The sequence below is a fragment of the Nyctereutes procyonoides genome, unplaced genomic scaffold (assembly GCF_905146905.1).
Source record: "Nyctereutes procyonoides isolate TBG_1078 unplaced genomic scaffold, NYPRO_anot_genome, whole genome shotgun sequence".
Classification (NCBI taxonomy): domain Eukaryota; kingdom Metazoa; phylum Chordata; class Mammalia; order Carnivora; family Canidae; genus Nyctereutes; species Nyctereutes procyonoides.
In genome coordinates, this window is record NW_026575047.1 from 31706713 (window position 1) to 31847263 (window position 140551).

General features: G+C 53.6%; 3 protein-coding genes and 2 pseudogenes across 10 annotated transcripts; 2 read left to right on the top strand and 3 right to left on the bottom strand.

Moving 5' to 3' along the window:
- Positions 1-32304: 32304 nt before the first annotated feature.
- Positions 32305-56494, bottom strand: TRMT44 (tRNA methyltransferase 44 homolog). 3 transcript variants are annotated; one of them, XM_055326626.1, is made up of 11 exons: positions 55918-56494; positions 54176-54290; positions 51418-51637; positions 49660-49728; positions 48807-48914; positions 47468-47539; positions 44690-44796; positions 43638-43821; positions 41097-41508; positions 38738-38854; positions 32305-33274 (listed from the first exon to the last, which is right to left on the bottom strand). In XM_055326626.1, exons 1-11 carry the CDS (start codon positions 56471-56473, stop codon positions 33042-33044), a joined length of 2193 nt encoding a protein of 730 aa, XP_055182601.1. In that variant the 5' UTR covers positions 56474-56494; the 3' UTR covers positions 32305-33041. The 3 variants fall into 3 exon arrangements, 1 of the variants encoding a protein (XP_055182601.1); XR_008664605.1 differs by having other exon boundaries at positions 33243-33274; positions 38738-40616; XR_008664606.1 differs by lacking the exon at positions 32305-33274 and adding an exon at positions 40405-40616 and having other exon boundaries at positions 38784-38854.
- Positions 56495-62485: 5991 nt separating this feature from the next.
- Positions 62486-117697, top strand: ACOX3 (acyl-CoA oxidase 3, pristanoyl). 6 transcript variants are annotated; one of them, XM_055325998.1, is made up of 20 exons: positions 62486-62662; positions 63600-63709; positions 63820-63985; positions 77246-77403; positions 77716-77949; positions 78831-78905; positions 79264-79353; positions 82203-82346; positions 86128-86216; positions 89686-89782; positions 91503-91685; positions 93414-93536; positions 95080-95200; positions 97483-97605; positions 97763-97876; positions 103360-103475; positions 107714-107888; positions 109557-109624; positions 111817-111903; positions 114679-117697. In XM_055325998.1, the coding sequence occupies exons 4-20, from the start codon at positions 77260-77262 to the stop codon at positions 114796-114798; spliced, it is 2103 nt and encodes a 700-aa protein (XP_055181973.1). In that variant the 5' UTR covers positions 62486-62662; positions 63600-63709; positions 63820-63985; positions 77246-77259; the 3' UTR covers positions 114799-117697. The 6 variants fall into 6 exon arrangements, with proteins under 6 accessions (XP_055181973.1, XP_055181977.1, XP_055181975.1 ...); XM_055326002.1 differs by having other exon boundaries at positions 63820-63945; XM_055326000.1 differs by lacking the exons at positions 63600-63709; positions 63820-63985 and having other exon boundaries at positions 62487-62662.
- LOC129510191 (basic proline-rich protein-like) lies at positions 64004-66527 on the bottom strand. Its single transcript, XM_055326173.1, has 2 exons — positions 66279-66527; positions 64004-66085 (listed from the first exon to the last, which is right to left on the bottom strand). Exons 1-2 carry the CDS (start codon positions 66525-66527, stop codon positions 64004-64006), a joined length of 2331 nt encoding a protein of 776 aa, XP_055182148.1.
- On the bottom strand, positions 72465-75968 carry LOC129510120 (probable ATP-dependent RNA helicase DDX6; annotated as a pseudogene).
- Positions 117698-135543: 17846 nt separating the features above from the next.
- Positions 135544-135668, top strand: LOC129510665 (U4 spliceosomal RNA; annotated as a pseudogene).
- Positions 135669-140551: the final 4883 nt, after the last annotated feature.

The following is a 140551-nucleotide window of genomic DNA, read 5'->3' on the forward strand; positions in this document are numbered from 1 at the left end:
ATGTGCCACCCTTCAGAAATCATTGGAAGGAAGACGGTGCTCCCTGGCCCTCAGCATTTCCCCTTGTCCTGTACAGCCAACTGTGCCTCACACAGCTGATCCCAGTCTGAGCAAGTGTGGGAAGACAGTGAATTGTCAATGTTCTGGATGCTCCATCTTGCCTCTCAGGGTGGGGAAGAGTGGAGGCAGATACACCTGCAAACCAGGGCTCCAGGCCCACACCCATGTCCCACTGGCCCATCAGACTTCCCTCCAAGGCACAGATTCAAAGGTAATGTTGCTAATAATTTCAGGACCCCAACTGCGGAGCATTAAACCCCAAGAGTGGCGGCCTTCTAAGCACCACGTCATGTCCTGCTGTGGTGGTCCCCACCCTCCTCTCTGCTCAAGGCCAGGAGCTGGCTGAGGACATAACCCTGTGCTGTGGGTTTCCCAACCAGCTGTGAGGACAGAGCAAGCTTCTGCTGCCAGCTTCTGCTTCCCCGGACCCTGTACCACCCGCCTCTGTGGAGGGGTCTCCACTTGGTGCTGGTGCCTACAGTCTCACTCTGCTTGGCCACCAAACTCCCTGCTTCTCTTCTGTGTCTGTATTTTCTATAACTAGATCTTTTCACTAAACTCTTCAGCAAATATAGAGTTTTGGGGGCCGGCTGGGTGCTTGTCCTTTCTCCTTCAGGCCCACGACCATGCTGTCCACATGGAACTCACTGTGGATTTTCACACTTGCTGTGTTCTTGCTCTTGCTCTTTTTACCTTCTTACAACCTACCAGTTTTACCACTTATCCAATTTCTTCTCAAACTCATGTTGTCACATTGCAGTAGTTTAATGACTGCACAGAGAATCTTTCATCCTGGTACACTGGTGTCAGTCCATTGTTGAGAAATTCCTTGAGAGGTTAACTAAGGCTTATTTTACCTTTCTTCCCTTCTTTCCTTTTCACAATTTATTTTTTCTTTAGAAAATGCTTTTACAGTGCTTGACCTCTGGAAGGCCAATGACTTGGCCTATGACTGGAAGTGCCCTCCAGTGACTTTCTAAGAGTAGCATTAACAATCAAACCCCTGAACTTTGTCTCATCAGAGCACACATTGGGTCTCACTTTCCTGGGAACCTGGCTGAGGGACTGGGCAGGGGGAGGGGTCTGCCCTACACAGTCACTTGGGGCCCTGGGCTTGGGAACATGCCTGTCAACATCCAGCTGGAGGAGGGGAGAGGGAGGGATAAAGCACACCTCTTCTCGCTGCCCAAGCTCTCTGGTACAAAGAGCAAGGAAGGCAAAGTCTGGCGAGTGTGGCTTGTAGATCCAGCTCTGCCATTGTGAATCACTCCCTTAGCTCCTCTGAGCCTTGGGTCTCTGAGTGTTCTTCAGTGAAGACTGCAGACCGTAAGGAGTGATGGGTGCAGAGTGTGAGGTGTAGTTAGATGTGGGCAAGGAGGGAGGAAGGAGGTAGGAGAAGTGGAGAGGAGAGGCTGGAGGGGAGGAGGGGAAGGAGGAGTCTTGAAGGGTGGGGACAGCAGGGACTTTCTATCTCCCTCTGGAAACAGCCAGAAGCTCAGCCTGTCTCAGAAGCCACCGCAGGCTGTCTGGGGAAGGAGAGGGAGCTGACAGGCAGGGAGTTTTCAGTAAGGAAGCAACTCCTGGGGTTGGGTGGTGAAGAGAGAAGGGGCGCTGCACAGGGATGAGCGCTGAGCCTCCATCTGTGCTGGCAGGGTGGACTGTTTCCCTCTGTCTCCCAGGTGTCAGCAGCTACAGCACTAACAGCTGGGCAGCGAGAGCCCACAGGTGCCCAAATCTCCCTCCCCAGTGAAGAAGCCTAAGTCCCCCAGAGCAAGGGACAAAGCCAATTGCTTTGTGTCCTATCCTCCCACAACCTGGCCTTGGACTCAGCATAGCACCAGGAGATGTGCAGCAAGTCAGGCTAACCAAGACTGAAGAAGGGACCACTGAGAACCAGAAAGCCCCCAGAGATGTCCTAATGAGGAAGCAGCTTGGAATCTGACACCAGCCTGACATCATAAGCTGTTCCTGAACCCCCAGGCTCACTCCCGAGCTGCACACGCATGGATCTGATGTAAATAGCGCGCTAGGACTGATAATTCAGCTATGTAGAGACCACCTCTCCAGACCCAGACTGGCCACTGGGTGGTGCACACAGGACAAATCACCACCAAGACTGGAAATGGGGCCGATGTTAAACTTCAACCCAAGGAGGCTGGCAGAAACTGTGGGCTGGACCCAGCTGGATCCAACCCGTGTTACCACAAAAATATGGACATTCTCCATGGTATTTAAACAAGACCCAGAGCCGTATAACATAATATTCTAAATGTCCAGGATACAATCCAGAAGTACTTGGCATACAAAGAACCAGGAAAACTTCAACTTGCGTGGGAAAAGACCACCAACAGAGAGGAATGCCAAGATGATTCAGACATCAGACCTGTCTGATGAAGACCTGAAAGCAAGGATCATAAAAGTAACCCAGCAAGAAAGTGTGCAGACTACTGAAATTAAAGAAAATATTTTTTTAAAAAAAACCTCTCAACAAAGAAACACAAGATGTAAAGAAGAACCAAATGAAAAACATAAGGCTGAAAAAACACAGGAATCAAAATTTAAAACTCATTGTAGGGGCTCCTTGGCCAGATAGACACGACAGAAGAAGAGGCCAATGAATTTGAAGATAGAGCAACAGAAACTATCTAGCATGAACAAAAGAGAACAAATGAGGTTAGAACATGATCACAAACTCCAACACCCAACCAACTGGGAACAGGAGGGAAATTCTTCCACCCGATAAAGGATATGCACAGAACACCTATGGCTTCCAACATGCTCAATGGTAGGAGGCTGGGTGCTTCCCCGAAGATCAGGAGCAAGGCCACTTCTGTTCAACGTTGTACAGGGGCTCTAGCCAGAGCAGTCAGGAGAGGAAAGGAAATTACAGGCTCCAGATTGCAAAGGAAGAAATAAAAGTCTCACTTTACATATGACATGAATTTATATAGAGAAAACCCCAAGAAATAAATTAAAGCAGAGCTAAACAAATGGGAAGACATTGTGTGTGCATGGGCTGGAAAGCTTACTATTTTGTTGGGATGGCAATACTTCCCAGACAGAGCTACAGCTTCTGTGCAATTCCTATCAAAATTCCAATGGCCTGTCTTGCAGAAATGGATACTCTGGTTCTAAAATTCATCTGGAATTTAAAGGGAGCCCAGATAGCCAAACAAAACCTTGGGAAAAAGAGAACAAAGCTGGAGGATGCACACCCCTGATTTCAAAACCTACTACGGAGCTGGGGTCCTCAGGACAGTGTAGTGCTGGCATTAGGATAAACACAGATGTGGCCCTGGAATTGAGAGTCTGGAAATATGCCCATACAGCTATGGCTGATTGATCTTCTACAGGGCTGGCGAGACCACTCAATGGGGAGAGAACAATCTTTTTAATAAATGGTGGCAGTACAATTGGATATCTACATGAAAAAAATCACAACCTTGGACCCCTACCTCACTCCATATATAAAAACTAACTCTTGGACCCCTACCTCACTCCATATATAAAAACTAACTCAAAATTAATTCAAAGACTGTAATGTAAAAGCTAAAACCATAAAACCCTTGGGAGGAAACACAGGTGTAAGAGCTTGTGACCTCAGATTTGACAAGTTTTTTAGATATGGAACTAAAAGCACAAGCAATAAAAGAAAGAATAGATCAATTGGGCTTCATCAAAATTAAAGACTTCTGCTGCCAAAGGACATTCCCAAGAAAGTGGAAAAAAACACACAGAATGGGACAAACTATTTGCAAATCATATATCCAGTAAGAGTTCTGGTGCCTAGATTATAACAATAAAAAGGCCAATAATCCAATTTTAACACAAGCAAAGGATCTGAATGGATGCTTCTCCAAAGAAGACATACGATGGCCAGTAGGCACATGAGAGGGTGTCCCACACCCCTTGTCACTGGGGACATGTGGATCCAAACCACAGTGACCCACCACCTGACAACCACCAGCACGGTTCCCACTGGAAGCAGAAAGCAGCAACTGCTGGTGAGGACATGAGGAAATTGGAAGCCCCGTCTGTGCAGGTGGGCATGTAAAATGGTGCAACTGCTGCAGGAAACAGTTTGCCGTCCCTCAAAAAGTCACAAATAGAGTTCCCAGGTGACCAACAAATGACACCGCTACATATATGATTTAGTTCAAACAGACTTGAAAACACGGATTCGCACAGACATTTGCACACAGATGCTTATCACAGCATCGGTCACAGTAGTCGGGCAGGGGAAGCAGCATGAGTGTTCACCAACCCACAAACGGAGTTTTGAAGAATGATGAGTCTGTATGATGGAATGCTCCTCAGCCACTGGGAGGACACAGACCACAGCCTTGAGGACGTGGTGCTCCTCAGAAGAAGCCAGCCACTATAGGCCACATGTCCCCGGTTTTGTCCATATGCTATGTCCACACCAGGTGGGTCTGCAGAGACAGAAGGCAGACAAGGGGGCTAGAGGTGACGGCTCACGGGTATGGGGTGGTAGGAATGTTCTGGAAGCAGACTGGTGATGGCTGCCCAACATTGGGAATATACCAAAAACCATTACACAGCACAGTTTAAAATGGTTTAAATGGTAACTTACGTTATAAATTAAAAGTACACTTAAAAAAAGAAAGAAGCAGGGGCGCCTGGGTAGCTCAGTGGATTAAGCATCTGACTCTTGATTTTGGCTCAGGTCATGATCTCAGAGTCGTGAGATCAAGCTCCACACCTAGCTCCACACTAGGTGGAGAATCTGCTTAAGATTCTCTCTCTCCCTTTTCACCCTCCCCTCTCTCACTCGCCTGTGCTTGCACTCTCTCTTTCTCTCTAAAATAAATAAACGAAACTTTAAGAAGATAGACAAAGAAAGAAGTGAACAAAGCTTTGGAGACCTGAGGAGTAGCAGGAGGTCTAAGGTTTGTGTCACCAGTGTCCTGGGAGAGGGGATGGCGGCTGTGTGGAGGAACAGTGGCTTGGCAAAGGACGCCCACGTGAAACAATGCACGTGTCCATCACTGGGTGAACGGCAAACAAACCAGGCCACGTCCCACGACCACACCACCCAGTGATGAATGGGAACAGTTCCCAAGGCCTCAAGCTGCAGAAGGAAGCCACCCTCTTTCTTCTTGGGCGACCTTTACTCAAGCTGCTCTGAAGGCTTTGTCACATCTTATTGTGCTCAAGGGGTGCCCTGGAGAGGACAGAACCATGGTCCAGGAGAGCACCCCCGGTGGCAGGCATTAGGGCCCGGGACAGGGGCCCTGTGTGGCCCGAGGGGTTCCTGGGGGGCTGGCTGGCGCGCTCATACAGATCCGCACACGTGTTAAAACCCACAACACCATACGCTCCAAAAGGCAAGTGGCCTGTGTGAGAATTTAAAAAATAAAATGTATGAACTTAAAAACAAAACTTTTGTAACAACCTGAACTCAGAGGAAAGGTTTTCTGGGGACCCTGGATCAAGAAAAGGTAGAAGATCATCCCTGTTAATATGTTGTTCTAGTTAAAATCACTTACACATGCACAGGACTGCACGGATCAGTAAGCCCGGCCTCTGCACCCCCTGGGTCCGGTGGGTGCACATCGGCTCCCAGAGCTCGGAGTCCCTGACCCGTGACCACACACGCACACACTCACACGTAGCCATGACCGCAGGCCTGGTTTCCTGCCTTCCAAGCTCACGTTTGCCTGCGCGGTCTCATTTACAGGGACGAGTGGTACTTTGGTTGCTGAGGGCTTTGCCCGGGCACAGGGGGCGAAGGGGTGCTGCACAGGAGCAATCAGGCCCCCTATCCCAAGAGAGTGAGGGAACTGGCATCCGGTCCCTCTTGTGTGAAGCCAGCCCTGACCCCCATGGCCACAGGCTCCCCAGGTGCCCATTTCCTCAGCTCCCAAACTGGGAACAGAAAGAGGAGGTGTCCAGACTGCAGCACCCAGAGGATGAGCACCAGGCCTGTGCCTGTGCCCCCCCAGCCCACCCCATCATGCTCCCAGAGGCAGCTGGACACGCTTGCACCAGAGCCGGGTCACTGCCCCTTAGCGTGCGTGTCTGCAGAAAGCTGTGCTTCTGGCGGACGTGAGAGCTGCATCTGGTCCCCCCACAGTGGATTCTCTCCTAGCAGTGAGCACATGAGGAAGCATCTTGCAGAAGACAGTGGCCAAGAGTCAGTGGGCTGTGGGGCCTCCTGGATGCCTCCTACTATGCCCCCTGGGGGTCCCCGAGAAATGAAGTCACTCCTTAGGGCAGCAATGCAGGCAGAGCAGGAGCAGGGGTGAGTGGCAGGCAGACGGAGGCCGCCCTGAACGTTTTCCACACGTGGTGCAGCCCTGGCCCCCCGTGTGCACTCCCCCCAGCATGCCTTCCCCAGCACTGACGCAGCCCCTCCCCGGAGCCCTTGGCTTCACCCGGGAAAGGAGAGCTAAGACAGGCAGCCATCCCGGGAACACAAACCTTCCTTCCTCTTCAACTTGGAATATTTGAGATTCCACAAGACGCCCCATTGAACTTTTCCAGAAATATTTCCTGAACAGCAAATTCTTGACCCTCTTTTGAAATGCATCTTCCTTCTGCCCTGCTTTTCTGCTGCCCTTTGCCAATTCCATGGCCCAGAAACCTCTCTGGTTCACAGGGAGGCCTGTGTGCTTTGAAGCTGGGTTCCCTGGAGGGCCTTCGATGAAAGGCTGTGAGTTTTCAACCTCTGTCTGTCCCAAGGCCTCTATGGAGATGGATTCTGAAGGTGTCACTCAAGGAAACACCTCCCCCCAGAAGCCCTCATGACTACCACCCAACCACCCAAACCTGGGGCAGGGATCTGGCTAGAGACCTGAATTGCCCTCTCTCACCTCCTCCTCTTGGCCAACTCCTATTCATCCCTCAATACCCAGCTGTGTTCTCACTGCTCCCAGGCTGACTTCTCTGCTGCCAGGCCTGTCTTTGGTGTCTGCTCTGGCCTCCCACAGCCCCTCTGCTCCCCTCTGTCGCAGCAGAAAACACATGGAAACACGATCCAACAAACTGCAGTCAACACTGTTCAAGACCCAGCGCTCCGGGGGGCAGGAACCAAGTCTGATCTCGGGGGGTGGGAGCTGCATTTGCTGAACAGACTGCAGCCCCGCAGCCCCGGGAAGCTGGATGCTGGGACACAGCTTCGGCCTCAGGACGGGGAGGATCACTGGAAGGAAGAGAAGCCTGGGCTTGGCTGGGAAACGGGGCTCCAGTCCACGTGGCCACTCTATTCCTTCTAGAGCATTTCTTTTCACAGTGGAAAATCAGCTTTGGCAACCTCCCACTGCCGCAGGCAGAGGCAGAAATACTGGCGGGCTCTGGAGAGGACTCCTCCAGATGGCCCGGGAGCATCTCAGCTGCGTTCCAGCCGGTGTGCTCTGCAGCCTGCTGTGGCCACCCTGACCCCTGGCCCCCGAGGGTGAGACTGCTCATCAGGGACACAGCAGTGCAGGCTCCAGGTAGGGACCCAGGCTGTACACTTTCTCTCCTGAAAGTCAAAACGAGAAGGTTGAAATGTTGAAAACTCACCAATTGTTTTAACAAGACTTCCTGGGCCCTCTGTGTATCCGGCCCTCGATAAGAGGGGAGGTAGGAGAGGCCGGAGAGGCTGTCGACCTGGCTCCTGCCCTCCAGCTGGGACACCACCCATGTCTTGCCTGCCATCCCATCGCTAAGAGAGGGGCTGATGGATGCTGGGGACTGTGTCCAGCCAGTCACAGTGACGGAGGCACAGGACGGCCCTGAGAGGGTCCTTCCTCCTCAGGCCACATGCCAGGGGCTGGCCCACCCACCTCCTGCTGCCAACCTGGCCCTCATGTCAAGGGCTGGGTAGTCCGTGGCAAGGAGCCCACATCTTGGCAGCACATCGTCCTTCTGTCCACTCATCTCTCTGGGCCTCAATTTCCTCATCTGTGAAATGAGGACAGTAACAGTCCCCACCTGGCAGGGATGGGATGTGGATTATCTCTGGGAGCGAAGAAGTCTTAATCACACGCTTTTGCCCTGTCTGAGATTTGTTGGAGCCAACTGGGAAATAGGATGCAGAGGATGCAGAAGCTGTGCGTGGATGCCTGGCGTGCTGCAGCAGGAAGGATGCTCCTCCAGCAAGGGGCCAAGCGAGGCTGGAGACCAGAGCCCAGGAGGGTTCCGGTAAAGTCCCTTCTTAGGACACTAGGTGTGGGAAGGTGCGTTCTACTATCCCTGTCCCATCCAAACGGGGTTGATACATGTATTCATACACACATGCAGTGTGTAGACAGAGCCGGGCATGGATCGAGTGCTCAGGGACTATGGCTACCACCACTCTCACCACTGGTAACTTCTCAAGCCTGGTGCACGCACGACATGCCAGGCGTGGTGCTGGGAGCTGAAGACGCCGTGGTCCGCGGAGTGGGCACTGTCCTGCATCTGGGCCTCTGGGCCCGGGCTCCCAGTATCGGGTGAGCCAGCAGCTTCCTATACCCCAGGTTCCCCATGGGGTCGGTGAAAGGATGCCAGGAGATAATGTGCGCCGTGCTGCCTCCCTACGTCAGGCGGTGCGCTAATACCGCAGCTTTGTTCTATTTCCCATACCTCATCCATCCCTGCTCCCGGGACACACAGTCTGCTCGCCACGTAGGACACAAATGCTGGGTGTCTGCAGGTGTCTTCGATCCTGAGGAAGTTCCCTTCCACTCCTAGTCTGCTGAGAGTTTTTACCAAAAATAGGTGTTGGATTTTGTAAAAAGGCTTTTTAGCTTCTATTGAGATGATTCTGTGATTTTTTTTCACGTTTTGCTTGTTGATGGGGTAAATTACTCTGTTGCTCTTTAAATGTTGAGCCAACCTTGCATTCCTGGCACACATCTGCCTCAGCTGTGATATATTATCCTGTTTACATATTATTGGATTCACAGAATTTTTGTTTAAAAACTTTACACTTACGTTCGTAACAGAGATTAGCTTATAGCCATTTTTTCTAATGACAGATTTGGTCTGGGTGTCAGGGTGATGCTGGCCCCTTGGAAGGAGTTGAAAATTCGACTTCCTCTTCTAGTCTCCAGGAGAATTTGGGTGGAATTTAGGTTATTTCTCCCTTATATTTTTGGTAGAATTTTCCAGTGAAACCACTGGGGCTGAGCTTTCTTTTCGGGGGGAAGATTTTAACTACTAATTCAATTTTTCTTATGGAGATGTGGGGCTATTCATGTTACCTTTTTCTTCTTGAACAAGCTTTGGCATTTTGTGTCTTTCAAGGAACTTGCCTGCAGCTACCTCGTTGAGTTTATTGGTGTGAAGTTGTTCATTCTGTTCTGTATCTCCCATCCCCGATATTGGCAGCGTTGCCAGGCTTTGCCCAGATGGGATCCCCTACAGTGTAGTCACAAGCTCTCACCCAGTCACGCTGACTCGGCTCTTCCAGTAGCTACTTCACACTCTTCCTGGCATCTCCTGACATTTCCCACCTCCTTCCCCGCCCCAGCAGCATCAGGCCTGCTGCTAGTCAGGTGCTTGGGATGGCAGAGCAAGGTGAGGTCAGGCGTGACTGCATACGACAGGAAACAGAATAAAGGGGTTTACGAAGATCGGCCGTTTACTCTGTCAGGTGAAAAATGTCAGGAGGTGGGCAGCCAGGAAGTGTGAGGTTGGCAGAGACCCCAGATCCTCCTGTTTCTACTTCAACAGACTCCATGTGTGGTGTCTTCAGAGTCACAATGTGGCTGCTGCAGCTCCAACTAGCAGATCTGTATTCCAGCCAGAGGAAGGGAAGAGTGAGAGTTAAAAGAGGTGAGCAACTCCTGTCTGTCCCCCCTTTAAGGGACATTCCTGGAGAACCACTCGGCCATTTCCCCTCACCCCTCACTGGCCTGTGCCTACTCTGCCCTTCAGCCTGCACCTGCTCTGCCCTTCAGCCTGACTGCCAGGGTCTCACGAAGACCACCCCTTCCCCAGCTCAGCTCCATACTTGACCTCTGCACCCTTGGCTCTTTCCCTAACTGGGGCTCATTCCCCATCCCTCTACAGATGGGGACACCAAGGCCCACAAAGACCGGGGCCCAGCCAGGGGCACTCACAAAGTCAGTAGACCAGCAGGGCGACCAGGCGGGCCAGAGCCCTTCCTTGCAGGCACACTCTGTCTGGCTCTCTGAAGATGACAGTGGAGGGGATGATGGATGGATCCAGGGCCACCCAGTGAGCTGCCTCACGGCCGGTGTGCCAGGCGCCCCGAGCCCTCCGGAAATGTGGCTGGTGTCCTACTTATTGCGAACACTCTCTCATTCCCTCCCCACTCATTCCTCTGCCCCGACACAGACCAGATGTGGTGCTGAGCTGGGGCTTCAGGGAAGGTTCCTTTTGTCTTCCTGAAAAGCACTGCCCGCCCCCCCCCATCTCCCAGGGAGAGGGCACTGCTGGGCCCTGGGAGGGCAGCTGGGCCACCCATCTCCTCCTCAGCTGGGAGACACCAGGACAGAAAACGGGGCCTCAGGGCAAATGACACAAGCACATGGGCAGGACCCAACCATGCCCCTTGTCAGGGTTGCAAAGAACTGAAGAAAGTCTTCGATGAATCTAGAGCTGCCCTGTCTCCTGCACCTCCTGCCCATCTGACAGGTGGGCGGCCTGGGGTTCCCAGCACTGCCTCGTCCAGGCTGTCATGGCCACAGGGGTCAGGGCCTGGTTATGATGCCGGCTGTGAGCAGAGCAACCCTGCCCTGCGAGGGCCCTTTCCTGGGCCTGGCTGTGCGCCCTGGGGCCCCCGCTCCCCGTCCTTGTTTCCCCTTCTGGGTCAGTCCTCCCCGCCCTACAGGCCCCCTGGACCCTGCTGCCCTTACGGACAACTGAAGCTTTTTGCAAGCGCCAGCCGGCACAGAGAAAGGGTCCTTTCAAGGCATTCAAGGTTTCTGAATGAGACTCAGTTCTTGGAAGTCACTTTTTCCTTCTCTGTCTGAGGAGAGGAAAGCAGCTCCCCGGGCACCTGGCCTCCCCCGCATCCTGCCAGAAGCCTGTGCCTCGTGGAAACCCAGAGAACACGGGCTGCGTCCCAGGCCAGGCCTGCTGCTGACGTGGCCTTGAGCCTGGGCCACCACGGGGAACGTGGTGTTCTTCCGAGGAGCCCAGCCCTTCCCAGCCTCCAAAGGGCTTCCTGGGCTCTCTCTCTCTTATTGGGCCTTCAGCCCTCAGACTCCGCAGGGTCTCCACCCCAGGGGTCCCCAACAGCACTGCCACCCCCTCCTTCCTTCCCTGCAAAGCCCGGAGGTGTTGCCTCGGGCACCCGCCTTATGCAGGTCAGGGTGGAAGAGTCTGACCCGGTTACCCAGGAGCACATGGCTCACCCCACAGCCTGTGCTCCCATGAGGGCCGCTCCCTCCTGGTCATGGCCTCCTGCAGCTGAAGACAGGTTCAGCCAAGGGGCACGGCCACAGCAGACCGTCCGTTTCGGGGCCTCAGGGCACCTGAGCCAGAAGGACCTGAGAGCCACCCAGCCCATGCACCGCTCTCAGAGGAGGAAGACTCGGAGACCCAAGCTCTGCACAGCAGGTGGGTAACAAGGCTGGCACATGCCTCCCACTGCCTCCTAAACCCAGGAGACCTTGCACTTCCTTTCCACATGGGCTGGTGCTGGAGGAGGGAGAGAGCCTCACCAGGGTTTGGTTCCAACACTTAATGATCACCACCGGATAGAAATGAGTTTTGAAAGAAATTTCTGGATGAATCACTGCACCAGGAAACCTCTGAAACTGCCTGTGTCTGCTGGAAGCTTCTGTCCTGTCTCACCTGTCAGAGGGCTTCCTGCTATCTCCATCCTGAAAGCTTGTAAATAACTCAGTGGCTGAAGATTTGGCACCAAGGCTGTGCCTGCTGTGACAGTGGCCCCCAGGCCCCTTGGCACCCCACTGAAGGCTGCCTGGCAGTCATGACCCATGGCCGAGGATGTGGCACTTTGTGCAGTTGCTTCTCCTTTCAACTTTGTTCTCTTCCCAGACAGTGGTGACGTGGAGGTAGCACCACCATCACGAAGGGGCTCCATCGCACACCAACCCCGGCTCCGTGTTTAAAACCAGCCAGGGGAGAAGTAGACGTTTCAAGAAATGGTGCTGGTGGTGCAGGCTACATTGTTACAAGGTCACATCCTGGCAGGCGTCCATCGGGACTCCCAGGCAGGATCACATGGTACCTGGTACCTCGCACAGGGGACGTCCATGGTTCAACAAACCTCTTGTAGGAAGAAAGGATGGATAGATGGGTGGGTGGAGGGATGGGTAGTTGGATGGAAGGAGGGAGAAATGAGGAAAGAAGGAAGGATGAGTGAGTTGATGATGGATGGGTGGATGGGATCTTTCCAGAGCTCACAGCCTGGGGCTGGGAGGGAAACCAAGCCCAGGCTCCACTGCATGGCAGGAATGCAGAAGGCACTTGGCCCACTTGCATGAGCCGGTGCAATCCAACCCTGCTGAACATGTGAGCATCTGCACCATGGACTCCATTGTGATAAAAGCAGGTGGTACATTAGAGGGAACCTGTGCTCTGGAGTCTGAGGGACCAGGTTCAAGTAATGTTTTGTGATCACGTGCTGTGTAACTGGCAGGTCAGCTGCCTCTCGTGGTCTCAGTATCTTCATTTGTCCAATGGAAAGAATTGTCCTGTTTGCAGGGCTATCCTGAGCGTTGAGTGAGAGAATGAGTGGGAGCGGCTATGAATATGCCTCAGGTGTCAGCTTTATTCTCCCTCTTGAGTATTTTGAAGACGGAGGAAGTTTGCATTGGCTCTGTCCTCCCCTTGAACCTCTGCTCTCCTCTGGAGACTTCTTTCTCCCGGCCCCCCACGCCCCTGTGCATCTCTCCAGGCAACCCATAGACATTCCATTCCAGGCACCCCCAGTGGCCACCCAACCCCCCTCTCCTCCTGCTGGTGGTGCCAGGCTGTCCTGGGCCTGCAAAGAGGCAAGGAGCAAACCCCACTCCCCTTCCTCTCCACCTCCATTTCTCTCTCTGACCCTCTTACCAAAGTAGAAAGAATCATAAAAGCTCCCCTGGAAGGTTAAGAAACAAAAGACGCTACAGTGTAAATAGGAAGGAATTTAAAACTGTGGGTCTGATTTTCCCCACGGGCCTTCTTAACTCAGGGTCCCTTAACTCAGAAACCACCCCCCAACTCCCACCACATTCCTTGTCTTCAGACGCAGCATGTCCACTTGCAAGCGTCTGCCCATGACCCCCATCATCTCTCAGGGGGCACACTGGCGTCCCTGATGACCACCCAGCACGCACCATCTGAGTGGCAGGAGCTGGACCCTTGGTCCCCGGGGCCTGAGGCTCTCTGAGCTCCAGGAAATCACCTTCCTCAGCCAAGGACAAACCACCTTCCTGAGGCTGACCCCACCAGGCCAGCGTGACCCCAAGGGTGCCATGACCCAGAGCCATTTGCAAACCATTGTTACTGGTCAAGGAAAAACAGATGCAGAGCACACAGAAACCTGTAGGGCATTTTGATGAAGTGATTTTATGTCTGTTGCTAAACCTGATGACAATAATAATTTTTAAGTGGGCCTTGTCTTTTGAATGCTTACCCTTTTATTTGGTTTTCTAGCAGCTTATTTTTATCATATTTCACAAAAGCATGGGCCTGAGGCAGAGTGGAACCTCTAAAAGAGTCCTTCCCCCTGGATCGTTGGAGCCGGGCTGCTCTGGATGAAGAGGGAAGAGGACCCTTAGTCCTGAGGGTCTCATTATCACAGGTCTCCCCCACATGGGGGCTCGGGGTCTCTCATTCTCAAACAGAACAGGGTTCTTTTCACTCAGCCCTCCCCTCCTTTCCCCTCCCCTCCCCTTGCAGCTCAGGGACCTACTGGGAAGAAAACCAAGCTCATTCAAGAGTCCCTCTTAGCACTGCTCCCCCAGCCTGGGCCCCCCCAGCAAACCTCCCTGCAGGCAACCCCCCCCACCCCCCACCCCCCCCCACCCCCACCCCCCCCCACCCCCGCCCCAGTCAGGGCAGAGGCCAGGAGGAGGGGTCTGTCGGTCCACAGGGAGCAGAGTGCACTGAGCACCACCAAGAAACTTTCTCTCTGGTCTCCTGCCAGCAGAGGAAGAGCAGACTGTTTACAGATAGGAGACAGTGTTGGTACAGCTGGTGGCCTCCTGTGGAGCAAGGGGCGGGTTCCTGGTCACACCCGGGTCACACGCCTTGCATAACCCCACGCCCTTTACTGCACCTCCTGAGCACCTCTTCCATGCCGCTTTCTGATTACAGCAGGGCTATCTCCCCTGATACGTGAGGGGGGCTGGGGATCCGAGACAGACGTGTTGTGAGCAAGGTCACAGGGTGTCTGTGCCGAGACGGGGACCGAGGAAGGCCAGGCTAAATCTCGGGTGAGTGTAGCTGAAAAGCTGATCTCTCGTGGTGTGGGGGTCCCGGGCGCCGTGCCAGCCAACTGCTCGAAGGTCTCAGGACAACTATTTTTTGAGCTGCCAGGGTGAACCAGGCTCTGGGCTGGACTCCAGGGCTCCTGTCAGACAGAACACAAGCCTCTGCTCCCAGAAGCAATAGTGAGCACGGCCCACGTCATCCCACACTGGGAAGAGGTATTTGAGGCTGAGGGAGCAGGGAGCATGATTTGGGGAAATAATATCGCAGGAAGAGTGATACCCTGCTCCCCGAGCTGCGGGCCTCCTACCTGGCCTTCAGGCTCTTCCCAAAGGCCACCTCCCAAAGGCCACCACCTCCCTGATTCACTACTCTCTGGGGCTGAGTCTGGCACTCCCCTGGGGCTCCCATACCCCGGCTCTGTGACCCCAGCAGTCCAGGCTGTGTCTGCAGCACCCCCACCCGGAGCAGGCACCGGAAATGCTGTGTGTGCCCATCACACCCACCATTTTAGAGGCCTGAGGCCAAGTGAGAAGCCAGGACGTGAGTTACCGGCCACCCTTCATGGGTGGCGAGCTCCCAGCACCCACTTGGCTCCACGTGCATTGTTCCCCATCACACCCTCCGGGCCAAGGGCAGGACCTGCCCACACGAGGTGTTCTGTGAGTACCTGTGACACGAAGGAGCTGAGAGTCACCAGTGCCCGTGGACGGGGCATCACGCTGGGTTTCTATCTCATCTCACACCCCCGTCCCCACAAACCTGCCCCCTGGGGCTGCTTCGTCTTCTTTGTTTCCTTACTGTGCAGGCCCGAGAGTGGGGACATTTTCTGGGACATCTGTTCAGTATAACATACAGAGGGAAAGCACCAAACCCGAACAGCTGGATTTTCATGATTTTCATGAAGTGGACAGGTCCATGCGGCCCCCACCTACGCCTTGCCCTCCTGAAAGTTCAAGCCTTTATCCTTTGACCCCATGGATGATCTTGCCTGCTCAGAGCTCTACGTAAAAGGGGCACGCAGGACCGAGATGCTGGCCTCTCCTGCCCTGTCCACGCCCACAACATCCACGCAACCCCTGTGCAGTGCAGGTCACCCACGCCATCACAGGATTCTCCCGCATGTCCCTGACCACACGGTGTCCATCCACTCACTGCTGATGGGTTCCCCCCGGGGCTGGTTCTGTACTTGGGCGCACACCCAGGAGGGTGTCCCTGGTAGGTGCCCCATGGGGACAGAACTACTGAGTCACAGGGGAGCACAGGCTGCCCGACCCCATGCTTCCCACCAGCACCGCCCTCTGGGGGTCTGGGGGCCATAGGCACTCTGGCCCGGGGCAGTGAGGTCACCTGCAGGTGAATCCTGCATCCTGGGGTGTGTGTGGGGAGAAGCTCTTACCCACCCACCCCGGCCCCCCATGGAGCTCTGCTGTTTCAAGATGCTCTACTTTCTGTGTTGCATTTCCACCTGCGTCAGAGACCAGACTGCCAGTTTTCCCCAAGAAAGAACCACGGGGTGGGGGAGGGGGTGGGGGTCCCCAGTAGCCGTCTTCCCTTTTCTCCTGGTCTCCGTCGCACCTGTCACTTGGGGACGCTGCCTTCACCTGCCTTCACGGGGTCACCTGCAGGTTGTGCTGCTCAGACGCCGTGGAGCCAACTCACACCCAGCAGCAAGGTGGGGGGCTCCCATGTGCAAGCTCTTGCTTCCCCGCCAGGCTGACCCCCACCCCCCAGGGGAGAGCTCAAGGCCTGGGCATCACCCCCAGGTGCACAGACGGCCAGCACCTCCCCTGTAGGGAAGCCAGGCTGCATGACAGCAGGTCACACCCTTAACCCAGCACCACTGCGCATGGCTGACCCCAGTAACCTCTCCCTGTAGAAACAGACACGTAGGTACATGTGTGTGACAATGTAGATAATCCTGCACTCAAGTGTGTGTGTGTGTGTGTGTGTGTGTGTACATACGTTCATCTATAAAGGAATGTAGAAATATATACATATTTGCGATACTAGACATAAGCCTGTGTATAAATGTATAAACGTATATATGTGTATACATATATTTATGTAAATGTATTAATTTAATAAAATTATCTTTAATTTTATAATAATATAAATTGTACTTAAAATATAAATATATTCATTACTGTGTATAAAGGAATATAACACAAGCTTTTATATGAATCTATAAATTTACAGATGGACATATATGTATGTCTATACACACACGCAGGAGATGCAGCAATCCTGCCTCTGATTGAACCCTGACAATGGGCCACTGTATCAAGAAGTGTTTTTCAATTTTTTATCTATAAAGTAAAAAAATGAAAGTCAATGGACTCCAGAGCCCCCTAGAATTCCAACGATGCATAACACAAAATGGAGTTAAAAATGGCTTCATTCATCTCATTGTTTCCAATAAGACATAAGTTTATGTGTAATAATTGTCATCAGAATTAATTTTCCATGTACTTCCATTATTTTGATCAATTGTGTTTTATTTTTTTTCAATAGTGTTTTAATAACGAATGTAGGAATAACTAAACCTAGAAGAAAACCTTAAGTCTTGGAATATAAATGAGGATCACACAAATTTTCTTTTTTAATCTGTTTCAATTTAAATAATCGTGTTCGTGACAGAGTGGCTTTGAAGACTGAGGCGGTACAGGGTCGGACACCACAGGATCCCGTGCAAACCATCCTAGGATGCAGAGGCTCCTGCTTTTGTTTAAGTGCCAACATTACAAAATAAACCTATATTATCATTCGTCACCGTTTAACCTTGGGGTAGCATTTAGGGGCACAGTTGTTCAACACTCCCTTGGGGGACAGGCAAGAGGAAATGGGGGAGCCTTGCCCCGGCTGCCCCTGCAGGGGCTCCCACCTCGCTGTGGGGGTCCAGTGCAGGGCGGCCTTATTCAGGGAGGGTTTGTGGAGCTGGAAAGGGGAGTCAGGCCCCATCTGGTCTGGGGGGACCCACCCTCCACCCTAGGGGACATGCAGACACCTACCTGCTCGCTCCAGGCATATGAGGAGCCATTCTGCACTCCGAGGATTTAGGGCATCTCAAGCTCTAAGGCTCTACTTTCGGAGTTGAAAGAGCACAGATCCCCATCTACTTTCGCCTCTGCCTGGAGATGACCTTCTCTCGGAGTGTTGGGAGGTCCCCGGCCACAAGACACACAGGGGTCAGTTAACCGTGGGCTCTTGGGTGGCCCACCCACATGCCAGCAAGCCCCCAGCCTGAGGCACAGTCACTGTTAACTACTCTCCTCACCACCCTGAGCCCCAGGCTGTTTTCCTGGAGCTTCTGTCCCACTAAGAGGGTCCCTTCTTCTGTCCAATCATTGATGGTTTGGTCTTCTCCCTTACAGGGGCCACCCCAGGCCTGCAAGAGTAGAGGCAGGTACCCGTACATGTGTTTGCACATGTGCTCATGTGTGCGTGTACCTACCTACCTGGGCCCAGCTCCAAGCATTCCAGGCATTCTGAGAGGGGCCTCAGCTTCAGAGCCTCCTGACGGGCCTGTGAGGCAGTCACTCATCCCCAGATGCAAAAATGCTTCTTTCTAGGGACAGTTTCCTCCGTGTTCGCCGATGTTGACTCCTGACCACAAAGTATTCAGTCCACTCAAGTTAATTGTGATCCCTTCAGAGGCAGACAGACAGTCTGCTGAGCAGACTCCTCCGGGTACCAAGGCTGCACCTGCACCCATCCCCACCCTAAGGAGACAGCCTGAGACTGGCCGCCCACCTGGATGCACACTCACTGGCCCATGCTTTCCGTAAGCACACATCCCAGGAAGGACTCACACCCGCGCACGCGCACGCGCACACGCACATGCACACGCATGCAGCAGAGGCAGCAGGGCGGGGTCCATTCCTACTGCCCTGGCCTCCTTACTCTTGTCCAAGACTAGATCTCCATGCCATGAGCCTAAGCTGTGGCCCCCAGTGCCTTTGTATAGTCAACTGCTAGTTGCTCTTCTACATGATGGTCAACCCTGACCTGCCCAGGCCTCTTCAAAAGGAAGCGTTGCTCCCTGTCCCCTGCCCACCTCAGGAATACCTTGGCATTCCACTAATGCATCTTTCCGACAGAGTTAGCCACATCCATGGAAAATGTCGGATGGACTTAGCAGGTGCCAGGTACATCACCTCAACAAACATGAATTCCATCATTGTTATTGGTCCCTCCCACCTCGAACATGTGAGATTCTTAAGAACAAAGAACCATATTTTGCCATATTCCTTTGTATTTCTTCTTCATCCGATATGACATGAGGGTCAGAGTGGATGTTCAGCAAATGCTGGGCGGATGGATAAATGGAGGGACGGATGAATACATGGATGGGTGAGTGGGCAGATGTAGGGTACATGGGTAGATGGGTGGGTGGGTGGATGCAGGGAACATGGGTAGATGGGTGGGTGGGTGGATGCAGGGAACATGGGTAGATGGGTGGGTGGGTGGATGCAGGGTACATGGCTAGATGGGTGGGTGGGTGGATGCAGGGTACATGGGTAGATGGGTGGGTGGGTAGATGCAGGGTACATGGGTAGATGCGTGGGTGGGTGGATGCAGGGTACATGGGTAGATGCGTGGGTGGGTGGATGCAGGGAACATGGGTAGATGGGTGGGTGGGTGGATGCAGGGAACATGGGTAGATGGGTGGGTGGGTGGATGCAGGGAACATGGGTAGATGGGTGGGTGCAGGAATGGAGGGAAGAATGGATGGAGGATTGGACAGGTAGCAGCTGAACCAGCCAGCTGTAGGGTTGAGCGCACTGTGGGTAAGATAAAGGAGAAGCAACAGCAGAAGGATGAATGCAGGAGTGCACGCATCCTCTTCACAAGAAATAAATCAATTTCATTTACTAATTGATGGGAAATAACAGTAGGTTTAGTGTGGACTCCTTGGGTGCAGCCCACCAGACAGAAAAAGTCCCTGGGGGGCGTGTGTCTGGTGTGGGCCCCTCCAGACCCCAGGATCTGCAGGGGCCTGAATGTGGGTCATTATGGAGACCGCGGGAGTCCACGCAGCATCATATACCATGGCCATTGGTCCTAGGGGATCGGGTTCTGCGCTCCCCCACTCCAAGGGGATACCCTCCATCCTTCCATGTCCAGCCTGTCCTGCTCCCCTATTCTGATTGCCATCCACGAGGGTCTTTGAACACCCCACGTGATGCTCTCTGAAGCTCTCACCTGCATGGCCGGTGAGGGCCCCCCCGCGTCCCGCCTTGACCCAGCCATGGGGAGTCTCCATTCCCTCCCAGGCTTCCCCGGGTCTCTGTGAGGCCCCAGATGGAAAACTTGCAGGGGCCTGGGAGTCTCCCCGTCCACCACGACCACCGCAGACCCGGCACAGGACCACGGACATCCCTGGAGGTCTGGGTGGCTGTACCGCTGAGCTCCTGTGCTCCGCGTGGGGCTCTGTCCCTTCTGCAGGATGGGGGTGTCGGTGCTACGTCAGGGGTCGCTGTGGCAGCCAGATGTGGTGGCACATCAGGGCTTCCACAAAGGCAGGACAAAGGAGGAGTGCTGACCAGAGCCACAGCAATCCTTCTAGAAGATCAGAGTCCATCCCAGCATGTGTGCCTCCCTCCCCCAGGGGCCTGACTTCCAGAACAGGCCTGCCCCAGTCCCCTGTTCTGTCCGGCTACCAGGGCAGCCCTTCCCGAGGCCTCAAGGCCTTACTTGCCAAGACCCACCCAGTGCCCGGAGCTGCGGCTGACCCATCTGAGAGAGGCAGGGGTAGAGCCAGTGCCCTCGAGGGGGGCTCAGCCCGTCCCCAGCCCGTGGAGGGACTCGGTGCCCCTCCCCGACAGCCCATGTCAGCTGATACCGAGACCGCGTTATCTGGGTTATCTGGGTCCGGGGACTGACTTCCAGCGGCATCTCAGGGTAACTGGGGCCAACTGCGGCTGTTCTTCCAATTCGAGCAACTCCCTGAATTAAAGTCAGGTTAAAGCCTTCGTGAGTCCAGATCATGTGGAGGGAGGGCTGTCGCGTCCCGGCCTCCCCATGGAGCGTGTTGCCTCCCCGTCGGGAGCTCTGGTGTTGTGCCATCGCACACCCCAAATGCACCCAGAATGCCCACATTTAGCAAGCAGGCACTGGGATCCCACCCTCCTCCCATCTAGTCTTCTGAAATCCCATGGGGGACAGGCCAGGGCCATTCTGCAGGTGCAGAACCTCTCCTCAGGCCCTCGAGCATGCCATGCAAACTCACGCTCAGCCAGTGGCCAGGCTGAGATCCCAGGGGACCCCGCAGTGAGTCCCCCACGCCCCACCCAGGTCCCACAGCGGTCTTCCAGGCAGTCGGAGCCAAGGGGCAGTGCAGACACCCAGGCCCAGCTGGAGACTCTGAGCCTCCTTGGCCTAGCCTGTTGTGGGAGGAACCTGACAGCACCCCCGGAGGGTCTGTCCCTGGGAAGGCACCCCACACAGGCAGCCCCACATCCCAACTCGGGGATGGTGGAGCCCTCAAGGCCCGGATGGAGGCTCCGCGTGAGGCAGGAGCAGCAGGTGGGGGTGTGCACAGAGCCTCAGTGGTCCTTCCTGTCGGGAAAGGCCTAGGGCAGGGGCCATCTCATGCGCAGTGGGGAAAACCCAGCTCCAGTGGCGACAGCGGGACTCATGATCCCACTGTGATTACTCGAGAGTGGCGATTACAAAATCTCAGATTTATCTGCATTGTTTTCCAATTTCCATGGAAACGCTCAGGGTCTCTGTCATCAGCTCTGGGGAGGAGCAGCTGGCTGGGTGTCCCCAGGCCCCACCCCTGCCAGCCCTGAAGGCACATGCACCAGGGACAGGCTGGCCAGGGCAAGGGGCCCAGAGCAGAGGTCAGCGTAAGGACACAGAAGTCACTCAGAGGGGCTCCCCTCGTTTTACAGGTGAACACACTGAGGCTTGGGGAAGGGGAGTGGAGACTTGCTCCCGAGCCCACCAGACAGGTATCAGGACCCTGTGGGCATGTCAGCCACTGTCTATGTCGCTGCAATCACGTGGCCAGTCAGGGCAGGCTGGGCCCTCATGCCCGTGGGCGCTTAAGGGACAGGCTTCCACTCCATCCACTTGCACCAGGGCTCCCAGAGCGGCGGCCCCCACATTGGTCAGAGGCCTCCCCTCCGGCTGGGGAGTTGGGTAGGAGGCGTCCAGGGGCTCCTGTCCATTCCCTGACCCCAACAAGGACCTACAGCCACGGGCAGGGCCAGCGGCCCCCAGCCAGCTAGCAACGGCATAGCTGTTGGGACTGTCCCCTTCCTGCCTCTCACAGCCCCAGAAACTGGCTCCTCGCAGACAGAGCAGGTGCCCCCACTTCCAAGAGCCCTGGAGCCAGGCATTTCCAGGGCCGGGGCTTCGCCTCCTGCTAGATCTCTAACTGGGGGACAGCGGTGCAGGGTGGAGGGGCCATGTAAACTGTGGACACTTGAGCTTGTTCTCAGGCCCTCAGAGCCTGGATGCTTCTGTGCACTGAGAGACAGCCCTGCTCCAGGCCCCCAGGTCTCCAGGCCGTGGGCACCTTGCACACCCCAAGTGAACTCTTCCTGGATGCAAGTAACAGAAACCAACTATACCTTTTGCCAAAAAATAGAAGAGGAGGAGGGAGGGAGAAGGTGTCCTAGAACTCACAACCACGGATGGCTTGGGAGCTCAGGAACTTTCCAGAACCAGGCACTCTAGGAGGCTATGGGACTCTGTTTATCACTTATGTTCCTCTCAGGGTTTAGCCTGGTTCTTTCTAGAGAGAATCTCAGGGCAGAATAAATTGCTGCCACATGACCCCGGGTTTCTGACTGGCCAGTCTGCCCTCAGCAGGAATGCACATGGCCTGATTGGGGCTCATAGTGCATAAAGATGGTCACTCTCCTGTGGACATGTGGGCGAGGCATGGGGTGCAGAGAGCAGGTGGGGGGGGGGGGTTCCCAAGCACAGCTCTGTGGGAGGGGGGAGATCAGTGTTGTGGGAGGCCCCACCTGCAGGCCCAGGCCAGGCTGGGGGAGCTGGGGAGGGCACAGGTGCCAGTTGCCAGGTGGGTTCTGGTGGTGAAGCTCCCTTGGCCAGTCCCATGGGAAGGCCAGCCACGCTGTCTTGGGGGGCTCCATGGATGATGGCCCCCGGCCATCGGTGAGCCTAGATGGAAGGCAGGCTGCCTGGCTGACCAAGCAGCATTCTTCATCTGGAGCAAGAGGGAGTTTGAGTTGTGGTTTTTATTCCTGCCAGGAAATGGCTCCCAGCCCTCCACGCTGGGCCTCTGCTGAGCCTCTGTGGGGCGGGCGCCAAGGAGGCGAGAATCCACAGAGGAAGTGCACACACAGCACTTGGCTGGAACCCGAGCAGAATCCTGGCTTCCCAGCCCACGGGGACCCCCAGGCCCAGGGAGGGACCCGCTGGCTCATGCAGGGACCCCGGTACGGAGTGGAGCCAGATCCCAAGATTAAATCGGGTGAGTCGGCGTGGAGTATGGAGCCGTGCCCTGGCCCAGGCCCGGCTGGCTGCGAAGAACCTTCCTCACTCCCCTCCAGCCTGGGCAGCGGGGCTGCAGGCTCTGCCGCGAGCGTCAAGGTCTGGTGATTAAACAGGCTGTTGAAGGAGTGAGGCACTCCAGGCAGCGTTCTCTGGGCCCCTGAGGGTTTGGAAGTTCCTTTCTCTTCACTCTTCTGTCGGAAGTACCTCTTCACTCTGAGCTCTCGTGGCTGGATCCACCACCAGGGGCGGCCCATCTGGAGCTGAGGGGCTCCGGGTCTCGGGGCAGCCTTAGGACATCACTGGGGCTCCATCTCTTTGACCAGGACCCACAAGAGCCGCGGGAGCCCTGTCTCCTTCCTTGTCCCGTGTGCGCTTGAGCCAGGCAGCCTGGGTTCCAGCTCTGGTGCTGCCATCCACTGTGTGGCCTTGGGCAAGCATCTCAACCTGTGTCTAATTCCTTATCAGTATAAAGAGTGCCAATGAGGACAATGAGGACCTTCCTCTGGGGGTTAAGGATAAAAGGCAACACAGATAGAGCAAGGAGAGGGGAGGAGTTCCCTGCATCTCTGACCCTGTGACCTCAGTCCACCTCCCTCTGTCCTGCCCTCCACTCCCTCCCCCGGGCCACAAAGAAAACCTTGGCGGGGGGGGGGTCTCCATCCACCCCTAGTTTTAGAGATGAGAAAGCTGAGGCTGCAGAAGCACCACGCAATCCTCCACCCGGGAGACCAGCCCACGATCTACAGGGCAGACAACTGCAGGCAGCAGAGGTCACTTCCGGGCTACAGTCTCTGCTCCTTGCCGGTGGCCCTGCACGTCCCTTCTGCTCAGGGACATCCACCTGACCACAAACTCTGCACCTCTTGGCTCAGATCCCCACCTGAGTGAGTCTGGTGCTTTGGGCTGGCTCCCGGGTCAGATCCTCAGGCCTGGTCCCATCTGCCGTGGTCAGGGCAGGAGGGCCATCTGTCCAGAGTCTGTGGGCAGGCAGGTCTGATACTGTGACTTATAATATGAAATATAATTTGGTCTTCGTCCATCCTGGCACAGAGCTCCCAAAACTCCTGGGATTTCTTAAGTGATGACAGTGACAAAAGTGTCTTGTGTGAATGACGTGACCTTTGGAAAGCCCCCATGGCTGGGGGCTGGTTGCCAGGGGAATCAACCATGTGATTGGAGGGGGTGTCCAACGTTCAGCCCCACCTCGGCCTCTGAGGGACCAGCGGCTGGAGACTCAGACCTCTGAGCAATGCCAGCCATCCGATTGGTCCGGCCAGTATAGTGAAGCCTCCAGAAAACTCCAAGAGGGGGCATCAGAGAGCTTCCAGGTCAGTGACCCTAGGCAGAGGTGCAGATGGGATGCGGGAAGGTGACAGGCCAGAGAGCCTCTCCCCCATCTGGCTGTTCCGAGTGACATCCTTTGATTCAGTGCACAGCATGTTTGCCCAGGCTCCATGAGTCGCTCTAGCAAACGGTCAAACCCGAGGTGGGCTGTGGGACCCTTGGATCCAAGGACCTGCGGCCAGAAGCACAGGGGACTGTGGAGTCTGGGTGGAGGGGCAGCCTTGTGGGACTGAGCCCTTCCCTGAGGGGTCTGATGCCATCTCCAGGAGGAGAGTGTGAGGGCTGAGTTAGATTTGGGGGACACTCAGCCCAGGGTCCATGGAGAATTGAATTAATTGGTTAGTAGTGTGGGAAACAAAACCTCCATTGGTCACCCTGGGAGGTGGGTAGAGTGAATGCTCATGCCAACTTACCAAAGGGGTCTGTGGGGGAACAGCCTGCAGACTGGGGCAGGGAGATACAACTGTAGCATCCCAGGTCAAGCTCCACTGCTGCGGATGGATGATGGTTGAGGAAGCAGAGACCCAGCAGGGGGTGGCCTGCCAAGGGTCACAGTTAAAGCAAAGCCAGCGCTCCTGGCCCTCATATGCAGGAGGTGAAGGGCATCAGGGCCACTCTGCCTCATCCTGACCAATAGAGGCTTGGGTGCGTGCATCAGCCAGGATGAGCACAAGACAGCTTGGGCCAGTCCAGACAGGGGTGCACAGACCAGAGGCCCCAAGGCCCACATCCTTCCCTGAGCGTGGGCAGGACCTGCTCCTGACTTCTCTCCAGCAGGACCCAGCAGGGGCGATGGACTGCTGCTTCCATGGTAACACGGCATGGGATCGTGCACGGTCAAGCTGGCTCTCCCCCGGCTGGCTCTCAAGAAGCAAGTGGCCCTATCTGGAACTGGCCTGGGCAGGGGCCACAGGGCAGCAAGCCAAGGGCAGCCTCCAGCCGAGAGCCAGTGAGGAACTGGATGTTGTCAACAGCCTCATGCTCAGACCAGTAGGCTCTTCCCCAGCTGAGCCTGAGCGGAGACCCCAGCCCCGACCAACTCCTCGCTGCAGCCTGTTGTGGCCCCTTGTGGAGGACTCTGCCCTGCTGCTGACCCGGGGCTACCAGGAGGTGACAGGGAAGTGCTCTAGGCCATCTGGTTCATCACTAGGTGTGACGCAACCACTGATAACAGATCCACCAAGGGTCCCTCATCACGCCTTCTCCGCTCCGTGGGAAACATGCAGGTGTGGTCAACCAGCACCACACAGAGAAGTCGGACGGTGTCCCTATGTCAGGGCCTGTCCATCACGAGGCCTGCTCCATGCACACGCTCAGGACTCATGGACTGTTCTAAAAACACGCCCATTAGCCTTCCTTGCCAGCGAACCATTTGGAGAACGTCACATCAAGACTCATCAGAGCAAAGTGATCCTCTCTCTGAAGAAAATGTCAATAGCCCTTCTGTTGGCACATTCAGCTGCCGTGCAAAGACCCAGGGGTGTTTCCCTCCAGGAAGAGGGAGCTGCCTTGCCCAGGATGCTGGATGGAAGAGGCAGGACTCCTGGCCATCCAGCGTGGGGGCTGTCCCACTTGGCGCCCAGCACCAGTGCCTGCAGGAGCCACCCGTGAGGCCTTCTGGAGCCCAAGACGGGTGAGGGGTCCGCCTGAGATCACACAGCACATTGGCAGTATGACAGAGAGGAGATTCCGGGTCTCCACAGCCAGGCTCCACAAGGCCTGTGGTTCCAAGACACTTCCATTCCCAGACAGACTACCTGAAGTAGGAGGCACCCTGGAAACGATGGGAGTTCATGCCCCCAAAACGTATCAGCAAGGAAAACCACCATCCAGCATCCCTGCCAGATAACCCTGCAGCTTCCACTTACACACCCCTGGTGATGGGGTGCTCACTACTGAAAGGTGGCATGTTCTAAGTCTTGTCAGCTGTGCTGGCCTGAAGGTGTTTTGTGAACTGAGCAGAAATCTGCCCCTAGTCTGTTTCCTGCATTTCCTTTCATCTCACCATGGAGGATGGCACAGAACCAGCTGTTTTGTCCTCCACCTGAAGCCTCTAGGACTGCCTCTTCTCCCCTAGTGGAGCTCCTCCACTCAGCCCCAGCCACCCCTCCCAGCAAGGCTGTCTCCCCAGCCCCTCCCCAGCCCTCAGAGGGCCTCCCAGAGCTACCATGAAATGTCAGCAAGGGAGCCCCAGGGGAGGAGCTTCCCAGAGGGCTGGCTTCATCTGAGATTTGAAGAGCAGAGAAGAGGGAGGAGCTTTTCCAGGCAGAAGGAACAAACGCATGTGAAAAGGCACAGAAGTGCAGCGTTTCCCTCACACTTACCATCCAGAGAACAAGTAAAGCGCAGCCATTCAGCTTGCTGGCTACGCCGCAGGGATCCTGTTGGCAGGTCTGCAGCAGCCCCATTATTCGGCATTTCCAAGAAACTCCCAGGCCAGGCCCATCCTGTGTGTCAGATCACATCTGGAGCAGCGAAGACAGGTCTGTGCTCTCTGTCCAGTGTATTAGCCACTACTCACATGCAGCTATTTACATTTGAATCACAATTGCATAAAGCTAGGAGTTCTGTTCCTCAGTCCTAATGGCCACATTTCAAGTAGCCAGTGACCAGCAGCCAGCACCCTGGACAGTACAGATTGGGGGTATCCCTGCTACTGCAGAAGGTCCCGCTGGGCAGCACAGTCCAGAGAGCTCCAGGGAGAGTAAGGAGTGGTCTTGGCTGGAGTCCTGGGGGGTGAGACCTAGTAGGGAGGAGGTGAGCTTGAGAGTTGGCCTGGTGTGGAGGGCACTCCACAGGCCAGACAGAGGAAGGAGCATGGACTTCATTCGTGGGCCCACGGATGACTTTTAGGTTTCCACCTGTGGAAGCTGGCCATCAGGTTGGGAGGACAGATGTGCACAGGGTTCTGATCTCCACTGACCGTGCAGTAGTCACGCAGGGCCAGCTCTTTTGTTAACAACTACGAACCCAGATGCAAACAAGTATCTGAAGGCACTGGAAAATGATCAGAATCAGGTGTAATCTGGGGGAAGGGTCTATCCCTAGTAGAAGGGGTCCACACGGCATGATGTACATCAAGGGCACTGCCTGGACTACACAATGCATGGGGGCAGAGGTCAGACAGAAAGCTGTGGTCTCACCACCCCAAGGAGTCCATGCATGGGGTTTAAGGCTGATAAAACAACTAGAAATTGAAGGGCAATCTTGGAGAGGAGGGACCACAGAGGAAGGCACCCCACTGTATATGAGCTCTCCCAAAACCCTGGCCACCTCCTAAATTGCACAGAAGCAGGCTGAGAGGCCAAATGGTCTGGACAGGAGCTGGAAGTGCAGCTGAGCAGGGCACGTGGCCACTGCATGCCAGAGGAGAGACTGTGTGGGATTCAAGTCCTTCCAGTTCTACCATGAAACCCCAGAAAGGCCCATCTTAGCAGTAAGACCCATCCCAGGATTGCAGGAACATGGAAGACTGGCAAACCAGAAATAAACCTGCCTTAACCTGATGCCAAGCCTCCACTGAGTCAAAGTGGTTCACTGATAAACAGGTGCTAAAACAAAACTCTGTACTCTTCATAGGAAGACAACAGGATTTAGAATCTCTGCAACATATCATCCACAGTATCCATTATACAACAACAGTAAAAAAAATCTAGTCACAGGAAAATGTGACTCATGGTCAAGAGAAAAAAGTCAATAAAAACAGACCCACAGATGGCCCAAATGTTGGGACTGGCAAAAAAGGACTTTAAACCTGACAGATAAAGGCTGAAGACATGGGAAATTTCACAAGTTACTTGTAACAACAGCAACAACAACAAAAAAACAACTACAATATCTGAAATTTTGAAAAAAATATCTATCCTTGAATGGGATTAACAGTATATTGGATGCAACAGAAGAAAGGACCAATGACTTAGAGACTAGTTAAGAGAGAAATCACCCAAACTAAGGCACATGTTAGAAAAAGGTTAAAAAATAAACAGACTCCGTGATGGGGAGGAGAGGTCAAGTGACTAAAAATACACACACACACACTGGAGATCTAGTATGAGACAGAGAGAGGAGCAGGAAAAATTGAATGGAATATTGGCTGATTATCTCCCCAAATTTGATAAAAAAACAGCAATCCAGGGATTTACAAAGTTTAGCAAACCCTAGCAAAATAAATAAAAGAAAATTACACCTTATGTAAGGTGCATCTTATGCACATTATACTGAACTGTTAAAAACCACAGATGGAAAAAAACTTTTAAAATCAGCCACAGATACAGCACCTATGGCATAGAGGGTACAAGAATGAAAACCATGGTTAACCTCTTATCAGGAACACAGGCCAGAAAAAAATGGAATGACATATTTAAAGAGCTAAAAGAAAAGTACTGTCAAGCTAGAATGTTATGTATAACTAAAATATCTTTGAAAAAACAAGGACAAAATAAACACATTTTCAGCAAACAAAAGATGATCAGATCACCCACAGACTTGTACTGCAAGAAATGCTGAAGGAGGATCTTCAGGCTGCAATGAAGTGATACCAGACTGAAATTCATACGGACAAGAAGGAATGGAAGGTACAGGGAACAAAAGTATGCAGGTAATGATTTTTTTTTCTTTTAACGTTTAAAAAATGGACCATTCCAGGCAACAGCGACACTGTGTGCTCTTGGGTTCACACCATTAGAAATATACCGCATGACAACCAACGGGAGGTGTGTCAACGGAATGACATCACTGTGAGGCTCCGGCCTTCTCTAGAAGTGGTTTTAGTATGGACCTAAGGTAGATACTGACATATGAAGGACATATACTGTGACTCCTGAGCAAGCACTAGAAAAGCAATACGAGGAAGAACAGTACAGAGCATGCCATTCTTCCCTTCCTCCCCACAGCCCAGCCACCCAGGAATCCAGCCAGCACCACCAGGATGTGGGGTCCCACTCCAGCACTACTGCACCCCTGCATCCACATTGCCAGTGCTAGTCCACTAGAGGTGCTTTGTAAGCATTTGCTGAATGCATGGACCAGGCCATGTTCTCAGCTCCAGGCAGGGGTGCAGTTCTGTTCCCCCACCAGCAGTCAGCCCCAGCCCCACTCCCCGCTATCCTGGCCTGCAAACCTCTCATTCCCTGCACTGTACAGATGGCTTAGGGGTCAGATGGCAGAAAAGTGCAAGTGGGCAAATGCTTCACCGCCCCTCACCTGGATAAATCATCAGACACAACGGAGCTGGAGCCCAGCCATAAAGGCCGCTGCGGCCTCTTTGGATTAAAAGTCCCTAGACTGCTAATTACCCAAGAAGCCCTGGAGGCCACAGCCCCTGGGAGCAACAAAGGCCAGATAGATTACTGTGCGGTTTCAACTAACCTCCCAGCTCTGTGGTCCTGAGTGATTCACCTCCGCTCCTCATTAGAGGAGCCGCCAGGATGAACTGCCCCTAGGTCTGGGGTTTGAGGCTCTGCCATGATTGACACCATGGGAGCTGCACAGCCAAGCTCCTGCCCAGGGCCCAGCTGGCTGGGCCCTGAACACCTGCTCCTGTTTCTTCTGCTGCATCCTTGAGGTCTTGCAGACAAGGATGCCGAGACAACCACCGCCATGGCTCAGGGCAGGATGAGAACAAGGAGGTCAGTGTTTTCTGTGTGCAAAACAGTGATGCTGCCTGGCTACAATTCTGGAGAGTTACCGGGCAGAGATCTCCTAACTGGGACCACTCAAGGATCACCTCTGTGCCACTGGCCCCATCCAGGCACCAAACCACCGCCTACTTAATATTCTGTATTACACTGACTTGCTCTTGACAGAAATGGATTTTGAAAGGATGCTTCAGCACCGACAAGGAGAGTCTGGTACCATGTGCCCTAATTGGCAGGTGGGAAGCCAATGCCTGGCCAGTTAGGCCCCAGGTGTCCCCTCCAGTCAAGGACCTTGCCAGGGAAAAGCCTCCTGGAAGAGGCAGAGCCAGGTTTGAACCCCAACTCTGGCAGCTGCAAACTGTGACTTTGGGCAAGTCACCAGCTGTCTGAGGGAGAGCTTGCTCCCTGTGGCACCAGTCACTGACTCGCCACAGGGTGGTGGGGCTTCAGTACAACGGATATGCCCTGTCGTCAAGCACAAGGACTTGAGAGACCAAGGGGGCAGCCTCTGTGGCCAGCCCAGCCTCTCCCGACCTGTGCCTTGCCAAAGTTGTCTCCCCCACTGGACCCAGGGCTGCGGGAAGGGTGCATCATGTCTTCCAAAGTGCCATGGAAACTGCTTCTTGAGTTAGAGCCCTGCCGACAAGAAGTCAGCCAGGAGCTGGGTCAGCCCACCATTCACCCGATTCTAATGTGCTTCCCTATGAGCTGCCTCTTCCTGACAACAGCACCTACTGGAAATTCTCCCCAGGGAGGTGCCGGCCAGACCTGAGCTGGAGGCAAGACACACTCTCAGCCTCCCCATGCTGGGCTGGCCCCCCAGCATAGGGTTCTCCCTGGGTTTGCTGTGGCAGCTGTGCCCCTGTGAGGCGACTCTCAGTGGGCAGTCACCCAGGAGCAGAGCTGAGAGGGAAGGGACAGGAGTATCACCTTCTAATCCCCTCGGGGGGGGGGGGGGTGACAGCTCTTTATGGGGAGAAGTGGATGGGGGGTCACCTCAGAGGTAGGAGTGAACCCCTGCTGTACAGGGACACAGAGCAGGTGGAGGAAGAGAGGCTGGAGGGCTTGTGGAAGATGTGCCACCTGAGTGGCCACTCCCCTGCCCACCCTCCAAGCCCCCTCCTCTGGGAGTCTTACCCCCCCAGCCCCACATACTCTGGCCTCAGCCAGGCCGCCATGGTTAGCAGTCCTCTGGCCACACCCTCCCGTGGACACATGCACACTGTGATGCCGCAGCAAGGGTAAGGCTGCACGTGACCATGGACTCTAGGCAGGGGCGCAGTGGTACTGGTGGCCGTTAAGAAGTACCTGGAAGCAAGAGGTTGGATCCGGGTGACATGGCCCACTCAGGCCATTTCTGCTATCCTGAGTGGTGTGTGGGGAGTCAACAGTGTGTCAAGTCTCCTCTCAGTATAGTGCCCTGCCTGGTAGGACCCACAGTCACTCACCTGAGGAAAGGTGGCACCAAGGCACCCGAGGAGAGCTGATGTCACCTGACACCCCTCCTGACCCCAAACAAGACCTGTGACTGAGGATGGGTCCTTGGGGCTTTTCAGGGCAAACCGTCCATCTCAAGACTTAGCAGCACAGCTCATTTCCCTGAGGGCCAGTCCACCAGAGCCCAGGACAGGGTCCAGGTGCACAGACAGCAGATCCAGGCTGCCACGGCTGCCACAGTCTCTCTCTCTCTCTCTCTCTCTCTTTTGAAAGCTAAAGCAGATGCTAGGCTGGCCACCTGGAGCTGCGTGCCCTGGAAGGGCAGTCCCAGGGCTCACACTTCACCCCTTAGGAGGAACTTCTCCTTCAAGACAAGGGGAAGGGAGTCTGATCCCAAGGCAGAGAGGCCAGGGGGCTTGTCTTGATGGGTATCATCCCAGCCACACCATGGAAACCTCAGCTCACTGGTGTCGTACTGATGAAGACACCTGATCTCTGTAGCTGAGGTCAGAGGCGAGGAGACTACAGGCCCAGCACGGGCTAACCCAGCTCAGGGCCACCACGGACCCAGGCCTTTCTCTTTCTGCTCGGCCAGCCACAGATTCCTACACCAGGCATCCCCCGCAAAAGTGGCAGCAGGGGCTCCGCAGCAGGCCCCTCACACCTTGCTGGCCAGAGCTACTCCACCTGCACAGGCCAATCGTGGCCCAAGTGGCACACTGCAGCCACTTGCCCCAGCTGGGACTTCGTCCCCAGAGCCTCCTGTGAGGGAGAGGTTCGGGGGTGGGAAAAACCATGTCCAGCACATGGGGCTAGGCAGGCAGGCACACTCCCCAGACCCCACTTCACCAGCTCAGCCGGCCCTGGAGGATGGCAGAAACCAGGTGCTATGCCAAGCTGCAATGCCTCTCAGGGAAAGGAATGAGTTCATTCTTGGTGCCCCAAGAGAAGACTGCACCACAGAAAGGTCACCGGGGTATGCGGCAAATGAAGGGCATGACAATGTACATTGACGGGACCTTTTAGTAAAACTGTAAAAATAATTTTAAACAGAAGCACATAGGATATTTTTTCCAGAATCAAAAGAACTGCTAACAGTACTTCTGGGGAGATGATCTAGTAGGGAGGGGCAGGAGGCGGGGAGTGCTTTCTGTATCATTTAGATTTTCTGGCTTTGTTGTGTATCACTTAGGATTCTTTTCCACGTCACCTAAAGTGACCTAGGTAAAGAGATTATGGGTGTTTTGTTCTCTGAACTAAAAATAACCTGCACACATAAGTGTGACAGCTTTTACAAAATACCAGTCTAGTGATTAGCACCCAGAGCAGGTGGGTTTCCAGTACAGCCAGGATTTGGCGGCACCAGCTGCGCTCCTGCAGGCAGGGTAAGTCAGCTATCACACACTGAGGCAAGCAGGAAGAGGCAGGCCCCCTACAGGGGCCAGGTGGTCCAGGCACTTTTGCCACCTTCATCACAATGAGATGCTACCAAGAACTCCTGTGCTCTTTCTGGAATAAAGATCCCGAACGCAAGTGTGACCTCATTTACAACACAGACCCTACACTCTGACGGGGCTGGCGGCGGGAGGAATTTCAGCTTCTGTCCTGTCTGGTGTTCATATAATGAATGAGTCACGTCATGGGGGCAATCTGGAGGAAGTTACCCCAACCAGCGGAGTCTGCACTTGTCAGAGGAGCTGAGCGCTGGGCCCCCACACCAGGCTCTGCTTACAGGGTGGGAGCAGCTCACAGAATCTGCTTCTTCTTCTTGGGGTTCCGGGGCAGCCGAAGCTCCGCAGGCCCATGGGCAAACGGGCAGCTGTCTGAAGGCAGAACACAACCATCAGGGTGGTGACTGAAAAACCAGCAGATACGGGTTTTGAAAGCTTCTGAGAACAGTCTCCGCTTTGCTTCCGGGTGCTGCTGCCTCTGTAGTTGCTCTTCTCTCCAGTCACGAATGTGAACTCGCCCATTCAGAACTGTGGTTCGGAACAAAGAGAAGACATGGCTCAGGCGTTATTCTCCAAGTCCACCCACTCATAGAGCTGGGGAAGCCCCGACTCTGGGGCAGCAGCACCCAGCAGGATGGAGACAAGGGCAGAGACCTCAGTCACGGCTGCACTGCCCTGACAACCCCTGACACCTCAGTCCCTTCATGCCAGAAGGGTGGGCTCTGGGGGAGGCAGAGTCAGAGCCTCAGCCTGGTGGGAGGGAGGCCGGCGGGGCAGGCAGGGGCAGGGTGGAGGTGTGCCAGGGCCAGGAGCCCTGAAGGGCCAGCATTAGGGGCCGTAAGGAGGCACACGTTGGACCCCAGGACGGAGGTGAAGAACCAAAGGTCTTGCTGACAAGACCGTGGACAAGTGGCTGCAGCCGCACCATGACGGGCCTGTGGGAAACAACGCTGAGAGCCTGGGAGACCCCGGCATAAGACCTGCATGGACTTGGGTACAGCTGTAGAAGCTGCAGTGGCGCCTGTCCTGGGGAACCTCACCTTTGCATCGAAGAGAAACAAGCACAGGTCCTTTCTGGGCAGGCCAAGAGGAGGGTTTACTGTCCCTCGACCCCCAGCCAGAGCCCCCAAACACAAGTAGTGGGCAGGGAGTACAGCAGCCCCGTCAGCCCTGGGGATGCTGCAGGACATGGGGACTAGGGAGTAGGGCCCCAGCAGCAGACTGGGCCCTCCACCAAGCTGCCTCCTGAGATGGTAGCCCCCACTGGGGCTGAGACGCCCCCCAGGCTTTCACCTGGCCATTTGATCCCCAGAAGCCAGCAACTCCTCGGATATGTGGCCTGCTTTGGCCAAATCCATCCTGGTTTTCCCTGGAAGCTGTAAAACCACCCGGAGACAGACCGGCTCGGGGAGAAATAAAGGAAGCTTATTGAAGAAATCTGGCTCTCTAACTTCTGACGAGAACTTGAAAGCAATGAATTAAAGCTTGGATTTGCTTTCAAATGGCCTCGTGTCATGGCAATAACGAGATTGTTTGTCTCTGGAGACTGCCGCCTAGTAAACATTTCCCTTTTAATCAGAGGAGCTGCAGAGAGGCGCCTGATGCACGGAGGGCCACAATGGAAGGATTCATCATCACGGGAGGTCAGGAGGCACCTACTAACGGCCTGGCACAACTGTCACCCTCCTTGGAGCCGGCCTCCTGCACTGCTCCCCACAAGGCTGACGCCAAGCTTCCTCAGTCTGATAGCTCAGGTCAGGGAAATGTCACTGGGCTCCACTGGACGTTCCTGCGGCAGGATGACACGGCCTTGAAGTGTGTCTCGGAAGAGTCCCGAGGAGAGACACCCACCAGGTGACCAGGGTGTGCTCTTCAAAAAGGCAGGGAACCCTTGCCCCGCCCAAAGGCCTGGACATGTTCAAGAGAAACCCAGGGGAGAGGGAGCCTCCCACAAAAGCCTCCAAGGAGGGCCCCTCCTGGAGGACAGGCTGGCTGGCAGCAGGTCCTCCACAGTGGTCTCGAGTTAAGAGGGCACCTCACCACATGTCTGAAGCGGTAACTACAGGGTCAGGGGAAAGGGGGCCTGGGCACCAATGACACAGGATTGGCCGTGGCAGGGGGCGGTGACATGCTCCCACACACCTCCAGGTTCCAGGGCAGCTCCCATCCTGGGTAGGCCCGTGCTGGGACCTGAGGGCACAATACTCCAGCTCTACACACTCCAGCCCACTCATGGGTCAGGCCACCCAGTGGACTCTCCCCAGTGGGAATATGCTCCTGATTCTAAAATGGGATTACAGGAACCAAATATATTCTATCAAAGTTCACTTATCTGGTATTTCTGCTTCCTCCCAAAGTATGCACTCCTGCAGACTTGCTCAACATAGCACACAAAACCTGCTGGTCCGTTCCCCTCCCAATTCTGACAGCATATGAAACCTTGACCAAAGCACTCTGAGGAACAGCCTGTAAACTGTTCCAGGAAATCATGAGGGATAATTCACCAGAACAGTGCCCCGTGCTCAGGTTCTGGTCAGATGTGACCTGGGCTGCCAGTCCAGCCTCTCCATCTAGAGACTCTGGGCAAGTCCCCATCCCTCAGCTGTGGCCACATGTTCCCCATGGCTGGCATAGGCAATGAAGGCACTGTGGGTACAGACCCTGGGCCAGGCACCCCCACCGGAACCTCCCAGCCCCTGACCACAGCTTGCACAGGACCTTGCACTGGCCCGGGGAAGGGACTCAGTGCTGGCGGAACTGAGGGTATCCAAAATCGATTTTCCCTCCTCCGCCCTATAAACATGAGCAGAGACTAGCTGCTCTAGTGTAAAACACACTCAGAGGTAGGAGCAGCCTCAGAGCATAGTTTTTGCATGACTACAGCAGAATGTTTACTCAGAGCTCAGGCCCCCAGCCGCCTACTCAGAAGTTTCCAAAAATAAATGTGCCCCCCCCCTTGTGAACTGCACAGAAAAGCAATCACATACATGCATATTTATAATGGAAAAAAAAAAAGATACAATTTTGTGAAGTCAACCAAAAAAACATGCTGGGGAAAAAAGAGCAGCCCTTCTGGACTGCAATGAGTATATGAACTGACCGAGGCCTTGTGAACCGGAGAGCAGATCCCAGGCAGCCGTGCGGGAGCTCAACAGGAGTAGGAACTGCCAATTCAGGAAGGCTGCCCACCTCCCAGCTTCTCCACACCCCAGTGGAGGGCCTGCCTGCCTAGGCCCCGGCTCCTGCAACGGCCCCAAACCTGGAGATGCCAGTTCTGCTCACAGGGCTCAGGGCCATTCCAGGCACTTACCCAGCAAAACCGGGTTTAAATGAAAACAAAGTCTAACTCCACAAGGGCCACTGGGCCGCCCAAAGGCACTGCCAGTGTGCATATTCAAGCTCTCCCATGCACATGCAGGGCTGTGCACACCCAAGCTCTCCTGTCTCACATGCACACAGGGTCAGGGAAGAAGTGAGAGCACCCAACTCTCTTTGCTTTATAGGCTGGGAGTGGACAGATACACTTCTAGCCACTGTGGCCACCTGCCCTGAGGCACTGTCCAACCACTCTCCTCAGGAGCTGCACAACGGTAGGGGTGGGGGGACGGGCCCAAGTCCTGGGGCTCAGATAACTGCCAGCATCCCTAGACAAGGCCTGTGGGCTCCCTGTCCTCCTGTGTTGGGTTTTGCTCACAGGTGGCATCTCAGGGGTTGGGGACTCTGGGATGCAATGGTCTCCCTGTGAGGAGGGGTCTGGGAAGTGCGCCCTCCTCACTGGGCTGCTCCTCTGTCTTATCCTGTGACACAGGCTAAGCGACAAAGCAGTGGGCTCTGGGCTGCCAAGCAAGGCCTGGCCCCACCCGCAGGGAGCTCAGGGTCTCGTGGAGGCAGCGATGTGACCAAATGCAGGCGGCCGAGAGACAGCAGCACATGCAGATCCTGCGGACCCAGAGAGGCAGATGAAATGCTGTTTATGAAAGGTGTGCAGGCTGTGGTCTAGCACTATGGCTACACTACCAGCAGGGCTGCGGCACTGGGATGGGGGCAGGAGCCAGCAGGTAGTCTTACAGGACAGGAAAGAGCATCAGGAGTGGAACATAAGCCAAAGGGCCATGTGGGGAAGCTGGGGGGTTGGGGGGGGTACAAGGCAGACAGACAGCAGGCAATGGGCTCCAAGTGTGGCTCCTGAGGCAAGCCAGCGAGCAGCACGACCTCACAGGAGCCCGACTCAGCAGGTGAAGGGTGGGTCCAGGGGCAGGTCCGCAGCCCCTGCCAGCCTGGTCTCCTCTAGACCCCACGTTCTTAGCACATCTTTACGCACCACCAGCCAGAACCACCATGTGCACACTGAAATACCATCTGCACCCTTACACTCACCCTGCCCCTGCCTCCCAGAAAGAAGAGGTGCTCGGCACCGGTCCACAGCTGGCCTTCATCGGACACCTCCCAGTGGAAACAGAATAAAATGTGTTCCCACATATTACGTCCTAAGGAGTCAGATGCTGTGCTGTAGGGGGATTTGACAGGGCCCTGCACTTGACCCTGGAGGCCCCCGACACAGCAGAGAACAGGCATACAGTGACCCCGCAGCTGGACTGGAAGTCAGTCACATGGGTGCCACCACTCCCCTGCCATCACACAGACCCAAACCTCCTCACAGCCATGGGGAGACTGCAGGCCAGCCGCCTGCCTCCCCCTCCCCTCACTCCTCATGCCCCAATCCCACTCCTCCCCAACTCAGACCCATCACGAATGCTGTTCCTCTTCCTCTTTACCAAGTCCCAGCCCAGATGTCATTTCCCAAGTCTGGCCGTCCCAACCCCTTCCTGGGATGAGGGCAGATCTCCCTGCACATCATGACTTGGGTGGGAACATGCCTATGGCACTATGGTGATGCCAGAGGCCACCATCTTTAAAGCCATTTGCTGAAGTCTTAGGGGTGAAAAAGCTGGTGCGCTGGGATGTGCTCTAAAACACTTCCACAAAGAAAAGGAGGAAAAAGCTTCATCTTGAAGCAATATGACAAATTACCAACCATCTGGACGACAGGTGTCTGCTTAAAAACTCAAATAAAGGAACTTCTTTTAACCCCAGGTACCCCTGTAAACACTGGTTCTGTGTCTCCCTCCCCATAAGCCCCAGGAGGGCAGGGACGGACGAAGGGAATGAGCACAGGTTCCTGGGCCGCTCTACCTCCTGGCAGTCCTGGAAGCCCGAGCGTCAGTGCGGGAAGGGCATGAGAGCTGCGCTCCCAAGGGCCCAGTGCACGTATGCAGGGGAGGGGAGTGGACAGGCATTGGGGCTCCCTCCTCTAACTGCCCAGGGCCCAGATGTGAGCTCACGATGCTTCAGTCTGCAGACAGCCAAGAGCCCAAGCAAATAACAAACCCCCACCGAGAAAGTCCTCCAGCAACACCCAGCCAGACTTGCTCTTCCTTCCACCTGAGGCATAAGCATGTCCAGGACAGGGGTAAGGCCAGGCCCAGGGGTACCAGGCCTGATGGGGCTAGAAAGGACCAGAGAAAAGGTGTGGGCAATGTTCCCTCCTGGTAGAAGATGCTCACAAGGCAGAAGCGGGATAGGGGGCACTCTATCCTCTCCCCCCCACTTTTTTAAAAGTGTAAATCTCCTTGAAAGCAAACTTCACTTAGGGACACCTGGGTGGTCAGTTGGTTAAGTGACTTGTGGTTTCAGCTCAGGTTAGGATCTCAGGATCCTGGGATCGAGCCCAGAGTCAGGCTCTGTGCTCGGCAGGAAGCCTGCTGGAGAGTCTCCTCTCCCTCTGCCCTCACCCCTGCTCTCTTGCTCATGTTCTCGCTCTAAAATAAATAATTTTTTAAAAAAAATTAAAAATAAAGCAAACTTCACTTGACAGAAAAAGCAGGGAGCAGTGATTCCAGAATCTGTGGGGAAGAACATTCTGACATGGGAAGGTGGAACGTGTCACCCAGCTCTGAAAGAGGAGCACATTTCAAGGCCCGATCCCCTTACCTTCAAACACCTGATGGTTGTTTCTGAGCAGTGTCTGTAGGCCTCCACACTCCCGCTTCAACCTCTGCAGTGTCTCTGGGTCCAGCTCATTGGCCACTTCTGTCAAGGAGAGGCTTCCTGAAACCCGGGTTTCCCCAACAATAACAATGTAAAGGCCGTTAAGAGACTGTCCAACAAGCCCGCCCACTGCTTGGCCCAGGGACCAGTTCTCGTCCAGCCAACCCCAGTCTCTCACGCACGTCAGCAGGGCAGGCCGTGAGATTTACCTGCACTCTGAGCGAGCCCATACCACATAGCACCTAGCTGGAACTGCAGGGGCCAAGCCAGCACCATCTGGGATGCCAGGGACTTTGCATCTGCCAGGCCCCATGCCTGGGGGCTCACCTATGCCCACCCAGAGACTCTGTAAGCCAGCTGAGACACCCCTGCCTCCCAGACACAGACTCTAGAGGCCCAGCCCCAGACCCCCAGGGAGCAGCCACCCTGTGGCTGGGATTCCATCTACCAAGCCTAGCTGACCTTCAGGATGCACCTCTCAGCTGCCTCCACCACGTTCCAAGAGCAAGCAGCACATCTAAGGAAAAGGCTAAAACCGGCCCAGACAGCCGTCCTTGCCCCTCCTGGTCTGGCCCCACACAAGTCCCTGGACGCTGGTGCTCACACACACAGCTCTGCACTGCGACCTCCCAGGTGCTCATCCTCTGTCGTGTGTGTGTTGACTCAGTTGTGAGGGCAGGGACCACCTCCTCCTGCCCTGTGCTCCCTCACCCATGCCTTGCAGAGGGAAGACCCCTGGACTGAGATCACTGAGGTCCTGGGGACAGACCCACCCATACATTATATAAGGGCAGGTTTCAGACGGGTCACTAAATTCCAGCAACCAAAAGGTGGGAAGACCACCTGAGGGCAGGAGCCTGTGGGCACATGTCCACCGCACGAGAGCACCTCCGGCCAGCTCCGGGGCAACAAGACCCATGTGGGGAGGATGGCACCCCCCGCTCTGGGATGTTTCTCATGGGTGAGCAGGCCTGACACCTGAGACCTAATGATCAGAGCCACTCACATCTACGTCTGAGCCTAGAAGACCTGGTCTACCCTAGTGCAAGAAAGTTCTGTCCCAGGCACAGGCAAGCCCCTCCTGAGCTCAATCATTCCTGTGGTCTGAAGGTCAAACTCCACATTCTCAGACGCCCTCAAACGACTCTGAGGCGCCTGCTCACCTGCTGCGGGCTCCTTGGCACTCGAGGCCCCATTGGAAATCCCCCTCAGCTTGCCTTCCTCTCCACTTGGGCCCCACCTCAGCAGGAAGTGGGGTGCCAACCCACAGGGCAGCCCATGGTGCCTCAGGGTTGGTGCCCAGTTACACGTATGGTCAGGCCCCTGGAGTTGGGGGCTCTGGCCAGGGTTGCCCCTACATCCCTGGAGAGCCCCCACCTCCATCAGACACCACCAGCATCGGGTAATTCGCAGAGAAGGGGAGATGCTCCACAGCACTCCCGCGTGGCAAGTGCACGAGGGCTATGGAGGCTCAGGGCAGGACAGAATCATGGGTGGGGGAGGACAGGCTTGCCGCCTCCTCCTTGGCCCCCCACTCACAGGGCCAGCCAGGCAGCAGCCTTTGACAGGCTGAGAGAGGGCTCCCCTAGACCCCCCAATGACCCCAAAACCTCAGGCAAATCTCTGGCACTGCCCAGCACAGCCAGCTCCACAGCGCCCTCTGGTGTCGCCAGTCAACATCTCAGCCGTGAGCGGAGGCAGGGAAGAAACCAGCTGGGGCCCAGCAAGCCGCCTGAGACTGGACACTTTACAGAAGCAGGAACAGTCCACACTTTGGCCCCCATCTCTCTTGAACACCACTGATTTCAGCACATTACTCATCCTATGAGAACAATCAGATATAATGTTCTTCTGTTTATCATGGCTGAGTTTTGTGCTTTGGCGATTCCACAGGATCAGACCACATCTCCGTGTTGCCTTACATTCAAGGGGACAGAGCACCTTTCTGACTTTCAGGACCCTGTTTCCAGTTTGAATGATTCAATCCTACTATGAATTGAAAACAAGTGTCTCCACACCCTGAAGCCTGAACATTTCTGTAAAGGCTAATTAAATGTGTGAACACTACCCCTCTGCCCTCAGTGCCTTCCTCTAACAGAAATGGAGTCCTGCATACTAATGGGAACCACAAGGAAAATTTTAAACAATTAGCATATAAGTGGCCTATTCATCACTGACGTCGCTTTAAAATATACATAATTAGAACCACCACACAATTTTAAGTCAGTCCTAAGGGAGCACCGAGTCACTGCCTGAAAGCCAGCAGGCATGCAGGAGGCCGCAGCTGGGGTCGGGGGCCTACCTCCTCGGTTCCAGGCCTTCGAGCTGCCGCTGGAAGCATCTCCTATGCTTATCTGCTCCTCTCTGTCCAACAGCAAATGTGCCACTTGCAAGACCACTTGGTCAATAAAATCTCGAGGGAGGGTGGCACAGTTCCTCAGGCGCTCAACTTTTTCTCTAGGTTGAAATCCAGACAGCCAGAGTTCATCAGCCGGGGCCTCTGCTCCTCCCTCGGCAGCCCCAACGTCCAGGGCCCGGTGCCCGTTGGGGTGACCCTCATGTCCCACAGCAGCCCGGGGTGGAAGAGAGGCAGGCGTCTCGCCGGATGGGCTGGCAAGGTGGCCCCGCCTGCTGTTAATATACTGGGTTCTCTGCTTATCCATGGAAACTTCTCTAGCAGGTGAGTATGTTCTGGATTTCCCAATGAGACAAACCTGCTTGTGAAAAAAAAGCAGAGTATTTTACCAGGTTCCTATAGCATTTCAATGTTTGTCATTTAATTCTCTTCTTCTGCAGCACACATTAAAGTTTTAGGCATTTATGGGACGCCTGGGTGGCTCAGTGGTTGTGCATCTGCCTCCGGCCCAGGGTGTGATCCTAGAGACCCGGGATCGAGTCCCGCTGGGCTCCCTGCATGGAGCCTGCTTCTCCCTCTGCCTGTGTCTCTGCCTCTGCCTCTCTCTCTCTCTCTCTCTCATGAATAAATAAAATCTTTTAAAATAAATAAATAAATAAATAAAATTTTAGGCATTTATCACAAAAGAAAAGCTTATTTTAAAAACCAATAAAAACATCCAAAATAAACCAAGAGCAAAAGCCCACAAAGAAACTCCTGGCTCAGACTTTCAGAGCCCTAACACACATGTACAAATCACAAGTCCATAGTTACTGAGCTTATGGCCATGCCTATTCTGAACGTTCTACATGTGAGAGCCTCCATTTGACCCTCACGTGCAGACAGTAACACTGAGCTCTCAAAATGAGATGTCCTCCTATCAACCTTGCCAGAGCGAGGCAGGAGTACCTAGCAAAGCACTCAGTACAGCATGGATGCTCATTCCATGCTCTTTTATTCTTTGTACATCCAGCTCAAGGCTGCCGCACAGGAGTCCCCAAGGCAAGTGAGGCCAGTCCAGCGACACTGCCACAGGCACAGCATCTCTGGACTTCCTACAAGAGGAGGAGCTACAAAGCCAGGTTAGAGACAACAAAAGAAAGCAACTCTAATTATATCAGAGCCACTCTTACTAGTCTCCAGCCCTGCCACCTGATGCATGCATGATCCTGGGCAGGTAACTCAACCTCTCTGTGTGAGAACAAGCATGCCAGGTGTCATCAGCCCTCACTGGGTAGCTGCTATGTGTGCACATCTGCTCTTACATTTGTACTCCAAACCACCGAGTTACAAGAAAGCTGAGGCTCAGAGTGATTAAGGACTGGTACATGCTCTCTAACAAGACAACAGAAAGACAAGTGCAAAAAACCCAAACTGCGAGATCCTTGAACCTACTCACATGACCCAAAGCCTAGCAGTTCCCAGACTCAATTCCAACTTTAGTAGAGTGACTTGCCAACGTGAGCGCACATAGGAGAATGAATCCTATGTCATTCATCATGGCTCTGAAGCAGAGTCCTAAAGGAAGCTTTCAAAGTTACTTGAGCAGTGACCACACGGGCAGCAATGACATACTGGAGGCCACGTGGGCCCCACTCACCACCACTAAGCACCTACAATGAAGGTGCCATTTTTTATCTTTTCCTCGCTGGACAGACAAGGACACAGGTGTGGCTCACAATGTGCCCAAGAATTCACTGCCGGCAGGTGGCAGAGCCGAGAGTTCACCTCACACCTTAGACCCTTTTTGCCATGTCAAGCAATGAAGTTAATAATTTGGATACGATGGGTTTTTTTTGTTTTGCTGTTCAAAGCAGTGGCTCACTGACAGCACTGAGTCTGAAGTCTGAGAAGAGGAAGCTATCAGAAACTATCATAAATCGATGGCAGTACTTCTCATGGCTCAGAGGGTGAGTGGGAATGCCACCGAGCCTGCCCTGACCACCTGGCAGGGTCACACAGGGTACTCATGCTGTTTTCAGACTGTGTAAGGGCCAAGATCTGCCTGGGCCAGGTACATTTTAGGTCAATCTGAATTAATGAAGCATGTGATGAGAAAACAGGAATCATTCTGAACCAAACTTCAATTTCAGCCAATCATTGAGGAACCCAAGTAGTCAGAACCAAGGGCAGGCAGAGCCACAGACAACCCTCAGGCCACCGCTACACAAGTTAGGCTGACACCTGCTTTGGGCAGGTCCTTGAGGGCCATGTGCACTTTCTGGGAAGGAAATGAAGACTCCCTGAGGGTCCTGCAAAGCTGCTATGGGTGTGGAGAAGGCAGTGCCAGGGGCTGTGGAGGCTGAACGAGCCTTCTGCACCCCACCAGGGGTCAGGATGCCGAGATCCACACAGGCTCCTTCTGGATCCCACACACTTTCCAACAGCACAGCATCACCTGTGGTTCTGAGACACTGGCCCTGAGCCAGCAACTCACTGAGGACGCACCCTTTTGGTGGAGGGAATGCGAAGGCAGTCCTCCTCAACGTGAAACCCGCAGGCCAGCCCCACTTCTGTGATGAAATCAAGGTACTCCCGGTACTGAGTCTTCCTGCTCTGCCTCCGGGAGTATTTTCCAATGAAGTCAAAGAAGCAGCAGGGGAGGACAAAGAAGCGGCAGCCGTAGGAAGACCTTCAAAAGCAATCCACAAAAAACAAAAGGAAATTTAGCAGAAAGCTGTATGGCTAACATGTATCTGGGTAAAATACATGTGTGTTGCTGGCTGACAATGTCTTCTAGGTGACAAAATAGAGCTCTCCCTAACTCAATTTCTAGAAACAGTGCAGCATGGCATACCTTCCCCATGAAATACGAAGTGAATTACTTCTATAAAACACTTGCTCCACTGCAGTTGCTCTTGTCAACTGAAACCCACTTCTTGAAATGCCTGAGATTTCAGCTGTGAGTGAGGCACCTGGGAGGCGGGCCCAGCCAGGACGAACACCTGCTCCCTGACCCACATCATTCTCCAAGAGCTAAGACAGCTCAAAGACCATGGATGAAGAGCCATAGCCACGAAATATTTGGGGCAGCAACGTAACCTGCATCTCTGTGACATCTCCTCCTGACCTAGAAGCGCTGCCACATGTCTAGCCCCTGGGCTGAAAAATAAATACTGCTGCAAGTATCTCTATGTTGAGAGATTTTTCCTTTCCTTTTCCAACCAACACTCCTGTTGCCAGAAAAAAGCTTTCAAAATATGACAGGTCTCTCAATACTGGATATAAATATATTGCAGAAGTGATCAGTTTTCATCAGCACATTCAATAGAAGAATAATGTGAATCACATTTGTGATCTTTTCAGCCACGTTTTATATAAAACAGGCAGAATTTAACCCTGACCCGATATATTCTGCAGATTATCATTTCAGCAATCTGAACTAGCTATGTCTCCAGTGTTCAACAGCCACAGCGGCTAGTTTTGGACAGTGAGATTTAGGCACCAAAACATTCTGCTCCCCCCTACCAGCTGCCCTGCAGGCTGGGCTATCTGCTCACCTGGCTGCAATGACAGGTATCCATGGTGTCAATTCATCAGAATGGTTACCAATTAACCAATCAACGTCAGGGAACAAGGTCTTATCATTTGGTGTGATTGCATCTTCCTAAAAGAAAGGCACGCAACGAGACCACATGTTGGTTCAGTAAAGCAGAACACAGCTATGAGGCTAGGCCCTACAGAATCCTGGCTTGCTGGGGTGGTCGTCTCAGCCCCTCAGGTGGTCGTGGGTTCTGGGAAGGCCCCTGAATGTATGGTCTGCATCTGCCCCAGAGGGTGTGAAATACAGCAGCTTTTAGTGTCGTCACTAAAGACACTAACAATGCTCTGAGTGCTAATCTCTTGTTGATCCTTACAAATGTGCTTCTCTACACAAACACACAAAGAAGCTACAGGAGAAGGACAGAGCAAGAGTTTCCACCCTGGCAGGACATCGGAGCCAGACAGGGCCTCAGGAGCAAGTGAGTGGAACACAAGTGGGTCTGAGGTTAAGTGTGTCACGTAATGCATCACATAACCTCACATCTGTCAACCTATGTGATGAAGCACACCTGTGAAGGGACGAGGTAGGCTGAGGCAGGAGTTTACATATAAAAGGAGAAATCTTTGATATTGCGCAATCTTTTGTAAACAGACACCAAGTAAAAACCCACTCCACAGGCAGGTTAGCCATTCTGATAATTTCTGTAATTAAGCCGCAGATAGCTGGATTTTATGATTTAGAACTTTACATTGACCCTACTCCTACATGACACCCTACTCTTCCTGCTAAGCAGCAGGCCATCACACATGATTGCAGTCGGACCCCAACACTGTCAGTGAGAACTGGGAAGACAGAGAAAAGATACTACACAGCCGCTCAAGACCCTCCAAACTTTAAAGCTGAAGAGCCAACACCCAAGGGAAGCGAGCACAGCTGCTTTCCTAGCTCAAAACACACCAGGAAGACAGTCTGACAACACTCACTTTCAAGGCCCTTCCTTAGAACAACAAAACTATGAGTCTTTCAAGACATGATATATACAAAGTGGAATTTGAACTCTACCATCTTTCCGTTTTTTTTTTTTTGTTGTTTTTTTTTTTTTTAATCTTTCCGGTTCTTAAATAAGCATCTGGGCTTCTACTTACGCACATTAAAACAGTGAAAACAGTACTGCTCAACTGGTATGGATAGAATTTAACAGCAGGAAAAAACAGACCTTATTATTCTCTATCTCCACCCAGTCTAGCTTTAAAGTTGCCTATTTCCCTTTACATGGCCCGCATGAATAGAAATGTAATTTACGGCTGCTGTGATTTAGCAGTTTTATAATCAAATGACGATTTTGAAAGAAGCTGTAAACTTGTCCTCGGCTTTTGACCGTGTGGATAAAGAAAACGAGCCCATAGAGTTTGCCACTCCCTTCCACTAATCTTTTTTATTTTTACAATGTCATTCTCTACCTTCAAAAAAAATGAGGCAGAAAATATGCAAATGGTCTCAAAGTTCTATTTAAAGATGAAATGGCACAGCTGAGCATTATTTCACAGGAGCGGCAGGCCAAGCTCAGGGCAAAAGAGCAAGTGTGGACAGCTGCGAGCTTCTGGGCACATCACGCTCTTCTGATTTCTGTGCACCCTCCACAGTGACGAGTGAATGCGTGAGAAGTCTCATCAGCTCTCTGGCCACTGGGGATGAGAATCTGTGTCCCAGTCACATCCTGCATTTAACTCCAGGACCAAGGTCTTGAGGTAACCAGGGGTGGAGCACAGCTGGGCAGTGGGAGGGACCTAGTGTGGAGACCCTCCTATGGAGCCCTCTGCTGGCCAGCTCAGAGGCCTCGACCAGACACCGACACAGCAACACTGGACACCAGACCTGATGGGGAATGCTGCTCAGGTGGCCGGTCACCTTCTCCCTTAGGGAGACACTCCTCTCTGACTGGGACCAGGACAAGTGAGCTCCTTCTGAGCAAGACTGTAGGGACCTGGGTTCACTGTGGCTCCACAGTCATAGGCTCCAGAGACAAATGTACAGTCTAGCTCCACAGGGCATCGGCACACCTGAGACCCAGCCCCAGCCCAGGTGCATTTTACCTTCCTTCCCTAGACTCTTCAGCACCTGCCTTCTTGCTAGGAGGCCCTCCTGGCTACTCTACATAAATAGCAAGACCTGGTGCCCCAGTGGCCCCCTCACCCTCCCCTGCCCTGCTCAGGTGTTCATCCCTCTCAGCAAGTACCACACCTGACACCCCACACCCACTCTTTCTGGGGGTGTCCCCCACCCCCATGAAGGCAGGAGCCTTTCATTACTGTTGAACTGCCAGCACCTGAAAACACCTGACAAGTTGAAGGCACTCAAAAATTTGGTAAATATGTAAATCTCTACTTTTTCTCCTGTATTTTGGATGCATCTCTTAAAGCATTCAAAACTCTTCCTGAAAGTGTATTTGAAATAAAACCTTTCTGAAAACCATTATGACAATATCATCAAAAACTTCTAAAGTTTGGCCTATAATAGATTTTTTTTAAGTGGACTAAGACTGACACACAAAGATTTATGTAATGAACTTGTCATCTGAACACAGTCAAGAACATGAGGTGAGCCAAGAGGATAACCTCACTGTCATCGTGTGCTGTATGTGTGTGCCCTGCCCTCTTAGGGGCCATGGGCGTGACAGGATACCAACCTGGCACTGTGTCAGGACCAGTGAATACATGAGGCACCTGGCACACTCATTGGAACTGCCACTACGAGACAACCATGTGAGATCAAACAAAAAAAAAAAGGCCAGTACCTCTAAGCAAGTCTGTGGTCCATACATGTCCCAGATTTTTCTTCTTCGTACATCAATCCCTCTGCCTGGATGCTAAAATAATTTCAGAAACCAAAGGTTAACGCTGGTACAGTATAATAAATTAGCAAGAACAAATTAAACTCTGCAGAGATTGCCACCAGTGTGAAGTGCAAGAGACCTTTTACACTCACGGATGGCACTCATGGTATCTCAGCGCTGGAAACAGACATTCATGCCCCTGCAAGGCATGGGTAAGAACCTGCAGTCCGCAAAGGTCACCCACCAGGAGCCTTCACAATGGGAAAATGGAGTCAAGGTATGAGAACGTGTCCGAGGACAGTGGCCCAGGAGACGCACATGGAAACAGAGCCTGTCTCATGGCCCGGAGTCCAGTCCAGACCCCAGCACATCTGCCCCTCCAACTTGAAACAGACAAGGCCCATCCGCTGTGGCTGCGTCTCAGCCAGTACGCTGTGCCTGTATCCGCGGGCTCTCACAGGGCAGCCAGGCTCATTTCCAAGTTGGGAGGAGGAGGGGTGGACAAGGTACCCGGTCCTCCTTACCTACCAGCCTACACGCCACCACCTGATGTGCTGATGCCCCAGAGACAACTTGTTTACAGGTATTACTGTCATAAACTCATTTTTTAATAAAGCAATTAAAAAGTACATTCTGATGATCTCATTTCAAGTTCCTTAGCTGTGGACGGGACATCTCTCCCACAGGGCAGAATGCTACAGGAAGAAATCAGCTGGGGTCACCATGATGGAGCACGAAGCTACTAAGCTCCAGCTAGCTCAGCCAGGTGACAATGACGGCATCCTCCGCGGGAAGGCTGGACACTGGCCCAAAGCATCGGCCCAGGGAGCTCAGAGCTCATGCTTACACTAAACTGCCCTGAGCAGCAGTGGCTACTCTCAGCACATCCTGTCTTGACTTCACGGATCTGAAAATGGTGCACAAACCAGTGTCATAAGCTTATATCATAGTGTAAGTATCCTCTAAGCTGGGCGTCCAGCTTCTGGAGGGCAGACCTACTGCCTCGTATTCCCCTTCCAGTACCCTGACATGCCACATTCCCCAGAGAAGCACCTGACAGCAACCACGGCTGTACTGGGTAAAGTCTGTCATCCACAGGCGCAGCCCCTGCAAGCCCAAGAGCCCTGTTCTATCTCCTCTCTCCCAGCCACATGGGCTGCCTGTGCTCCTTGGTCACCAGTCCAACACCCAGGCAGACTCTGGATCCAGCTCATATCAGAAAACCACCTCAAGGGCCCTTGTGCTGGACTGGAAGACACTCTGGAAAAGGAATTAGAAATGGCCACAGATGTACATTTACCCCCTCAGTGCTCAGGATGTGGACCAGGAGACCGTTACCACATCCTAAGTCAACAAAGGACTGCTTGGCTGTCAAGCCCTGCTCCTCTCGCTCCTCTTCCCACAAAACCTAGGTAAAAAAAAAAAAAAAATCAGTCCTGATTCACTTCTTCCAAGAATAATTCAGATACAAATTCTACACGGGTTACAAATAACATTTCCAGAAAAGGTAGGACAGGCTTCATCTGTGGCCCTGGGTCTGCAGAGCCGACCTACAGGTGAGCAGAGGGAGCTGCCCTTGCCTGCTGCTGCAGGGGCATTGAAGCTTCCTCCTCCCATTGACAGTCTACATGAAAGTGATCCCCTCTGGGCAAGAGCTCTACAGATGACTGCTGGTTTCCTCATGGCTTCTCTCTGTTCTTCAAGGACATATACTTTAATAATCAAAGCAAAGTATGCTATTTCTAAAAAGGCTATGAGAATCACAGATGAAAAGAAATTAGAAATTATCTGGTCTAAACATTTTTTTAGATAAGAAAGTCAAGACTATTAAGTCAAGGCACACCCAAATTTCGAGGCTGGAAAACTAGCTAAGGAAGGACCCAGGATGGAGGGGTCCCGTCAGCAGCGTGGGCCACCCAGCGCCTCCATGGTTACAATGAGGCAGGGAAGCCCCAGCTAAGCTGGAGCTTCATGACACAGGTTTATTCCTCACTCACACCAAGCCCAACTACTATACGTGTTACCAAACTAGCAACAGAACCAGAAACACGCTAAGTGACGGATTTGATAAATGTTGTTCCCCACTGGTAGCAGCTGAGGGTAGCAACCTTCCCCCACTGCAGAGGAGCTTAGATGACCGGACATACTCTTACCAGCAGGTAGGCAGCAAGAGCCACATCTTCGTACACAAACTTTTCCGGATCAGTTACTTCAGGCCATTCCTAGAAAGTGTTCCAGAGTGCATGTGATTATAACTCCATCATTTTGCCTAATGTCACTACATTTAGAGTATCCCCAGTAGCCATACAGCACATGAGACTTCTCAGGCGGGAAAATTTTAAAAACAAGCTCATTCCAAAGGCAGACATTTATGATCACTTTCATACAATAGACAAGTGGCATAAAGACACACAAAACTTTTACCATCTATGCCTATAGATGGCATAGGACACATCAAAAAACAATGCTGTCCAAAGCAAGATTTTGCAACAAAAATGACATGTAAGATATTTAGATGAAACAACTGTACCATCATAGGAAAATGCTCAGCTCTCCTGTCCCCATCACTTATCCAGATGAGGGAAATGAACAAGAAAACCTGGATGAGGAGAGCAAAAGGGTCACAAGGCCAGTGCACCAGCCCTCTGGTCTGCTGGTGCCTGGCTGTCACCTGTCAGGAGCAGCACTCAGCAGGTGGTCCCCATCTCCCTATGTGTAAAGGGAGAAAGCCTTAGCTGCCACACAGGACAACAGCAGGTACCCTGAAAGCTGCACAACATGGGCTGCCAAGTGTGACAGCTCACTATCTACATCACTGACATGCACGACAGAATCTGGCAAAGAGGACAAACCCATGACAAGGTGACACGTTCAGATTTCCATTTCTAGTCACAAGGGATTAGACAGGTCAGATGGTCTCACTAGGCCAATTTCAAAGGCTGAAATAATAGATGAAGTCCCTTCCTGAAGGAACTGAATAGTTAATAAGATAATGAAGGCCTCTCAGGCCAGGAGCTGGAAGGGAAGGGGTCCCCAGCTTAGGTCAGCCAGGCCTAGGAGCCACATACTTCAGCAAGAGTGAAAGGTCACTGTCTCCAGCCTATGAACTTTGAGGTGCTCTGTTACATAATGATAGGTAAGTGATTTAAAAAACAAACAAAAAAAAACACATATGGGTACCTTGGGATCTCAGTCAATTGAGCGTCTGACTCTTGATTTTGGCTCAGGTCATGATCTCAGGATCCTAGGATCAAGCCCTGCATTGGGCTCCATGCGGAGCACAGAGCCTGCTTAAGATTCTCTCCCTCCCTCCAAAAACAAACACACACACACACACACACACACACACACACACGAAGAAATGACAAATCATGGTTCCCTCCAGAAAGAGGGCTATACACTTGGAAGAGTACAAAAGAAGTTCAGTCACATTAGGAAAGCTTTATTTCTTACTCTGGTTGTGAGCATAGAGGTTTGCTGTTACTGTCTCTACATCCTAAACATAGTTAAGGACATATGAAATTTATCTTCTTTCTGGAAGTACATGCTTTTGTATTTAATTTTTATATATTTTAAGCGTCCTTAAGTTTATATAAGGAAATGTGACAATTTTGTAACTAATATCCAACTACTTTCAATTAAATATTTCCCTTTATTTGCTTGGAAAAAAATTAGCAATGTGCAAAAAAAAAAAATCCTTTTCTGTAACACATCTGTTGACATTTTTGCTGTCTGTATCCCTATGTTGAAATACAACCTACAACACAGGCCCTCAGTAGCTATACATTAACTTGGTGTCCGCATCTGCAGAAACCAGGATGTTTACTGGAAAAATGATTTCACCTGGCATACTTTGGCCAATGTCACCTCATCTAAATGAGGGGAATTACAAATGTCTTCCCCAGGGTTACCTTGACCATGTCTTTATACTTCTCCTTGAGCATCTGGTAAGTCTTGCTGTATTTGATGATGGAAATGAGGGACAGGGTGCTTTTAAATCCGCTCTTCTTGCTGTCCACAGACCACCTGGCCAGCCTGGGCAGCAGCTCTTCTCCCAGCCAACTGGGTCTGGGATAAATAATGCCATCTGAATGCCATCTTTCTGGACAGAAAATTAAAATAGATATAAACCTTTAAAAATAAGAGAAATATGAATAAGCAGAGCTAGTTTCAATTCTTATTTTAACATTTACCAAGAGAAGAGACAGCTATAATTACAAAATATTTGACCTGAAGCCCAACAACTAGCTGTAGAACTTTCATCAAATAGAGAAAAACACATTTTTTAAAAGCAGAAAGAATCCTCTTACAAACACTGTTAAAAACACACTTACCCATCCTATGAAGCCCATTAGGAAGATGGACAAATAACAAAGCTCCTCTTACTGTCTGCTTCACGCACTGACTAGCCAGCTTCTGAACATCTAAGGATTTCTCTAAATTCTGTTTTCATATATTTTCACACATGCAACTCAAATGTGACTATACCGGCTCACCAAATACTCCCCAGGCAGAAAGTGGAGCACTTGGCCTCAAAGCTAAGAACACGCAAAATCCCTGTGCAGCTCACAGGTTCAGTTCTGTGTCTATCTCCTGCCCCCACAGCTCCTGTCCGCTGTCACCTGCTCAGCACCAGATGCACAGCAGGCCCTCACAGTCTGTGTGATGAACACGCAAATAAAAACTCACCCCACAGGCCCAGATCACAATACACTATCTGAGGACACAATTCAGGTGGCACAATAAGCGGAGAGGATCCAGACTGTCAGGTGGAGAAAAGAGGCTACAAAAAAGGTGGCATTCATCATCGGTCCTAAGAGCAAGTGGAAGCACAGCAGTTGGGTGAGGGGGCAGGGTAAGTGGTCACGCACTCTGGCAAGAGCTAGGACAGTCAGGCTTTTTGTCGCCATGTACATCAGAGGCACATAGCTCCCCCTGAGTAACAGGCACTGACTCTCCACTGAGAGGTGCACCCACGCGGGTCATGATGTGGGAAGAGTCCAGGAATGACTCAGACTGCTCCCCTTCCCAGTCCCTTCACCTGGGAAGCTCTCCAGCCAGGGCTGGCACCCCTGTCAGGCCCTTCCTGTGCTCTCCCCGGGCCTTGTGCCCTTCTCCCAGGTGTTCCCAGAGTCCCCACAGCCTCCTTCCTCATCCACTCTGGGCTCATCCAGGATGCCCCCTCCTCAGAGGCATTTCCCAGTCACTCTGCATGTACCTGACACAACACTGCCTTAGCTAACAAGGAGATGTGGGAACAGAGACACGTCTTACCTGTTGTACTTTGTACCACCTGGTGGTAGAGTGTATACTTATGTATCATGCCACTCTGCCCAGTGCCAAGAACATGGTAGGGTGGGTGCACACCACCACTGCCACGGACGACAGGAGCCGACCAGGAGCACTATGCGCTACAGCAGTGGCCTGGCCAACCCCATTAAACTTGTGCTTAGCATCTGGCCCGAGTGCCCAAAGGGACAGCTGCCTGGTAGGCAAAGACAGGAAACACCAACCTGGAAAGATGGGGAGCAGGCACCTGAGTTCAAGCCCTCAGGAAATCAGCAAAGAATGTGACCACCACACGTGGAATGTACTGCACACTGCTACGGCCGTGCCACACTGGGAGCTCTCACAGCAGACCCAACAGATGCCTTCAGTGCCCACTTACCAGCTCTATGATCAGCACCCCCAGGTGACCACCACAGGAGACACACTTTCCCCAAGGTGCCTGCTCCCAGTCCCCAGTTTCCAACAACACACCAAGGAAAGAGCCTGGGGCCGGATCTCTTGGGCAGTCTCTTGACAATTCTAAGAGGATTCACCCAGGCCCTAAGTATTCCCATCAAGCTTCTATGCCTGCAACAGGTCCCTACAAAGCCTAGGCTCCTCCTCTGAGGTTCAAGAATTATTAAACCCATCACAGGGATGGGGAGACTGAGGGTCACAAAGATGACATACCCAAGGTCACAGTGTTAGTGGGCAAATCAGGCTCTTTCCACTGTACTCCTCTGCTTTATACAAACCCATGTGCCAACAAGCCCAGCCTGCTTACACAGACACAATCCCCAAGCCTGTTCTGGAAAGTACAGACCAGATATGGCTCTCAGAAAAACATCAGCAGCAAAGTGATAAGTGATTTTACCCTTCCTCTGACTTTTCCATTTAAAAAATACCAAATGGAAGTAAACCAAATTTCACACTTGCTGTACAGGCCCAAAAGCCACATGAACTAAGGGGCCTACTGATCTGCCACTTTCATGATAAGCACCACTGAATACCCACAATATCCGAAACCACATGAGCCTCAACAGGAAATAAAAAAGGAAGCTATTCCTGCTCCCCATTCCCAAGCTGTAAGAAAGAATTTAATAAAAAGATTTGCAATTGCTTAAATTCAGCTACACCTAGGTGCTATTCATCATCCCAGCTGCGTGGAATGTAAAGAATACAGACTCCGGCCAGGCTGGGATCACCCACACACAGGCCGGGTGCCCACAGGAACAAAGACACGTCATGGAGACATCAACTAGAAACAGGAAACACATTCTCACACACCTCAGCTGCCGAAGGGTGCCTTTGGTTCTTCAACGACCCTGATTCTTGCAGCTACCTAGGTGAGCGACTGATACCACACGGCACTGGAGGAGGAGTCCAGTCTTTAGCTCTTACCATTCTTCTCTGCTCTGACTGAGCCGGATTTGATACGCGTTGCTTGTCTCAACCTTTAAATTCCCTCTGTCGTCTTCTTCCAAAGGTAAAAATGTTACTGTTCCATTGAGGACATCTGGGGAACAAAGACAGGGATAATCAATGAAAACTGCTTACTTAGTTCAGCATTTTATCAGACCCAATGTTAAAGATAGTAAAGACTCAGCCTGACTTTGCTCTCCCAAGGCTTTCCCCGTTCTCTTTACCACGGCATCCAGGAAGATAGATATGCTTTTTTTACATCCTATCCACTGCTGCGAACCGAGCTCACAGGGTGCCAGGCACGCGGCAGACACGTTCAGCAGGAGCCAGCAGGAGCCGAGGGGAGAAAGCAGTCCTAAAACCAGCACACCTTATAGAGGGAGGAGCACTGTCTCTCCTCGCCAGAGAAGCCAATCTGGGAATGCAGATGTCTGCATCTGAAGGCCTCGGGGAACCTGACTCACCAACTTCTGTCTGGCAGAGGGGAGATGTGAAAGGTGACCAAACCCAGACAAAAGCTGGAGGAGCTCCTAAAGTAGTCTGGACGACGACAGGATCAGGGAGGGCCTCCCGGCAGAGGGGACACCTGGGAAGAATCTTGCAGGGGACACAGAGGCAGACAGTACTGGGAAGTGGGGGTGGGAGGGAACACACCTACCAGTGACTTGACATTGCAGCATGTGCTGCAGCAACCTCCCCAAGGTGTTCATGCCCTAATACCCACAACCCAAGAGTATGCTGTGTGACGAGGCAAAAATGGACTTTGCAGATGTGAGGGGGCCACAGGCCTCAGGAAAGAGAGTGCTCTGGATTAGGCAGGTGGGCTCAGGCCAGTCACAAGGGCCCTGAACAGCTGACATCTTGCTCCAGCTGGAGGCAGCAGAGGAAGCTGCAAGTGTGAGAAGGACTGGACATCACAGCTGGCTCTGGGACTCAAGAGCCCGAGGGAGCCTTCCACCAGGTCCTCCAGGAGCGGGCCTTCCACTAGTCTCTTCGCCTGCTAAACTCTTATCCATCATTCGACATCTGGTGCTCCTTCACCTCCTCCCTCAGGCATTCCAGACACTCCCCCCCAACGATGACCCCATTCTCTGTACTAGAAATGCACATTTCTACATGTCCCCTCAAAAACCAACAAAAAAAAAACAACTAAACCTCCCTAGGACTTTACAAAGGTACTGACATAGTGAGTATGGTTTTTCACTGCCCTGAGGTTCAAAGGACAGTCTTTAATCAAACTGCATCTTGTGCAGAAGATTCTCTCCCTAACCAAACTCCGGCCAGGCTCTCTGGGCCCTGTCTCAACCCGGCTTCAACTTGGCTGGTGTTTGGGTAAAGACTCAAACACTGACATTCTCTAAGAGCTCAGGCTGCATCCCTAGAATGACCGGGCCCGTCAGGCTGCGGGGACAGTCCCAGCCCTGCCCTAACCCTAGGGTGGGCCCCTGTGGGGCGGGCGGGCGGGGCAGCCCGACTTCCAGGAGCGCGAGCAGGAAGCCGCAAGGGGTCACCAGGGCCGCACACCCCGTTTGGCTGATTCTGGCCTCCCCCACTGTACCGAGCCCGCCCCACTTCTCTCCCCCTCCCTCCGCCTCTCGGCCGCCCCGTCTCCTCTGCACAAATCCAAGCGGAGACTCTCCTCCCCATCGCAACAACGTATTTGTACTTAAAACTGTCCTCGCGGCTGTCCCCGACGCCCGTGACCGTCAGATCGCTCCTACCTCGCACGACCATTTCCCTCCTGGGAACGGCAAGCGGGCAGTGCGGGCCTGTTTTCGGGATGACGGTTCTGAGAACGAGGTCCAGCTCGCGGGGCGCCCCTGGCTGCGACCCCACCGGGGACCCGGCGAGGAAGGCCAGCACCTCCGGGCCGCCGCCGGCGAGGCTTCGAGAGCAAGCGTCCCAGGCGGACTCCAGATCCGAGGCCGGGAAATCGGCGTCCCCGACCCCCGGCTCGCGGGGCTGCCCGGGGCCCCCCGCGAGCCGAGGCGCGCCCAGGTCGGGGCCCGAGCTCGGCCCGGGACCCAGGCCCCCATCCGGGGGGCGCAGACCCGGGGCGGCCGCGGCCCGCTCCTCCTGCTCCCGGCCGGCGTTGGGCCGAGGCCCGCAGTCCTCCGCCCGGGGCTCAGCAACACTCCGCCGGGCCTCCAGGCGGACGCCACACAGCCGCTTGTTGGCCACCTGCGGCCTCTCCAGCCACACGGCCACCGCCGCCCAGAAGCCCCCGGGGAGCAGCGCACCCGGGTCGCGCACGGCCGCCCGGCCCACCTCCGCCATGGCCGGCCAGGCCCCGGCGCTCCGCGGCTACGGAGCGCTGTGATGACGCACGGGGCGGCGCGGCTCGTGACGTAAGGGGGCGGGGCGAGGGGCGGGGCGGGGGCGGGGCGAGGGGCGGGGCTAGGGGCGGGGCTAGGGGCGAGGGGCGGGGCAGACGGGGAGCCCGCTAGCTCTCCGGGCGAGTTCCCGCTGCGCTCGGAGGACGGCGCTGGCGGCGGCCTGTGCACGCTGCGTTGGGCCCCCCGGGCCCGGGTCCTGTGGCGGGTGCGGGTGTCCGGCGGAGGTCTGGCTCCTCCCCGCTGCCCGTGGGCCTGCTGTCTGAGCGCCCCGGGCCCCCTGCGCGTCCCCTCCGGTTGGGGGCCCCGCCTGCAGCACAGTCCGCAGAGTCTGTGCTATGCCGAAAACCCCGGAGACTCATCCTCTAGGTGCCCGGGTGGGTCGCTCCGCGGGGGGCTTTAATCGCTCGCTGGAGGGTCTCTGCGGAGTCCAGAGGAAGCAAGCCCTAGCTCGAAGCGAGCGATCCGTTGGAGAAGGGCACGCGCCGGTCTCCGGACTTCGGGGAGGCCTCACCGAGTGATGTTCACGCCCTCCCTCGGCCTTGGGCCTCGTGGGTTTATGCTGTCTGCACTGTCAAACAAACAGTAAATAGCCAGTGATTTTACTAGCAAATTGAGTTTATTCGGGGATGACAGAGAAATAGCAGTTCGGAGGTGCAAGCTACAGTGTAAGGCAAGTTGGAGAGATGAAGGAAAGGGGAGCTTATATTAGGTTTTTAGGAGGAAATTGGAGAGGGGTGTTTTAACTTAAACACAAGTTCGGGGGAGAAGAATAGAAGTTTGAGGTTAGCCAGTTTCTCATTGGCTGCAAGCCCCCTTAGGGCACTGTTGCTGGGGTGGGGAGAGAGGGGTCATCCTTCTGTTTCTTAAAAGAGATGGAATTACTATGTGAAAAAATGTCCTCTCTTGTCCCTAATAATTCTTTCTGCTGGTGATGTAAGTACTCTCCCTTCAGGGCTTCCCAAGGGAAGCCTGTGCTTTTTTTTTTTTTTTTTTTTAATTTATTTATCCGTGACAGACACACAGAGATGCAGAGAGAGAGGCAGAGACACAAGCAGAGGGCGAAGCAGGCTCCACGCAGGGAGCACGACCTGGGACTCAGTCCAGGGTCTCCAGGATCAGGCCCTGGGCTGAAGGCGGCGCTAAACCGCTGAGCCACCCGGGCTGCCCCCAACTCTTTTTTTTTTTTTTTTTAATTTATGACAGTCACAGAGAGAGAGAGAGGCAGAGACACAGGCAGAGGGAGAAGCAGGCTCCATGCATCGGGAGCCTGACGTGGGACTCGATCCCGGGTCTCCAGGATCGCGCCCTGGGCCAAAGACCGGCGCTAAACCACTGCGCCACCCAGGGATCCCCCAACTCTTATTTATGTATTTGACAGAGATGGAGGGGCAGAGGGAGACAATCCCAGGGAACTGGTTCCGGGGATCAATCTCACAACCTGAGCTGAAATCAAGTCGTGTGCTTCATGGACTGAGCCGCCCAGGCGCTCTGCTCCTCCCCTGACTCCATTTTAACTGAGGCTTGCTTTCTTCCTTTCTTTCCTGGGGGCTGCTATAACAAATCACCACAAACTGGGAGGCTTAAAACAACAGAAATTCATTCTCTCACACTTCTGGAGGCTCTGAAAGAGAACACTTCCTGCCTCTCCCGCAATTTCTGCTGGTTGCCAGCAATTGCTAGCATTCCTGGACTGCAGCCTCCGTGGTCACACAGCCTGCTCCTCCACTTTCTCCATGTCTCTTCTCCAAAGACCCTATTTCCAAATAAGGCCACAGGTACAGTGGGTTAGGATTTTGACCTGCTTTCTGGGGGGAGGGGGGGGGACAGAATTCAACCCCCAGCTCTGTCCACAGGGGCATAGTCTAGTTGGAACAGCCAAAAGAGGAGTCATTACAAATCTCACCAATTGCTAACATGGGGGGGTGGGGCTGGGCCAAGCTTGTAGAATGAAGAGCTGATTACGATCCTGCACTTGAGCAAGCTTCAGGCCATAATGATGGTTATGAAACATGAAAGAAAGTACAGCACTTAACACAGGCACAGGGGTCAAAGGCTATGGAGAGAGGGGAGTTTTGGGGCCACCTGGCTGGCTCAGTCAGAAGAGCATATGACTCTTGGTCTCAGGGTTTTAAGTTCAAGCCCCATATTGGACATGGAATCTACTTTAAAAAAAAGAAAAAGAAAAAGAAAAGAAAGAAGAAAGTTTTCTGTACTCCAAGGCTCCTCCTGTCTTGGGGGGAGGATTCTGTGAAAGGAAGGCTCCACTGGAAAAAAAATAAAAGAAAGAAAGAAAAAAGAAAAATTCTACAAGGGAGCTCTCACTTCAAAAGACTTGGCTGTCCAAATAAAGGGCACAGAGCAAAACAGAGCAGTTCCCAAGGGTATAATCCTTTGTTCACTGTAGGAAAAACAAAAACAAAAAAAATTTTCTTCCAAGAAGCTCATCTCACATGTGTACAGTGGTAGATATTAGCACAGCCAAGGGCAATTTTCTTACCGGGGAGCTTGGGGGTCCTAGGAAAGGCTTTGCTAACTCAGGGACTGGTAATAGAGGGGTGTGCTTGTTGATTCAAGTTGATCTCAGGATTCAAAGTGCTGTTGGCTCTTTGTTCAGCTTGGTACGTGAAGTCCTTCAGGCAGAAGTGAGACAAGGTGTCCACTTAGGTTTTGTAAGTACATCTAGCATGTTATTTCATTTAAATGCAGCCCAATTCCTCAATTCTCTTGCCTTTCAGGCTCTGTGCTCCTATGTGTCCAGACCCGTCTTGGTCTCTGAGGCTTTACCATGTCCTGGCACTGACTGACCTGTCCCTGCTGCCCTGCTGGGTGTCACAGGAGTGCAGCAGAGAGAGGTCATAAATCCAAAAGCCCATATTTAGTGGGCAGGAATCCCTGTATAAGACCATGCCAGCTCTTTGCTGGAACGAAGAACAAGGTTTACCAGCCTCTTGGCTCCTACCTGCAGAGTTCCACATAAGCCCACTTGCTGCTTCTTCCAGGCTGTAACCCCCGCCCTCCTCCACTCCTCCCACTAAGCTCCTGCCAAGGGGTCTGCTCATTCTCCTCATTCCCAGGCTAGTCTTTTCTCTGGGTGTTCCCTCTGCCAAGAGAGCCTTTACCTCTTCTCCCAATTAAGAAATGAGGTTAGGGGCTCCTGGGTGGCTATGTCAGTGAAGCGTCTGCCATCAGCTGGGCCATGACCTTGGGGTCCTGGAATCACACCCCACGTTGGGCTCCCTGCTCAGTGAGGAGCCTGCTTCTCCATCTTCCTCTGTCCCGTCCCTGCTCATGCTCTTTCTCTCTCATATAAATAAATAAATGAAGTCCTTAAAAAGAAAAAGAAAGAATGAGATTATATGTCCTCTTAGGACTTCCCTGACCTCCCAACCAAATGGCCCCCCACAAATTGCGTCTCATTGCCAACTGTTGTTGTGTGTTGTCTCCTCCCTTGAGGACACAAAGTGTCCTTAGGTCAGGAAATCTGACTTATTTATCACCAGAGTCCTGGCTTAGTTTTTGGCACACAGGAGCTACCCAGTTATTCATTATTGAGGGTAAAGGTCTGTGAGAGAAGGGAATGGGGTGGAGGTACTTTGTAGCTGGCCCTGCTCTTCTGTAGGTCCTGAAGAAGTGAGGCAGATGGTGGCAGGTGAGAAAGGAGGATGTAGATAGAGAGAGACAAAGGGCCAGAGTCTGGGAGGAAACTTTAGTATTCATGACATGTTCAAATGATTGCACTTACCAATGATGCCCAGTAAAGCAAATGGCTGAAGATGAGAAAGGAATGGGTGGGCCAAATGGGGTGGAGTGGGCAGATGTCAAAATGATCAAGAGTGGGCGGGTGGGGACCCGGCAGAGGACGGCCAGCTCATCATCAGCTGCGTCACTGCAAGAGGTCTTTGCTCCCCTACTGTTTGTACCAGCTCCATGGCCACTCCTTGCAGTTTTACCACAAGTAGCTAACAAAACCTGTTCAAAACCAGGATTCCTTTCTTTTCCTGAAGGCTCTTCCCCCTAGGCTGGCCTCAAAGGTGTCTCCATCCACCCAGGTCCTGTCCTGGCAGGACAACCAGACTTGAGTGCGATCCCTTCCTCTCTCCCTACCTCACCACCATCCAAGATGTTTCAGGGTCCACTTGGTCCAGAGATGTTCAAAGCACGCTCCCTGTCAGACACAGGTCAAGCAGTGGCCCAAGGCTGGGGTGCAGATCCAGTATGGGGTACTGGAGGGCTGGCAAGCAGAGACCAGAAGATGGGGTATAAAGAAAAGCCAGGGTCAGAGTTGGGAATGGTACCCCTGAACCCAGCAACCCCTGCAGGAATCTAAGTGGAGAGATGAAGTAATGAGACCAAAGCTGGCTATGAGTCAGCCCTGAGCAGCTGGTGGTGGCCGGGGGCGGGGGAGGGGTACAGGTGCAGTGATTTGAGAAAGCATAGGAAGAGAGAGGGAGGGAGGGAAAGGAGGGAGAGAAGCCTGGGAGTCTCTGCTTTGTGTGCTCTCGCCACCCCATGAGATAGAGAATCAATAGTTCAAAGTCATCCCCCCACCCTTTCGCCAGCTGCCCTGTCCTTTCCACCTCTCCCCTGTACCAGTCCACCTGTTCCTCCGGCTTCACTGCAAGCCTGCCTGCCAGTCCTTGCTCCCTCTCTGTCACTTGGCACTAGGCTCCAATGATTCCCAAGTGGAAAGATGTTTATCTGATATCAATAAAACATGTGAACCTAACTTACTTTGTAGTAGTTGTTAATTTTGGAAGGAACTGATCTAAAGGTGTGAGTTATTGTTCTATATTTTTTTCTTATTCTCAAAAGTATATCCATTAGAAAAACGGTGGCATCTGTTTTGATTAGACCATTAGTTTAGTTTTTTTTTAAAGATTGTATTTATTTATTTATTCATGAAAGGCACACAGAGAGAGAGAGAGGCAGAGACATAGGCAGAGGGAGAAGCAGGCTCCATGCAGGGAGCCCGATGTGGGACCGGATCCCCGGACTCTGGGATCACACCCTGGGTCAAAGGCAGATGCTTACTCGCTGAGCCACCCAGGCGTCCCACACCATTAGTTTTTATAAAGATGCATTTATTGAGAGAGGAAGATAGAGCATCAGCATGAGGATAGAGAGAGAGAAAAATCTCAAGCGGACTGTACTGAGCTTAAAGCGAGATGTGGGGCTCAATCTCATGACCCTGAGATGACAACCTCTGAGCCAAATCCATGCAGTTGCTCAACCAACTGCTCCACCCAGGCGCCCCTTTATTAGACCATTAGATTTGCAGGCACTCTTGGGGCCCCTTGTAATGATGTCACAGACCCATGGCTGGAAACATTGCCTGGATGGAGAATTAATTTGCATGGCTCAGCATTCAGATTCTTCCTTCTGCTTTTGCAACGGGAAGGTTCTCCTGATGTGGGCAGACTGAGTCCGAGAACACAGGGGAAGTTCCTACAGAACCAGCCAAGAGGGTCCTTGGCTTCATGCGGGACAGAAATCAAAGAGAAAGTGAAAACAGTTTATTGAATAATGTGGGTGACAATGAATAGCAGACAGAGTGTCTGGGAGACTCAGAGGGGAAATGAAAATGAGTCTCTTCCTCGCTTTGAGTTAGGGGCTTATTCAGCAAAGGGTCTAGGGTACTTGTTCCTCCAGAATCCAGGGAAGAGTCCAGTCAAAGGTGTCAGGTGAACAACAGGTGTTATTCTGTAAATTATCAAAGGTTGGAGTATTGATGCCAGCATCAGTAGACATTTGCTTGAAGCTAACATCCTGCAACATGTTTGGGATCCAGCTCTTAAATGTTATCAGGTATTTGGGGACCTAGGACAAAACTCAGAGAATGATTAACCGCATATTTCTACTTTGGTGGAAAAAAAACACGGCGTCTGCTCCTCTGTCCGAGCTCAGGACGTTTAGAATGAGGATCCTCTTTCTGTCTTACCTCTTCTGCACCGCCCCCCGCCCATACTCCTCCTGTTGCTCCACCACCTTGGGTGTGTCCTGCATAACTGATTCCTATACCAAGTGAGTACCTCCAGCACCACTGGCTCCTCATTCCCTCACGAGCAAGGAGTGAAGAGTAACACCTTGGATTTAACACTGTCTACTTCAGATTTCTTCATTGGCGCCTCAGGTAAAAACTGACAATGGGGGAAGAATTGATTGACCTTTAGGGGTCCCAGGTGGAACATAATTCAGTATTTAAACGGATTTAAGTTTGCTGGTTTAATTAGGATAGACATATCTTCAGAGTTATCAGCTTTAAATAGGAAACTTTTATCCTACCAAAATTTACTAAAGGTCAAATAAACTCATGTGATCTCCGTTGCAATTTGTTAGCAAAAAGAGGACTAAAAATGATGGTTAATTTTGTCTGTCTCAAAAGTTTCATGGGTAATTGCCAAGATAGCTTTCAAAGTCTTTGTTAACTGGAAACTTTAAAGTTTTGCTCGGATGATAAATGAGATTGAATTTGTTGGACATCTAGGTCTTTTCCAAATAGGATGGAGTATTAATTACTGGATGTAGGTTTGTGCCTTTGGCTTCTTATTGCAGAGAAGCTGAGGGTACTTGAGTCTGTTAGTAAATATGCTTTGTGCTTTAAAGATTGTATTATGAAAAAACATGTTTTTAAATTATAAAATTATTTATATTCATACATTCTGATCTAAAAATTATGGTGTAACAGTTCACAATTGCTTACTACTTAGTTTTCACGGGGGAATAAGGCATCTAAGAGTCAAAATTCTGGTAAATGTAATTAAGACTGAGTTTTAAAAAAAGACTAGCTCAAAATCTGAATAAATAAAAGAGTTGCAGAAGGTTTATGAAGGGAAATTTTGGGAATGGATTTTTTTTTGGGGGGGGAATGGAATTTTATATGTGGTCAGCTAAGATCAAAATGAATGGATTTTAAAAGTACACTGGTGTTAATCTACTTTTCTCTCTGTTAAAAAGACAAAGTTTTCTTGGATTGTTGGTCGGCTCTGATTAGAACATGTAAACAAAGTTGTTTTTTTATTCTCTTCTGTCTGCCCAGAAAGCCAAGGTTTTTGTTTTGTCTTTATCAGGTCTTTGGTTACTTAACTAAAACTCCTCAATATCAGAGAAGCTAAGTTTGCTAACAACTATATAATACAATATATTTGCCTGTGAAATCTCTTATTGCCCTGTTGGTTAAGTAAGTAATCAAATTTTAAGTTTTACAATAATCTGTAATCCTTATGTAGCCATGTGCTTTATAAGTTTTCTGGGGGTTTAAACAAACTTCCCCCTTTGCTGCTCTAACAGATGATCCTTTCTGCTCAAGGAGACTCCCGTTTGTTATTGACCCTGGAATTCTCAACTGACCAACCTTAACTCGCAGGAAGGGAGAGAGCTGCCCCGAGGAGGCGGGCAGCCCGGGACGGTGAACCGGTGAACCGAGGGGCAGCGGCTGGACACAGCTGGACGGGGGGTGGGTGGCTGCCGGGGGTCAGGGGGTCTGGACGGGGTCTGGGGATCGGGAATCTGGGGGGGCGGGGTCTGGACGGGGGTGTGGGGGGTCGGGGTCTGGAGGGGGATCTGGGGTCGGGGTGTGGGGGTCGGGGATTGGAGAGAGGTCGGGGGTCGGGGGTGTGTGGGGTCGGGGTCTGGAGGGGGGTCGGGGGTCTGGACGGGGTGTCTGGGGTCGGGGTGTGGGGTCGGGGGTCTGGACGGGGTGTGGGGGTCGGGGTCTGGAGGGGGGCTGGGGTCGGCGGTGTGGGGGGCCGGGGTCTGGAGGGGGTCTGGGGTCGGGGGTGTGTGTGGTCGGGGTCTGGATGGGCGACCTGGGGTCGGGGGTCTGGAGGAGGGTATGAGAGGTCGGGAGTCGGGGGTCGGGGTCTGGAGGGGGGTCTGGGGTCGGCGGTGTGGGGGGCCGGGGTCTGGAGGGGGGTCTGGGGTCAGGGGTCTGGGGTCGGGGGTGTGTGGGGTCGGGGTCTGGAGGGGGGTCGGGGGTCTGGAGGGGGGTCTGGGGTCGGGGGTGTGTGGGGTCGGGGTGTGGAGGGGGGTCTGGGGTCGGCGGTGTGGGGGGCCGGGGTCTGGAGGGGGGTCGGGGGTCTGGAGGGGGGTCTGGGGTCGGCGGTGTGGGGGGCCGGGGTCTGGAGGGGGGTCTGGGGTCGGAGGGGGGTCTGGGGTCGGCGGTGTGGGGGGCCGAAGTCTGGAGGGGGGTCTGGGGTCGGCGGTGTGGGGGGCCGAAGTCTGGAGGGGGGTCTGGGGTCGGCGGTGTGGGGGGCCGGGGTATGGAGGGGGGTCTGGGGTCGGCGGTGTGGGGGGCCGGGGTCTGGAGGGGGGTCTGGGGTCGGCGAGGTGTGGGGCCGGGGTCTGGAGGGGGGTCGGGGGTCGGGGTCTGGAGGGGGGTCGGGGGTCGGGGTCTGGAGGGGGGTCTGGGGTCGGCGGTGTGTGGGGCCGGGGTCTGGAGGGGGGTCGGGGGTCGGCGGTGTGTGGGGCCGGGGTCTGGAGGGGGGTCGGGGTCTGGAGGGGGGTTGGGGGTCGGCGGTGTGTGGGGCCGGGGTCTGGAGGGGGGTCGGGGGTCGGGCGGGGTGTGTGGGGCCGGGGTCTGGAGGGGGGTCGGGGTCTGGAGGGGGGTCGGGGGTCGGCGGTGTGTGGGGCCGGGGTCTGGAGGGGGGTCGGGGTCTGGAGGGGGGTCGGGGGTCGCCGGTGTGTGGGGCCAGGGTCTGGAGGGGGGTCGGGGGTCGGGGTCTGGAGGGGGGTCGGGGGTCGGCGGTGTGTGGGGCCGGGGTCTGGAGGGGGGCCGGGGTCTGGAGGGGGGTTGGGGGTCGGCGGTGTGTGGGGCCGGGGTCTGGAGGGGGGTCGGGGTCTGGAGGGGGGTCGGGGGCCGGGGTCTGGAGGGGGGTCTGGGGTCGGCGGTGTGTGGGGCCGGGGTCTGGAGGGGGGTCGGGGTCTGGAGGGGGGTCGGGGGCCGGGGTCTGGAGGGGGGTCGGGGGTCGGCGGTGTGTGGGGCCGGGGTCTGGAGGGGGGTCGGGGTCTGGAGGGGGGTCGGGGGTCGCCGGTGTGTGGGGCCAGGGTCTGGAGGGGGGTCGGGGGTCGGGGTCGGTCTGGAGGGGGGTCGGGGGTCGGCGGTGTGTGGGGCCGGGGTCTGGAGGGGGGCCGGGGTCTGGAGGGGGGTTGGGGGTCGGCGGTGTGTGGGGCCGGGGTCTGGAGGGGGGTCGGGGTCTGGAGGGGGGTCGGGGGCCGGGGTCTGGAGGGGGGTCTGGGGTCGGCGGTGTGTGGGGCCGGGGTCTGGAGGGGGGCCGGGGTCTGGAGGGGGGTTGGGGGTCGGCGGTGTGTGGGGCCGGGGTCTGGAGGGGGGTCGGGGTCTGGAGGGGGTCGGGGGTCGCCGGTGTGTGGGGCCAGGGTCTGGAGGGGGTCGGGGGTCGGGGTCTGGAGGGGGGTCGGGGGTCGGCGGTGTGTGGGGCCGGGGTCTGGAGGGGGGTCGGCGGTGTGTGGGGCGGGGTCTGGAGGGGGGTCTGGGGTCGGCGGTGTGTGGGGCGGGGTCTCGAGGGGGGTCGGGGGTCGGCGGTGTGTGGGGCGGGGTCTGGAGGGGGGTCTGGGGTCGGGGGTGTGGGGTCCGGGGTCTGGGGTCGGCGGTGTGAGGTCCGGGGTCTGGCGGGGCCGTGCCTCCCGGGGAGCGGTGGGGGGCGAGCCCGGGCGCGGCTCCTCGGGGGCGCAGGGCGGAGCGGCGGAGGCCCTGGCCCGCCGACGACGCCGAGCCCGCGGCAGCCCCTCACCTGGTGCCGGCCACGCTCTGACCCAGGGGTCGGCGCCCGGGTCTCTCCACCTCCCGGAATGCGGACACGCACGCGCGCGACCCACCCGGGAGCGCCCCCTGCCGTCTCCCCGGCGACTGGCGGGCGGCGCGGGGTGATGACGTCAGGGGCGGACGGAGGCCGGGAGGTGGTGCGGGGCGGCCAGCCCGGCTCTAGGCTTTCCGGAGGCCCCGCGCTCGCCTTGGGACGTCTGCCGAGCTCGAAGGACATTTGCTGGGCGCCATCTGTATGCGCCGGGCGGTGTGGGGACCCGGCGACCAGGAAGGCCTGGCGGGATCCAAGGTCGGGGCCGCGGGGCTGGGAGCGCGGGCGGCGCGGGGCCCAAGTGCCCGGCCGGGGTGGAGGGAGCGGTTGTGCAAAGGCCCGGGGCTCACCTGCCCTCAGTGATTGCTCAGTGGTTGCGCAGTATTGTGATCGATTTAATAGTTGGCGGGGGCAAGAGTGCGGGTGCCGGGGACAGGTAGGTCAACAGGAGAGACCGTTTGAGGATTTCAGACGTTGTCCCATGAGGTCGCCCACTCAGCTGTCACCTAAGGGGAGAAGGATCAGTCCGCATTTAGAGTCAGGGCTGTTGCTGCTGTAACGATGTCCTGCGGGGGGCAGCTCCAAGGCCCCCCGTGAATTGCAGCAGCCCAGACACCAGGCCGTGGGCCAGCATTACCACGTGGTCACCCTGACACCCGAAGAGGTGAAGAGACAGGCTGAGTTCACCCAGCTCGGCAGTGCTCACGTCAGGCCCCTTGGTGGCAGCAGCTGCACCATCTGCAGTAATGTGGGTGCCGCCAGGCAGCATGGGGCCCCGGGGATCTTCCTGGCTGCTCAGGACCGTGGGGTTTGAGGTTGGTGTGCTGACAGCTGTAGATCTCCGGCAACTTACTTCACTCCAACCAGCTTCCAGTTTGCTCACCTGGAACATAAGAGTGCTGGTAACACCTGGGGTTGCAAGCACCATTGACATGGTGTAGCTGCTTAGCGGCCACCTACCCTCAGCGATTGCTCGATGGTTGCACGGTATTGTGATCGATTTAATAGTTGCAGAGTTAAGAAAGGATTCCATAGGTGTTAACGAGGTGCAGTGGGGGTTGGGGGGAGGGTTGGTGACCATCCAGGTTTGGAGTCAGAGAAGGGAATTCCAGCCTGGCACTCGGGAACCATGGGAACTGGCAGTATGGACCTGGGTCTGCAGGAGGAAAGGCTGGGCCAAGGAGCCCGGGGTTTGAACATTCAGAGCTTGAGGACCTCTAGATCATGAGAACGGAGGAGTGTCAGGAAAACTGCCGGATGAGCATGCGGCTCTTCAGAGTCAGGTCTGGGAGCCCTCCATCCATCAGGACAGTTTCAGCAGGTGATGAAGAGTGAGAGTGGCCGGGGCTGAGAGTCTGCAAGCAGCTGCAGGGGAGCAGGAAGGGACTCACAGGGTGGTGTCCTGGCCTGTAGGGAGGGGGTGTGAGGAGTGACAGGACTGCAGTCAGGGCATGGAAATCCAAAAAGCCAAGAGCTGCCCTATAGCTTGCACTTTGAAGCACTTGGACTCTGCCAAGAGCTGTGGCTTACCTTAAAAAAAAAAAAAAATTCTTGTTTTGTTGAGATGTAACTCACCATACGATTCATCCGTCTGAAGTGCACGACTCAGGGCATCTGGATGGCTCAGGCCACGATCCGGGGGTCCTGGATGGAGGCCTCGAATTGGGCTCCCTACACAGTGGGGAGTCTGGTTCTCTCTCCCTCTGCCCCTCCCCCCTGCTCGTGCGCTTGCCCTCTCTCTCTCTCTCTCTCCACCCCCGTCAAATAAATAAATAAAGTCTTTTTAAAAAAATGAAGTGCACAGTCCAGAGTGGGGCAATCAGCAGCACTATTTATTCCCAGAATGTTTTCATCACTCCAGAAGAAATCTTGGCCCTGTTAGGAATCATTCTCCAGCTGCTGGCAGCCACTAGTCCACTTTAACCTCTACATATTTGCCCATGCTGAACATTTCACGTAGGTAGGATCATACAATATGTAATCTTTTGTGTCTGACTTCTCTCAATGCAACACTTTCGAGGTTCATCCAATACTATTTCATTGTATGGATAGCCTACATCTTGTTTATGCATTCATCAGTTGATGGATATGTGGATTGTTTCCATTTTGGGGTGTTAAAAATAATGCCACTGTGAATACTCATGCACAAATTTTTGCATACATATTTATTTCCATTTCTCTTGGGTGTGTACCTGGGAGTGGAATTGTCAGGTCCCGTGGTGACTATTTATTTAAACTTCTGAAGATCCGTCAGACTTTCCCCGAATGACTGCTATTGTGCATTCCCACCAACAAGGCATGAGGACTCCACTCTGTGCACATTCTCATCAATACGTGTTATTGCCGGCCGATTTGATGTGGACCATGGGGTGGTATCTCATGTGGTTTGGATTCGCACTCCCTGATGGCTGTTATTGTGGCACATCTCTTCACGTGCTCGTTGGCCACCTGCATATCTTTGCAGAAGTAGCTATTTGAGGCCTTTAGATCAGGTTATTTGGCTTTATTATTGAGATTCTTCATATAGTCCAGGTCCAGGTCCTTTATCAATATGTGATTTGCAAATATCTTCCATTCTCTGGTTTGCCTTTTCACTCACCCATTGGTGTTCTTTGGAGCAAAAGTTTTTTATTTCGATGATGTTTGATTTACTTTTATTGCATGTGTTTGTGATGCCGTGTCCAGGAAGGATTGGCCTCACCTAAGGTTGTGAAGGTCACTTCTACCTTTTCTTTGTGAAGCTTTAGTGTTAACACTTGTATCTGGTAAGTGTCATGTGTGTGTGTGAAGAGTGGACCCTCATTACTTTGCACATGGACATCCGGGTGCCCAGCCCCATTTGGGAAGACAGTTTCTTCCCCATGACCTTGTCTGGACAGCCTGTCCAAAGGCAGTTGACCTTCCATATTAGGGTTTACTGCTGGACTCTCAGCCCTGTGCTGTCAATCTACACACCTGTCTTCATGTGGCACCATATGTCTTCATTATCGTCCCTTTGTGGCAAGTTTTGAAATCAAGCAGAATGGATTCTCCAGCTTTGTTCTTTTTCAAGCTGGTTTTGTCTTTTCTGGGTTCCTTAAATTTGCATATGAATTTTAGGATCAGCTTTTTAATTCCTGTCCAAAAAAAAAAAAAAAAAAAGAGGGGGGGCAGCTGAGCTTTTGATGAAACCACATTGGCTCTGTAGATGAGTTGGCGAATATTGATATTTTCACAATACTGGGTCCTTCTGACTCAGGAACGAGGGATATTTCTCCATTTATTGAGGTCTCAGGTTTCTTTCAAAAACACTTTGTAGTTTTCAGAATCCAGTATAAGTTCTACACTTCTTCTGCTGAATTTATTTCTCAGTATTTTGTTATTTTTGATGCTGTTGTAAATTGATTTTTTTTCTTCATTTCATTTTTGAGTTGTTTATTGCTAGTGTATAGATATTCAGTAGAGGGGACCTGGGTGGCTCAGTGGTTGAGTGTCTGCCTTCGGCTCAGGGTGTGATCCCAGGGTCCTGGGATCGAGTCCTACATTGGACTCCCTGCAGGGAGCCTGCTTCTCCCTCTCCCTATATCTCTGCCTCTCTCTCTGTGTCTCTCATGAGTAAATAAATAAAATCCTTTTTTTAATTTTTTAATTTTTAAATTTTTAAATTTTTTATTTTTTGGAGTTCCAGTGGGCTTTTAAATAATAAATTAACAAAAACGAAGATTTTATCAACCATTTTTTTCCTGAACCTTATAAACTCAGCAGACTCTGGTCCATATATATGTGTACCTACAACATAACACATCCCAACAAAAACAGAGTCCCACTGGAACATTTGCCAATTAACAGAAAGCCAATTTTCCCTTTCCCCAAATGTTTTCAAAATTTTGAGTCCCCACTGTTCATTTCTCAGTGGAACTGGTCCCTTGTGGCTAGGGACATTGGAATTCTACCCCATTTTTACTAAACAAAAATAATTTTTTTCAAGTTTTAGTTTTGTTTCAAAAAAGGGAAGTGACTTTGTTTTCTCCAGGCACCCCTCCCTCACAACCATTGGTTAAAATACAGAAGCATGTATCTTAATAACCCAGCCCTACTCCCTTGCCCTGCCCAGTACTGTCTACTGGAGAATTTAAACACACTTATGCTGGAATCTGTCAGCTGTGGAGGGGCAGAGTCGAGGTGCTCCCTCTAACCTCATGAACTGTTGTAACCTTTGGACACTTAACTCTTTACCCCAAAGATGAGCTTTTAGACCAGAGACTTTTTTGGGAGTTTTAAAAAACATAACTTTAAGGATATAAAGTACAACTATAAGCTCACCAAAGTCCACTTAATTTCACCAAAACATTGACGGACTTCAGCTCCCATGAAGCCAAAATTTTGCTTGACAAAAGTATTTTGTCAGAAAATGATTCCACAGTAACAATTTTTAAGATACACAGAACACTGAAAAAAGTAGCAAATCAAAATAAATGGCTTAATTCCCAAAAATCATTTCATCTTTTTGTACTCATCTAGAAGGTCAGGAGTGTGGCTAAACGCCATTTCTGATGAGGTTATGAGTTTCCAAAGTGTTTCTAAATCCTTAGTGCAGACACCCTCCCTTTTGGGGCATAGTAACCTCCCTCTTACCCCTATTAAAAAAAAAAAAAGAGAAGAAAAGAAAAAAAAAAAAACAAATGAAACCAAGTGATCAGAATGAGATGTTTTGATTCCAACAAATTTACACTCAAGGCTTTGTGTTGAGTTGTCTGGTTCTAACTCAAGCATGATGGTATCAAACACAAAGCACACACAGCAAAGGAAAGATGCTCCCATCTCATTCTGAAAACAAATACTGATAACCAATTCCTCCCCCCGCCCCCTAGCCATTGGGGCCCACCCATATTATGATGCTGGGGCCAACGTGAAAATAATTGAGAAATATATTTGGATTTGCTTCTCCCTTAGATTATTCTGTTCCCAAGGGAAAGACAAGAAAGTTTCTCCATTGGAATGTATGGGAAGAGAAAAACAAAACACAGGCCCAGAGGCAGCAAGGTGTGTAACAGTCCATAACCCATTACACAACTACAACCACAAGCAAAACCGCGAGTTGGACATAATTTAAATATTAAAAATAGGAAACAGTTTCATCCAAATGAATCACTGGAAAAAATATTACCATTACTGAAAACAGACACCCAATAGTGGAAAGAACACAAAAACAGTTTCTAATAACAATGCTTCTTATAGTGAGGGGGGACTTAAAAAAAAAAGAAAAAAGACTAGGCCTTGACCTAGTCCTTAGAGCATCTTTCCATTTAATAATTCCTATTCAAGAGTCCAGCACCAGAACTGGACAGCTGCCTCTACAGAACTGTGTCCAATAGTGGTGTCCCAGATAGTTTAAGTGCTACTCCTCATCAGAGGCTATACTTCAGTAATACTTTCAATTAAGTCTGTGCTTTAAGAGGGACCCACAGGCATGTGGCACCGGGCACAGTCTGAGGATAGCAAACGAGACTGCGCTGTTTTTGTCACCTACACTCTCTCTAGCGAGATATCAAATTGCATTTACAAGCCTTTCTTGCTTTTCTTCTATAATGAATGATCCCTCTTATCTCGCCAGAGGTGGGGAAGAAAGAGTTTCATCAGTACAAGGGCAAGATATTTTTGGTCAAAAGTTGATGCCTTCTAAATTTCCTCCCCCCACACCCCTCCCTGGAAAAGAGTTATTTTCTTAATTAGGGCTTGTATTTAGTAACCAACATTGGCTGGATAGAACATAGCTTGGATACCAAATAAATGAGCTTATTCTTTTTGGGTTTGTACTGTGCAGCTCTTGCTACAGATTTTTTAAGGAGTTAGGGCTATGTCTGATTAGGAGGCATCTGTAGGATTTTGATCCTAAGGAGTTTTGGGTGAGTTACAAAATAGTTTTGCTTAGAACTACACAAGGGGATCCCTGGGTGGCGCAGCGGTTTGGCGCCTGCCTTTGGCCCAGGGCGCGATCCTGGAGACCCGGGATCGAATCCCACGTCGGGCTCCCGGTGCATGGAGCCTGCTTCTCCCTCTGCCTGTGTCTCTGCCTCTCTCTCTCTGTGACTATCATAAATAAATAAAAATTAAAAAAAAATTCAAAAAAAAAAAAAGAAATAACATCTTGAGTTATAGGTTTCTGAAGTTTCTTTGCTCTCTCTGGCAGGTGTTCTCCAAAGGTATTAGATGATACAGTGTGGCAGCAAACAATAAATCCCAGACTTCCGGGTCCCTCTTCCAACACAGGGTCACCACAGAGGTCTGCTCTCTCTAATAAAGAGGCCAAAGTACTTTTTAGAATTTAGTGTTGTGGAAAACTGAGCCCCTCTCATCTTTAGCTGCTCCCATAATCATTCTAATCCCCTTAATCCCAGCAACCTTCATCCAACAAAAAAAATATATGTATATGTATGTATATACATATATATGTGAACCCAGAAAAAAACTTATTTACAAAGTTTATACAAGTATATACACCCAGTTTTCTATGGAACACGCTTTGCCACAGAGGAAAGAGGGTCAAGGCTCTGACATGTCTACACATCAAGTGCCATAACTGCTGATGGAAACGTATATAAAGCAGTCTTTAGTGTTCTGCTGTAGAGCACAAAGGCTTGTCATATGGCTCCTGCAATGATAGATTGCTCTTTCCTTTGGGAGCGATGATGTTGTAATCTACTCAGCCCAGAAGAAATTTTTACTTGGGATTGTTTTTTTTTTTTTTTAAATACATGTATTTATAGTGCGGATGAACTGCAGTTGCATATCAACTCCTCCACATAAAGAAAAAGAGAATGGTGTTTAACATTACTAATATGTGTCATTTTCCAGCCCTGGGCTTGAGTATCGGGTATAAAGGGAAGAGAGAGACTCCAACTTGAAATCAAAATAAAAAGACAAAAATTTTAAAGATAGGAAGGAAAAAAATAAAAAAAGGAAAGAACTACTATTGTTGATTTCTTGGGCTGCATCTAAAAGATGATATTCTGAATGGTCTCATAGCATAAGGCACTTCGCACAAATAAGTAATAAGCTCTTCAGGCTTAAAAAACAGAAGTTGAAATGCACTCAAGAGTCAGCTGTTGGAGAATTTTGAAATTGTAGACAAGCTTGTGTGTTCATCAAGATTCTTCTCTTTTTAGGGTTTCTCCCCTTCTCTTCTTTCTCCTCCTTCCTTGTCCCCCTTCCCCAGAAAACATTTTTTAAAAACCAGCAGTTAGTGCAACTAATGTTCAGTCAGCACACAGTGCAAACAAGTGGAACAAAAAAGGTAAATTCCTTCTTTTCAGCTTTTTCTCTTCACCAGTTAAAAAAAAAGAAAAAAATGTCTGAGCTCTTTTAAGTCTTCATAGTTCCAAAATAAAAGAAGATGAAAAACCCACAAAGAGAAGAGCATCCCCCCCAAACGATGTGTCACGGATCCAAATGAGCCTTCTGTAGTTTGTGAAAACATGCTTGTTAGGGCTTCTCGTCCTCCATGGGCTCGCTGTGGTATTCTGCCACATACAGGCTCTTGTCAGTGTTGCTCGGGATCGGTTTAATTTCTGTTCCCAGCTGCTCCTCAATACTTTTCAGGTTGAAGCGATCATCATATGTGATCAAGTTGATGGCTAAGCCAAGATGACCAAAGCGACCTGATCTTCCAGTATGATGGAGATAGGTCTCTGCCAGCTTTGGGAAGTCAAAGTTTATTACCACATTCACAGCTTGTATATCAATACCTCGGGTAAACAAATCAGTGTAAACAAGATTGCGGCATAAGCCATTCCGGAAATCATGAAATACATTATTTCAATGTTCCTGCCTCATTTTAGCATGGATATAGAAGCAAGTTGAGAAATGACCCAGTTGAGAAATCTTCTTGGCTAGCAATTCAACTCGCTGAGAGGAGTTACAGAAAATGATTGACTGGTTTATCTGGATCCTGGAAAAAAGTGTGTTGAGGCAGTGTACTTTTTGGCGCTCAGTTACATAGGCGTAGTACTGGGTTACTCCCTTCAAAGTTAGTTCCTCCATCAGGTTAATCTCATAGGGTTTCTGCAAATGGGAATTCATGAACTTCTGTACACTAAGAGGGAAAGTAGCGGAATATAATAAAATCTGTTTTTAGGTAGCGTGAGAATAATATCCTCCATTATCTGCACAAAATCCTGTGACAGCAATTTATCTGCCTCATCCAATACTATCATCTGGACATGATCAACTTTTGCTACTCCTTTCTTGATAAGATCCAGGATTCCTCCAGGGGTAGCTATCACCACGTGCACTGTGTCATCAAGCCTCATTATGTCATCCTGTAAATTGGTTCCTCCTGTGGTTGCCATCACTTTGGCCCCTCCCATGTGCTTGCTGACCTGGATGCAAATTTGACCTGTAGAGCAAGTTCTCTAGTGGGAACAATCACCATTGCTTGTATATTGTCCTTCTTCAGGTATAGCCGTTCAAGTAAGGGAATGAAGTAGGCACTGCTCTTGCCTGTTCCATTTTTTGCTCTAGCTAAGATATTCCTACCAGATAAAGCAATGGGAATGCTCTCCTCCTGAATAGGAGATGGCTTTTCCCAGCCCATTTCAAAAATTCCCATCAGTAACTCCCGTTTCAAACAGTCATCTTCAAACTCATTTCCTTTTGTGGAGGTCACATCCAAAGTTTTGATTCTTAGATCCTTTGGAGGGAGTTTTAAAGTCTTTTTCCAGTCATCACCAGGTTTAATAGTGGAGGTCATACTCTCTGCTTGCTGCTGAGTGCCATTATTGATTGTGTTGGTATTTTTCAGCTGGTTCATCTATTGCTGTGTCTGTGTGCCCCCGTCCTCTGGGGCCACCACTGCGCTTCACAGGGCCCCTCAGCTGACCATTTTGACTGGAAAGACCCATTATAACAGGGTTCTCTGTTCTGGCTGTGCTCATGCTGTATTAATTGTAAAGATGTCTCTTTCAAACTTCAAACTTCAAAACTCAGTAGAGAAACTGTAATAACAGTTTATTAGGCTCTCCAAAACGAAGAGATAATATAAGTCTTGCTCAATATATGAGTCCTTTATTGCAATGCAGGCAAGCACCTGTAAGTCTCTGAACGGTATGCAGCAGTAACTTGCTCTCATGCACCGAATCAACTTTTTATTTTTTAAAAAGCCCTCTAACAAGGTTGAATTATATATCTGAATTCACTCACTTCAATCGCCAAGGCCACTCCCACTCGGCACCCTCGGTCCTTTATTGTTGACTCCTAAAATCCTTTTTTTAAAAAAAGGAAATTCGGTAGAGTTTTGCATATTGATTTTGTACCCAAAGAACTGGCCAAACTAACTTATTCTTTTAGTAAATTTAGTGAACTTATTTCTTTTAGTGAATTCCTTAGGATTTTCTGTGTACTTAATCACATCACCAGCAGATAAGGGATAGGTTTCTAATCGGGATGCATTGATTTCATATTCTTGCATAACTGCATTGGCTGGAGCATCCAGGAGCATGTTGATGAGAAGAGGCCGAGTAGACACACTTGTCTTATTCCTGATGTTCAGGGGAAGGCACTGAGTCTTCCATATTAATGGACGAAGATAGCTGTGGACATCTCATAGACGCCCTTTATCAGGTGCAGGGTGTTCCCTCCTGCTCCCAGTTTGTTCAGAATTTCTTTCATGAAAGGGCATGGGATTTTGTTTTGGGTGCTTTTTCTGCATCCATTGACATGATCATGTATTTTTGTCTTTCATTCTGTTGGCATGGCATATTACATTGACTTTCTTTCTTTCTTTCCTTCTTTCTTTCTTTCTTTTCTATTTTTCTGGGGGGGGGGAGAGGGGAGAGAGAGAGAGAAAGGTGGGGAGGAGTAGAGGGAGAGAATCCCAAGCAGAATCTGTGCCCAGCCTGGAGCCCAACATGGGGTTTAGTCCCACGACCCTGAGATCATGACCTGAGCTGAAATCAAGAGTCGCTCAACTGACGGCACCATGTAGGTGCCCCTAACGGACTTTTACATGTTGAGCTGCCCATAGTTTCCTGGGGCCCACGTCCCTTGTCATGGGGGGTGACTGGATTTGGTCTGCAGGACTCCTTGAGGACTTGTGCACCTGTGTTCATATGGGACGTTGGTCTGTAGCCTCACTTTCTCAGGATGCCTTTGATTCTAGAAGGGATGGGGTCAGAGGGCACAGTCCCTGCCATAACCATGTGGGTGCTCACACAGGCCCCTCTGCACCTCCCCCCCCCCACAGAAGCATAGAAGTTCTTTTGTCAAGAGATCAAGTCCCTATTACTTATTAGCAGTATTGAGCAACCGTACTCAGGTGCTCAGAGGCCTTGAAGATTCAGCTGGAGGTCCACGCCTGGGACCCTACTCTCCTTCTTGCCACTCCCCTAGGTCTAGGTTCACAGGCCCCTCCTATCCTGTGCCTTGAGAGCCAGGGCAGTGTGGACAGGAACCAGTCCTTTCAGAAATTTCCAGAATCATTCTTTGGTCAAAAAGGCTGGGCCTCAGGAGGCCTGGCTTATTGGTGGGAAGCCAGATGTCTGTTTGTCAAGAGAGTTCAGGACAAAAGTCCGTGTTTAGAGGCTCCTGTCCGATGCCCAGGCAGGCTGGAAGGGGACTTTTGGTCCTGTCCTGTGTTGTCAGAGTGGACCGGCCAGCATTGACTGGACTCCAGAGGGAGGCTTCCTGGGCCATAAGGTTTGGCTGGGTCTTGGGGAGTGGTCCGGTGGTCCGGAGAGGGTGAGGTGTTGTTGGGCCGGATGGAAGCATGGAGCCTCTGCTCTCAGCTGCCTTCTTACCTTGTCTTTAGGGAAGGTAGACGTGAGGTCTTGTATGACAATTCTCTTTGGCCGGCACTTTGGGAGTCTGCTTTTCTCCTACTTGTCACAAGGTGCACTCGCTCGCTGGCTCAGGTCATCTGTGTCCTGCAGGCTGACTCCCAGTGATGGCGTCCCCATTGGAAGGCGGTGCAGATGCCTTGCTGCTGGATCTCCCCAGGGGGCCCCTACAGGCCTACCGTGCCCGAGCCTCCTTCTGCTGGAAGGAGCTTGTGCTGTTCTTGGAAGGCGAAGACGTGCTCCGCCTGAAGGTGAGACGTGTGGGCAGTGGGCCGGGCTGACCCCCGAGGGTGTGCTGGGCATCCAGCTCATGGGCACAGGTGGGCCATCTGGCCTCTGAAGACCCCAGCTAGTCCCCGGCACGGCCTGTGTCCCATGAGCCCTCCAAGCGAGCCTCATTGCAGCTCCAAGAAGGAGCATAGGAGGACTTTCATCTGCCCCTGGGTTCTGGGTCAGACCGTGTCCCACACAGCCAGCAGCCTTGAGAAAAGCCATAGTAAGAGCCTAGTGAGCATCTGTCACTGGCCTCTGAGTGGCCCACTCCCTGTCTCCTGCATTTCCAGAAAAGCATCTTCTCGACTTTGGAGAATGACCCGCTCTTCGCTCGTTCCCATGAGGAAGATCTCTCCTTGGAGAGGTACCGGGAGCTGAGCCTCCTCCGCTGCAAGCGAATCATGGAGTACAACCTCCTCCCCTTGGAGGACATGGTAGCGAACCCTCTGTGGTTTCAGGTGTTCACCGACAGCCTGGGCATGTATGACTGGTCCCTGGCTATCAGGCTCTTGCTGAATATGGTGGTAAGTGGGTGGCGAGGAGGGGTGGGGGGTGGGGAGCATGCCTTTCCTGCCTCATGCAAAGCCGCCCCAGGCCCAAGCAGGAGGAAGAGCACTGAGAGAGCAGGTCCTCATGAGATGTAGACGGTGCCCACGGGGTGTGGTGGTTGCTGGCATGCCAGCGTTTGCTGGCTTGTGGAGGTTCATGGGGACGCGAGCATTTGGGGAAATGTTTCTTTTAAGAGATTTCTAGTGCTCACTTTGGCAGCACATATATTAAGTGATTTCTAAAAAATTGTGTGGGAAGCCAGAATGGAGATTAGAATGTGTGGGCAGATCCCATGATGCTTTAGGGAGATGTCCTGCCTTTCTCAGCTGTACATACAAGTTTGTGCACATGAGGCCTTGATGAGAATACAGTGCAAGTTAAAGCCCTATAAGAAGAGGAGCTTAGGACTTCTTTATACCAACCCCCATCCCCCTAATGCCCCAAAAAAACCTGACAAAAAAAGCAAAAACCAGCAGGGAAGGGAAAGCAGGTCAGAGGGGATGCCAGGGCTCCCATTGCTGGTACACGGACAGAGGTGAGGACGTGTCTGCGGCCTTGGCACACCTGTGGCCCACCATGGGGCTCTGATGGAAAGCAGAGCTTGCCCCCTGTCCTGCACCCTCGTTCCCTCTGCTCCCCCTCTGCTCCCATCTCTGCCCATCTGGCTGGTCGGGACTTCCCTGGGGCATCTTTAGTGGGAGGTGCTTGCCCTTGACTTAGACGAGCTGCTTGAGCCCAGGGACCCAGGTCTCAGCCCCCTGTGGACGTTACAGTACTTGCCACTCCCACTCCCAGCGTGCAGAACAGCAGGACTCTTTTAACTCCACCTGTTTGCATGCTGATTTTGTATTTTCAGACTTTTGGATTAGCGATATACAACTTGGGTTCTGAAAGACATTTAAAGTACCTTCCAAAGATCTTCAACATGGAGGTGAGACGAGAGCTACAGTGACCTGTGTGTCTGCACTCTCTCCCCGTGCACCTCGGGGAGCAGGAGGGAGCCCCTGGGGGCCGTGTATTCCCCAGCATGCTGTCCCGAATCCCCAGTGCTTGGTGGGTTTAGCTTGTGGCTCTCAAAGCGAAGCCTTCAGTTTTCACTGTTCCCAGAGGCCAGGGCCGTGGCGTCCAGCATGGCCCCAAGACCCCGTAAGACCCCAGCTGGTTGTGTGTGTGGGGAGTTGGTGCTTTGGCCTATAGTTTAGTCCTTCCAGAAGGATGGTGGTGGGGCCCCTCCAGGGGTGCGCAGAAAGAGCTTTCTTGTCTTACCCCATTTTGTGCTTCCATATTAGATTTTTGGATGTTTTGCCGTGACCGAACTCAGCCATGGGAGTAATGCCAAGGCCATCCGAACAACGGCCCACTATGACCCCACCACCCAGGTACTTGTTATGTTCCCATTGGCCCCTGGGCTTCAAGGATGTGTAAGGTGCTGTCCCTATGCTCAGAAACCCGTCCTTGTGCACGTGTGCTTTTCACATGCACATTGAGATCATCACCCTGCAAAGTGGCAGCTTGGGACATAAAGGGTTTATTTCTTGGTTCACCAGGCAGCCTGTTGGTGTTGGGTTTGTAAACGGTTCAAGCTGCTCAGTGCGGGGCACCTGGGTGGCTCAGTGAGTTAAGCATCTGCTTTTGGCTCAAGTCATGATCTCAGGGTCCTGGGATTGAGCCCTGTGTTGGGGAGTCTGCTTCCCCCTCTCCCTAGGCCCCTCCCCCTGCCTGTGCACACACGCATGCACTCTCTGTTGAAGATTCTCTCCTTGACCCTGGTCCCTTCTAGCTGCCTGGTCCCCATCTGAGGCCAGGCTCTGCCAGCCAGGGGCCTGCTCTGTCTTCTCCTGCCCTGACATCTGGCCCCTCAGAGTGCACTGCCTTGCTGCACCCCATGGCACACACTGGTGTGCACTGAAGGCTGCTGCCTTGTGCCTTGTGCGTTGCGCCAGCACATCTGTGGAGTGCTGCCCCATGAGGGTGATGGTCTTAGCCATGGGCGCTCAGGACTGTGTCCTTGCTCTCGGGGAGCAGACATTCTAGGCTCCAGTAGGGGTACACAGATGTCATCTAGTGGAGTCATGATTTATTGGGTGGTCAATGCTGCAGGGGAAGGCAGGGCCGGGAGAGGATGAGGTGCACAGGTCAGGGCAGCCTCCTCTCTCCATGCCCTCTGTGCCTGTGCTGGGCCACTCCACTTCTCTGAAGACCACACCCTCCACTGCTCTTTCTACACCTGGTCTGGTGTCTTAGGAACCCTCTGCCTTCCTCTTGTTGGTAGCGTGTTTGGAAGAGTCTGTAACAGAAAGTATAAGCCCTGTGCTGTGTATTCACTCATAACTCATTCATTCTTCAGCAATGTGGGCTGAGTGTGCACCATGTGCGTGGGTGCTGCCTGCAGGTGCACAGAGCCATAGACCTAAGGGGAGCCCCCAGCAGGGCAGGGCAGGGCCAAGGGAGCAGTGGTCATGGTACAGTGCCAATAGCTCTCCACACCAGAATAGAGTGGAGAGATCGCCCATGGCCCTCTTGGGGTTTTATTTGGCTTTCCAGCAACCAGATGCCTTTATCTTAACCCTGGTTTTTCTGGCCTGGCCTTGTCTCTGTGCTCTGCACACTGGCACTGTGGGCTCCCAGTGCTAAGTGGGGAGGCAGGGTGAAGTGTGGCATCCATGGAGCAGCCTGGTTCTGATCCGCTGCTTGTTGGCATCTGCACCTCAGTGAAGATCAGAACGTAATGTCAGAGCTGGAGGGACTGGCAGCCCAGAGCCCTTTGTGGGCCACAGGTTAGGCATCCGTGTAGACGACAGCTATTGTTGAGCACCTCGTATGTGCCTGGCCCTGCTGTTGGAGACCGGGCACCTAGCAATGAGTGCAACAGAGAGATCTCTGCTCTAGGGACTCACATGTGCTCGGGGAAGACATGAACGGACACTAGCAAGGAGAAGTCAGGTGCACCGGGGACTGTGGAGGCGTCAAGGGAGTGGGCTCAGTGTGCCACATGCAGGGAGGACATCTGCAGGTGTGACAGGCTGAGACTGCGTGAAGGCTGTGGGCAGACTTGGGCACAGAGAGTTGCAGTGCCATGGCTATGAGGCAGCCTGCTGCTCAGCGACTCCTGCCGAGAACAGGTGTCTGGTGGAGGAGTCGCTGCCCTGAGCGGCAGCTGGGTGAGGGCTGTGGTAGGCATTGGTGCCACAGGGTGGTGAGCAGGAGGCAGGACCGGCAGGCCTACCCCTGCTTCTACTTTTCTTTTGTGGGGTCTCAGCATCTGTTAGGTAGTCACCCGGGCACCTGGAGCTGGTAACCCTGTACACACCCCCAGGCTGCATGAGGACATTACCTCCTTCAGGGAGAAGGAAACCTGCACAGCATTTGCCTGCACTGGCCTGCAGTGTACGCAGCAGGTGACTCATGGTCAGACGGTGGCTCAGTCTGGTTACCAAGCGCCCCACCACCACCGCACCTTATCCCTAGGCCCTCCAAGGCCCCTGGCCCACCCCCTCATTGCTCTTCTGCTCATCTCCTGCCTCACTGAACCAGCCTCCCGGCCCATCCCTTAATCCATAGGTTCGTTCACCCCAACGTGTCAAGTGTCTGCATTGTGCTCCTGGGCATGTGGCCCTTATGGAGGTTGTAGGTGGGGGGAGGCCGTGGAAAGAGAAACAGTAGGAGCACAGAGGAGGGGCTCCACTCAAGGGCTGTGGCCAGGGACGGCACCCCGAGTTGGTGAGGCATCACAGTAAGCAGTACCTGGGCACTGGCCAGCTGCTAGAATAGTTGGCGATTTTTTGTTTTTTTTTTAGATTTTATTTATTTCAGAGACAGAGAGCAAGCACATGCAAGCATGAGCAGGGGCAGAGGGAGAGGGAGAGAAGCAGGCTCCCCACTGAGCAGGGCTTGATCTCAGGACCCCAAGATCACGATCTGAGCTGAAGGCAGATGCTGCGTCGACTGAGCCACCCAGGCACCCCAGGGTGTATATTTTATTGTCTGACATGAGTCCTAGTTTTCCATGGATGTGTCTGTTAAGTCATGGGACACAAGGGTATGCTGTGTTTAAAACCAGGGCTCCCTGCAACAGACAGGAGCCAGCCGTTCATCCACTTAGAGTCTTCCACGGGAATTTTCAACAGAAAATGTTGGATAGATCCAAAAGGGAAAGGAATTCTGCGTGTGTTTCAGTTGTTAATTATAACTTTGATTATAACTTTAATTTTTTTTCTCTCTTGTGCAGGAATTCATCATACACTCCCCCGATTTCGAAGCTGCCAAATTCTGGGTGGGCAATATGGGCAAGACTGCTACCCACGCTGTGGTGTTCGCTCAGCTGTACACACCGGAGGGCCAGTGCCACGGCCTGCACCCCTTTGTGGTACAGGTGAGGTGGCTCTCAGCTGCGCAGCATCCTCTGAGCACAGGACATCCCACCCGCCTGCCCCCAAGAGGGCATCATCCAGCCCCAGGACTCAGGGCTGCTGGGGTCAATCAACCCTGGTCTAGACCCACCATCACTTGAGGGATAGTCTTTCCATCCCCCTGGTGACCACGGCGCCAAGTTTTCAGACACTTGTCACAATCCTGGGCTTCCCAGCCTCACCCTCCTATGCTTCTGAGCTGGCAGGTCTAAGACATGAAGTCCATCTTGGGGGCCTTGAGGTAGCCTGTTCCCCGGTCATGAGCAGGAAGCTACCACCAAGAGGATGCCTGGTACCAACGTCTGGGCCAGGGCTTCCTGCCTTCCTGCTGGGGCCCGTGTCCCGCCTGCCCAGGGCGGCTGCGGTGTCCCTGAAGCCCGAGCTTCTGGAAGTTTGTCTAAGGCCTTTCTGTCCTGGCGACTGGATACTGAATGGGAGCCCCGCTTCCCCATACCCAGACCCTATTCTGGCATTTTTGTTAAGACCTTCCTGGTGAGAGGCTCTCAGGAGAGAAGGAAGTCAGCCACGTCTTTTTTTTTCCCCCCCCGATTGAGGTGAAATCCATATAACATACAATTAACCACTTTGAAGTGAACAATTCAGTGGCATCTGGTGTGTCCCCAGGGCTGTCCTGAGTTCCAGAACATTTTCCTGTTGAGGAGAACACCCCGTGCCCCCATTGGCTCCCTGTTCCCCCCCCCCTCCCCAGCCCCTGGCTACAGGTTTGCCTGTTGACATTTCATGTGGAAGGGATCCAAAAGCATGACCTCTCCCATCTGGCTTCTTTCTGTAGTGTGGGTTTGAAGTCCACTCGTACTAGAGCAGCTGCCAGAACTTCCTTGCTTTCTGAGGCCGAATAATCAATCCATTGCATGGATGGACCCCGATGTGCATATCCACTTGCCTGTCGGTGGACGTTCGGGTTGTTTTCATCTCTCGGCTGCTGTGAACGCTCACGAGCAGGTGTCTGCTGAGACACTGTTTCGGTCTTTGGGGCATCGGCCCAGGCCTGGACTTGTGGAGTCCTCTGGTCATGCTGTGTTTAACTTTTTGAAGAACCACCGTACCACTTCCCACAGTTCCCGCCACTCTGTATTCTCCGGGTTCTTCTGGACCCTCACCAATATGTATTTTCCTTTTTTTTTTTCTTTAAATAAGCACCCACATGGGCATGTGTTAGTATTTGTTCTGTCTTGATTTGCATTTTCGTAGAACCCAAATGGTGTTGAGCTCTTCGTGTGCCAGTTGGCCATGTGTGTATTTTCTTTGGAGAAACACCTGTTCAAGTCCCTTGCCCTGTGGAAATAGTCCCACTCCCCCCTCTCTAAGGCAAAGGCAAAGCCGTTTGCTCAGAGCTGGCCGCAGCAAGGGGACAGCCCCCGTTCCCGGGGAGGCTGGGGCAGTCACCGAGCCTGTTCAGGGGAGTGGGCTGACTCTAGAGGTTGGTCCTGGGCTGGCAGGAGGACACATGCAAGGGAAGCCGGCAGTTATAGATCCAGCCCTGGCCTGTGGCCCCGGGGTTCTTGCTTGGCTTCTTGCATTGCAGGGCGCGGTCACAGTCACAGTTCTCCTGTCATGTGACTGGTCCAGTGCCTCTCTGGATTGTGTGGCTCGTCTTCTGGTTGTTGAGTTCTGAGAGCTCTTTGTGCATCCTGGAGACTCACCCCTCGTCCGAGAGATGATTTTTCTCTCGTCCCAGAGGTCTTCTTTGCATTTTCTCATTTGTGTCCTTTGAGACACAAAGGGTTTTAATTTTAGTGATGACCAGTGGGTCCCTTTCCCCTCATGCTCATGTGCTTATTTTCGATTCACATTCGAGTCCCCGCATGCAGACCAGAAATCACTTGTCATTATGTCAGGCTTCCATGTGATGCTGCTCTGAGTACAGACTTGTACCTGGATGGGCCTCTTGTAGGGATTGGGCTAGGATTCAGCTTCATTCAGGCTTCCCGGCCCTCAATTCAGAGAGCCGTGCTGTTGCTGACTCTCCAGCGGGACCATGTCACCCCTCCATCCAGCAGGGCATTTCTGTGTGCCTCGTGTGCACCTACCGAGGTCACCATCAAGGAAGAGGGCCTGAAACAGGGAATCACTAAGCTACTCAGAGGTATGATGCATGCAACAGGGTGTAGCCATCTGGTGGAGGGGTGTGATTTTTCTCAGGTTTGTTTTCTCATGTCCGGTTGGCAGGCCTCACAAACTGTAAATGTACACGGTCAAATTTGAGATCAGTATGACCTTAACTAATTCCATTCTGGGCATTAGTCTGCTCCCTTTCCTTGATGGGGAGGTTAGTGCAGAATTTGTGGTGATTGTGTGGCCATTGATTCCCATGTGAACTGGGCCTTGCCCCCGCGCTGTTTTTCTGTGCAGCTCCTCAAAAAGCACCAACTTCTTTTCTTTTATATTTTTTAAAGATTTTATTTTTTTATTCATGAGAGACACACAGAGAGAGGCAGAGACATGGGCGGAAGGAGAAGCAGGCTCCATGCAGGGAGCCTGATGTGGGACTTGATCCCAGACCCTGGGATCACAACCTGAGCCAAAGGTAGACGCTTAACGGCTGAGCCACCCAGGCGTCCCCAACTTGTTTTCTTTTAGTGCATCTTCTCTCCGTGTGTACTTTCTTTCCAACTTTTTTCAGTTTCAAACCATTATGAAAAGTTAGCATCTGAATCTTCACCAGGCCTTACTGAAATAGACAAGGAAGGGGAAAGAGCATTTACATGTGGACTTCAGCCTTTGTTTTATCTGAAATACTGTTATCATGGCATTCAATCGAATCAGATGATTGTTCCACCAAAATCAACAAAAGCAAGCGATTCCACAGTTAACTAAACTCTGAATAGCATGAACTCAGTATTTCCTTAAAGCAGAGTTTCTTGCCGGGGCAGTGGACGTTTGAGCTGGGTCAGCCTCTTGTGATGGGGCCAAGCCCCATGTAGTGGGATGCGCTCCACCCACTCACGCCCAGGGTACCCTCCAGCCAGGACAGCCAGATTCTCTCAGACATGACACCTGTCCCCAGCGGGAGGGGACGGTGCAGGCTCACACCCGGTTGGGAGTCACGACTCTACTGGTGTTCTCGGGTGCAGCCCTGTATCCCTGGCATGGAGCTCCCACGGTGAGGAACCATTTGCTAGCCACGTCTAGTGTCTAAGTAAGTGCTCCTTCCCCACAGCAGAGATCTGTGGGGCTAATGTCAGGCCAGGTCTCCTCCAGCATGCATGTGCACGGGTGTGTGGTCATGGCCCTGGTCCAGCGACAACCTGAAGGTGACCTTCCTGCTGGCCTCGAGGCTGCAGGACTCCTCGGCTCCCATGCTGGTCACCGGGCACTGCCACAGTGAGACGGCACCACAGAGTGGGAGGCTGGATCTCTGACATCAGTGTGGCCAGCTCCCCGCCCCCAGGCTCCAGGGGACAGTCCACTTGTCCAGCCCTGGTGGCTGCCGGGTCCCTGGGCTGGGGCTACATCCTGTCTCTTAGAGGACACTTGTCATTGGATTTGGAGCCCACTGGGGTGATCTGGGAGGACCTTGTCTGCAGATCCTTGGCTTAATTATAGTTGCAAAAACCCTGGCTCTTTAAGATCACGTTTTCGAGGGACACAGTTTACCCTCTTTCCCCTCACAAATATAGGAAGGGAGCCTGGGGCTCAATCACGGGTTTTTTTTATTGTGTTCTTTTTCATTTCTGTGAGGTGCTAATGGCTGCCACTCGTTGTCTTCCATGTTTTGTACAGATTCGGAACCCCAAGACCCTTCTTCCTATGCCGGGGGTGATGATTGGCGACATGGGGAAGAAGCTGGGACTGAATGGTATAGACAATGGGTGAGTGTGCGCCCTGACCTCAACGGGTCCTGTGTTCTCTGCAGGGTTGCCACTTGGGGCCACTCACTCAGGTCCTGGGGCCCCGCTGATGCCAGCCCATGAGCCCTCCGAGTCCCTTAGTGCTGTCCCCTCCTAGACACCTGTGGGGCAGGGAACACATGACGGGGACACACGCCTCATCTGCCACTTGAGAGCCGTGTCACATGCACACACCCTGTCACACACACTCCATGTCACTCCCTGTGCACACACACCTGTCACACACCCCATGTCACACACACACCCTGTGTCTCATACGTTCCATGTCACACCCTGTGCACATACACCCTATGTCACACACACCCTGTCTCACATCCTCCATCTCACAAACCCCTTGTCATACACACACCCTGTGTCACACACACACCATTGTCATACATACCCCATGTCACACATACCGATGTCATATACACTCCATGTCATACCCTGTACATACACACCCCGCATCACACATACTCTGCATCACACATACCCTGCATCACACACCCTTATAACACATACCTGTGTCATATACCCCACACCACACACACACCCCATGCCACACACACCCACCACATACACCCTACCCTGTGTCACACATCTGTGTCATACCTTGCATCACACATACTGTGTGTCACACACCCTCATAATACACACCTGTATCACACACCCCGCACCACACATACCCCGCACCACACACACCTCACGCCACATACACCCTACCCTATGTCACACCCTGCATCACATATACCCTGTCACACACCCATGTCACACACTCCACACCCCACATACCCATGTGTCACACACATACCCTGTGTCACACTGTCACACACTGTGTCACACCCCTGTGTCACACATACCCCACATCACACATATGTGTGTTATACACTGTGTTTCACATACATTGTTTCACACATACATGTCATGCATACACATCTTGTCACACACACCCCATGTTATGCCTCCGTCTCTCTCTCTCTCTCTCTCTCTCTCTCTCTCTCTCTCACACACACACACACACACACACACACACTGGCCTCGCTGCCATCTGACTGTTTCTAGGACGGCGTTTGTAGTTTGCATGTGCTCAAAAGAGAATATGTGGGGGTTTGCTCTCAGTTAAGCTTGGTGAATCCTTTCATGAGTATAAACCCCTTGAGACTTGTTCTGTCTCCATGCCGCAAGAACGAGGGAAGATTTTCCATTCCTTAAAAAAGGCACTTTGAGTTTGCTGAGTTGTGCTTGGAGAAGCATTCCTCAGCTTCCGAGTAATAGGCTCAAACACTCTGGGGGTGCTGGCATCCAGTGTATTCTTGAAAAGTGTCTGTGTGGGCTCACGGCCTGGGGGGCCTCCACTGCAGCCAGTCAGAGCGGCCCCATGGAGGTTCAGGTGCTGCAGCCGCTCCTTGGCAGTGCCTCAGCTGCTCCCAGCCAGACCTGTGGAGGAGCTGGTCTGCAGCCGACCCTGGTTTCATACTTGGGAGGGTGACCTGCAGAGGTTGGCCTCTTGCCTGGATGCTGGCGGGGGCCTGGTGGCCGGCTGTGCCTTCTTGCCTGGCAGATCCCCTAGATGTTCCCCAAGGAATGTGGGAGGGGGCTGTTGCCACCAGCCCTGCACCCAGCCCTGGGTCTCTGCTCTTCCCTGGGAGACCTGGACAGTGTGCTGCATCTTTCCCCCAAGGCTGGCCTGCATGCAGGGGTGGTGGAGAGACCCGTGGTACCCAGGGCACGATGTCTTGCCTGCTGTCAACCAACTATACGGCTCTTAGCAAGCATCTTTCAAGTGTCAGGCCCAATGGCTCTATGACAAAGGGTTAGTAAGGCCCATAGAAACTGCCAACCAGAAGGAGGTGGCTCAGTGAGATTGTGGACAGTGAACAGTCACCACAGAATGGGTTCACATGGTAGTGGTGCCAGGGGACCACCAGTTACCTGCTGCAGGGCAGAGTGAGAGGAGAATTGTGACAGGCCTCTGGAGGATGTAGTGGCACTCTGAGAGACATGCCTCAGATCATGGGACAGCCTGGCCCATTGGAGGGTCCTGGCAGGTGCTACCTGGTTGGAGGCTGGGAGGCAGGTGGGGCTGCTGGAGCAGTAGGCCAGGCCCCATCTGAGAGCTTCCCACATCTTTCTGGGGCTGGAGGGTGGATGGGTCAAAGGGATGTGCTCAGGGTGTCATCATTCTGATCAGCAGTTGGAAAGGCCTATGCTTCTCTGCAAGGGATGTGGTCTGCACAGAGCCCGGGGACAATTATTGCAGTGAACTGGACCAGAGAGAGTGGCGGCTGAGTGAACACAGGTGGAGCAGGGTGGGGGGCAGGACCCCATTTGGGCAGAGCTGGTGCCCAGCTTTGATGGGGTGCCTGGCCCCATCTTGGGGGTGCCCACAGTTCTGGCTGGAGTTAGTGTGAACAAAGAGGGATGGCTCCCCACTCAGGCTTGGTGACACTGTGCTCCTCACCATGGCCTCTTATGGGTCAAAAGAGCTTTCTGGATGACACTGAAAATGCGCTTGGTAATCAGATAAGTTGCTGTGTGATCTGTTGAGATTTCTAAGGCGGTTTGGGGTTTTTGCTCAGTGTATGTAACATCCATTCCTTTGTATAACCTGGTCCCTTATACTATTATGAAGTAGGTTTTCTCAACCTGACAGCTCTAAAGGATACCTTCTATTGCTAATGCGTAAGTGATCTATAATGACGTGTGTGGGCCTCTATTCTTCTTAGCTTTCTAAAAGAAATGAATTCACATGCCTTCTGAGCATGGGTACAATAACACGGTTCTGTTGCTTAACAAGAGAGTTTTAAAATCTTAGTTTGCTGGTTTTTCATATCATATTGTGGATCCTGATATAAGACTGAAGGGTAAGAACCAGAGATTCTAATCTTTAAAAAAAGTCATTTCCCTCCTTTTCTGACTAACCAGCTTTGTCCCAGCAGCATGAGGGCACCTGGCCTCGTGATTACCAGTAGATGGCCATTTGCTTCTGCACAGAGCCCCACCGCATACAGATCACGGGTTATTTTTTGTTTTACTTTTTTTTTTTTACTACTTTTTAAAAAAAAAAGATTTTATTTATTTATTTGAGATAGCAAGATCAAGAGAGCACAAGTAAGGGAGGGCAGAGGGAGAGGGAGAAGCAGACTCCCCGCTGAGCAGGGAGCCTGACACGGGGACTCGATCCCAGGACCCTGAGGCCATGACCTGAGCAGAAGGCAGACACTTAGCCCTCTGAGCCACCCAGTCACCCTCTGAATCTACTTTTTAAATAGAAAAATTTGTTGAAATTTCCTGCCCTTAGTGACTTTTCTTGTTTTCTCTTTTGGGAAGGGGGATTGTCACCCTTTTAGCTTTCCTTTGCTTTTTATCTGTCAGGTTTCTGCAGGGAGAGTAGATAAGCCCCAGGGCCAGAGCTCAGTTTAACCAGAAGTCCTGCTGTGTCTCTGCACAGATTTGCCATGTTCCACAAGGTTAGAATTCCTCGCCAAGACCTTCTGAACCGGACTGGAGAGGTCACCCTCGAGGGTACCTACGTCACCCCCTTTAAGGTACAGGTATCTCCAGATGGAGAAGTTTACAGGTGTAAAGTGCTGCATAGGACACTCCCCAGGCTTGCAAGGAGTCCCACCACCCCTGCTGGGCTGGCTGGCAGCAAATTTCTTCTAGTTCAGGTTCCAGTACCCCCAACAAGGAAGGTGTCACTTAGGTCAGCTCTGGTGCCTGGGCATGATGACAGATGCTGGCCAACAGCTGCCCATGGATGTCCACTCCTCTGCCCACCTCACCCCCCCACCCAGCTCTCCAGGGTTAGTTAGGGAGGCTGGCCCTATTGCTGCTGTTTCCCCTAAAGAGCTTGAGGGCATCGGTTGTGTGATGAAATATCCCAAATGGGGTGACAGTGTTGTCTGGTGTCCGGGGCTCATCACATCCCTAAATTCTTTGGAGGGTTAGACGCACAATGGCCATGGCCATGTTGGAGCAGCTGGTCACCTCCTAGGTCCTGAGCTCACAGCTGAGGTGGCTGCATCCCCAGGAGCACATGAGCCTCAGAGGACTCTGTCCCACAACATACACCCACCTGATCAGAGTTGGAACAGCTCGGTTGGAAGCAAGCATGATAGGGATGCTAGGGATGAGGAGAAAAGTCGGCAACATGGAGCCAGAGTCTCTTACCAATGGGAATAGTAGTGCCAGCCATTCATCAGAAGCCAGTAGGAAAATGAAGGAGCAGAAGGCATACAACAGAGGGGATGAGTGTCACGGGGGACGGGCTGGAGGCTGGAGGCTGGAAGGCCCGAGAGAGGTGTCCTTAGCACATAGGAGAGGCTGCAGCAGAGTGAGAGGAGGGGAAGGGAGCGGTAAGGAAGAGGAATGTCCACGTGAAGGAAGGGAAGAAGACCCAATGGACGGCCCGTGAAGCCCTGGGGAGAAGTCGGGTGAGTGCTCGCTGCAAACACACTGTAGAGAAAATGAAAACATTTCACAGAGAAACAGATGAGATACTCCAGAGAGAGGGTACGGGCTTGACTCCCACAGAGTGGAACTCTCTGAGCCTTCAGATTTCCCCAGCGATGATCCATCCAACTGTCATTTTTGTGTCAGTGTGTTGTAAACCTTCTCCGGCTCACTGGGGTTTGCAGGGTTGCCACACAAATACCACAGGGGATAGGACTTTGGAAGAGAAGTCCAAATAGTAAAAGAAATGAAGGCAGGAGAGGCAGTGGGAGGTGAGGGAGGCCGGGATGGCAAGATCAGTTAAGGCTGGCAGCTGGGTGCTCCCAGGGCACCACTGCTGCAGAAAATCGTGCCCAAGGCCCTGAGGTTGGCGACAGGAGATTAACACAGATGCATGTGAGGCTACCATCTATCATAAGAGAACACAGCCAGTGACCGTCACAGCCCTCAGGAAGGTTGTCTTCTGTGCGGAAGGAGGAATTCCAGAGGAATGGGGGTCATGGGAACAGAATGTTGGCACTAGCGCAGCCAGACTGTGTCGGACTTGAGAGGCCAGGAGCCTGTGGTTCCCACACAGGGTGTGGATTCGTGTGGCCCCGTCCCTCCTGCCTGCTGCCTCCATAGCAGAGCATCCCCTGAATGTCCCCTGCTATTGCCATCTACGACTCAGACACTGTAGCCCTGGCCAGGAAGTCTGGGTCGGGGGCGCTCTTAGGGGTGGGCCTGGCAGCCGGGCCCTGTGGTCATTGCAGGAGTGTCCCCGAGGTGGCCCAGCTGCCCTGCTCATGCTCACCATGTGCTTTTCTTCCACAGGATGACCGGCAGCGCTTCGGAGCATCCCTGGGCACCTTGTCCGCAGGCCGGGTCGCCATTGTGGGCATGTCCACTGTGAACTTAAAGCTGGCTGTCTCTATAGCACTTCGTTTCTCGGCCACTCGGTGTCAGTTTGGGCCATCGGATGAGGAGGAAGTCCCGGTGCTGGAGTATCAGATGCAGGTACTGGTTTGGCAAGTCCAGCCACCAGTCCCGCCTGTGAGGATGTGCACACGCTCTGCTGGGTGCTGCCTTTTGCTTCCCGGGGGCAGGTCAGACCTCAGGCTGCTCATGGACCAGCTGAAAGGGGAACTTAGCAGCTTAGCAGCTGGGCAGCAGGCTTCTTGTCAGTGGGTCCTCCTGAAAAGGAGTGTGTACAGGAGCCAAAATAAGGGCCTTGGAGGAAGCACATTCTGGTGAGGGGCTCACTCCATTTGTATCTGAGGGCACTGCAGGCTCCGCATGTCCAGGGCCATGCTCTGACGGTTCACAGCGTCCCTCAGACATGACCCCCTATGGGAATAATCAGCCACAGCAGCTGGGCATTCAAGCTGTTCATTGTGACATCACCCAGTAGCAGGAGGGACACTCGTCCTGCTGTTCCTCGGGAGAGAGGCACCCTGGGAGGCAAAAGGGGATCCCAGGTGGCAACACCAATAATAAGCTTCTTAGTTCCTGGCAAAGGGAGATAAATTTTATCCTGGAGAATACTCACGGTGCTTGTATGCTATCAGCCCTTCCTCACACACCTCCCTTCGCCTTCCTGACTTCTTCACACACCTGGCCTCACCCCTTCCTCACACACTTGTCTTTCACCTGGTGGGATAGGGTTGCAGTTCCAGGTCACAGCGGGGGGCATCACGGCTCCTGTCTGAGTTCAATAGCAAGTCTGACCTGGTCTTGGCCCAAGCTCTGTGTAAGCGCAGGCATGTCCAAGTGAGGGCTGGAAGGAACCATAACAGAATCCCAGTTTCTTTTAACATTTTTTATCATGGCTGGGAGCCTGTTTTAATAACAAATAAATGAGAAGAAGCAGAATATCTGGTTCGTGACTGTGGCGCATATTGTCCCCTCCAGCATGAATCCCACGTCCTTCGTGAGGTCAGTGTACCTGACTGCCTGGACACAGCGCTTAGGCTCCTGCCCCAGCTCCACCGTGCTGTCTGTGTGCCCTTGGGCAAGGCACTTAACCTCTCTGCGTTCTGACTAGCTCATTAATAAATTAGAGCTGATGATAATACCGCTTTGTGGGGCGGTTGTGAGGATTAAATACACCAGTCCATGGAAAGCAGTCGGCAGGGCATCTGGCACCCGGCACTCAGTAAGCGATGGATGGCGGTGGTGTTGGTGGTGGTGACAACTTCCTTTCCTGCTTTTTCCTCAACCCCCCCTTTCCATCCATGAGGCAGTGGATGTGCAAGAGACCTCGTCCCTGCCTTGGGGGGACTTCTAGTTCCCTGTGAGCCTCAGTTTCCCCATCTGGCTGAGGGGTGGTTGCTTGATCCTTGGTAGGCACACAGAGCACAAGCTATAAAGTGTCTAGCCCTGCGTGCCAGTGCAGTCGGCTGGCTTCCTCAGTTGTAGGTGGGCTGATCATCACTGTTCCAATAACGTGGTATACAGGAAGCAGCACCTGTGGGCAAGACTGTGGGGTGATGGGAGGGACCGGCTGGGTTGGAAGCACATCAGGGCAGAGGGCCTCCTGGCTGTGGCAGCAAGATCCTGCTGTTGCTGACCTGTTGCCCCTGGACTCTGCCCTGGTCATCATTGCCGTTGGCCATCCGGAGGGGCTGGTTCTCTGGGGAGGGGGAGCATGTTCTCTGCAAGGCAGGGTGGGCTCCCCGTGGGGGAGGGGGTGGGCTCCCCACGAGGATGTGTGGTGTGGTAATGTGAGGGTCTTCTTGATTGTAGCAATGGCGCTTGCTCCCCTATCTGGCGGCCGTCTATGCCTTAGACCACTTTTCTAAATCACTCTTCCTGGACTTGGTGGACCTTCAGCAGGGCCTCATGGGGAAAGACCGGAGTGCCAGGCAGGTGAGATGACGCCCTTATTGCCCTCTGCCCCCCCCACCCCCCGCAGTGTTCATCATCATTGACTCTCACTGATGTTGATCGGCACAGACTCAGCCTGTCTTTCAAAATAACGCCCGTCATCCGTGGTGGCTTTGTGGGGTTGCCGGGCCACTTCCTGAGCTGTGTCTGCCCACCCGGGCCTCGTGGAACCCTCACTGATCTGGACAGCGCGGGCACGTGTCCATGTTCCCAGCTCTCAGGGATGTGCTGACGTGACTCCGACTCCAGGCTGTGAGCTCAGCTGTCCTCCTCCTTTTGAGAACATGATGATTTGGCAGATTGCACATTACCGGCTCCTCAGTAGATTTCACGGTTCTGATCCTTTCGTAAACAACCCTCTAAAGGTCTGAATCCAGCTGACTGGATTTGAATTGACAGTCAAGGATTTATGCCAGAAACGAGTGTGCACTGAGCTCGGCAGCTATGTAGACTCATCCTTGGCTGATCCCTGTGTAAACGGCTTACAACCGCCTTTCCATGGCCCTGCATGTTGCCTCCTGGGCATGAGTAAAATGAATCACAAGGAATGTGTCTTAAAACAGATCAGAAATATTGCAGATCGGTGTTATGTACAACACCCTAAAAGGCCTGTATTGAATTAGCACGTTTTGGAGTACTCAGCGCAAACATCCGGGGGGTGGGGGTGGGTGGGTGGTGGGTGGTGTGGAGGCCGCCAGCAGGGTGCACTGCTCAGCAGCACACAGGTCCGCGGGAACGCGGGGATTAAACATGTTTTTCCCCAGCGTGAGTCACTGAGACTTTTGCCAGCTGACATTGGAATCGTTCTCCTATTAATAATGTAATAAAGTGTAGTAAGCATGCTATATTCTTTCTGAAACTCAGTGCTTTAACTGAGGCACAGTGGGACCTAGACGTGGTCCTTATTTCACATCAAAAACACTGGTAACAGGGATCATCTTATTCAGCAGGTGTGCATGTCTCTTTTTTTTTATTGTACCTGTTAAATGTTAAGTAGAAGCAAAAGGATATCATGAGACATGTGAGGCCCGGGGCCACTGGCCAGGGATAGCCTTGCAGCGTCAACTAGAAATCGCATCACCTGCGCAGTCTCTTGGGACATGGTCCCCACCCTCACCTCTCCTCGGAGGGAGCCCTGTCTCCACCTCCTGTCTGGTTTCTTGCTTTTCTTTCTCCCACTGCTTGGTTTCAGTTTCATGAGCTTCGCACAAACCGTATAACATGTACTTTCTGCTTCCGTGCTCTGCATTTGCGATCATCCTTACGTCCTGGCGTTTGTTTGCTGCACAGAACTCTCTGGTCCATCCGTTTTTGTGGCTGTGAAACTGCTTATGGCACAATGTCTCCACTCTGAGATGAATCCTTGCTTTTTAAGCTAAAATTGTTTTTTTTTCTCCTGCCGTTGTCAGGTGTCCTGGATAAGACTAGAGGGGACACAAGCCTTTGACGCTAGGGGTGAATTGACCTTTGACCTCTGGTGTCAGAGCCTCTTTTCACCTGTTTTTGTTGGACTTCCTCTCTTAAGGCAGAGCTCGGACGTGAGATCCATGCCTTGGTGTCGGCCAGCAAGCCCCTGGCCTCATGGACTGCCCAGCAGGGAATTCAGGAATGCCGGGAGGCGTGTGGAGGACATGGCTATCTGGCTGGTAGGTTTTGAAGCATTTGTTGGGTTTTCTGTCTATAGCTCTACTTTTGACTCAAGGGGTCAGCAGACGACTGCCTGTGGGCCAAAGTCAGCCACCACTAGTTTTTGCAAATAAAGTTTTATTAGAATGTGGCTGCACCCGTTCATTCATGAATCTTCTGTGGCCATGTTTGCATGACAACCAGAGTCGAGTCATCTCTATCAAGCCTAAAATGTTCACTGTCTGGGCTTTTCCCAAAGCAGGTTTGCCAGCCCACTGCCCTAGACAGATGCCCCTGCATCTGGCTCACGTTCCTTGGCCTCCGTCTGGGGATAAGGAACAGTGGGGAGACTATGTGAAGGAGCCCCCCAGAAACCAGAGCAGACAGTAGATACTCTGTTCGTTTGAATTGTAACCGTTTGGTGAACAACTTGGCAGTAAACTGGCACCAGGTCTTATTCGGGTGAAAAAAAACTTAGAAAAAGAGAGTTAGTTTTTATTGGCATTGGCTCTTGTTTGGGCAGCTGGTTTGTGGTGAAGAGAGTGGGCCGCCAACAGCTGGGGACCAACTCCTGCTCTGCCACTCACTAGCTGCACCTGGGCCAGCTAACCTCTCTGTGCCTCAGTTCCTTACCTGTAAAACAAGGATGATGGCAGTATACCACAACACAGGGTCCTGCCTCGGCCAGCACCGTGTAGGGCATGTGGCACATGGCCAGTGGCCTCTCATTTGTGGTAATTGTCAGAGTGTTCAGTGTTCAGGACACGTCCCGTGTGCTGGTGTTCAGTAAGTGATTGGTAAAACGTAGTTATCCAGAGAAGGCTCCACACATTCCAAACAACAGAATCGGCAGCAACCTTGTTTTCAAGCTGATAACCTGTGCAAAAGCATTTTAGGCTCTTGCCTAAATCATTTCAGTGATGGTCTGTGGCTCATTAATGTGCTTTCAGCGAAGATCTGCTCCAGTTACTTGTCACGCAGGCAGCCAGCAGTGGTTGCTGGGCTCCCGCCACGCTCTGCCTCCCCGTTACCCATTGACGAACGGGTGATCGTGGTGGCGCCCACGTCACTTACACATCTTGTCCTCTGGGCAGTGCTCTATAGTTTCTGTTTGTTGTCACAGCTCCTAGAGACACCATAAATAGTTTGCTTTGTTGGGCTTGAAATAGAATAATGAAAGCGAATCTGTAGCCCCTCAGACAACATAAACAACTGAGTCAGGTGTCAGGATACAAATGCTGGGCTGAAACTAGCAAAACCCCGCTCAGTGGGGTACGTGTAATGGGGCTCTGCCTAGGTTTAATATCAATTGCAAATTGTTTCAAATTGTTTCTTTGTGGTCATGCCCAGCTGTTTCTGTAGAGTGGTCTGTAGGGAGTTGGGGGGAAAACGATCAGGTGTTCCAGGGGACCACAAGCCCCATGTCTGCTGCAGAACATCTTACACCCTCTCAGACTCTGTTCCCAGCAGCATGTGAGCATGGGAGTCCCACTCCTCTTCCCTCCACTCATCCTGTCCCACCAGCCTCACGTGTGGTGAGGATGGAGACCCAGACAACGGCGTCTAGAAAGCGTACCTTATAAAATATGTGAAGGAATCTGGTCCCTTAACAGACAGGAGAGACAGCAAAAGAAAACAGAGATGTCTTGGAATATCCAAAATTTCTTTTTTCTTTTTCAAGATTGATTTATTTGTTTTGAGAGAGAGAGAGAAAGAATGAGAGAGCAAGTATATGCACAAGTGGGAGAGGCAGAGGGAGAAGGAGAGAGGATCCCAAGCAGACTCTGTGCTGAGTGTGGAGCCTGAGGCAGAACTTGATCTCATAACCCTGAGATCTTGACCTAAGCTGAACTCAAGGGTCTGACGCTTAACTGACGGCTCCCTGGGACATTTGAAATTTCTTGTGTAAAATGATGCCCGCCCCCCACGAGGTAAGCAGCTCCCCTGCAGCAGCCTGTGTCTGTCGTGACCTGCACGCTGGGGCCCTGCCAGCTGACCACTTGAGGTTCAGTGTCAGCTGGACAGAGGGAGAAGCCGGCGATGCTGGGCATTTCTCGAGCACTCCTGCTCACCTGCACTGCACTGGGGCATCAAAGTCAGTAGTCACACTGACTGTGTGGTTACTCATGTCTCCTTAAAGATGAGCATCTGGTTGGGAGGTTGGGCGGACACAGCCCAGGAGGAGGCATGGTGGGGGCCTGGGCAGCCTGGGAGTGCTGTCTTGGTCGGGCCAGCCAGGACAGTCAGGTTCCTGCCTCTCCTGAGCACTTTAAGTGACGAAGTGCACGTGGCTTCATTGCAGTGAACCGCCTGGGTGACCTGAGGAATGACAACGACCCAAACTGCACATATGAAGGTGACAACAACATCCTCCTGCAACAGACCAGCAGCTACCTCCTCGGCCTGTTGGCATCCCGCATTGAACGTAAGAGACGTCCCAGCCCCACCGAGCGAGCCCTCCCACCAAGGCACACCCTGCATCCCTAGGAAGGAAACGTGTTGCTCACCATGATCCTCCAGTTTCCAAGGTGCTCAGCAAGGTGGGGTGGGGTGGTCACTCCAGATCCTGGGTGTGCTTGCAGGTGGTGTGCGCCTAGAGAGCCCTCTGAAGACTGTGGACTTTCTGGAAGCCTATCCTGAGATCCTTGGTCAGAAGTTTTCATGCCCCAGCATCAACAGCTGCTTGGACTCCTCAGGTGAGCACACCGTCTCCCTGTTTCCCTCCCTGGGGCATGTCGTGATCCCTGGGGGCATGTGTTCAGTAGGGGTAGGCGGTGGTTCCTGGATTCATCCAGCCCCTCTGTGGGCCTGACTCTGAGTCAGGTGCTCTCTCCCTAAAGGTGAAGAGGGAAAGGCCCTGGGTCTTGTTCCTGCCTTGCTGGGCGGCTGGGCTCCTGCTCACTGGCTGCCCCTGTGACTGAGCCATCTTCACAGGAAGCTGGAGTCTCCCTAGCTCAGGGCCTTTGCACATGCCATCCTTGCTGGCCTCACTTCTGTGGCCCCCATCCTGCAGTACACTCACTCTTCTCAGCCCCGAATAGGCTCAGCTGCCTTTGGCACTGGGCTCCCTGCTCTTCGTGCTTGGCTGTGATTGTTGAGTGCCTGACCCTAACCTGGGATACCGTACGCTGCTGTGCGGAGTGGGGAGCAGTGGAGGCCCCGCTTCTCCCCCTACCCCAGGCTCTATCCTCAGAGAGAGGAATGAGTGCTGTGCTGTAGGCAGCAGCATAGCAAGCACACTCATATTTCAACACAGAACATATGCAACCTACAGATGGCATGTGCTCTTATGCTGGTCGTTCCTTCAATCTCCAAGCATTTGCATACTGCTTGGCTGGAAGACAGAGCCGGCCGAGACCCAGGTGCCTGCTGTCACGCGGCTTTGCAGTCCATGGGGGACAGGCCTGGTCACAGGAACAGGTGCTCTATGTGGCGGTGGCCTGTGCACTGGGGCTTGGCTGGCCAGGGCAGCCTGAGGTCTCAGTGACAGGGACGTGGTGGCCACAGGGGCACCGTGGGAAGGATGTGCTTGGTGGAGTGCACATGTCATTCTAGGGCTGTGGGAAACACTCGATTCTGAGCAAGAGAGCTGCTCACGGACTTGCGTGTGGGGGTTCGTTGTGATGATTCACTCTAAAATGTTACTCTGGAGAAAAGTCCGTTCTGGCCACTGTAGGAACAGAGGGACATGAGATAGGAGGGTGTCCTGGACAGGGCAGTGACCATGGCAGCAGTGGGTGTGGACCAGAGTGCCAGGGCTCAGGGGGAGCATCTCTGCTGGAGGGAGCTTGCTGAGGCTCTGGTCCCATCCTGGGGTCACCTCCCTCTGCTCCTGCTCCGGCCCCCGGGCTCTGGGAGGTCCAGCAGCACATCCACAGTGCAAGCAAGGAGCCCGGGTCCAGCCGAGCCTGCTGTGCTCCGAAGCTCAGCATCCCCCCAGCAGCTCCTGGAAGCCTCCTAATGAGTGTGGGATGAGACCTGCAGAAGGAACGGTGGTGCAACTCCTGCCCCGAGCCTGTGCCCCCGCCTCCCCCAAACGGGAATGTCACTAAAGGAAGGGAATGCCTCCCACGGGGTCCCACTCCTTTTTCTGTCACATCCCCTGCCAAACACAACACTTGAAGCCACAGCAGAAACGTCACAAACCTCACCTTCATCTGACCCATGAGCACCAAGGGCAAGTGCCTCATGCTGCTACCCGAAACACTGGTTTACACGCCCCTTGGAGACTGCTCCTGTGGGATGGTGATGAACTGTGGGGCTTGTGTCCTGGCCAGGCGGGAGCTGCCCTTCTGCTGAGCCCCCCGGGGACCTGGAAGCGCAGCCCCACTGCCAGAAGAGCAAGGGGGCGACCCCTTCCCGCCTCAGGCCTGCTGGCCGCACCCTAGGAAGAGCTGTAACTGCTCCGTCAGGCTCTTGGGTCGCGGGAGCTGATTGCGGCGCTTAGCGCCGTGCTTGGTACCATGTACATGCTCAGGGACCACCGGTCACTGTTGTAAATACAACCACGCGTACTCTACTCTCCATCACAGAAGTCATCACGAAGACGCCCTTTGTTCCACCGAGCACTGTTAGCAGAGCACCTTTGTCATGGGAGGAGGGCACCTGGCCCTGTATCAGGAGACCCCAGAGTGAGCATCCCCCGGGCCTGGGGCCACCACCCGCCTGCCTATCAGAGGCCGAGAGCCTGTGGCTTCACAGCATCAGCAGCTGTGGGCACCAAGGACACCCACCTCACTCTCCACTCAGCCCCTCAGGGCTGCACGCACTGTGCCCGTCTTCCCGAGAGGAGACTGGGCCGCCCCAATCCAAGTCATCAGCTGGAGCAAGAGTGTAATCCAGGCTGGGCTGATGTCCCAGCCGCTTCCTCCACCATCCTCATCATCACCATCCTCTAGAAAGCTCCTGCTCATAAGTGTTTTCTTTCTTATTGATTGCCACATTTTGTCATGGTTTTCCTGATGATAACCAACCTAACAGGTCTTCACCTGCCTTCATAAAGTAACCGTAGGAAGCAGGACGCACTTAAAGATCTATTTCAGATGGTTACAGAGCTCCTCAGCCAAGTGTTGCTACAGAAAACACTAGAAAATGAGTTTATGCTTCTTATAACATCAACCCAACCAGCGTTATTTCCTCTAAAACCATCACCCATTGTAAAACCCAATAGTAAACAAGTGGTCTGCCAGCTTCTGGACGTGCCCAGCGCTCAGTCCAGTCCCTCCCTCACAGACACCGTGCAACCAGGGGCCCCTCCTGCGTATCTACAGCAGGAAATGTGCCAGGCCGCGTCATCTGTTTTTCCTGTGAGTGCCCTGGTTTTTGCAAGATCCAACAAAGTAAAAACATTTTCTAGAGGAAAAAAACGGAACTAAAATTCATTTGGTGAAAGTGACACTGAGTGCTGACGTCACTGTCCACGCAGAGGAGGGAGCGTGTGGCACGTGGCCGGCCCCTCATCTCTGGGACCCATGGTCAGCCCATCCCGCATGTCGGCCCTGGCATGTGCTGGCTGGATCTGTGGTGAAGATTACGTGAAATCTTTATGAGCCTCGTGCTCTGTAGGACTGGAGACGTCAGACCCCTCTGTATTGAGCGTTGCCTGTCAGGAAGGTCGGAGAGATTTCCCTTCGGGGGATGAGTTGTTTATTTGGAGAGGGAGGGGCAGGCATGGCCTGTTGTCTCTGCTTCCTTCGATTCACACACAGGCATGTGTGCTGAGGACCATCCTGTGCATCTGAGGATTTGTGCTGTCCCCTGACAATATGAGGCCCGTTTGTTCTGGTCAAATTGGCTAATTTGCAAAAATATTAAGTAATTGTGGTTCAGCATGTGTGCTTCTGACAGCCATGTGTACATACAGGGCAGGGGGCTCACATTGCATCTGTTCACTGGGGTTCCATGGTGCAGTCATGGGACCTCAGGCTCTGACGTCAGCATGACCTAGGGCTGGATACTTAACCTCTCTGAGCCCCAGTGGGGGGATGTGGTCATCCCCATGCTGAGCTTGGTAGGGCCGGGGCTGTGTGTTTCACTCTTGCTGGGGCTGGCTGCCATTGCTGGGGGCCACCATCTGAAAACCCGCTTGGGCACACCAGATGTAGGGAGAGTGCTGTTGCCCCGGCAGCCAGCTCTGTGGCGGGTCTTGCACCTTGAGAGGAGGTTGTGTGGGAACGGACAGCCGTACAGGAGCTCAGGGTGTGGGAACATGGTCAGATGGCAGGCAACACCCAGACCGGGCCTGTGCCAGCCAGTGAGCTGGGGTCAGTCATCTATGCCTTGCCTTGTGGGCACATGGAGGTCAGAGCCCTGCTTCAGAAGGGTACATTGGCTAAGAAGTGGGGACCCAGACAAGGGCAGCATGGGGGAGGGATGGAAGCAGGTTGGGAGGGCAGGGAGGTGGTTGGCAGGTGTCTGGCTGGCCTTGAGGGGCTCACTGGATAGATGGCTGGGTGAGAATGAAGCCCCCCGGGAGTTGGGGAGAAGAGGTGTGATGCTGCTGCTAGCTCAGGTGTCACTCGAGTTGTTGAGTGCCCAGCAGACATGTGTAGGAGCCCTGGGGCTAGGAGAAGGGACCGCTGGAATGCAGTAGCAGTGACCATCGTAGGGAGTGCGGGAGGGCCAGGAAACAACAGACATTTTTCTCTCCAGCAGCTCTGGACAAAAGGCGTGGGCAGGGCTGCGCTCCCTCCAGAGGCTCAGGGCTGGGGGTAGTGGGGTCCTTCCTGCCTCTTCCAGCTTCCAGGACCCCGGCTGCTCCTGGGCTCATGCCCACATGGCTCCATCGCTCCTCTATCCCGATGGCCTACCCCATGTGTGTATCTCCCCTCTGATCCCAATAGAACACTATTGTTGGGTTTCGGGCCCACCATTCCTGGGGAATCTCCTCTTGAGATCCTTAACTGATTCTGTCTATCTTTTCCCAAGAAAGACGTTTGTGGGTTTGGGATCAGGATGTGGGCGTGTCCTTTGGAGGCTTCTGTTGGAGCGACCACACCTGGCAGGACTCTGGCACGGCCTGAAGATAGCTGTGCAGAGGAGGCCTCAGAGGCACCGGCTTGTTTGCAACGGGTCCCCAATGAGGGTCGCCTGTCTTCTTCCTGGGACCGGGCTGTGTGATGCAGGAGGAATCCGGAAGACCACTTGCCCAGGTTTTGGGCCCAGACCCAGTGTGGCCTGGTCCCCATGGCCCCTCCTGGGGGTCTGAGTCCAAAACAGCTGCTGAGCAGAAGGGCTTCCCTGTGCCAGGGCTGGAGGGTAGGGGCTGGTGATGGTGTGGATCGGGGCCACATGACCAGGTCAGACGACTCATACCCACCCCCTCTGTACCCTGGGCACCTCCTCCTGCCCTGTGTCCTCATCGGGCAGGTAGCAGCTCTGTTTGGTTGGGTGTTCCGAGGAGATTGGAACCTGCCTGGTACATAGGATGTGCTGTGTCAGCGTCAGCGTCATCTCTGGCTGAGATGTGACGAGGAGGCGAGCCGTCCACAGATGTGGCATAGCACTGGGGGCAGGGAGAGGGCAGGGCAGGGATGCCCTGAGGTTTCTCCCATGGGTCTTTCTTCCAGCCCATCCAGTGCATGCCTGTCTACAGTCTAGGGCACTTCTCCTCCCTTAGTGCTCCTTGGGAGGGACGTGCCCGGGCTGGGGCCCCAGGAGGACCAATAAGAACTACTCCCAGCTCAGCTGCCCACCAGCCCCACAGAGGCCGACGGCCAGGCTGGCCAGTGATCGGGCACCCCTTCCTCCTGCTGCTCACCCGCCATCTGCCACAAAGTTGTCCTTGATGTCCATGCAAATCCCTAGTGACACGGGGGATGTGTCCTGTCCCGTCAGACTAAGCACGTGAGCACCAGCCAGAATTTGCAGCAGTCCCAAACAATGCTCACCCCAAAGATGGCTCTGGGGCTCCCTGGCCTCTGGTTGCTGGACTAGTGTAGAACCCGGGGTAGCCTCAGAGCCAGGGGATGCCCTCCCCTGGGCCTGTCCCAACCTAGGGCTGGGCCCTCCCTGTGCCTCAGTGTCCCTGTCTGGGAGATAGCCCGGCTCTCGCACTCGTCCTGAAGATCACTCCATCTGCCCGAGCTGCTCTCGGCAGCACCTTTCCCTGGTAAGTGCTCTGCAGACAGTAAATGCTTTATTGTCACTTTTTTTTTTTTTTCTGTTTCTTGTTTTGAAGTCCCTCTGGCGGCATACGAGTGGTTGGTTTGTTACTTGCTCCTTGAGAGTTACCAAAAATTAAATGAAGAGAAAAGATCAGGAAGGAATGACTTTGAAGCAAGAAACAACAGTCAGGTACATATTTGTTTTAAAATTTGCTTTTTTAATTTGCCCTAAGTTCCTGTGCTGCCGTGGCCTCGGGAAGCTGAATGTCCTGGGGGTGGCAGGCCAAGCCCTTCGGCCCCTGGGACCTCGGGCACATGGGCAGGTCTCTGCACCTTGGTTTGCTACAGGGAACTCCCTGGACTGTGGGTGTTGTGTTCAATCGCCTGGCAGCATCTGGCAGCACCCGGAACTGTCACTGTCACAGCGGGGACGCTGGGATGTAGGGCCAGACACCAGTCCTGGTCCCTCCTAGCTGGCCAGCAACAGCTTGGTGACTCATGTGAGGTCACACCGGGTTTCTCTCAGGTCATTGCTACCCTTCTCAGGGAGCCTTGGTGGGAATGGTCCAGGGTGGCTTTGGATTTTGTGCTTGGACGGGGCTAGCTCCCACATTCCGGAATCCATAGCGTCAAAGCAGCCCTCTCTAAAACGCCTGCTTGCATCAGGATCTGGCCTGTTGTGACCCATACAGCCAGTATATCTGTGGAGTGATTGGTGTCATTTGGGAGGCCACAGATAAAGGAAACATGAGAAGTTTCTAGAACTGGGGCCATTGCTTCTCCTTGGTCTCATTTCATGAGGCTCTTTTCACGTCCTTTGGGAACTCTGTGTCCACATCTGGCCGTCTCCTCCAAAGGCTCCTGACCCCCTCCGTTACATCATGATGGGCAGCTTGAGCGCTTGGTCAGATGCAGCCAGGAGCACCCGCACCAGGTGCGGAGGTGAGGGAACAGGATGGCATCTTTCTTGCAAAGGCCTGGATTGATAAAAGCAGCTCGAACGTAGGTTGTACAGTAAATAAGTTTCGTGGGTGGCCCCAGTCAGTAAACTTGACTTCAGTGCCACAAAAATAGGGGGCATGGAAATGATCCTTCTGGAATGGCTGGGGTCCCAGAAAGCTTAGTCTTTTGGACACTGACAGGAGTGCATTAGCTTGTCCCACATCACCCCTTTCCCTGCCTGTCAGGCTGTCACTATTGGAGTGAAAGTGGAGGTCCTCCCCCTGACTCACAAGCCAAGGCCTCAAAGATCTGGCGGGCGCAAGAGGCCCTCATTCCCATGCCATCCGAATCCTGGAACGCTGCCTAGAGGTGGCTGTCCCTCTGCACCCCTACCAGCCAGCCCATGTCTGGCTCTCTGACAATGGAACCCAAGCAGGGGCTCAGCCATTTTAGAAACAATTCACCTTTAGACCTTCATTAAGGGACTTCGTAGCAGCGTTTCAGTGAGTCGCGCAGAGAAGAGAACAGGAGAGGGCGAGGCCAGCCTGGGCTCTGGGTCCCCGGGGAGGGCTGCTGGGCTGATCGGCACTCATTGGCTGGAGTGCAGGTGCATGGAGCAGCGTGAGTCCTGGAGTAATGATCCAAGTACAGTCTTGCATTTTCCACCGCTGGTCTGGATCACAGAGCGTGCTAAGAGCACTGGGTCAGCTCTCACAGCTTGGGCTGGACATTCATGGGTCCCAAGGGGGATGTAGCCCCTTCCCATACAGTGACCTGAGCAGCCACAGGGTGTGAGAGGAAAATTGCGGAGAACGTTTAAATGGCCTTGGTATGGGACGTGCCTTCTTAAGACAGGAAACTAGAAACCGTGAAAGAGAGAAAGTATTCAGATCTGACTATATAAATGCTCACCATTTCTGTAAATAAAGTCAGGAGACAGACTGCAGGCCAGGGAAGCTCATGTGGCATGACCGCAGAATGTCCTGGTGGGGAAGGGTTCCTGGCGGGGAACCAGCCGCTGGTACAAGGTAGCAGGCACAGGGGTTCCAGAGCACGAACCGGGGCTGTGCGGGTGAAGGACGGTGTCCCATGGGCGTGGCGAGGTGGGCTGCCGTGTTCTCTGGGGCAGCTACTCCCTGCTTCCCTTAAAATCCAGAATGTGCTAGGACACTTGGTGGCTCGGTGGTTGAGTGTCTGCCTTCAGCTCGGGACCTGATTCCTGGGTCCTGGGATCAAGTCCCACATCGGGGTCCCCACAGGGAGCCTCCTTCTCCCTCTGCCTGTGTCCCTGTTTCTCTGTGCATCTCACAAGTAAATATTTAAAATCTTCAAAGAGAAAAATCCAGAGTGTGCTGACTCAGACTCGGAGTGGGGGAGCGCATTCTTCTCTCGCCTCCCCTCAGAAACAGCTGCCCCTTGCTGTGCACCTACGCAGACTGGCAGTGAAAAAGATGCATTTATTGCCTTTTTTGGCCGAGTAATACCCTCCCATGTTCAAAGTGAGAAAATGTAAAAAAGTGGGTCACGGGTTTCCCCAGTTCCTGGAGCCAGCCCCTGTCCAGAGCTGTCTGCCTCAGAAGGCAGCTGAGCACGCCCCCTCCCCGCTGCCCCCTCCCCCGCCCACCCATCCCCAGCTGCACATGGGGCTCCTGACACATGTAATTTCCTGCTGTCTTCTCTCATGGATGAAGTAGTCGAGGCCAAGAGAGATGCCCTAGGTCATCCAGCTCAGCTGTGCGAGGGGCCGGCAGGGAATCCTGCGCCAAACCCAGGGCCTGGGTCTTTGCCCTAAACTGATGTCTGAGCCTGGACAATTAGGAATTCATTTTTTGCCTGAATTGTCCATTATTTGCTAATGTGCAAATATCCTCAGGAATTAGAGCACAGCAGAAACAGATAGCTTGATCTGGCTGGTTTATGTCTTCATGGGGACAGGGGCTTGTGGGAGGGGCTGCCCTCGTGACAGGGCTGCCCCTCCAGAGTCTTCACGGGTGACCGGCCCTGCCCTTGAGTGCTCCTCTCTGCAAGCACTAGCCCCAGGTTTGGGGCTGCAGAGCGACAGCTGACCCCCCGCCTCCTGGAGTCCAGGAAGAGTCTCATCAGACTCCCAGAGGGGACACTTAAACAGCCCAGCACTGGAGGGTCAATGGATGGTGCAGGAGCCAAGGCAGAGCTGTGGCCTTACCACACGTCCCCGCCTAGTGGAGCCTGGGGAGCAGAGGCTCCATCCAGTCCCATCCACGGACAGTTCTTGGGAGGCCTGTCCTGTGCACTGTGCGATGCTCAGCAGCACCTCACCTCCCCCCACAATGATGTCAACAGCACCCCTGAGTTTTGACAACCAAGGATGCATCTGATGGTGGTAGATGTCCCTGGGGACAAACTTACCCGAGCAAAGAGCCCCTGGCGTCAAGTGTCGCAGGCCTTGTGGGGTCTGGAGCTAGAGCCAGCAGAAGCAGACCTGCTCTCTGGCTCATGGCGTCTCAGGGCCACTGGCCTTTGCTGAGGTGCCACGTCTCTCTCAGGCCTCCTGCGTCCCCGGCCCAGCGTGGCTGTCACTCTGGGGCCCACGTAGCCATCTGGACCCAGCACACGCCCTCTCAAACCCTGGGCTCCACAGGTGTCATTTCAGATTCTCAGATGACATGCAGGGTGGGCTGACACCTGGTTGGCAGAGCCGTCATGCAGCCCTTCGGCCCAGCCAGCCAGGGTCCTGTGTAGACACGGCTCCTGTGCCTGCCACATGAAGGTAACATGTGCTTGTCGTGATCAGTGTTATTGTTCTAAATAGAACAAATCTGGTACGATGACACAGTGAAGAGGGGAAAAGAAAAGCTAATGAAGCTGATGATCAGCGGGCTCTGGGGCTGATAGGTGAAGACAAACACTGGGACCAGAGGATCTGCAGTGGCCTCCTGCTCATAGACACAGCGGGCGTCAGAGCTCCTTCTGCAAATGCAACCCAGCTGGGAGCGGTCCCGCGTCTCAGCTGCAGTTAGCACTGCTTGCTTCTGGACAGATTCATGAGCGGGACGGGAGACAGTTTCCTCTGTGGGGCCAGAGCAGCTGGGGCGGCCTGCTGAGTGCCTTCTGTGCCGGGGAGGACCCATTGTGTGCCCTCACACCTCCCGGGGGTGCCCCTGTGCTGCAGGGCCAGGCACGGTTGTCCCTGTGCGTTCCAGGTGGGGCCAAGCAGAGAGCGGTCACTGGGCTTCCCCAGGTCGAGGAGCACATGAGCGCCGGCCTCAGCCCAGGCTGCCTCTGGGCTCTGGCCTTCCCGTGCTGTTCGCATGTGGGTGATTCTCATGCTGTGCCCCCTTCCATGTGCAGCGTCACTTGGTGTCAGTGTCCCTCCAGGACATGCACTGGCACTCTGGTCTGGGTCTGTGTTCCTGAGGCTTTCTTCTTCCGCCCCCAGCACACTGTAACTGGGGCCCCAGCCGCCTGCTCACAGGGGTCGACGGCTCTGTTGTGTTTTATTTTAAGGCGTACTACTGCCGTCCCTTGGCTCTGGCGTTCCTGGAGCTCACGGTGGTGCGGAGGTTCCACGAGTACACACACCAGCCCAGCGTGCCGCCCCCGCTGCGGGCCGTACTGGGGCGGCTCAGTGCCCTCTACGCCCTGTGGACCCTGAGCCACCACATGGCACTGCTCTACCAAGGTAAGGCCTGGGCAGTGGACACCTGTCCATCCGCCCTATCCCTGCCCTGTCCTACCGGGAATCCAGCCACGTCCTGTTCAGGAACTTTGCCTCCCCCGTGAGATGTTACCTTCCATGTGTGTGTACTAAGCATTCATCACAGGCTGGGGGAGACCGTGGGCAGGTGAGCCTGGATTCCATGTTAAAAAAAAGCAACATCAGGACAGGACAACGTTTCCCTTTCGTTCAGGGTTTGAAGTCTGTTTCCAGTTCAGTTCAGAGAATATTCCCAGAAGACCCGTACTAGCCAGGCAGGGAGCTGGTCTATAGAGAGCTGAAGCCCACACCTCCAGGACCATGAGGCCCAGATAGACACAAGACCAGGCTGCTGGGAGACACCCTCAGGAATGCCAGCCTGTAGATCCAGAGGGGCTTCCTGGAGGAGGTGGTATGTGGACTGATTCCCAGGAGATTGGTGAAAATGGTGTAAGCCTGAATTTCTCCATCTTTCTCCATTATTATCCTTCTAAGGAACATTTTCAGACCATTTTCCCTAATATCTCCTGGGACATGTTAATGCTACAGTCAGACTATGTATCTGTTCATGTCTTGTGCATATATGTGGACTTCCTGAAGAGTAAGACTCTTTGTCCTACTCCCCTCACCAAGAACAAGGTCTTCCTGCTCAGGGCTGGTGTTGCTCTGAGGAGGCGGTGAGAGCATGTGGCTAGGTTTACAAAGGGGAGAGTGGGCTTTGAACCCAGGGAGTGGCAGGGTGTAGGGCAGGAGACCATGCACTAAGACTCGACAACTCTGATGTATGGACAGTTTTCTTCACAAAAATCAAAGAGAAGATTGTGCACTCATAGGCACAGGCTGTGGCCTTGAGCCCAATAGATGCCACCGCAAGCCCACTATGGTGGTTGTAGAGGTGGAGGTGGTGCAGTTGATGGCACTGGGGATGATGATGGTGGTGGTGATGGAGGTGATGGTGGTAGTGGAGGTGAGGGTGATGGAGGTAGGGTAATGATGATGGTGGCTGTAGAGGTGATGGTGGTGCTAGGGGGGGGGTGATGGTGGTAGAGGTGATGGTAGTGGTGGGGTGGTGGTGGTGGAAGTGGGGTAATGGTGGGGGTATGGGTGATAGAGGTGGGGGTAATGGTGGTAGAGGTGATGGTAGTGGTAGAGGTGGAGGTGGGGGTGACGGGGGTGGGGGTGTGGTGGAGGTGATGGTAGAGGTAGTGGGGGATGGGGTAATGGAGGTAGGGGTGATGGTGGTGGAGGTGGGGGTGATGGTGATGGAGGTGATGGTAGAGGTAGTGGGGATGATGGTGATGGAGGTGGGGGTGATGGTGGTGGAGGTGATGGTAGAGGTAGTGGGAGATGGGGTGATGGAGGTAGGGGTGATGGTGGTGGAGGTGGGGGTGATGGTGATAGAGGTGATGGTGATAGAGGTGATGGTAGTGGTAGAGGTGAAGGTGGGAGTGATAGTGGTAATGGTCGAGGAGGTGTCCTGGCCTGGCTGTGACCTCTTGGCACTTGCACGGTGATGGGAAGGGGACATGGGAACCCTGGCCCCAGCCAGCGAATTCCTGCAGAGGGGAGACATTCTCACACAAAGGGGGCACCTGGTGGGGTAACATGGGCTTCGGGTACCAGACCCTGGTGTAACCAGTCCTGTGCTTACAGGTGGCTACTTTTCTGGTGAGCAAGCAGGAAAAATGATCCAGAATGCCATCCTGACCCTGTGTTCACAGGTGAGCTGCAGTCACTCTTGGTCATCACAATTCCCATGTTACATGTAACCACTGACACACACCCGCCTTTGCTTCCCACACATTCGAGCGTGTAAAACATCAAACAAGAGCAGGAAGAGGGATCCCTGGGTGGCGCAGTGGTTTGGCACCTGCCTTTGGCCCAGGGCGCGATCCTGGAGACCCGGGATCGAATCCCACGTCCGGCTCCCGGTGCATGGAGCCTGCTTCTCCCTCTGCCTGTGTCTCTGCCCCCCCCCCCCCCGTGACTATCATACATACATACATACATACATACATAAATAAATAAATAAATAAATAAATAAATAAATAAGCAAGCGAGCAGGAAGATTTAAGAAAATATGGCTCTGTCAGAAATGTTAGGAAAGAGTAACTTTTAGGGAACGTCTTAGAATCCGTAGTCTGGAATGCACTTCATACAGCCACCTTGGCAATTCTCTCGAGCATTCCAAGGGACTCAGCCTCCGACTAAATTCGTTTCAGGGTAGTTTTCTTGTGTATTGTATTCTTTGACCTTTGTCACCCAGAAGGGTCACGTGGACTGAGCCCCCACTTTATTTTGTAGTGGCGCTCGGTCCAGGGGGCCTTTCTGCAGTGGCGGACATGGCCTGGAGCTGTGCCGTCCCATCGCTCACTGCAGCCCCATGGCTGTTGGCCGTGGACACATGCCTGTGTGACCGAGGCTGTTTATCTTTGATTTTGACTAACTTACAGTGAAAGGGCCGCGCATGCTGGTGCCGCCAGATTGGGTGACGGTAGCTACCAGAGTCCTCTCTCCTCTTGATGGGACATAATTTAATTAGAAGTCTCAAAGGACTGGTGACCTGACACTTCATTTCTCCTTGGCACTCAGAGTCAGTGCGGTTCCAGGTGACACCTCTGCCACTGGTTTTCAGCCCCTCCCTGACTCAGTTCACCAGCGGCCAGCCCCCAATCTCTGGGGCTTCTGGTTCAGTGTGTGACTGTGACTGCACTGTACCGGGGTGTGGCCACGTGTAGGTTCCTTCCAGTAAAGCCAGTGACTGGAAGGGTTTCCTTTGTGTGTTCCGGGGTGGGGGCAGGGGGGTTGCTGTTTACAAAAAATGCAGCAGATGTTCACCTTGCTCCCAAATAGCCATGTCCCCCGGAACCCGCATCTGGCGGCTGTGGCCCAGGTAGGCAGGCAGGCAGCTGACGCCTTGTCCCTACCTGCTACCAGGGAGGACTGGGTCATGGGTCAGACAGGTGGAGGGGGTGCCAGCCCCGTCCGGCAGTTCACTTGTGCATCATCTGTGGGTGTTTTGCTGCGGCCTCGGCAGAGGTGGCCACTGAGCCGACCATTTCAGGCTGTTACGTGGCATGTGTGCTGACCCCCATGTAGACAAGGAGCCTGGCTCTGCCAACGGTTCCATCTGAAGTGGGCGGGCTCATTCATCTGTGACGCGCGGGCAGAGGGCACATGGCCGTGGAGTGAGGGAGCGGGTGCACTAACAAGCAGCATCTGAACCATGAGGGTGTCCTGCTCACCTCTGTCGTGTGGACTTTGTTATTCTGAGATGGCCCGTTGCTCTCTCTGCGTCGCCAAAACTGTCCCACTCCAGGGCTCTGGTTGGTGCCACCAGGACACTTCACAATTATCTCAAGAAAAAAATGTTTCTGCATTTCAAGAATGTTCTTGGGAGTCTCATATAAATTCCATGTGTCATGTTGAAGAATCGCTTGCAGGAGGGGATGGGGAGTCCTAAAACCACTGCGCACCAGACAGCCTTCACAGGTCGACTTTCCCAGGTGCCCATAAACACCTTCTCTGGCACATTTTTTCCGGACACATTTTCCCCTGCTACAGCAGCAGCTGCCCAGATCAGGGAGGATTCAGACACAAATCTGAGGACGCTTGCCGGTGAGTGGGCTGCAGAGCCACTTTTACGAGCAGCTCCTACCTTATTGAAAAACGGTTAACGCATTGGAAGTCTTGAGTGATTAGCAACATGGTGAAAATATTCAGACACACACCGAGGGAATCTGTGTTGCAGGCCAACGAAAAGATAATGCGTTAGTAATCAAGCCACGCACGCGTCTGCTAGGGTTACCGTTGCTAGCGGGCTGTAGCAACAAACGGCCAGTGCTCTGTTTCTCAGTGGTCACCATGGAGACTTCTGGGGGTTGCCAAGCGAATGGACTTTGTTTTCCAACAGCTGAAAGACGATGCGGTTGCCCTGGTGGACGTGATCGCCCCTCCCGACTTTGTCCTGGACTCACCAATTGGCAGAGCCGACGGCGAGGTGAGTCCCCCGGTGGGAAATGCCGGGCATCCGAGCATGCATGGGGGCTGCTCTGGGGGCTGCTGGTGATCATTGCGGCGTCTGAGATGATGGCATGGGCCAGGAGGGCCCTGGCGCCTCCTGGGAAGTTGTCACGTTTGGGCAGCACTGGAGGGGTGGCCAGGAGAGGTCGGGGTGGCCTGGGGCAAGTTAGCCATACCCCAAGCCTGCCTGCCTGCCTCTGAGATGTGCGGTGGCAGCAACACCCTAACTGGGCCGGGGTACCAGGGTCAGCCCAAGCCCTGCCCAGTGCCAGGCCCTAAGGCTGTTCCCTGTTCTCACACCCCCGGGAGCCCTTTCCAGAGCTGGGTCCTCCTGATGTCTCACAATGCTGGCTTTCCATCAATGACCACTCACCCCTGGTAGTTTCGCTTCCCTGCAGCCCCGGCTCAGCTCCCTGATCTCTCCTGCCCCGCCATGCTCCAGAAGGATTTCTTAGAGTGATCCTGTCAGGCTGCTCCTCTGCTGAGGCCTCCAGCAATAGCCCTCATACCCGTAACCGCATGCACATCACACCCATTCCTGCATCCCAAGCCCAGGCAGCCTACCCTCTGGCTGTCTGGTTCTCCAAGGTCATTTTATGCTATGCCCCTCCTGCCCTCAGGACTCCACCCTCACCATCCCCATTCATTTCTATGATGCTAGGCTTTCCTGCCTCAGGGCCTTTGCACCTGCTCTCGCTGCTGCCTGGAGCACTTCCATTCATTATGTCTAAGCAGGACACTGCCTCTCAGCTCTTTTCTGGCACTCCAGGCGGGTGCCCCTACTTTGTCCTGCTGTGTGACCCTTATGGTGCTCCGTACTGAGCCAGCTCATATCCCTGCGAGCTATGTGATGTTCAGTGTGATGAACACTGAGGTCTGCTCAGCATCCGCTAGAGTGTTGTCCCTGTGTTACCACTTGCCTGGGGTCTTACAACTATGAGCAGTGCAACAGGATTGACCCACCTGACCCCCACCCCCACCCCCACGGCCATGTCCTTCATGCCGAGACACCTGCTGCCACTTTGCTGTGTCTCAGTGGAACAGAAGCCCTCCATGTGTGCTCAGGGGAACAGACTTATCCCGGCAGGGAGGCAGGCACCCTGACCTCAGCCCGGGCCACACCTGGGGTTGGGGTGGTACTGGGCCCTGGGGTGGGCAGGACAGAAGTCCCCGGGCCGGCATGGAAACAGTAACATCCATGGAGGCCTGCGGTCCTCTGACTGCAGGCCTGAGCATCTGGCTCTCTCCCACACGGCCTATGAAAAAACCACTTTGCCAAAGAGAAACCCAACATGCAGAGAAGCCAGGTGGCCTGCCCACAGCTGCCCAGCCAGGAAGCAGCAGAGCCAGGATGTGGGTAGAGATCTACCGCCTGGAGAGAAGACAGGAGATCAGGCCTCGGCCCTCGGTGTGGCCAGGGCCCGAGTGGGCACAGGCAGGAGGATGTGCCAATGAGGCCACAGGAGAGGGGCTAGCCTATGCCTGTGGGGGCGCTTATGAGGCACCAGGCTTGCTGGCACTTGAGGAAGAGACATGTGAGTGGTGCCCATCACGGAGCGCCTGGACATGGCATCATAGGAGGCCCTGAGCACATGGGAGTGTTAGCTGGTGTGGAAGGAGCCAGAGCAGCTGGCGGACTGGAGCCCTTTGCCTGCGTGCCTGCCCTGCAGAGGCGCAGCCTTGCTCACGGGCAGGAGGGCATCCCTGTGGTGCAGGCTCTTTGTGGCTCTGGATTCCACGGTGGAATCCCCAAACCTCACCTGACAGGAAGGTTTATATGGCGCACATTTAAACCAGGTGCTGCTAGGCGAGAAGATCGTTTTAAGTGAACAAATACGGCTGTCAGAGGTTATTTAAGATGATCATTAAATGGAGTATCGTGCTCCAAACTGTGATATGTCACCTGTGCAGAGAAAGCAAGCCTGAGTCCGTGTCTCTGTGAGAGCAAGCAGAGCAGAGGGCTGGAGGGGACAAGCAAGTGCACTCAGCAGGTGCAGGGACAGTGGATTCTTCAAAGTAAGGGGCGCCCGGCTGGCTCAGTGGTGGAGCACACGACCCTTGATCTCAGGTTGTGAGTTCAAGCCCTACATTGGGTGTGGAGCCTTATACTTTAAAAAAAAAAGAAGAAGAAGAAGAAGAAGAAAAAGAAGTAAAATTTGTTGAAGCCAGCCAGGTACACAAGAGGCTCCGTCCGTGTCTCCGTGGACTGGAGACCTGTCCTCCTGGGCACTGTGTCTGGGGCAGATGAAGTACCAGTCATCTGCTTCTACAAGGCTCACAGCTTTCCTCCGGAATAAAAGCTGTTCTGCTTTTCCCAGGGGGCAGCCCAGCGGGAGGGGTTCAGTGTGAGTGTGCTGGAGGAGGTGGCCCGCTGGCCCAGAAGGGGCAGGTGGAGAGGGTCCGTGTGCGGGTACCCACCCATCCGGCAGCCACCAGGGGAGAGGGCAAGTGTCAGAGCAGACAGCTGGCACCCACCTGCGGGAGCCGTGTGGGCCACCCCCTACGGGAGTTCCCAGAGAAGAGGACGCATGTGAAGCTGTCACCATAAACATGTTTTAAAGTATTACACTTTCCCAGTTGTCTTCTGTTAGAAAAAAAAAGATTATATAAATGAAACCATTTTAAACTTTTCTAAAAAGTGCCATAGAATTTACTGTGTTTTCAACAAAAGCTTATGAGGGCATCTGCGTCTGTCTCCTTGGCTGTCTAAGGAATCTTGTTTATTATTGATGTATGTGCTTGTTTTTTGTAGCTCTATAAAAACCTCTGGACCGCTGTCCTTCAGGAGAGCAAAGTGCTGAAGAGGCCATCGTGGTGGTTGGAGTTTACTGTAAATAAGCCCCATGTAGGAAGTTTGAAATCAAAGCTGTAAAGATGTGGTCTATATATGCAACGGGATGTTACTCAGCCATTAGAAATAACGAATACCCACCATTTGCTTTGATGTGGATAGAACTGGAGGGTATAAAGCCGAAGTAAGTAAGTCAGTCAGAGAAGGACAAACATATGGTCTCATTCATTCGGGGAATATAAGAAATAGTGAAAGGGAATAAAGGGGAAAGGAGGGAAAATGAGTAGGAAATATCAGAGAGGGAGACAAAACATGAGAGACCTCTAACTCTGGGAAACGAACAAGAGGTGGTGGAAGGGGAGGTGGGCAGGGGGTGACTGGGTGACGGGCACTGACGGGGGCACTTGATGAGATGAGAACTGGGTGTTATGCTACATGTTGGCAAATTGAACTCCAATAAAAAAATAAAAACAAAAAATAAACCAGTGGGACTTGGAAAAACAAAAATAAGAAATCAAAGCTTGTAATCACAGCACCATGACAGCTCAGTCTAAGTAAACTGATCAAGCTAATGAAGATGTTGACCTCTGGTTAAGACAATGCTGGATATTGCTGCTGCTTTCTGAACGCACTTCTGCTCGTCCTGCGCCAGCCTTTCCAACCAGATTTGCTGGGATTACTTCTTCCTGATGGACTGGGTTTGTTTTTTTTATTTTGCTTTTTGTTTTGGATAATTAGGACTTTGCACGTGCTGTGTGTGCCAAAGAGGAGGCCAGCTGCTCATAATCGGAGGTTTTCTGGGCAGATGATCTTTTGCATTCTGGGATTTTATTATTTTTTTTTTTTACAAAGCTCTGCTTCACTAAGTGCTTAATGATCCCAATCTGGTTCTTTGTCAACTAGTGTGACTTTATCATATAATTAAATCCTATTTTAAGCTTACCTGAATGATGTAGTTTAAGATTTTTAAGGAGAAGAAAACCCATTTTATATGGAAATAGAAGTTTCCATCAAGGAAATGTTTCCAAAGAAAATAAATGCATTAACGTTGGTCTGGTCAGTTTACGGTCCTGACCTGCCGGCTGTGTCCATAGATTCCTTCATTCCAGTTTGCAGCTTGGATCCGGCTGTTCTGCTGTCAGCAGCATGCCCCGTGCTGCTCGGCAGCTCCCTGCCCTGTGTACCAGCGAGCACGCCTGCCTTCCGGTGGAGGCCAGGTTGGAGGGACACACGGTTGCTCGTGTGTCCCCCACTCAGCACATCCACTCAGCAGCACAGTGGGCAGACATGACCCGGGCACCCACGGAGCACAGGTGTTGCCAGGTGAACGAGGATGGCGTTCTGTTTCCAAATAGCCCCAAGTGCCTCTGAGCATGTGAAGGCCAGGGCAGCACCTGTTTTTCAAGACTGAATTTCCAGCTCTGGGAATTACCATAGTGGTTGACTAGAAAGGGAGAGCCCGACCCCACCCTGGACACCTCAGGACGGCCAGCAGCAATGAGTGGGTGAGAGGAGCTGCTTTTAATGAACACTTACTGCATGCAGGGCTTTGTCATCTCCATCTCCTGGACCATCAGACAGCCATGTGAGGGGAATTATGAGCACATCCATCTTACAAGTGAGAAAGCTGACCCTGAAAGCCTCAGTCACCGCCGTGGGCCAAACGGCCAGGAAGTGGTCCAGCCCAGAGCACCTGTGCGACCATCCTGACGTGCTCGGTGCAGCACGGAGTGAGCAGTTGCTAGTATCCATGTCATAGTTTAACTGGGGAGCAGTCCACCTGAATGTAGCCCACCTCTGAGTGGGCAGCTTCTACCAGCAGCTCCAAGAAGCGGTCCAGGGTCCAGTGTCCAAGGATGCAGCTCACTTGACTGAACCCACGTGTTGGTTTACGGGGTCTCATCCATCCTGCAAGAACAACAGCCGGCAGCTGGCACGCCCTAGAGCCTACAGAAGCCAGCGGTGAAACCAACCTCAGGCACAATTTCAGGATATAGAAAGTGTCAAGGAAGATCTGACTCACAACTCCACTCTCAGTAAGAACCACTGCTCATACATCATTTCCTTTGGGGCCAGAGGGCACAGCATTGGGTTCAGTGTTGTCCTGGATTCGTGCCGGGTCTGCCTCATGCCACTCTGAGGCCTGAACATTGACCGTCTTGTCCACACTGCCTGGGGCCCAGTGGACAGTCCATCCTGCCTTCTGGTAGCATCGTGGTGCACCCCTTTCCTGAGGCCCTTCTGTGTGCTCATCACTTGTGTGTGTGCACGTGATCTCCCTAACAGACACGGGGCCATCCTCTGGCTGGACTCTTTTTCCTGCTGAAGGGCATTTCTCAGGCATTTCTCCTGTCAAGCAGCACGAATGTTCAAGATTAACAAGGCTCCTGCGGAATGTAGAGAGTGTCTGCTCAGAGCAGCTCTGTGCCTGGGTCAGCTCCTGGAAGCCGGCTCTCTGGGACCAGCGAGTACTGGTAATACTACTGCTGCCGAGTCAGAGGTTGGAAAGCCAGGGAGGACAAGCACAGGGTGAGAGCCTGGCAGGGCCAGATGGCCTGGGCAGATCCCCGGGGCGCCCCCACTCAAACAGCATGAACGACAGAATCAGCCTTGTCCCGTGCTTGTCAGCATTGAAGTGGGCTAACATGTAAGAAACCACATATGGCTCTTGAGAGCTCTCCCCATTATCACGCCATTCCCGGGAAGGCACCTGCCTTTCCTGCTCTGTTGCCCCTACCAACGGTGTCCTCCTGGTTCCAGTCTGGGAGGTAAGGAATACTGGTGCCTCCTGGGCAGATGCTCCCTACGGAGGCTGGGCGTGTCTTCCCAGCTATTTGTAGATTATCTTTACATGCTCTGTGATGATTGCCCCTTCTTGCTTTTTGTCTAATGGAGCTTTCAGTTTTTACCGTATTTTGTTGACTTTAAAAATATCTTTTACATATTAAGAACAATAAACCTGGGACACACGTATTACCTATTACCTTTCCTCATTTATCATTTGCTTTTTGATTGTATTTTCTTCATTTTTATTTAACATGAAGTTTAAAATAAAATTTGGAATCTTACATATATAAAAACTAAGACTCTTTTCTGCTTCAGCCTTTGAGGTCATGTTTGGAACATTCTCTCCCACACTGAGATTGTTTCTACTTTCATCTGTTTTTCTCAGCATGCATCACAGTTCTTGGATGACCAAGAATTTGCCTTGAGATATGGTGTGAGATAGGGATCCCGGATGGCTGGCCCCTCAGCACTGCCACTTGCGTCAAATGCCAGAATCATGGACGTTTCCAGGCTTATTTCTGCCCTTTTCCATCTTACTGTCTTTTCTTACATCAGCTCCTATGGTTTCCATTATTGTGGCTTTCATACTTTTCAGTATCCACTCTCATCTGTTGAGAAAAATGTCTTAGGCGTGCAAACTTTGGTATTATTTTGTCAAATTTAGTGCTCTCCCTTTCCCAAATTAATGAAAGATTCTTTGGAATTTGGGGGTTTTGTTCAATCTATAGATTACTCTTAGGAGGATTTATATTTTTATGGTGAGTAGTCTTCCCATCTAAGACCATTTATTCATATTGTTTTTAATAAAAAGCTAACTTGCTTTAGTATATTTGCTTTGTAACTTAGTCACTTTTTGAAAATCTTAGTTATGAGACTAACCCTGGGGGCTCAGTCCATTAAGTGTTTGACTCTTGAAGGTGGTCTTGTCCCTGGAACCACTCCTCCCACAAGGTCAGCGTTTGTCCAGCACCCAGCCACACCGGGCACCATGCAAGGGTGTGCATCCTATTTACAAGATTCCCCTCTATGGGACATGGCTCATGCGGCTGTTTGGGCATACCCCAGACTCTACATGGAGCGTGTTCTACACGCCAGACGGCGGGCCTGTCAGAAGATGACGGGTGGCCACACAGCTTCAGGCAATGTCCTCCGGGTGCATGAGCCACTGGCTGCCTAACTGCTCATGACAGATGAGTGGGGCCGACGGACGCTCCACAGGGAGCCCCAGTGCCAGGCCGGCCCCCCCAGGCACCTGCAGAACAGCTTAGCTGGGTGGCTTGACCATACGTGCATGTGGGAGGTCCACTCTCCACAGGGAACAGAAAGATACCCTCCGCCTCCAGACTGGGGACTCAGCGATGCCACTCAGTCCCAGGTTTGCTTTCATACTTTCCTCACAGCCACTTGGTGTCACTGAAAATTCTATCCAGAGACTTTCACGGGCTGGGGGCATTGGTCCTGATTCCAGGTCACTAAGGCTCTGGAGGACCCAGGGCTCCTGGCAGCTGCCAGGAGAGCTCCCCCGCCCCGTTTCCAGCACAAGGACTGACCTCAGCTGGTTCCTGTCCCACCAGACTGTCCAGTGACCCAGGGAGGTGGCTCAGCTTTGTGATGCCCAGAGGAAGGCGGTGCTGGTCGCATGCAATGGCATGTGAGCATGGTTACTCCCTTTACACACTTGCTCAGAGGTAGGCCTGCCAGTCTCTTGAGCAAGGAGGCCCGCAAGAGAAAACTCGACTTTGGTCTTACAAAGGCCAGAGGCTTGGGGTGCAAAGACCAGATGTGAAAAAAGCTCCTGGGTGTCTGTTCCAGGTGCACAAATGTGGTTGCAAACGTTTCTGACCTCTCTTGAAATTCTTCGTCATCACTCCAGAGCAAGGCTTGTAAAAACAAAATACGTTTTTAGGAATGTTTTCTTAGGTCATCATCCTTAAAAACCCTGACCAGATGTTCCTTCTGGTGGCCTGGAGGGGTTGGTGGCAGCATCTGAAAAGGACCAGCTTTGGAGTTCGGTCCAGGTTCAAGTTGTATGGGGTTGGTTACTGTCTGAAGGCTTGAGCGCATTTCTTAGCTTCCCCAAAGGTGTCTGCTCCTTCATAAGCCAAGATACCTGTTTGCAGAGCTGCAGGGGCTGACTGAGGTAATATATCCTGGAGTTCCAAGTGTGTGGAAGGGCCCACGGTTCACTGACCCTGACTCGTGTGGCTGGGCCTGGGAGTCTGCACTCCTTCCAGCACCGTGGGCAGTTGTGATGTGCAGAGTCTGAGGACCAGCACCCCTGTTAACAGGCCTGAACGGAGGTAGGTCCATTCGCACCCACAGGGAGAACGGAGGTGGGTCAGTGGCCCTGAGGACAAGGGAGGAGCCATCCCAGAGCCCTTAAAAGGATGCCAAGGCAGGGAATGACCGTGTGTGGGCCCACCAGGCTTCCTACCTCAATAGAGAGTCTTTTCCAGGGACCAGGGAGGCCACAGCAAGAGCTTCATGTGGCTCTATCCTGGCCCTCTGTGAATCCGGCCTGCACAGAGGGCCACCCCTTGGGGGAGCCCTGGTTACATGGTCTTTGTCTCTGTGTGGGTGCCCCTCAACACCCTGCCTTCAAGGGCCAGGGACCTGCTGGACAGTTCACTATATCGCTGGGTGCTGCCCATTGCTGGCTGCCCACATAGCTTTCCAACCCCAGGATAGCCACTGGGCACCACACCCAAGTCTGGATCTCTCTGTGTCATTCCTTGGTGCTTTTGTGTGGACGTGGGTGTAGTGTTGGCAGGAGACACGCTTCCCACTTGGCGTCACAGCTACAGTGGCCCATCACTTTCCCTGCCCAACTATCACTCTTTTGCCAGAAGGAATTTCATGACATTCCTCCTTCATCACGTCATAGCCCACATTCCCTGGACAGCACTGACTGGTTTGTGGTCAGTCTTCCCACCAGTCTAGAACCTCATTGAAGTCAAGGATTGGGTCTGAATCCTCTGTTGTCTTCAGCACTCAGCACAAGGCCATTCACGGGAAGTGCTTGGCAAGCACTGGAGGGAGGTATGGATGGATGGGTGGGTGGATTTATAGGTGGATGGATGGAAGGGTGTGAGTGAGTGGTGGGTGGGTGGGTGGACGGATGGATGAATGCATGGATGCATGGATAGATGAATGATTTAAATGAAAAAGATAAATGAGCAAATAAATGTGAAGAAATGAATTGATGAATGAGTAAAGAAAAGGTTTGGGTGGGTCTGATTATTGCAGAGGGAAGAAGAACCACTTTGGCCCCAAGCTTCTTAGTGACAGCATTGAGAGCTGTGGTCTCATCACTCCATTAAGTGGGGTGCTCACCATATGAGACATTATCTTTCCTGTCACCACCCTGGGCTTGTGCTATTGCCTCAGCCCCCACACTGGGCCCCTCTCCACCCCTGCCACCTCTCCAGCTCCAGTGCCGGCTGCAGCTCCTGGCTAGCCCCCACACTGGGGCGGCGGGAGTCATGTTGAGCCCCCTGCCTGTGCAGTGCTGGGTGGAGGGAGCGGTGAGCAGAGGGGCAGACGCCTCCTTTTCCTGGAGATGGATGGAGTCCCGTCTCCAGCAGGCACACCATGTGGACAGCCTCAAAATTAATGCAGAGCGGTAAGACTAGACCAAGCTCGAGAGCCAGTGGGAAATCCATTTTTCATCTTGCAATATCGTTGAGGTTGAAATTCTTTAAAAATCATCACAAGGAAAAAAAAAGCATGAGCTGCTGTTCCCCTGCAGCCCTGTTACGTGAGCAAATGTTTCCAGAGAGGTTCCCTTGCCAGTTACAGTGACTGAGGTTGTTTGAAGGCAAGTGTCTGCTCCCGTATAGAATATCACGTACAATATGACCAAACACGGGATAAAGGCTTCGTGAGCACAGACTCCAAAATTGCCCGGGAAGCTGCAGTGGCTCATGCTTGGCCTTTGTCCCTGGGCGCTCAGGGTGCTGGCCTTCCGTGGTGACACGAGCAGCAGGGGACCAGCGGAAGTGCAGGTCGCTCCTCCTGGCTCATCCAGAAGAGAGATCTCTGTGGGAAGAGCGGCCCCAGGAAGGGGTGGAGGAGGGGAGCTCAGCAAGAATCACCCCAAAAAGGCCCAGGTCTTCCCTTGTGACTTCTAATCTCTGAGTTTATGACCTTCCCTGAAGTAGCAGCCACGTAAGATGTTATGGCTGCACCACGAACCCCCAAATCCACATGCGAAGCCCTCATCCCAGCACCTCAGAAGGTGACTGTATTTGGAGGTGGGGCCTTTATAGAGGCGATGACAGTAAAATGAGGTCCTTGCCAGCTGGGGGTGGGGCGTGGGGCAGAGGGGGTCCTGATCCAGAGTAACAGGTGTCCCTGTAAGAAGAGGTGATTGGGACAGACATGCCGAGGGACGACCACGGGAGAGGACACCAGGAGAAGGCGGCCGTCCACACGCCAGGCAGAGAGGCCTCGGGGGGAAACCAACCTGCCCACGCCTGGAGCTCGGACTAACAGCTTCCAGAAGCATGAGGAAAGAAGTTTCTGCTGTTTGGGTTCTGTTCTGGGGGTATGGCAGCCCGAGCAAGCCAGGGCACGAGGATTCATTCCTTGTGTGATCTCTGTGGGCCCAGCCAAGGGCCAGACGATTCCGCCCATTTCAGATAAGGAAACTGAGGCAGTGAGTGGCTTGGTGGCTGGCCCAGTGTCCCTCTGACCTTGGGGCACATGCAGGTAGGGGGATTTTAGCTTCTGGTTCGGCTGCCCCTAGGGAAAAGGCTAGGGAAATAAAGGGGGATGTGTGTGCGGGGAAACCACGCAGCCTGTGGACACGGGACAGTGGGGATGTCCACGCGGAAGGAGCTGTTGGAGAATCAGCGCACCCCTGGCACCTGCCGTGCGGGGGGCTTCAGGGCGAGGGAGTGGGCCCTGCGGACTCGCAGCAGTCCTTGGCCAGGAGCGGGAAGCAAACTCGGGGCCCCTGCTCTAGAGTGCACTGGCTACCGGCTACTTACCATCCACATGTCACCCAATCCAGTGGATTGTACCTATTCTCCAGGTGACCAGCCTGCAGCCCCAGGTGCCCCCACGGCCACCTTGGGAGGGCTCCTATTGGCCAGGGGCCCCTCAGGGCAGACGCTCTGCTAGTCCAGAGGTGGCACCGGGACCCCCGTGTGCCAAAAAGAGCAAAAGGAGCCTTGCTGCCTTCTGTTTGGGTGTTTGGAAGGAAGCTCTTCCTTCTAGAAACTTCCCTCAGCCCTCTCCTCAGGCCCTTCCAGCCACATTTCTGAAGTCCATGGAGATACTGGGACATACCAGGGGCCACAGAACATGAGTTGGTGGTTCTTTCTGGAGTGTTTGGGGGTGGACAAGAGGTGGTAAAGATTTATAGAAGACTCTGTTACAGAACAGAAAGCGTGAGTGTTTGGGATATTTGGTCCTCATAGGACCCGGGAAGAACGTGGGCGTCCAGTTGGCAGCCCCCAGGTGTGCTCACCTGCAGTCAGGTGAGCTGCTGGGGGCAGGAGGAACTCAGTTTACAGCCAGGCAAACCGTCCTCCCAGAGAGGGCAGGCAGTCCTGGGACAGGGCACTTGGGGACAGGAGGCCACAGAGCCCTCACCTCTGCATCCCCTCCTACTTCCTGTCTGCAGCCACAGTGACGGTGATGATGGGGATGACAGCTCTGTGGATGGTGCCCGGTCCCCACCCCTGCCTGGCTGGCCCATGAGGCCAGGGCAGCTGAGACATCACTTTGCTCAGAAAGCTGTGACACCAACCCAGCCAGGGGTACACATAGCCCTTTGTGGGGACAGGAGGGAAGCAGGGCGGGCATCCTGCCCACCTGCTGGCATCAGACAGGCGTCTGGTCTGTGTTTGCTCCCAGTCTTCCCGCAGCCAGGCTGGAGAAGTGCCCCCTTCACCGGCTGCCAGGGAGGGATTATTCCCTTTCCCTCCTGTGCTCCAGGACCAGTGGTTTCCACAGATGCCAGTCTCCCACCAGGTACCAGGCTTCTGGAGACCGCTGTGAAAACTACCCGATGGATGTGCGCTCCAGGAGGCCAGGGGCTGGGGCAGCCGACACCCATCAGTGCCCACACCCACCGGCCCCCCACATCTGCCAGCCCCTCCCGCATCCACCAGCCCCTCCCACACCCATCAGCTCCCTCAGTACACCAGCCCCTCACACACACACCAGGCCCTCCCCAACTCCACGCCACCCCTCCCCCACCTTCATTCAGCCCCTCCCACACCCACCCTGTACCCTCTCATCCCATATATGTACCCAGCACCCCCACATCCACCCAGCAAGGATGACTGTCTCCCCTGATGCCAGATGTGGGGGGAGGGGGAGTCCTTCCTGCCTCCCTGCTGTCTCAGCTGCTCTCAATTCCTAGGGAGCCCTCACTGTCCCAGCTCCCCACCTCAACTCCCCGCTGTCCCTCTGTTCGGAGCTCACCCCTCTGTCTCCCTGGGGCTCTGGTCCACACAACCTAAGCCCAGCCCCACCCTAGAGTCTTCCCTGGGTGCCCCCTGCCCTAGGGCAAGAGCCTGAACTTCCCTCTTCCCTCCGACTGCGGTCCGCAGCCTGCAGCCCCTCTGCAGATGGCCAGGCCTTGGCACAGCTGCTCCCTCACCTGGAACACCCTTCCGGCCGTCCTCCCAGAGTGGATGATGTCCACTCATCATCCAGGATCCCCTGGAAAGCCACTGACCCTTGCTCCGTGAGCCAAGTACCTGTCGCCCTGCTGGGCACGCAGTGGGTGCTCAGTAAGCCTGGTGGAGTTCAGACACCCAGCTGGCTCAGGCCCCCTCCCTAGTGAGGGGAGACAGGGAATTACAGGACCTTGGCACAGACTCTCCACCAGGGCAGAAGCAGACCAGTGGATTTTCCAGATGAGGTCACCACACTGCAGTAGACACCTGACCTCTGAGGCTAAACAGTAAGTAAGAAGAATCGGGAACAGTGGGCTCCTGCAGGTGCCGTTTGAACAGCCTCTGGCTGGCACACACACTCGTGTGTGTCTGCACCACGCAGTGGGCACCGAACTGGCTGCGGGTGGTCATGCACGATGGCTGAGTTGTGTCCCCCCAGCCCCCAGGGGTATATGGAGGTGGGGTCTTTAAAGAGGTGACTAAGATAAAACAAGTCCCACCTGATCCAGTCCCACCAGCGTCCCTATAAAAGGGGAGATGAGGACACAGACAGGCACGGGGGCGACCATGTGGGGACACAGGGAGAGGACAGCTACCTCCCAAGGAGGGAGGCCCCAGAACTGGCCCTGCGCACACCTGGATCTCACACCGTGTGGTGCCAGGAAACGCGTATGCCTACGCCTCCTAGGTCTGGGCAGTGGGTGTGAGCGGTGGGGGTGGGCTTTCCGGGAAGGCTTTAAGGAAGTGATAGATTCTGGGGGGCCCTCTGCTGTCCCCTCCCTGCCTGCCTGGGAGATCGTGTGGACGCCGGGGAGGGTGATGAGAGGACCAGCAACAGCGAGGGGCCTGGAGTGGCTCTGAGTCCCGGACTGGGAGTGCCGGGGCAGACCCCCAGGTGGAGCCACTACATGGCGGGTTTTCTGTCCTGGCAGCATTCCACGCTGGCCAGCACAGACCCCGGCCTCTCCTGCCTCTCCTGCCTCTCCTGCCTCTCGGCCTCCCTTGTAAGGGGTCGCTCCTTCTCCAGGCCCACACTCGAGCGTCCCTCCATCCGTGGCACAGCCCTGCAGACCCAAGGGCACCAAGGCAGCCAAATCCAGAGGACTCTCTTACTTCTTGCATGTTGTCAGCAGTCGCTCCTGGCCAAGCCAACCTGACCAGGTGTCTGGGCTGTGACGTTCATGCTGCCCGGTCCCTGCCCACCCTATTCTTGGCTGGGGGACATGGCCTCGAACGCTTGCTATTGTAACTTCTGTATTAGCAGGACATTGGGTCCAGCTCCTTGCTGTGTGGTCTGACATAAGGTCCTGCCTCAGTGTCCCCCGTCTGCAAATGGCGGGAGATCCAGGAGGTTTTCCAAGGCCCGTTTCACATAGACACCCAGGGTGGGAGTGAGTGGTCGCAGTGGGTCCAGGGGTGGAAGGTTGATGTGTCCCTACTGTCACAGGCCTCGGAGAGCCTCCTGTGACCAAGATGAGCACCAGGGGTGCATTCATGACCTTGGCTTTCAGGTGTTGAGAATCATTCCAGGTTAACTGTTTAATCTCAAACTGGCTTCTTTTTTTTAAACATTATGTTGATGTAAATTGATTTTTTTTTAAAGATTTTATTTACTCATGAGAGACACACACAGAGAGAGAGAGAGGCAGAGACACAGGCAGAGGGAGAAGCAGGCTCCATGCAGGGAGCCTAAGGTGGGACTCGATTCCGGGACCAGATCATGCCCTGGGCCAAAGGCAGGCGCTAAACCACCCAGGGATCCCTTCAAGCTGGTTTCAAGCCTTGTCTCGTCCCCTGTGCCCCCATGAGGGGTGTCCAGCCATGTGTACATGGGCGTTGCTGGCACAGCTGCTCTGAAGCCACCCCAGGTCTCTGGGTGAACCCGGAGCGTGTGTGAGGTCCTCACGCGGAGTGGCTGACAGGGTTGCAGTGGCTGCGGGTGCTGAGTGGAACCTGCCCCGGGGGTCTCGGAGCGGCTGCACCAACTGCACCCCCATGACCGCACGCACCTGTACCTTGGCCTCCTCCTGACACTTCATCCCCTCTGATGGACGGAGAAATGTCTCCCCAAGGTTTGGGGCTGTGTTTCCTGGTGGCAGCTTGCATGGTTACTCTCGGGAGGTGCCCCCGTGGACCCATCACCCCACCCCACGGCACCTTTTCCTCCCACAGCTGACAACACCTCTGCGCCAATCTGCATTCCACTTACGTAGCGATTTCCAAGCTTGCAGCCCCGGGTGGGGGCCATGGAGGGTCTGGGCAGCACTGAGCCATCAGGAATCCAGTTCCTGGAGAATCACGCTGGGTTGAGCACTCCCCACCACTGAGCGCACCCCTGGGGCGCATGAGTACTCCCGTACCTGCTGTGGGGTCCCGCCTGGGGTAGTGTTGTGTCCTTTTGGGAACTGCCCACCCCCAGCTTCGGGGCCCCAGTCGGACTGTGCCCCGTGCGTTAGGAGGCCTCAGCCTTCCCTTCTGCCATGGAGCCTCTGGCTCCCATCCCAGTTGAGCCTCAGTTTCCCCTGCTCCCCAAACAAGCGGTTTGAGCACAAAGCTCCGTCATACGCTTTCCAGCTGAGAGCATTTCCCTTGGTGAAAACCATAAAAACAATAGAAACAGATTCTACCCAATTCTAAAATCAGAGGTAGGAATCGGCACAGCCCCACCCACACGGCCCAGACAAGTGCCTGGGCCAGGGGTGTCCTGCTGCAGACCCCCTTCCTCGGCAAGTCCTCTGGACAGAGCTGCGCTCCAGGGCTTAGAGGATTATTCTCTTGTTTCTTCAGTTTCCATTCAGCTTTGGTGTTCCTGGCGACCCTGGGAAGGCTGCGGACTCTCCCGTCGCTTGCTCTTCCCTGCGGCCCCACGCAGAGCCAGCTCCCCGACCAGCTCCCCGACTCCTGGCCAACAGCACAGCAAGGGTGCACGAGCGACTGTGTGCGTGGCCCTCCCTCCACGAAGTAGGGATTATTTCTTTAGGATGTGCTCCCAGAAACAGAATTTCTGGGTTCCGGTCCATGAACATTTTTTTGATGTTGTTTAATGGCTAATAGAAGTTTCCTTTTCAAACTCCTTATCCCAGTTTATCAAGCCCACAGCAAGGATCAGGCACACTGCCTGATCTGCCAACTCACCCCCCAGCGCCAGGCTCTGTTTTAATTTCATGGCTGGAAAGAGACCCCACCCCCCGCGGGTTCAGATGCTTATGCGTGTGCACGTGTGTGTGTGTTTCCTGGCAGCGGGGACAGCTCTCCTCTCAGAGGAGCCCCGCTCAAAGGCGGGTTTATTCTCTGCTCCTCACGTCTGACCCTCAGAGGGAAGGGCCGCCCGCTGCACAAGAGCACTGGGCAGGTGCCAGGGGCCCTGGGTTCCCGTCTCACCCAGACCAGGTCCCAAAAACTGTAGCTCATCCTGGCCCCAGCTCCCCAGGGAAGGGCACATCCTTGTGATCCCCAGCCGGACTCCCAGGGGGACTCGGCCCCCCTGATGCCTGGTCCTATCGAGGCTCGGATACTGCCTCCACCTGGAGCCCTCCTCTCTGTGCCCGTGTTGCTCCCCTCCACGCTAGCATCCAGGCCAGTGGCACCTGCTTCAGGACCTGTGCTCCCCACTGCTCTGGGGGCTAGTGGCAGCTCCTCAGACTGGCCTTCAGAGCTTGTCACCTGCCAATCTCCAGGAAACTCCTGTGTTCCCTCCCGGTTCTAGTACCAGGCACCCCACTGTCCCCCCACGGCCCACTGCCCGTGGCCGGCCTCAGGGGGAGCCCTCTCTCTGGGATTTGCCCCGCCTCTGCTACACCTTAGTCAGAAGCACGTGGGGATGCTAGACCCTGCCCGGGGAGCCCAGGTGGGGAGCAGGGGACTGGCCTGTCCATCACAGGCCTCCCCAGGCTGCCCTGACTCAGAGCCCGGCCTGGAATTCCATCCTCAAGCCTCCAGTCCCTTGGCTCTTTGCTAAGCGAGACATAGGTACCGGGCATGAAAAGAACTCATGTGCTGGGGTCCAGAGCTCCTGGTCCCCTGCTCTGGGGCTCAGGCCAGGGATGCAAGCTTGAGGCACCTCAGTTCTCTCATCTGTGAAGTGGATCAGCATCATCTACGTGGCGGGACTCCTTCAGGATTTGAGGAGATAGCAACCCACTGGCGTTGGATATTCAGTGGATGCTAACTGTCACGCCTGCTGCTCTTGTTAGAGCTCACAGGAGGACTACAGTGCTGTCCAGGGGCCTGGGACCGCCGAGGACAGCCCCATGCCTGGCACACACTCAGGTGAGACAGCTGTGGGCTGTGCCCTGCAGGCCCCAGGCTCAGGCCGGCCCTCGAGCAGGGTCCCAGAGTGTGTGGGGACACTGAGCGAGGCAGTCTGAGTACTCCATGTGCAGGGAGTGCTCCTGTCAGGAGGATGGAGGAGGGTAGATGCCGAGCTGGCCTGAATCTAGGGCCCCTAGGGCAGGGTTGCCATCCTGGTTGTGACCCCTGAGTGGGTCAGCTCAGTTCAGCCTGTGCGTGGGATCGCTGTAGCCAGCCCTGCCAGAAGGGGTTGTTTTGGGACCTGGTCCCAAGTTTCTAAGCTGAGCTTGTGGTATTAGAAGTTTCTCCAAAATACCCATTCTCTCTTGGCCTCACAGCTGTTTTTCCTTAAAAAGAAAAACAAATCAAAACCAAAACAAGGAGGTGGGATTTCAGTGGCACGCTTTTGCCAGGCTGCTGTCGGGTATGTGAACAACACGGACAGCTGTGCTGGCCGATTTCAGCTTAAAGGAGCCCTGGCCCATCTGGCTGGAGTCGTTGTGTGAAGGGTTGAGCGCTATCTGCCCATGATCGCATTAGGCCCCTCAGAGAATCAGAGGGGCAGCTGGAGCCTCCTGCTCAGAGTCTTTGCACCTGCTGTTCCCCCTACCTCCAACACTGTTCCCTCATTGTCCTCCCTGCAGCTCCCCTTGTGGGGGCTGTTCCCAACCAACCCTCACTGCCTGCTTCTCACCCATCGATGCGGTTCACCTGCTTCTGTTCCACGGACGTGTTCTCCTGTGACATGGGCTGGGCCACGGCTCTGTGGTTCCCCTCTGGGTCTCCAAAGCCTTGCATGCGCATGACAGGTATCCAGTTACTACCTGCTACATGACAGCCTTAATGCTCTGGGGACCTGCTGGTTCCTGGGGCACAGCAGTGGGTCACCAGGGCCCTGCCTTCTGCTTCATCCCAATTAGCAGGGAGGTAAGACGTCCTTATGGAGTCCATGCAGATGGGAGTCATGGCAACATATGGTTAATGAACGTGCACCGCCATATCGACTCAACCCAGTCACACCTTTTCGAGAGAGCCCTCTGGAGCCCCTATGTCAGCACCCCTGCTCCATGCTTCCCTCCATCAGAGCACCCCTAGGGCTGGCCCCCTTGCCCTGTGTCTGTCCTCTCTCTGTTGGCTGTTCTGGGATGTGGCTGCGTGCCTATGGTGCTACACGGCACTGACATCCCAGTGGGGAGAGGTAGGTTCAAACAATAGGCAACAATGAGAAACAATTAATGAGTTCGTACAGGAAATGCCAGACTGCAGTAAGCACTGATGGTGAGAACGTTCCAGATGTGGTGGAGGTGGCATCTTTAGGACTTGCTGGTGGGTTGCCCCACATGTCGGAGGAAAGAGTACCAGCTGTGGCCCAGTCAAGTGGATGGGTGGGGGACAGTCCCCAGGATGGAGACCCCTGGGGCAGATTTGACTTTGAAGATGGTGGGAGGCACGGCCTAGCTGGGCCTTACCCGGAGTCCCACTCTGTCCTATGTAAACATCATGACCTGGGACAAGTGACAGGTCCCTGAGTCCCGCTTCCTAGCTGTGGAAGGCAGACACAGCCCCACTGGGCAGCCGTGGGAGGGCATCCTGGGCTGCACGGAGGAAGCCTTCCACCAATGGGTCCAGTATGGCAGGCATGTCCATCCCTGTTCCTGGGCACCTGCTTCCCAGAGCCCCTGGGGGTCATTTGGGGTCACAGCTCAGGTACCATCAGCTGTACCTGCTCCCGTGCATCCTCTCCACTTGTGGCTTCACAGGCAGCAGACCCAGCCCTTTGCCCTCAAATCTGGGGACATGTCCACATAGATGTCTGTAAGGGTGGGCCTGAGAGGGGCTGACCACTGAGGATGGGGTACCCTGGAGAAGGAGCTTCTCTGTAAGGAGAGGTGCTCCCTACACGGAGGGCAGGCTGGAAGGAGTGTTCTATGCCCGTGGCGGCCTGGGACCCTACCCATGAGCTGAGCCCAAGGATGCAGCCTTCAGTGGCCAAAAAGCCTGGCTTTCTTTCTCTGTAATGTTCTTCCCGTGGATCTTTCTAGAAGACAAAATAAGCTGGTTGGAAACATCTAAAGGTTCTGGCATCATTTCAGACTTTGAGGAGCTGGCATCTCGTCCAGCAGGTGGAGCAGGCAGGGGTGGGGTAATCAGCAGTTCCTGCCTTCCTCATCCCCCCACCTACCCATTGGGGACCAGCCATGGGCTGTGCTCCCATCCTGAGGGTCCCCCGGTCTCCTTTCTCCCCACCAGAACCTCAGCCCGGCTCCTCCTTTCCCCGGTGGCCTCGGCCTGGGGTGTCCTCCAGGAAGCCTCCCCATGGCCCCCTGCCCCACCCCCTGCTCCTTCTCCCTCCAGCTGAACCCGGCCTGGCACTCTCTTTTCTCTGATGTCTGTTCAACAGACAAATCTAGAGAGCTCCCACTGTAGCAGGTTCCATTGTAGACCTCCAGCAGAGAGTGACAAACTTCATCCCCAGCTACTCTCTCAGTCCGCACGGAGAGGGCAGGTGGCTTGCCCAAGGTCACACAGCCAGCAGGGATGGAGTTAGGATTCAGTCGGGTGCCAGGCTCTGGCATCTGCACTGCCTTTTGCCCTCACCTGCCTACCACCTGTCTTCCCCTCTCTGGGCAGGGCTGGGTCTGACCCCCCCCCAAGAGGCTCCAGCTCAGTCTTCCCACAACAGAGTGGGGGCTCCTCACACTGTGCAAAATTAGATATGATTCTTCCCACTTCCCAGGCGAAGAAACTGAAGCCCAGACGATTAGCGTGTCCCTTGTGTGTCCTTAGAGGCTGCATCCAGACTGGAGCTGTCAGCCTTCCTGAGCCCCAGCTGGCCCAGCCCCAGGTTTGAGGCCAGAGCATTTATTCCTGCCTGGGCTCACCTGCCCTGGGCCAGTCTCAACCTCGCTGAACCCCACCTTTCTCACTGGCAGTTGATATCCTAACCTTGTGTGATTGGGGTGGAAATTCAGTCCTTTAGTGCCCCATAGAGTAGCTGCTGGATGTAGATCCCAGGTGATCCCAGTGAGACTCACCATACCAGCAGGTCTAGGGTGACACCGCAGCTGCCCACCTGCGGCCCACACTCTGAGCAGCAAGGACCAGCACAGGACAGAGTCCACGGGGCCACCTGACCCAGCCGCTCACCCATGTCACTGCCTGGGCGCATGGGCACATGGGCTCAGGGAAGATTTAGAGATGAGCAAACTGAGCCCTTTGTGTAGGGCTCACAGGGAGGAAGCAAAGTGTGCAAGGCTGCTGTCAGAACTGCAGAATTTTCCAGTGATTTGCAGAGAACTGGCCCAAAGTGCAAAGGGCAGATGAGGCCTGTGAGCATGGATCTGTATCCCCTCTCCCTCGAGTGAGGAGTTGCTTGTTCCCACACTGGGGGCAGAGGGACCAGACATTGTAATGTAAATGAGCCTTGGCCTCACTCCTCATCCCTCAAATGGGAAACAAATTCATCTTGGCTCTACATCTGGTGGCAGAAGCAGGAGGACAAACTCTAGCATGGCAAGAAGGCTGGCCACGTGGACTCACAGCATCGAGCACTAGCTAGTCCCCAGGCCTGGGTCCATGGCCTCTGCCCTCAAGGGATTCAGTTAAGATCTAAGAGGAGGCAAGAGTTAAGGTGCTAGAAGATGCTCCACATCCACATGGCCTCTGCTGCTGTGACTTTCCCATGCACCTCAGCACATGAGGCCAAGCACCTTCCTCCTGTGCAACGTGCAACAATGGAAAGGTAGACACAGCCCCACACACTGGGGACCCCCAGACTCACCTGCTGGACTCTGGTCTGTGCCCTCTGCCAGGAGCCTGTGATCCTGAGATCTCATGCTTCCCCCTCCTTCCTGCCTCTCTGGCTGGGACTGGTCTCCATGCCCCTCCTGGAGCACACTCCCCTTGGGCCGCTGTCCGAGCTATCGTTTTTCCATGGCTCACAGGAAAACTTTCTTTCAGCCTCATTTTATTTATTTTTTATTTTTTTCAGCCTCATTTTAAATCAAAGTTGTATGCGCTTGTGATCTAAGGAATTAAATCATTCCCAAGCTTGTTATAAAAACCAGCAGTCCCCTGCCCTCCACCCACCCACTCCATTTGTTCTTCCCCAGAGGCAACTGCTTCCTTTCTTTTTTTAAAAAACTAATTCTTTTGGTATTTATGCTGTATTCCTAAAGAGTCTTCTTGTGTTGCTGATTCTAGCTTTTTCAGCTGAGTTAATACCACTGTCTTCTTTATGGAAGAGGTGCTAGCTTTCTCTCATCCTTGTCCCCACCCCACATGTCTCCTTCCCATCATCCTCCCCACCCCATCACAGAGAATGTAGTTTGAGTTAGAGTCACATGATCATGTAAATATAACTCACAGCAAAGCCAGATCATATACTATGATCAACTTTACCTGCCTTACCTTTTTTCCCCTATAGTTATCATTCGCTATGTTATTTTTTTAAAAATTAATGTGCTTATTTCTTTTTTTTTTAATGTGCTTATTTCTAATTCAACACTAGACTCGGCCTCTTGTCTAAATCTCTAGGCCTTCGAACACACCAGGTTTGCTTATCTTGCTTGGTCTGAATTGACTCCCCTGTTTGGTGGAGCTCACACTCTGTTGGCTTTCTAATAAGGGTGCAGGGGAAGCGAACATATTGTGATCTCAACTGTCTGAAAATGCCCCATCCTATCCTCACACTTGATTAATAGTTTGGCTGACTATCTCATTCCCACAGAATGGGGGGCTTAGAGACAATAGAAAGTGATTTCTCATGGTTCTGAAGGCTGGAAATCTAGATCAAGGTGCTGGCAGATTCGGTGTCTAGTGAGGACCTGATTCCTGGTTCATAGATGGTGTCTTCTCCCTGTTTCTCATAAGGTAGAGGGAGTGAGGGAGCTCTCTGGGGTCTCCTTCATATGGGCACTAATCCCATTCATGGGGCTCCACCCTCATGACCTAAGCACCTCCCAGAGACCCCACCACCTAATGCTGTCACATTGGGGGTTAGGGTTTCAACATGCAACTCTGAGTGTGGAGGCACAAACATGCACTCTAGCAGTGGGTAGATTTCTCATTTGGAAATCGTTTTCCTACAGAAAAAGGTGGGCAGAAGCCACCTGTGCAAGAATTGCTCTATCTTCTTGTTGTCAGTATAACCATTGTCAAGTCCAAAGCTATCCTAATTTCCAATTCTTTATTTTTATTGAAGAATAAAAATAAAGTTAATTGTTGAACAGTTTCATTTGGCCCTCATTCCTGTGTCTTTCAAATTGGAAAAAAAAAAAGCCCATCTTCGTTTTTCTTATGGTCATGGAAGCTGGGCTGCAAATCCCAAAATAATCTAAGGAGTAAATCATGGCTTTGTTTTCTCTTCAAACTCATCAAGTGTGGAGTCATGAGAACATGATGAAAAATACCATCAGCTCGTTGTTGTCACGAATCTTGCCTATTGTGTCTGTGTGCTGTGGGAACTGGCTGTGGAACAGCAGGGAGTGTGTCTGACACCAGTGGGGCCTGGGATGGGGAGCTTCCAGCACCATCATCCCCACACAGGGCACCTGCAGCTTCCCATTGGGGCTGGGGCTCTTCCTAGCACACACCTGCCCTGGCTGCAGGCATCAGCCCCTCCCTGGTCTCCGTGGCCTTCCCTGCTGGTGAGAACTGACTGTACGCTTCTTCCCAAATTGGAGTGGAGTGGGGACACTCAGGCCCCAGAGGCCCCTCGTGCTGTGGGTGATCCTTTGGGGGGAGCAGGCCATCCCATCCTCTCACCTACCTTGGGTTGAAGTGGGATTATCTCGGCTATAAGCACAGGTTAGAAGGATAACATCACAGGGCTGCCTTCACAGTTGGGTAAACCGAGGTTGGGGGCTGGTCCTCTGGGGCTCAGTTTCCTCATCTGTAAAATGGGGAGAAGAGGGCTGCTTTGAAAATTAAAGCAATGACAACATGTGGTTTGACAAAAACTGAGCATGCAGTAGGTGCTCATATTTGCTGTAGAACTGTCTGCCAGGAAGCTGGGGGTCCTTGTTTGGCCCAAATGCTCGTGACAGACAGACCCCCAGAGGCTCTGCCTAGAGAGGCCCCAGGCTTTTCTGATGCAAACTGCAGCCCCCTTGGCCGTGGCCCCGGAACTGCAGCATTCTGGGATTTGAGGGACTCCCGCCAGGAAGGGCTGGGCTGCCAACCCCCTCTGGTTCTTGTTAGGACTTCTCGCTTCCCTCTCCCCTGCTGGGCAGCAACCCTCCTCACAGTCCCCTTGGGACCCTGATGGCCCAAGTCCCATAAGCTTGCCAGGGCCAAGCCCGAAGACGTGAACCTTCCAGAAAGGAGGAAGAACAAAGCCAGACTGCAGACTGCAGGCCCGTGAGCCAGGCCCAGGTGGGCGGTGGATGCTGGACCAGGGGGCTGCGGACCTTTGACCTGAGTGAGGATGGGGTCGGGGTTCTTCCTGGCAGGCAGCTGAGCATGGCTGGGCCAGGTTGACCCCGAGACAGAGGTAGAGACTGGGATGCTAAATCAGGAACCTGTCCTAACCTGAGGCTCTAGGGGACACCAAAGGGTATTGAGGGAGCCTGTGGTACCAGAAGGACTTCTGGGGGAATAGGGTGGGGCAGGTGGGGCTGATGGGTGGGGGTATCTAGGAGGTCACTAGGCACCTGGCCAGGTGGCTCTCTGTGGCCCTAAGCTGAGGTGCTCCAGTCATTCTTTCCTGGGTCACAGGTCTTGGATCATCACCCCTGTGGTCCCTGTCCTGGGCTGTCAACTGGTCCCTGTCCTAGACCAGAGCTTGGTCACACCTTTGTGGGAAATTCGAGTAGGTTTCCAGCAACTTCTGCCCTCTCCCTGAACACAGTTTTCCAAGTGACCGGTTGGCCCGGCATTTGGGGTTCCCTGTAGGCGGGGGCCGTGCCCGGGGCTCTAGCTGGCTGCTCGGGGCTGGCATCTCCAGTAGGCAAGGGCACAAACAGGCCTTGAGGGCCCTACGAATGTTTGGCTTTAAGTTCTTTAAAAACCAGATGGAAAAGGGAAGAGAATAATGAATCTATGATGAGTCCAGCCTGGAGCACGTTCACGTTTGTACCAACACAGCTGTAAAATATAATTTTAAAGTTTTGTTTTAAGCCTTGTACAGTGGCCGTATCGTTGCCAGTGAGGTTTATCCAAGGTGCGATTATTACTAATTGAAAACCTTTCCCCCCAAATCTGTTTTAAACAGAGGAGTGGTCTATGAAACACCACACCGTGAGCCCACGGAAGTCACCTCCGGCCTTGGATCACACAGGCAAAATAGGCATCGGGCCAAGTGGGACTCGGCTATTTTCCTGGTAATGATGCTGTGGCTCTCCGTGTGTCCTCAGGATGCGGGCCTTCAGGTTAGGACTTTCAGATGCCATAGACCCTTACTGGGTTCATTTGGACCCTCTTGTGACAAGATATCAAGACCCGACTCATACCAGCTTCATCCAGACAGCAGGTGACGGACTCAGTGGTTGGTAAGGCTAAGTGTGGTCCTGTATCATTCCAGACGGTGATGTCAGGGCCCAGGACCCCCTGCCCCCCTGGGCTCTGAGACAGGCTCTCTCCTCTCTCTGCAGCCCCCTGGTGCTCGCTCAGCTGCCTCAGTGGTAAAGAACGCCCCTCCATGGCCCCCAGGAGCTCCTGGTGGGTTAGCAGCAAGCCAGAGCCTCTGTCCCCAATGACCTCACGGTGACAGCCCTGCACCTTGTGCATAAGTGGCACTGCAGCAGTGCTCCTGGGGTGCCGCACGTTGGTCTCGCTGAGAGCCAGTCAGCCTGCTTCTCTCCTCTCTGTGTTGTGTCAACCCCAGGGGAGCCTTGGGGGCCTTCCCAGAGCAGCCTCCTGAGCTCTGACAAGTTTCCAGGTGGGAGGTGGCTTTGAATGTCTTAGGCCACCAAGACAGGTTCCGGTGTCCTGGTCAAATGGACATGGTGTTCCTCTGGGTGTCAGAAGCTCAGATGTGCCCGTGTGGGATGTGGTGCAAGGTGGCAGCAGGAGAAGGCTCCTTGCTGAGCCGACAGGGAGCCACTTGTGTTCAGCTGCCCACATCTTTGGGGGCTTGGGCTGGTGAGTGTGCAAGTGTGAGTTTGGTCTGATGTGTGTATGTATGTGGTCACATGCACAGATGAACTCCTGTCTGCCCTTTCCCCCCAACCCTCCTCCTGGGGCTGCAGGTGAGCCCAGGCTGTGGGAATCACATTGCCAGCCACTCCTTTCTCCCTCTGGACATGAGTTAGTGGTACCTTTAAAACAGGAGGGGCTGATGCCTCTGTGACCTGGTCCCCTTGCTCCCCACTGGGAAACTGAGGCCCTGGGCCCACCCTCTTGTCTTCGGGGTCTCCCTGTCTGTGGGTGGAGGCAGCTCTGGCTGGCCTTTGCCTTTGCCCATCCCAATGCAAGTCACCTCCCTCTGCACCCCCCACCCCTGCCTGTGGGCCACAGCCCCAGTGACTCCTGTACCCCCAGCTTGCTTGGGGCCACATGGCTCAAGCCCTCGACAGTGCTCAGCTGCCCACATGTGACAGTGTCACGTCCTTGCTCTCTAGAGCCTTCTGCAGACTTGCCAGCCTGAGGCCGAGGACTCCTTGCCATAGTCTTCTGACCTGCCTGGGCCTTAGGGCCTCCTGGGGCTGCTGGGTGGTCCTCTCTGTCTCCATGGGCTATGTGTCACCCTCCATGTGGTGTCTCTGGCTGTAGGTGTTTGTAAACAAGTGATGCCCTCTGTCCCCATGACCTTGTCTTTCCTTGGCCCCCCCCAAACTGTCCTACAGGCAGGGCCCTGGGAGCACCATCGGGGCCTGAGGACCTTCCACCTGCTTCCTTCAGGCCCGGGTCAGGAGGCTGGCCTGGGGTTCTCTCCCAGTGCACAGGCGGGGGCTGTGGGCCTGGGCGGGGGAATGGGGCTGGGCAGGGCTGCCCGTGCCCTCCACCCTGCTGGCTGTGCAGAGCGTCTCCCCACAGGCCTGAGCTCGGCACCTCCTGGCTCCCCACTCCTGTGCCCTCACTGCCCAGACACCAGACCAGGGCCGGACACAGACACTACCTCACACACCCGGGTCTGCCAGCCATGGGACCATGGCCATGGCCGGCCGGCCGGTCCAGGAGAGGGGACAGGAGATACTAAGTCTGCCTCAAACCAGCCATGGGATGGGTGAGTGCATGCCCTTCCCAGCTCAGACATTCTAGAAGGGCTAGCTGCCTCTGGGCAGAGAGGGGGCGGGGCTCCCGCTGAGAGGTGGGCACTGGGCACAGCACTTGGCCGCTTGACCCAGGCCCCCTCAGAGATCTCCACACCGACTCTGTGATGTGGAGACTCAGGGACCCACTTGGCAGACGAGGCCCCAGAGGTGAGCTGCCTGACTCGGGGTCTCACAGCTCCGGGGGGTCAGGCTGCCAGGCCACGCCCATGGGGCTCCAAAGCAATGTCCCCACATCACATGGACTTTCTAAGGCCTGGGAGACCTGATGGTCTCCTGAAATACCACCCACGAGCCTAGCAGAGCCTTGTGTGGTGAGGAGGTTCAGAGGTGACCCTAGGGCTGGCTGTCTCCTGGGGTCCAGAAGCCCAAGGTGAGGCTTGCGCCCAGTACAGGGCTGGCAGGGAAAGAGGGTACAGAGCACGGCATGGGGTGGCGGGGGGGTGGTGTTCCTTCTCAGCAGTGGCTGCGCTTGCACAACCCTGCAAGCAGGTGCTTCCCTAAATGCTGTGTCCCTGTCCTGGCCCTGATCAGCCCCTATTTTCAGCAGTGGGGGCAGGAGTCAGGGAGCTGGGAGGAGTGGCAGGGGGCAAGATTCGGGAAATAAGGGCCTGCTCAGAGCGCAGGAGCCTGGACCTGTGGTTCTAGGAGTGGTTCTCCCTAGCAGGCCGCACTGTTGACACATTATTATTTGTAGTTAAATACAATTTATTTCTTCCCATTGTAAAAGTAGCATATTCTTCTTCGACACAGTGGATCCCTGGAAGCCTGGGTGCACCAGTAGGTGTACCTCGATGTCCCCAGTGGTGCACAGGTGTGTATGAGGCCGCAGGGCAAGGGGGTGCCCTTCTACTATTCTGTGCTTTGACGTTCCAAGATCCCAAGGTTCAGAGTTGCAGAATCCAATGTAGTCCTTTTGTTTGTTTTGGTGGGAGTGCTACTGACTGAAGGTTTGCATCTCCTAAAATATATATGTCGAAGCCCCATCCCCCCACGTGGGGGGTGTTAGGAGGTGAGGGGTCACCCTCGAGAGGTGATCAGGTCATGAGAGTGGGACTCCGTGACGAGATTAGTGTCTTTACAGGAAGAGACGGAGAGAGGTGATGTCTCTAGGCCACGAGAGGACACAGCAAGCAGGTGGCCGTCTGCACACCAGGAGCAGAGAGGAACCCATCCGCTGGCAGCTCGATCTCGGCCTTCCAGCCTTCGAACCCTGAGGAATGGATGTCCATTGCCCCCAGCCCCTGGTGTTCTGTTCTAAGACCCCTGGTGGATTAGAAACCCACACCCTCTCCCCACCTCCACCCCTGGTTGGCAGGCCACCTGCTCCCTTCTGGTTTCCAAGCAGACACTGACTGGGTGTCACAGGTGTAGTCCGATGCCCATCCGCCAGGGACTGTATCAGCAGCTGCGAGCCCCAGGGGATGCAGGGCCCAGAGAGGGCAGAGCCACCTGGCCTGGGCGGCTGGACGTCCTCGTGGTCTGATTCCTCTGCCTGGCCTCCAGTCTGCCATGAGTGTGCGTGGTGTTCACCGGCCAGTGGGGACACCCAGCCATGGGCACCTGGACTCGGCGCAGCTTCCAGGATTTTTCCCCTCACCCAGACACCATGTGGTTGCTGGGGCCCCTGTTCCATTCACCCACCTGCCAAGGCTTCATGCATCTCCTCCTCCCAAGGCGAGGTTCAACCTCCTGCTTTTCTGAGAAGTCACAACCAGAGTGCTCAGGCATGGGACATGCCCCCTCCCAATTCCTCCTGGCCTCCCCAGTTCTGCTGGCTTCCACCCAGGCTGACCCTCTGCCTGTCTCTCCATCCACCTGCTGCCCCCCAGCCCCTGGCCACACATGTCAGCCCCAACGTCTTATAGCTGTCCTGTTTTCTAGTCAGTCTCAGTGCAGGGGCTCCTGAGAGGGCAGAGGCATCCCAGGTCCATCTGGGGTCCCATAGGCCTAGAGCTACTGCCTGGGATGCACTTCCATGCTCCTCTCTTGGGGTCATCACTATTCTGTCCCAGAAGCCTGGGACACATTGTCTTCCTTCTCCTCTATGACCCCGACTTGGGGGCCAGTATGGCACCACTAGCAGAAAACCTTCCCCTGTTTCCCAAGAGGCCCCAGGCCCCGTACAAACATCAGGCGCTGGTGACCTGCCCCATCAGCCAGGGAGCGTCACCCTGGTGTGACAGGCTTTGAACAGGGGGTGGCATCGCTCATGCATCATGAGTCCAGGCTTGACCCTAAGTCGGGTGGGATGGGATGAGAATCAGGCTCACTGATCGGGGAGGACGAAGAGCGGTTGGGGTGGGGGGTAAAATGAGCCTAGAAAGACCAAGTGCAGCTGGGTTTGGTTGTTGGCCTAAATGACAGGAGGAGCAGTCGATGCCATTAACAAGTCAGCACAGACTAGAGTAGGGACCCCAACTTCTGACATGGACATTCGGGGCGGGAGGATGGGGTAGTGAGGGGCATCCTGTGCATGGGAGGAGGCTCCCACCTGGGGCCAGCAGCACCCTGAGGAGCTGGTATTTTCCACGTGGCATGCTCATGCTGTGGGGGTTCAGCAAGCTGCCCCCTGTCATCGGAGCCCTGTGCTGAGCTACATCACGGGCAGCACAGAGCCCATTGAGAGAAAGGAATCCTGGGCAGCCTGGGTGGCTCAGTGGTTTAGCGCCACCTTCAGCCCAGGGCATGATCCTGGAGACCCGGGATCAAGTCCCACGTTGGGTTCCTTGCACGGAGCCTGCTTATCCTTCTGCCTCTCTCTCTGTCTCTCTGTCTCTCTGTCTCTAATGAGAAAGGAAGCACGACGGAGCTTGTGCCTCAGGACTTCAGGGTCTTGGTCAAGACAGGCTCTGAGGGGTCAGAGTGAGATAGAGCCTCAGGGATCCCCTGAAGGAACCGCCCCGAGGCTGC

Bases quoted from the DNA above. Each gene is read 5' to 3' on its own strand.
- TRMT44 (XM_055326626.1), bottom strand. From the start codon at position 56,473: ATGGCGGAGGTGGGCCGGGCGGCCGTGCGCGACCCGGGTGCGCTGCTC. The intron at 49,729-51,417 runs GTAACCCTGGGG...AACACTTTCTAG, and splicing joins AGTATAAAGACATGGTCAAG to GAATGGCCTGAAGTAACTGA. The intron at 33,275-38,737 runs GTAAGGGGATCG...TCCGAACCACAG, and splicing joins CAACCATCAGGTGTTTGAAG to TTCTGAATGGGCGAGTTCAC.
- ACOX3 (XM_055325998.1), top strand. From the start codon at position 77,260: ATGGCGTCCCCATTGGAAGGCGGTGCAGATGCCTTGCTGCTGGATCTC. The intron at 89,783-91,502 runs GTACAGGTATCT...TTTCTTCCACAG, and splicing joins CCTACGTCACCCCCTTTAAG to GATGACCGGCAGCGCTTCGG. The intron at 91,686-93,413 runs GTACTGGTTTGG...TCTTGATTGTAG, and splicing joins TGCTGGAGTATCAGATGCAG to CAATGGCGCTTGCTCCCCTA.
- LOC129510191 (XM_055326173.1), bottom strand. From the start codon at position 66,527: ATGTCCTTCGAGCTCGGCAGACGTCCCAAGGCGAGCGCGGGGCCTCCG. The intron at 66,086-66,278 runs GTGAGGGGCTGC...ACCCCCCTCCAG, and splicing joins CAGAGCGTGGCCGGCACCAG to ACCCCGCCCCACACACCGCC.